General features: G+C 51.4%; 1 protein-coding gene, 1 long non-coding RNA gene and 1 pseudogene across 7 annotated transcripts; 1 reads left to right on the forward strand and 2 right to left on the reverse strand.

Annotated features, from left to right (window-relative positions):
* Positions 1-8508: 8508 nt before the first annotated feature.
* On the reverse strand, positions 8509-78591 carry RASGEF1A (RasGEF domain family member 1A). 6 transcript variants are annotated; one of them, XM_005565042.4, is made up of 13 exons: positions 78390-78591; positions 19800-20003; positions 17164-17286; positions 15742-15879; positions 14601-14822; positions 14115-14189; positions 13630-13722; positions 13049-13151; positions 12891-12970; positions 11958-12149; positions 10920-11043; positions 10420-10492; positions 8509-10213 (listed from the first exon to the last, which is right to left on the reverse strand). In XM_005565042.4, the coding sequence occupies exons 2-13, from the start codon at positions 19995-19997 to the stop codon at positions 10189-10191; spliced, it is 1446 nt and encodes a 481-aa protein (XP_005565099.1). In that variant the 5' UTR covers positions 19998-20003; positions 78390-78591; the 3' UTR covers positions 8509-10188. The 6 variants fall into 6 exon arrangements, with proteins under 6 accessions (XP_005565099.1, XP_065376666.1, XP_065376665.1 ...); XM_065520594.1 differs by lacking the exon at positions 78390-78591 and adding an exon at positions 43981-44142; XM_065520593.1 differs by lacking the exon at positions 78390-78591 and adding an exon at positions 43502-43709.
* Positions 78592-114965: 36374 nt separating this feature from the next.
* Positions 114966-118983, reverse strand: LOC141407668 (uncharacterized). The gene is made up of 2 exons (XR_012417630.1): positions 118709-118983; positions 114966-117084 (listed from the first exon to the last, which is right to left on the reverse strand). It is a non-coding gene; the product is annotated as an uncharacterized lncRNA (long non-coding RNA).
* Positions 118984-139400: 20417 nt separating this feature from the next.
* The window catches only part of LOC102138342 (ubiquitin-like protein NEDD8 pseudogene), a 3467-nt pseudogene continuing 353 nt past the window's right edge, over positions 139401-142514 (forward strand).

A 142514-nucleotide genomic window follows, 5' to 3' on the forward strand; every position in this document is an offset into this window, starting at 1 on the left:
ATTGTACGGTAGGGAGGGGGAAAACTCCTTCCCATCTTCTCAGGGTCCCAGCTGGGCTTGAAGATTAAATTGGCATAGGATAGATTAACAAGAGAAAAGCATATAAATCTATGTAATACAAATTTTATGTGGTGCAGGAGCCTTCATAAAGAAATAAAAAACAAAAGAAGTAGAGTCAGTTACTTAAATACTGAATTGGACAAAGACTAGTAAACTGTGAAAATGTGACTATATTTTGTGGGAGGCTTAAAAAATAGTTATTTTAACAAGGTCTGTACAGTGTTCTCCTGGTCTCAAACTTCTTGTCATTGAAGATAAAGATGTTTGATGCCTTTCCTTCTAGTATAGTGTCTTTCACACTGGAATCCATCTCCTGCTGTTAAGAAACAGCACAAAGGTCAGTCACCTTTTTGTACCTGCTGTTTTTCATGTGTCTTTAATTTAAATAGTATGCCAGAATGGCATATTTTAACCCCTTCAGTATGAATGTCTACTATACTTATTCTACTGGTAGGAGATACTTCGGTTGTTTCCAGTTTGTTTTTATATTCTCTTGCTGGTAACTGTTTGGGTTGTGTGTAGATTTTTGTGGTTTGCTTTTGCTGTTAACATGAGTGTTGTCGTGAACATCTCTTGTAAGTGTGCCAGAATTTCTCCAGGAGTAAAAATGCTGAGCAATCGGTTGTGTGCATGTTTAACTTTCCAAAGTGGACCACCTTCCAGCACTGGGTGAGTTCATTTTGCATCCTTGACAGTACTTAATTTTGTCGGGTTTATTAATTCTTGCCAATTTAGTGGGCTTTAGGCATGAACTGTAGTTATGATTTATCTCTAGTCTTTTTATTAATTTTTACCAGTTCCTAGGGATGCTTCACATATTCTGGATACCAGTTCTTGTTGGTTTAATGTTTGCAGATACCTTCTCCCATCAAGACCAATGTGGTTTATCTTTTCCCATTTTTGGTGGTACTTTTTGATGAATAAAAAACTAACTTTATTGTGACTATCTTTTTTCTTTATGATTTCTGCTTTTTTCAATAGAATTTATTTTTTAGAGCAATTTTAGGTTCACAGAAAAATTGAACAGAAAGTACGTGGAGTTTCCTTACGTCCCCCTGCCCACACACATGCACAGTTTTTTCCATTATCTACATCTGCCACCACAGTGGTACATTTGTTACAACCAGTGAACCCACGTTGACACAAAATAATCACCTAAAGTCCATAGTTTACGTTAGGGTTCATTCTTGTACATTCTATGGGTTTAGACAAATGTATGATGACATCCAGTGTTATAGTATGATACAGAACAGTCTCACTGCCCCAAAAATCCTCTAAGCTGACTATTCATCTCTTCCTACCTACCCTCTAACCCCTAGCAACCACTGATGTTTTCACTGTCTCCATAGTTTTGCTTTTTCCAGAATGTCATATAGTTGGAATCATACAGCATGTAGCCTTTTCAAATTGACTTCTTTGACTTAGTAGTATGCATTTAAGTTTCTTCCATGACTTTTTATGGCTTGACAGCTCATTTCTTTTTAGTAGTGAATAATGTTTCATTGTCTGGATGTAACCACAGTTTATCCATTCACCTATTGAAGGGCATCTGGGTTGCTTCCAAATTTTGGCAATTATTAATAAAACTGCAATAAACATCTATGTGCAGGTTTTTATGGGGACATGTTTTCAACCTTTAAACAAATAACAAGTAACGCAGTTGCTGAATCATATTGTAAGAGTATGTTTAGCTTATTAGCTTTGTAGGAACCTGCCAAACTGTCTTCCAATGTGGCTGTACCATTTTGCATTCCCACCAGCAATGAATGAGAGTTCCTGTTGCTCCACATCCTCGCCACCATATGGTGTTGTCAGTGTTTCAATTCTGGTCTTTCTAATAGGTGCATAGTAGTATCTCGTTGTTTTACTTTACATTTATCTGATGACATATGATGTGGAGCATCTCTTCATGTGCTTATTTTCCATCTGTATATCTTTTTTTTTTTTTTTTTTTTTTTTTTTTTTTTTTTTTTGAGACAAGGTCTCACAGTTGCCCAGGAGGCTAGAGGCTGGAATGCAGTGGCGCTATCATGGCTCACTGCAGCCTCAACCTCCTGGGCTCAGGCAGTCCTCCTGCCTCACCTCCTGAGTAGCTGAGACCACAGGCGTGCACCACCTCCCCTGACTAGTTTTTTGTTTTTTTGTTTTTTTTAATAGAAACAGGGGTCCCCCTATTTACCCAGGCTGATCTCAAACTCCTAGGCTCAAGCGATGTGTATCTTCTCAAGTGATGTGTATTTTCTTTTGTGAGGAATTGGTTTCTACTTTTTATTGATTTATGACCTCATAATAGGGAAGGATTTCTTTAAAAATACCGTTGTATATTCTCAATATCTCCCATGTAATTTCGCTTTTCTCAGTTCTTTAACCTAAGTGGAAGAGATTTTTGTGTATGATGTAAGGTGAGGATTGCATTTCACTTATTTCCAGCACTACGTACATACTTTACCTGCTAATCTGCAAAACCATTCTTATATCCTATCAGATGTCCCTGTGTGCATCAGTCTGATTCTATGCTCTCTTCTGTTCTGTTAGGCTACCACTCTATCACTTATCATTAGCATTGCATGGTATAAGTTATTGTAATTTTATGCTAGTCAATATTTGGGACATGTAGTCCACTCAACTTGTTCTTAAAGATTGTCATGGCTATCACAGGCTTTGTAATTTCATATAAATTTTAGAATACACTTACTAGGTTTCATGAAAATGTATGCATTTGATTAGAATTTCATTGAATCTGTAAGATCACTATGGGGAGTCTTTATGATACGAAGTCTTCCAATCTATTCTATTTGGGTTTATTGTCTTTCAATTACGTTTTATAATTTTTCACACTGTGGACTTACATGTGCTGTTTTTCAGATTCTTCCTAGTTACTCTGCATTTTTGATACCATTGTACCTTATCTTTTGTGTTACTGGTGTTTAGAAATCATTGATTTTGCATGTTAATTTTTGTGTTCAGAAACTTTGCCAAAAACTGTTAATTCTAGTAATTAGAATTCTTTTGCATTTTTCATGTTTTACATAATATCATATATATGAATAGTGAGTTTTGTTTCCTTTCCATTTTTAGGTCTTTAGTTCTTTTTCTTGTCCTCCCATGCTTGGTAGGATTTGTTGTGCAATGCTGATGGAAGTGGTAATAGTGGGCTCCCTGCCCTGTTTCTGATTTCAAGGGCACTGCTTTCAGGGTTTCATCAGTAAGTGTGATGGTTGCTGGAGGTGTTTTCGTAGATAACCCCGTCAACTTGAAAAACTTCCCTTCTGTTACTACTTAGTGAGTTTTTATCCTACCTAAGAGCATTTATCAGATACTTTGACTACATCTGTTGAGATGTTCATATAATTTTTCTGCTCCTTTAAAGTATTAAATTGATGAATTAATAGATTTTCTCAAGTACTTTTGCATTCTTGGGACGAATTTCGGTCAGTCATGATGTGTTATTTTTATTTTACATTGTTTGATTTGGTTTGCTTACATATACACACATGTAAGTATTCACATTTACACATCTCATATGTATTCATGTCGGGGTTGTGGGTATGTATATACTTCAGGTGTTTTTAATCTATGTTCATGAATGAGATTGCCTATGACTTCCCTTTCTCTTCCTTGTTGGGCATTTTTGTTTATTTATTTGTTGTTTTAATTGACAGGATCTTGCTCTGTCTCCAAGGCTGAAGTGCAGTGGGGGCGATCATGGCTCATTGCAGCCTCAACCTCCGGGCTTAAGTGATCCCCCTACCTCAGCCTCTCAAGTAGCTGGGACCACAGGCACACACCCCTGCACCTGACTCATTTTTGTTGTTGTTGTTGTTGTTGTTGTTGTTTGTGTGTAGAGACAGGGTCTTGGTTTGTTGTCCAGGCTGGTCTGGAGCCCCTGATTTCAAGTGATCTTCCCACCTTGACCTCCCAAAGTGCAGAGATTACAGGTGTGAGCCACCATGTCTGGCCCTCATTAGGCTTTTCTGTTGAGGTTATACTAGCTTATAAACTAAGTTACAAGTGTTCCTTCTTACTCTGTTTCTAAAAAAGTTTTGTAAAACTAGAATAAATTTCTTCCTTGAATATTTGGAACTGCCTGGAAGAACTGCCTGAAAGCCACTTGGGCATGAACTTTTCTATCTGGGAAGATTTTTGATCAGTTGTTCAATTTATTTAGTAATTATGTAACTATTCAGACTTTCTATTTTTCGTAGAATAAGCTTTCATTGAGTTATTTTGGGTAAATCGTAATTTTCTAGGAATTTATACTGATAAATTTGAAAATTCAGATGAAATCAATATCCTCCTATTATCTCTGTGATATGTATAAGATCTATAGTGATATCCTTTTTTTCTCATTCCTGATATATTTATGCTTTCTATTTTTTCTTGATCAGCTTTGCCAGGAGTGGGCAGATTTTTTTCAATCCTTTTAAATAACCCTTACCAGCCATGTATGAGAGATCAGTTGCTTTACATCCTCCCCAACACAGTATTTCCAGTGTTTTTAATTTAAACTCTTTAATTATAATTTCTAATGGGTGTGTACAGTTCTTTTCATCTTAGTTTATAATCAGGGAATGATATCAAGTACCTTATCATATACTTATTGGCCATTTAGATATCTTCTTTTGTGAAATGCCTGTTGAAGTTTTTCTGCCTTTTTAACAAAAAAAAAAGTTTGATTTTTTTTTTTTTTTAGTTGATTTGTAGGGGTTAATTCTGAATTCTGAATTTGAGTCCTTTGTCAGATTTGCATATTACACATACCTTCTCCTAGCAACGGCCTCTCTTTCAGTATGTTAATGTTATCTGTCAGTAAACAAAAGTTCTTAATTTCAATAAAAACCAATTTTCTTTTATGGCTAGTGATTTTGGTGTCCAATTTAAGAAATTTTCCTACTCTCAGAATTTTTTAAATTCTTTTTTTGACACTTCATTGCATTGCCTTTCATATTTAGGTCTGTGATCCATCTGGAAATCATTTTGTATATGGGTTGCAGTAAGAGTCAAGATCCATCCTTTAGTTTTTCTTTTAGGGAAGGTCTGTGGATAGCAAACGCCATTGAGTTGTCTGTAAATATCTTTATTATCTCTCATTTAATAAATAGTTTTAAAAAGTAGAGAATTCTAAATTGGCCATTATTTGTCTTTTTAGCACATTGGAGTTACTACTCCACTGTCTCTTGGCTTCAGTTATTTCTGCTGTGAATCATCAGCGTAACAGCCATCATCCATTGAAAGCAATCCACTCTCTTCTTTTCTGTTCTGTGTCACTATGATACATCTGTGTGTGGGTTTGTTTTTTTTCTGGTCCTGCTTAAGATTCTTTGGGTTCCTTGGATTGTTACTCTGAAAAATTCTCAGCTGTTTTCTTTTCAAAAGTGATTTCTGCCTCATTCTCTCTTTGCTTCTCTAACTCTGATAACATGTTAAAACCGCTGTGCCCTCCATGTCTCCACCTGTTTCTTGTTTTCCAATGCTTTATGTGTTAGATTCTGGTAATTTCTTCAGAATTATGATCAGATTTGGAAAAGAACCAAATAGAGCATCTAGAAATGAAAACTACAATAATTGAATTTTTTAAATCCAACAGATGGGTTGAACAAAATTAGACACAGCTAAGGAGATTTTTTTAAAAAACTGGAATATAGGTCAGAATGTTTGTTTCTACTGGATGTTTAGGGGCAGTACCGGTTCAGGGCCAGTTCAAAGAATTCTCAGCTTAAAGTTTGTTGGACCAGTGTTGATTTGTGCTGCAAAATTTTGTGAAGCTCACTGATTCATCGTTATCAATTATCAAGGTAAAATTTCCCTGCCTCCATTCAGTGCTGAGGTTCAAATCAGGGAGCTTTTCCTAGCTCCCTCGGTGGGGTTTGGGTGGAGCGCCTTATTTCAAGCTCACGGCTGCACTGAGGGGTGGCTCTTTGAGATGCCAGCTTTATGGGCTGGGGTCTCCTATTTGATTCTTCATCTTGAGGCAGGCCCTGGACGTTTTTCTCTACCCCTGTGGACTTGAAAACGGAAGTTCATGGTCCTTACCCTCAGGCAAAGCAGGCTCCAGAGCTTCCCTGACTTCTCTGGCTCCCTGCCTTCACTTGGATTTTTAAATTTGGTACAACTTTATCATTTTCAGTGGGCACGCACTTCATCTCTCACACTGCCAGAAATGGACAAGTGGTGCAGTTTACTTTCTTACACTCTTCCCTGCACTGTTGCTGAACCACTCAGCCCTGCTGCTGTACAGCCGTACCTGAGCGTCTGCACCTGAGCATCCTGGTGCTGTGGGGTAGATACTTGTGAGGTGTTCGTCAGCCCCTCACCTTCCTCACAGTATCCTGACCTCCTTGTTGGGAGTAAAGATTGAAATTGTGTTAACATCATCTAAACTGGCCTGCAGGTGGATTGTAAGTTTTGCCTCTTGAAGTTTTGAATGCAAATTTGTGGGAATTCTTTCCCATTTATATTTCTGTGCCGGTTGGATCGAACAGTGACTGTGGTGAATGCTAACATGCTTCGTATTGACCAGGACCCCAGGTGTTCCTTTGAGAAGGGAGCCTTTGCTTCACTTTTCCCAAACGGTGCTGTGGCCTTTTGCAGAAGTGCTGCTTGGCGTCCCCAGCACCAGGGCCAGTCCACAGCAAGCACCGACTGTGCTGACAGTGGACCAGGTGCCTGTTCTGTCTGCCTTTGCTTCTTAGAAGACTTTGCTTCACTTTTCCCAAAAGGTGCTGTGTCCTTTTGCAGAAGTGCTGATTGGCGTCCCCAGCACCAGGGCCAGTCCACAGACAGCACTGACTGTGCTGACAGTGAACCGGGTGCCTGCTCTGTCTGCCACCACAGCCCTGCAAGGGAGATCAAATGAGAACATGGAGGCTATAAGGTGAACAGCTTGTCCAAGCTTCTCCAGCTGGGGGCTGAAGACCAGCGCTCACTCCAGGTTCCCCAGGTCCTTGCTCCCTCCCTGCTGCCTTGTGCCTCCCTGAGTAGCAGGGTCTATGTTCGCATATGGGCATAGTAGGTGTGTGTCACAAGCAACGTGTGTCACAGAAGTCTCCATGGCTTAGTACAGATCTTTAGCTTATTCTGCTACATCTGACACTCGGACATCAATTTGTTCCTGAAACGTGTGAAGGGTGACATTCAGCCATCACACAGGGATGTGCTGGTCACAAGGCATATAGACTGTCACCCACCGAGTGCTTCTCGCACGTACTGTGCGGCCCAAGGCTTGGACTAGGCCCCCACCATGTTGCCAGTTCAGGAGGTGTGTGGAGGGGCCTAAGAATGGACATTCAAACAGGTTCCCAGGGACCCACACTTGAGAGCCACTGCCCATGGCAGAGGATGGCCCGCCCAGCTTGAGGTTGTATCCAAGGCCAGGGCAAATTATGCACTCCCCCTTCTTCAGCTGAGGCAGATGAACACTTCCAAAAATAACTTCACCAGGAAATTAGGGATGCCATTGGATTAAAGACCTAAAAAATATCATTCACTAAAAGCTCAAGCATCATCTCCATGTCCCCATTTCCTCCACAGACACCTGAGCACCTGTCCTTTACTGCCCACTGCATGGGGTGGCAAGGCCCCAAGGCCCAGCTTCCATCCAACACAGGGGCTCCTGGCTGTCCAAATTCACATCCCAAATTCAGCCCCTGGGTCACACTGGCCACATCCCAGTGGACAGGACCCACATGTGGTTGGCAGCTGCTGTACTGGACAGCACAGATACAGGACATTCCCTTACCCCAGAAAGGTTTCTGTTGGATAGCGCTCATCTCGTGGGAATGATGACACTCAGCGCATAGTGAAAGATGAGCTGAGTTATCCCTGGGGTGCAGTCCCCACCTAGTCCGGGCCTGAGAACCGCGGGAATGGGCAGGTTGGAGGAGCAGAGGGGAGTACCATGTCCTGCTTCTGGAGCCTTAGTTCTTTTCCTTCAATTCTGGAGCTCTCATGTGCCCCCCAGTGAACCCCTCTTCTCTGTTACTCTTGAGTATAACTCATGACACCAGAAGCAGCCCCTCCAGACCTGCTTTCTGCAGGCTGCCCTGCAGGATTGTGTCCAGGGGTTCCCCAACCTCCCCTGCCCCAGAGAGGCCATCTGACTCCTCTGCAGTCACACAGCCCATACAGCCTAGCTTAACTAGGTATCCTGAACTTACGTGACCATGCGACCATGCAATACAGTAGCCAGTGATATCTTTTTGGAGCTCACATTGAGGAAAGTAGGACTAAATGTGCCTCCTATAGCTTTTTTCGAGTCTTGCCTTATCCAGTGGAAAACCCTTTGTCAGAAAGTGTTGCCAACTGGAGACAAAAGTCCCTTGCCCAGTCCCTCCTGGGAAGGCCACAGCAGGCCTGGCAGCCTCACCCTCCTCCCTGCCCCAGGGGACCCACGTCTCCAGCCAGCAGCAGGGCTGCCCCCTCACCATATACACATAGCAGGCAAGGGAGGGGAGTGACGTGTTCTTTTATTGAAGCAAGTATGTCCAGTCACACCAAAACTGACATCTTGCATTATGGTACAGCTTCATACTCAGAGTTCATCTTAAATACCAAAACATCAAATCAGGGTATGTATCAAATTGGGAAAATAAAGTAGCAAACATAGACACTGTTTCAAGTAGGTACTAGAACTGATCACCCGTGAAGTGCACGTGGATGTGTACAGAAACCATTCTAAGGCTGTATTCCAAATATATATTCTCAAGTTTTAAGCCTTTCTCATCTCAAAGACATAAACAAAGCAATATGTACTATCAATATACAATCTGTACTAGCTAGAACCTCAGAAAGTGCAAACACACTGTGACAATACAGTGGAACTATTCCTGCTCCACCCAGGACCAGAGAGGCATGGGCAGCGGGCCTAGGGCTGCCTCCTCCCCAGGCCCAGCCTCTCCCAGTGTCTTCAGGCTCTCCCAGGAGCTTTGGGAATTGGGACCTGGCCCATCCTCACCCAGGCTTCCCCATTAATCAAGGCTCCTGCAGAAGGCGGGAATGCAGAGAGGGACGAGGGTGCGGAATTCCTGCGAGGGAGACGGTCTGCGTGGATGGACCTCACGCTTTCTGAAGGACAGCTGTCCTGTGCCATGGTCAGTAGTGCCCAGGGCTCACACCAGGAAGTCAGACATGGGAAAATGGAGTGTGCTCCTCTAGCTGGATGTAGAAAACACCTCTCAGTATTGGGCAGTTTTATCTGAATGAGCTCCAGCAGTATGGCCTGGCGAATTTTGTTTCTAATTCCAGTTAGGGGCGCTGCCCACCCAGGTGGGAGGAGGGCTGTTGGCTCCCTCCCCTCTGTAGGTAGGTTTCAAGACTAGCTCTAAATGTCACCACCCTGGAGTCAGCCGTGTATTTTTCTTCATCACAGCTCAGTGTGTCTTTCCGTCGCAGCCCAAAAACCTGACAACTCCATGCTTCCCTCCCTTATTTTTAGATTTCCTGCTTTCTAAAATGTAGTTGAAGAATGATTTGCTGGACACATTGTCACAGAAAATATGCTGCCAGGTGCCCCCTGCCCCTCCCTGACCCCACAGATCCCTGAAAGGAAAATGAAAATGTAAACTTTGGACAGCCTGTACTCAAAGGCTCACTTCCAGAAGTGTGCGGACGTGACCTCCCAGCCACCAGCCCTCCTGAGGGCAGGCGCCCAGATGGAGTGGGACTCACCGCAGCCCGAACCACAGAGCAGGAAGACCAGACCCCAGTACCCTCTAAGGCACTAACCCCGACGTCAGAGACACTGGCTGGAAAGGCGTCCGAGCAGGCAGGGCTCACGTTGGTTTTGGTTGGGTTTTTTAAAATATTTTTTTCATAAGATGTTAATAATCAAAAGTAGAAAATAAAAATCTACATTTCATTAGAATAAGATGTTATCATGGATGCCATCTCCCATGATACTCTCCCCTCTCCCTCCCCAAAGCAGGGCCCTGCCCTGTTATTTAAAATAAACAAAAAAACTTTGTAAGTGCCAAAGGTTGATGCATGAAATAATTACCATTTTTTTTCTCATAAAAGTTATATACAAAATGGACCCCAACCAGTGAGGCCTCCTCATCTCAACCCACATCAGTCGAAATTTAAACCCAGTTAGTGCGCGTGCTTCCTCTGGCGTCACGGGCTGCATCCGCCTCAGGCTCTGTTCAGGAGGGTGGTCCTAGAGGGGGACAGGGGACAGGCAGCACTCAGGCCCGAGCAGGGCAGCGGGTCTGAGCCATCCTCAGCCTCCCACCAAACATGTCCGGCAGCCCCGCACCAGGGACGCGGCAGTGCCCGGGCCCCCTTTCCAGGAGGGTGACCCTTGTGCCCACCCTGAGTCCTCCCTCTTCCTCACAGACTCCCATGTCGCTGGCACTCTCCTACCTGAGGGTCTTCCAGCTGTCTTTTTCCATGTGGTTCTCAGGACCCTCACTTTCAAAGGAGGCGACGAAGAGAGCTGAGAGACAGCAAAGTCCCTCAGAGCCTGCGTCCCCATGCAGTGTCTGCCTGAACCCAGCTGTCCCTTCAAGGGTGCGGCCCAGGACAAGGGGACAGTGACCTCTGGCTGGGCGGAACACAGTTCTCTGCTGTGTGGGGCTCTCAGGCTGCCTGCTGGGGACTCTAGGAAGGTTCCTCGTGTTGCAGCTCCTGCCCTAACCCCATGTGACCCTCTCCAGTGGCCACTGGAAACTAAGTCTCTTGTCCTTCTCTTCCATCCATCCCACGACCCACCCTCATGCACACTCGCCCATGCGAGCAGAGCCAGGCCTGTGTGGCATGGAGCAGCCAGCAGGCCACCTCCCAGGGCAACCCCAAAGGGCACCGGGCCTGGACAAGGAGTCAGGTGGGGAGGGAGGCATGCTGCGTTGGGAGGCAGCCCTCACCTTCCTCGCTGTAGATGGGCGCCGTGAGCAGGTAACTCTGAATCTTCTTGTCCTTCTCGAAGGGACACTCTACCTGTGTCCATGTCATGAACTCATGGATCTGTCTGGAGATCTCCCAAAATTTCTGAAGGGAGCAAAACCAACTGATGTTCATCTGTCACCTTAAGCACCAAACACTCGGTCAGGGCAGGGGACGCAGGTTTTGGCCTCAGTCTCCTGCCCACTTCACTGGTCCCAGCGAGATGGGACAGTGGCCCTGCATGCTGACCCGGTGGCCATGGTGGCATGCCATGCAGCCTCAGAGCCAGCAGGTGTCCCCCAAGGCCACTCTATCTAGCCCTCCACCTGGGCCATCAGGCCGGCAGCAGGGTCTCTGCCTCTCTGTGCAGGGACCCAAAGGAGGCCCTACTGATGACTCCAGCCTGAGGCAGGCACCCCATCCACACCCAGCCCAGTGGCGCCAACCAGAACATGTCATGATGTCCCTTCTCTGGGACCTTCAGAGGGATCCCTGCTCCTGCCCACCCCTCACCTGTGTGAGGTAGGCATCCGGCAGCCCAGAGCCGCCTACACCTGCCCTGCCACCTATGTCCCACCCTCCCATCCTCAGCAGGTGCCTTCAGGCCCACCGGGCAGGCTCTTCACTTCCATCTGGAATTCTCTGCCGCCTCCTTCCTACTCAAGTCCCTTCCTACCTAAACCCCTCCTGACTTCCAATCCCACAGGGGTGGACAGGGCTGTCTCCCTGTTGGGGCCAGGCTGGAACCACGGTCCTGGATAAATACAATTCCCTGTGACTCCAAGCTCTGCAACTAGGCCACCCACCCGGAAGTACAGACAGGCGCACCTCAAACCTCACAGTCAAACAGCACCCCTGACCCACCATAAGGCTTTTGGTCTTGAAGGCCCTTGTGAACCTCAGGCAGGGCTCAGGAAACCCACAGACCCTGACCCAGGGCTACTGCTGGCAGCTCCAGTAGCTCAAGACAGTTTCCACCTGGCCTGCCCTGTGCTGGGACCCCATGGGGCTGAGCTCACCTTGAAGTTAATGTGCCCGTTGGGTAGGTGGTTGGTGTGGATTTTGTGCAAGAAGTAGATGTCCTTAACGAAGAGGTTGAACACAGGGATGACAATCTTCTCACGGCTGCTGTTGGCCATCTGGGACCTCTGCGTGGCCCCCTGCAGGGCTGTGCGGTAGTTGCAGAAGTTGCTGGACGGGTCCATGTGATGCTGTGGGCACAGGGAGGACCTGGTGAGCATCACAGCCCCATGCCCCTCTGACCTGCTCAAGACACCCCTCTGCAGAGCAGGAGGCAGCAGACAGAGAAGGCACCTGCCCCCTGGGCAGCCTGGGAATTAGCACAGGGGAGGGGACGCCCAAGGTTGCCTGGCTGAGCTCTGGAGCCAGGGCTTCTGAGTTCAGGTCTCGGCATCCTCTGGAAAGCCATAAAGAAGTGTCATTGCCCTGCCTGCCAAGCCTGACCCCCTCGCCCTCCTTCCTTTGAGACTTCCCTTTGCTCCTCTACTTAGATCAGCATCTCCCAGACCTGATCAGCTCTACAAGACACATGCTTTGCAAAAATGGACTCTGTGATCACACACATCTGAGGAAGGCTGCAGATGATCCTGTCTGCCGGCCTCTGGGCCATCTAGACAAGCCAGGACCTGGAGACACTGACCAAGGAAAAGGCAGTGTCTTCCAACACAACCCCACTCTTGTCAAATTCTTGCTTAACCGCCTTCCACTCTGGAACTCGCCTTAGGCGATGCCGGGTCCGCCTGAAGTAACCGAGGACACCTTAAGTCCCCACTGCTGGAGGATGAACACGCCAGGCCAACTCAGCCAGCAGGTAGGTGCTGACCACAGGGAGAGGACAGCAGCTCCCCACCCCCACTGTCAGGGCCCCCTTCGAGCCGTTGCGGGACAAAGTGGGTGCAGCTCGCAGCTGTGACAGGGACTCAGGTGCCTACCTCCAAGACATCAAACTTTGCTGTCTTGACCTTGGACCAAGTTTTCTTCAGCCTCGCCACAGGACTGAGATTCATGCCAGCTGCAGAGGACAGCAGGTAGGGTCAGGGCTGGGGGGCGGGCCACACAGCAGTCCCACCCTGGGTGCCCAGTCACTCACAGATGATGGCCATCATGGAGTTGAAGTTCCCAATGTTGAAGCACTCCCGGGCCACATCAATGAAAAACTCCAACATGCGGGTCCGGTGTTTCTTCTTCACCACCTGAAAGGTGCAGGTGACCTCAGCACAGCGCTGCCAGGGCACAGCAGGAGCTGGGGCCACCGGGCAGAGGAACAGAGGGGCAGGGAGGACCTTGGGACTTAGCTTCTGGCCACAGTGGGCTGGTCCAGGTCTATGGCTGCGTCTGGGAGGCCCAGACATGCGCACAGCCTATGCTCAGGCTCCTCAGTCATCAAAGGGAGGGCACCATCTGCCCCAGAGGGCTGTGAGGGCCTGCAAAGCCTCACACAGGCAAGAAAAATGGTGCTGGGCATGGGGAGCACTCCATGGACAGGGTGTCTGTTGTCACTGAAGGAATCGCTGTATGTTGGGGTTGGGGGACCACCAAGGCCCTGACAATGCAACAGGGACTTCGTGCGTTCACTCTTAAAGTTCCATCATCTAACTTCTGGGGCAGGATCAGGGCCTCGCTGGGTGTGGGCATGGCAGCCACCCCACCATGTCTGCCGTCGGTACTTACCCGGCACACCTCAGTGGCCACGAGCATGCTCAGGCAGTTGAACCAGTTGTCGTAGGCCTCCAGGCTGTAGGTCTTAGTCAGGTCCCCTCGGCACTGGAAAGGACACACCAGGTCATAGGGGGCCTGGAGGACCCTGGCTGGACAACTCAGTCCCCACAGCTGGCCCTGGTCCCCAGCCATGGCTCAGCCTACACTGCAGCAGCCTCGATCATGCCTGCCTGCTCCTTGCTGCCCAGTGCAGGGCTGGTAGGCCAGGCTGGCTCCCCAGCCCAAGTCTGTGACCTTTCCCAGCACTCATCATCCATGACCAGCACAGCCATCTAAGGCCTCTTGGAGCAGGTGCTAGGAGGGCCAGTGCCACATCCATCAGGGCTCATGGCCCAGCACTCCAGAGGCACTAAGTGAGGCCCACACCCACCCTGCATGGAGTGCAAGTGCCAGGCAGACAGGGCTGGCAGGGGTGCCACGGGCCTTGGCCCACTTACCCTGTGGTTGTCCAAGGAGTCCATGTGGCTGACGATCTGCATCAAGTCCTCAGGGTAAATGCTGCTGACCCTGTCCTGGGGTGGAAGACAGCAAAGGGAAGGTGACAAGCCTCCCCTGGAGAAGGGACAGCACTGCATAGGCGTGGGCACAGGGAGAGGAGGAGCTGCCCAGGGCATAGGACCTTCACCTCCTCCCAGGCCAGTCCTCCATCCTAGGGCCACTACAGTCCCCACTGCAGGACGACGCTGCTCCAGCTCCTCCCACTGACACAGCACTGCTGTGCTCCTGAGGATGTGAGTGCCAGGCACAGAGGTGCCCGCCACTCAGATGGACACACACCTGGCATGAAGTGTAGCAGCTGGGACTGGCAAGCGGGCTTCCCTGATGGCTCAGTGTGACTAGCAGGGGCCTGCAGTGCTGTGCTGAAAGAGGCACTGTGGTCCCGCAGCCCCCGCCCCCTAGTCAGGGCATGAAGCAGCACTGACCAGCTCAATGTGAGTCAGCTGCTGGGCCAGCACCAGGGGGTCGCAGCACACGCCCAGGATGTCCTTCTGGGCGGCTGGTGGCTTGGTCTTGAGGATGGGCCCCTTGTCTACAGCCGGTGGTCGGAGCTTCTCGCGCAGTTCCTGGAGCTGGCTCCGGGCAGCCAGGGACAGCAACAGGCTCTGCGTCATCTGGGCAATGGCCTTCTTCACTGTGCCATTCTCCTGTGGGGTTGAGGGCAATAAGGGTGCCAGCATGGGCTGGCAGCAAGCCCACCACCACTGTGGGTAGGATCCATCTCACCTCCAGGGATGTGCCTGACCAATATGAGCCCACAGCTCCTATCTAAACCTCAGCCTTCAGGCCTTCAAGGACAAAGTGGGGCACAGTGTGGGCTCCTCTGAGGACTGCTGGGGAGGGGTCTCAGTGGGCTGTCCTGCTGCAGAACGAGGCTAAGGGCAGAGACAGGCTCAAGGCTGAGCTTTTGGGTCTGAAAAGCATGACTTTTTCAGAGGTGGCCCACTGAGGTGTTTCCTGCAGCAGGAGCGGCCCATAGAACAGTTCAAGGCATGGGAAAGGCTTCTGCCAAAGCCAGGAGTCTCTGCCCCCTAGGTGGGGGCAGCCTGGGATCCCTGGCTCCTTCTGGAGTACTCTAGGTGAACAGGAGCTGCTAAGCACTGGGAATGCTTCTACTGTGGAGGCCCAGTTGGCCCAGGCATCTCTAGTTTTCTCTCCACCAAAGGCAAGGGTGAAGACATTTGAAAAATGGGAGGCCTATTTAAAGCCTTACCCCCACCTCCTCTCACTAATCCAAGGCAGGCAGAACCTTACAAACTCTCAATAGGCTCCCACTCCAGGGACAAGAACAGCAAGGGCCAGGAGAGGGTCGAGGCAATGATCGCCAGGCCTGCAACTGGGCTGCAAGGTCCCTGTGTGCAGTATCATGAGTGATCCTGGCCCACTGCTGGACAGCTGAGCTGTCATCTGGGGGAAGGGAGGTTGAATGGGGCCACCCAGCAACTCTCCTGGGGGAGTAACATGGAAGGGGACCACATACAGAATTATCCCCGAAGCCCCCACCCTCCCAAGGGCAGACCCTGACACACACCCAAGGACCCTGACCAGAGCCCAGAGAGCACTCACCTCGTCGCACTGGGTGACACGGTGTGTGATGGCTTTCAGCTCAGCCATGGCCTTCTCATCCTGGAAGTCATAGGGGAAGGCCTCCGTCCACTCCTTCAGGAGCTGCACGATCTTGGCTGAGAAGGACTTCAGCTTAGCCTGGGGCAGCAGAGGATACGGAGTGAGGCCCCACAGGGCAGAGCAGAGGACAAGATGGCAAATTGTGCAAGCTTCCCACATCCCCGAGCCACACCCCAGGGCCTGTGCTGGGCACAGCCCCCAACTGCGTGCCACCTGCAGTTTGGCCAGACCTGAACCACCACAGGACTCCTGTTTGGTTCCTTCTTCCTTTCCCTTAAGTTGGCTTTCTTTTTCACTTAAATAAACTTATATTCAAAAAACCTACCCCATCTCTAAGGTGACAAAAAACTAATTCCATTTGCTATAATGAGAAGTCACCCATAAAAACAATACAGTAAAATAATCCAAGCCAAGCCATCCAGTAGAGGAGAGCTCCCGTCTGCCCCCCGCGGTTGAAAGCAGGGCGACAGCGCTGAAAGGGGTGTGACCCTGAGGAGAGGTGACGCGCCCCCGCGTCCTAGTCCACAGGCACGCACGACCCCACCCAGCACAGGGCCTAGAGCATGGGGACTGGCCCTCTTGGCTGAAACGACTTCGACCCTCTCGGAAGATGCCCGCGCTGCCTCAACCCCCATGGAGGGGGGACTGTGCCCGAGGCTCAGTCGCCGCGCCCCCATCCTCCAATCCCCTAGAACGCACCACGGGCCAAGCCCCTCCTGCGCCCACAAAGACTTTGCGCCAGCCCACACCAGCCCACTCAGACCGCTGGACCTCGCCCCCGGCTCCTGCACCACCTAGTCCGCCCACGTTGCCGGCTCGGGCCTCTCCCTCCCACCACGCCCCTAACCCAACCCACAGCTCCATCCCAGACCTCACCCCAGCCTGGTGTGGCGCCACGCCCCAACTCAGACCCGCCCACAGCCCCAGCCAGGCCACGCCCCAACCCTAGCCCTGACCCCGCCCCCAGGCCCCGCCAGCCCAGCCAGGCCATGCCTAACCCTAGCCCTGACCCCGCCCCGAGACCCCACCGCCCCAGTCAGGCCACGCCCCAACCCCAGCCATGACCCCACCCCCTGGAACTACCCTGGACCCCACCCTACAACCCCAGCTAGGCCACGCCCAACCCTAGCCCTGACCCCACCCCTGCCCCAACCAGGCCACGCCCCAACCCTAGCCCTGACCCCATCCCCTGGCCCCACCCTGGACCCCGTCCCACAGTCCCAGCCAGGCCAAGCCCCAACTCTAGCCCTGACCCCGACCCCTGGCTCCACACGGAACCCCGCCCCATGCCTCCAGCTCCTAGCCTTGACCTCACCTCCCGCCCCCTGCCCCCGCCCTTGCCCCAGCCAGGCCCCAGATCACCTTTTCAGGCCCAGCCTCCAGCTGCTGCTTCTGCTCCACACAGATCTGCCCCACACGGGCCAGCAGGTCATGAGGGGGCATAAAGACCCGTGAGCTCAGGAGAAAGGTGAAGATGTACGTCCTCTGAAGGCAGGAGACGGCGAGAGGGCGGAGGGAGGGTGAGGCTCGGTGGAAGCAGGCCCCCCGGGGGCTCACCGCGCTGCTTCACCTGGCCCGGCTGCTTCCCAGGCCCAGCACCGCCCGTCCGGCGACCATGCCTTCGCCTGCCCGGTTCCCTTCGCCTTGCAGGCCCTTCCTCCTCTTACTGCTACCTCGGCCCTGCCTACCTAGGAGGCACAGCTCGAGCCCCGCCTCCCAGCAGCTCTCCGAGGGCTCCTAGCGGCCTTCCTCCACTGGGATTCTCCCCCTCTCTGCCCAAGCCACCATAGGGCTAACCCCAGCCTGGGACGTTGGTAGGGCTCCATGGGGCTCGCTGCGCCAGGATGCAAGCCAGTTGCTTCTTCAGATCCTCGTGGGCCGGGCTGGAGGTCAGCGGTGGGGAGGGTGGGGGATGCAGGGAGGTTGGCACAGGAGCGGCGCCTATCGGGAGCAGGGCTGATCCATGGGGCGGGGCCTCATCAGCAGGGTCGAGGCCCCATCAGCAGGGGCGGGGCCTGAGAAGCAATGGTGGTAGGGGTCCCTGCACTCTCTGACCAGCTCTGGGCCTAGACCCTGACTCCCAGAGCAGGGCCCCTCCATACCACATCCACATGCCCTCCATCGAGATCCTCATGGGCTGGGTTCTTGGGCCTTTTGTCTAATGAGGGTCAGTGTCTGTGGGAACTTCACTTTGGCTCCTGCTTGTGGACAGGGTAGACTTGCAGGTCAGGGAGACTGCCTGGGACTCCCTAGAGGGACTCTGCCCCACGTGGCTGCTGCAGGCTGGGCTGCCCAGGAGCCTCTGCCCCTACTCCCAGCCCAAATAACCCAGTTTTTCTTGCCCTAGCCAGAAGCAAGCCAGGTTGTATTTGCTGAGAGTACAGGCCTCCTGGAGCAGGACTCAGGGGCCTGGGCTGGCACTGCCCACCGCAGCCCTCCCTAGAGCACCGGGGACTCCTCTAACATCCTGCAAACTTCCCACGCCCTGCCCCAGGCTGTGCAGCATGGGGACTTGGGGGGTCAGAGCCAGCACATCTCTCAGGGTCCACCTTCTAAGGAGACAACCAAGATGTGGAGGAAAGGCCCGCCATGGAGCTCTTGGCCAAGGGCAGGGCACCCAAGGGGAGAGCCTGTGCATCTCCAAGGAGGAGCACGGAGACCATGTGTGTGTGTTTGTGTGCATATGTGAGTGTGTTCAGCTACCCGTGCACATGGGGAACGGTGGGGTGGCAGGGGAGGGGTAGATGCTTGGCAGAGGAGCCAATGCCCAACTGGGCTCTCCTGCCCCTACCAGCCCTTTGTCCTCTCCTGGGAAGCTGGTCAGATCCCAGGGCACAGGGACCACACTGGGTGACCGCCAAGTTGGCTCCTCTGGGGTAGGCCTCTGAGAGGGGCGGCTTCTCCAGCTGCGGCATGAGGCCCATGTCCCATAGACGGTCCTGCCCTGGACTAGTTCAGGGCCTTGGGCCTCTCCCCTGGCTCTGCCCTGTGAGCACTCACCAGCCTGTCTGCACTGCCATCTCCAGCCCCAGCCAAACCCTGACAGGGCTTATGGGACGGACAGAAGGACAGATGGAGGAGGAGGAGAAGTAGGCAACAGAAAGGCAAGGCCCCCTCACCCAAAGCCCAGAAGGCAGAGGAAGCCTGGCAGGTGGTGAAGCCAGGCTGACTGCAGCCCCGTTCATTGGAAGCTAGAGGGCAGCATCCCTCCCGCCCACCTCCCTGCAAGCTGTCTAACTCCCAGGCTGACTAGCAGGGCAGGGAGGGAGAGGGGGTAGCATGACGTGGGCAGGACTGGCCCTCCCAGAGGGTAAATGCTCAGCTCACAAGAGGGAGCTGGCAGGCCCAGTGCCACCGCTGCTAAGAGACATCACCCTCCAGGGGGAGGGAAGCCACACTTGACAAGGGAACGCTTTCTGTTCCAATACTGTATCATGCCACCTTGAGGTGAAAAGGGAGGATTAGGGTTGTTGCCTAGGAACAGTCCCCGAGTCAGCCTGAACAGTGCTCTGCTGACAGGGCACGGCAAGCCGGGCCATCTCCTCTTCATTCTGGACCACCAGGGTTTATGTACAAACCAGCTTCCCAGCTCAGCCCTAGGCTCCAGGACCTGGGCTGGGCGTGCCCTCGCCAGGACCCCAAGTGCTGGCTTTGCCCTTTAAAACTCCTCTTCCTCCTTGGAGGCCCTGCTCAGAACTCAGGGCCTTGCTCGGCCCTTGTGTGTTTCTGCTTCCCGTGTCCCCAGGATCATCTCCTCCTGCCTGGGGCAGCAGCAGGGAAGTCACAGCAGGTTCCCCCAGGCCCCCTGCTAGCTGGGGGTGTATGCAGAGCAGAAGGCAGAGAAGGCCCTGGAGGTGGGCCTGGGCCCTCCACTGCCCTGCCCCTCCTGCAGCCCCATCCAGCTCTACCACTCTGTGGGGGCCTCCCTCCCACACCTGACATCTGCTGGAGCCCAGGTCACCCCATTAGTCTCACTCCACAAGGCCCCACGCACTCACATCGGGGTAATAATCCACTGTGGGAACAAGGTGCTCCATCAGGGCCTCCAGGGACCCAGAGATGAGGCGTCCATCTTGGAAGATGAGGTCCCCGGAGCCACCACCGGCCCCGCCTCCACGCTCCCCCATGCCAGGCTGCACCTGTCCACTACAGCTGGGCCCAAGGATGCTGGAGAAGACAACGGACGTCTGGGGCATAGTTTCCTGGGAGAAAAGAGCAAGGACATGAGGCATCAAAGGCGCCTCCACAGCTCCACAGACCCTCCTCCCAGGCAGCCCGCAGCCTGCATGCATGTGCACAGGGGTGCGTGGCAGGGGCACAGCAGTACTGGCAGAGGGCACCCCCATCCCAGGGCAGGGGCAGGCGGGCTCCTCAGTGGTCCCCCAGCTGCTGCACATCTGATCACTGTGTCTTCAGCTCCCTGCGGGCCAGGCCTCATTCCAGGGCCCTGGACACTCAGAGCCAGCAGAGAAGAGAAACTCTGGAGAAATCGTCCGAGGAGGGACAGGGAGCCCGTGGTGGGCAGTCAGGGCCGCCTGGGGTGAGAGGGCTGTGAACAACTGATGGGGCTGGCCACGCAGCTCCCAGGATAAGAAAGGAACACCCTAGGCATGAGGGACAGAGGGTGCCGAGGTCCTGACCCAGAGATGTGTGCAGCCGGGAGCTGGGAGGGCAGTCTGAGGACTCAGGGCCGGACACACAGGCTGCATGTGCTGCTTCGTGAGGTGGGAGCCTGGGGCTCTGAGCACAGTGGTCTGACTTGTGGTGGCTGCCGCGTGGACGGTGGGTCTTGCCACAGCCCAGGGAGAGCTTGCTCAGGCAGGTGGTAGCAGGAGTGGTGAGCAGGGCCACTCCACACGGTGAAGGTCTGGGGCCGAGCGGCTGACCAATATGAGGTGGGCGGGGCTGGAGAGAGATCTGGAACTGGCTTTGAGTGAATCTGAATGCTCCTGAGATGCAGATGTCTGAGCAGCTGGGCCTCCTGGCGGGCTCGGTGCCCACACTGGGACTGTCCTCCATGGCATGGCCCGCTGTGACGGGGCTCAGGGTCTCACCACACCCTGCAGCTGGGAGTTCTTGTGAAGCCTAAGGGAGTCTGAAGCCCTCTGGGCCTGTTTCCCCAGTGCCCCAGACAGCCAACCATGCCTGGGAGAAGCCAAGTGGAGACTGGGCAATGCAGCATTTGCCAGCCTGAGAGCCAGGGGTGGCCTGTCTATGGCCTTGTCTGCACACAGAGCCAGCCTCACCCTCCTGGCCCTCAAGGGAAGGCAGCACAGGTGCCAGCAGCTGAGGTCAGGTGGAGGAGCCAGGCCCTCCTGCCATTTTGGCCTTAGTTTCCCCTCTGGGCAGAGCATGTTGCCATGATTACTTCAGTGCCATGACAGGACCGTGGGCCCCTGCCCTGTAGGGGCCTTACAAGCAGAGAGCGGACCACCTGCCCGCCGCCCGCCCCCCATACACACACACACACAGCACGTCCCTGTCCCTGCCACCAGGGAAAAAAGGGCATCCGGCCCAGATGACACTGGTTTTCCCACCAAATGCCTAAAGGTTTCCTTGGAATTCTTAGAAAATCCTTAGCAAGGAGAGCAATAACGCAACCAAAGGCCCCACGATGAGGCTGGGTGGAATCTCCAGGCCCCCAGGCTCAGTGCTGTCCCCACTCCAGGGCAGGGAGGTCATGGCTCAGACTCACACAATGCTCCCCTCAAACTCAGGCCAGCAGTGGTGCCTCACACAAGTTGGAATGCACATTCTCAGGCCTAGCCCCAGACCTGCTGGTCAGAAACTCAGGGTGGCTGCTTCTGTACTCCAACACACCCTCTACTCCAGCCCAAGAACCACTGATGTGAGCCAATCCTTCATTTTTCAGATGGTGAAACTGAGGCACAGTGGGAAGGAACTCAATTAAGGAAACTCCAGGAGTTCCAAGTCCAGCCTAGGTGTCACCACCTCCAGGAAGACTCCCTGGGTTTAACCTAGACTGTTGACCCACAAAGCCAGAAGTGGCTGTATCATTCACTTGTGTGTCCTATTGCTGGCCCAGGGTGGCACTCAGTGACCATTTGTGCAATGAAGTCACGAAGGTGGGCTCACAGACCCCTTGTTGCCCACAGCTGCTCAGCACTGTCTCAGGCATCTTACCTGAGGCCAATGCACTCTGAGACAACTTCCCCAAGATCACAGTTCTGGGTTCAAAAGGTGACCAGCAGGTGGTAACCTTGGTCAGTTGGGCCTCCTCACCCCAAGCTCTTGGAGTCATCAGAGAGGGCATTTGCCATGCCACTGGCCTCTCCCACTGCAGGCTGCTCTGATCAGGAGGTAGTATGTGGGGGATGCACTCTGACACCCCACAAACTCAGCCCCAGCGGATCCCCCACAGGGCAAGGCCACTCCACGTCCAGCCTTCAGAGAGACCTGCCTCAGTGCCGGGAGGCCTGCCTAGCAGCTGAGGAGCCAGCCTGGGGACCCGGCCCACTGGTCAGCAGCCAGAGAGGGGCTGGGAAGGCCACATGGGAGCTGGTCACCTTCAAGGGTGGAGGCCTGGAGGAGGAGCATGCAGGGATGTCCCAGGCAACCAGGGGTTCTGCACATGCTCACAATCCTTTCGGGGAGTCAGCAGAGCCTGAGGGGGCCCGTGTGGAGCCACACTGACCTGAGAGGTGGGGTGCTCTGGGTTCCTTCTGTCTTGCCTACCTGGAGACCTACCTGGGGACATGGCCCAGTGCTAGGTCTCCTGCATTCAACAGTTTTAAACCAAGACCCTGCAGGTCTGGGGGATGCCCCATGAGCCTCTACCCCTGAAAGCTCAAGCCTAGCAGGGCCCACCCTGCCCAGCTATGGAGCACTTCGAGGAGGGTCTCCAGGGCTCAGTGCCAAGTGGAGAGGCAGGTTCACTACATGGCTTTTCCCGGGCAGGAATCCTGGCCCCACAGCAGGCCCACTCCTTGTTCCTGGGTGCTTCTGGCCAGCCCTCGACCTTCCCAGCTGTGAAATGGTGATGATGACAGCACTTCCCCTGCGGGGTCCCCTGCCGGCCACCCCCACCCAGCCCTGAGGTCACTTGTTCTTGCACCTGCTTCCTCCTCGCCCCAACAGCAGGGACAGGCACTTCGATGTGCAACTGCAAACCTGTGTATCTGAACAGCTGTGTCTACCCCCAGGCGGCCCCTTCCCAGGGAAGAACTGCACACTGGGCCCTTGGCTCCAGTCACAGCAATAGCGATCATGATACAGTGATGGCCAGGGTGCTGAACACTGAAAATGGCAATGCTAGAGTTGAAGAATCCCAGTTACTCCTCACAATCACCCCCTATGCTCCCAGAGAACCCTTTATTCCCTTACGCAGGTGAGGGCTCAGTAACTGCCCCAGGTCACAGCCAGAGGGCAGCAGTGCCAGGATTCACACCGAGCAAGCAGCAGGGGCAGGCAGGGGGCCCAAGTCTGAGCCTGGCTCCACCACCTGTCTTGGCTGTATCAAGATCCTCAAACCCTCGGAGCCTTAATTTCTTTGTCTATAAAATGGGCACAGGGAGCACTACTTTAGGGGTTTGCAGGGAGGATCAGAGGAGCCCCTGTGTAAGGTGCTGGGCACCAGGTGGCTCCTCACCCCCAGGAGCTGACTCCCACCAGCATGATTGCTCAGCACCTCTCCAGCCCACACAGGAGGCACTGCTTATTCTAGACACACTGGCCGTTTGTGTCTGGGCACTGTGGAGAGCTCAGGAAGCCCCCCCAGGGCTAGGCAGAGACAGGGCTGTGGCGGGCCAGCTTGCTCAACCAGCATTTGTGGGAACCATCACCTCCACCCCAAGTCCAGCTGGGGCTGGCCTGGACAGAGCAGGCCACCCTGACCCCAGAGAACCAGACCCTGCATGGATGCTCTAAGGCCAGGTGTGGTCCCCGAAGCAGGAGCAGCACCTTCTCCTGAGCCAGAAACTGGTGGGATTGGGCCCAGTGCTCCCCCTTCAGGTAGCTCAGCTGCACACTAGAGTTCTAGACCCTTCCCCTACAGCCTCTCAGTTCCAAGTGTGGCCACTGGACCTGCAGCTACAGCATGACCTGTCGCTTGTCAAAGTGCAGATCGCAAGTTCCAGGCCAGGCCTGCTGGGTCACAACCGCTGCTGAGCAAGACACCAGATGAATCATATGCAGGTGAATGGAAGGCCCGGGAAGCCCACCTGCGTGAGAGCCTCAGCCTCCAGGTAAGCTGCACTGGCTAACCCAGGGCAGGGGCCGGGTACAGAGGCTCATGCCTGTAATCCCAGCACTTTGGGAGGCCGAGGTGGGTGGATCGCTTGAACCCAGGAGTTGGAGACAAGCCTGGGTAACATAGAGACCCCTGTCTCTACTAAAATTCAAAGAAAAGTTAGCTAGGTGTGGTGGCACATGTCTGTGGTTCCAGCTACTTGGGGAGCTGAGTGTGGGGGATCACTTGAGCCCAGGAGGTTGAGGCTACAGTGAGCCATGATCATACCACTGCACTCCAGCCTGGGCAACAGAACCAGAGCCTGCCTCAATCAATCAATCAATAAACAAACCAGGGCAGGCCCTCGGCTGTAGTACGTGCACACCAGCACCACGTGGCGACTTTTCAAAGACACCGTGCCTAACCCCCACCCCAACAACTCTAATTTAACGGGTCTCGGGGGCAGGAGAGGCACTGGCATCTTCCACAGACTTCCACGAAGCACGGGGAGCCTCTCTCCTGCCTCAGCTGCTGCTGGCTGCATCAGACCCATCTCGAGGCAGCAGACCCTGTGAAGGGCTCAGGAAGCACCCTCCCCCTTCCCCCGGGATGTAGGCACAGACGGGGCCGGGGCCAGCCAGTGTGCCAGACCAACGTCTGTGGCAACCCTCACCTGGAAGAGCAGCAGCCCCTTGCAGGGAGTTGGGGACAGGCTTGCACCCTACACTAGCCCCTCTGACTCCTTGGAGAAGCAGCCCCTTGCAGGGAGTGGGGGACAGGCTTTCACCCAGCAGTCCCTCTGGCTCCTTGCAGCCCCTCCTCTGTTCAGGCAGGAAGGAAAGCGCCTCCTAATTATAGAGCTAATCAACACAGAAGAAACGTGCTCACAGTGAGGCGGGGAAGAGTGACTCACTGTCTCCTGGAGCACGCGCCTCACTCCCTTCTCACCTCCCACGCAGGGCCGGTGGGCACAAGGGCAGTCCAGAGGCCCAGCCTGCTGGTGAGAGAGGGGCCCTCTTCCATCTCGGGAGAGAGCCAGTTTCCATACTTGGCTTTACTTGGCTCTCTGGGGGCAACATTTGAGAAGGGGGTCCTCCCTGTATCTGAGCCCAAGTCATCCTGGCTGGGCCTTGAGGGTCACACTCCTGCCCTGCACAGCCTCAGCAGCACTGTGGGAGGCCTGGAGTGGAGGCTGCCTGAGAGAGGCTGAACCTAGAGACCCCTTGCCACCTGCCTGCCGGGATGCGCTGCAGCAGGCCAGAGGGGAGGCGGCAGACAACAAGGCACAGGGCTCTCCCCAGGCCTCCACTACTCCGCCTGAGTGTGGCTGTCCCAGCCTTTTCAGGCTCGACCCAAGGTGCCCCACTTGGCACATGTGCTGCTGTCCCCCAGAGGATGAAGTGACTCATGGGGTCCTGCTGCTGTCCCGCCTTGGTCTGCCACAGGGGATACTATCCTGAGAGGCCCCCACAGCTGCACCCCAGTCTCTCATGCCCTTGTCCGCAGCCCTGCACACCTGAGTCTGTTCCCGCAGTTGCAGATCTTGGGCCTGGGACTGCAGAGCATGCCAGAGAACAGGCTCTGTCCCCACACCTGCAGGAAGCCTCTGGGTGGCCCTGAGCCTGCTTCCTCGGCTGGACACTGGGTGTGGAATGTCTCGTCCCGCCTCCCTGCAGGGTTGCAGTGAGGTTGAAGTGAGAGACGGAAGTTAGTGCGGTTGTGTGCCTGGAGCGGAACCAGATATGTGGTTCTGTGCCGCCCACATCTAGGCCTTCCCTCAATGGTGCCCAGTGGCCCAGCACTGGGTGCCACTGCTTCTGACCTGTGGCCTCTGACCTAGGCCCTTAGGACCATGGACACACACGACACCGCCAGCCCTGGGAGAGGTTGGGGCTGGGGTAGGTTAACACCTTGTAGGAATCCTCACCCCAGAGGCACTGTTTTGAGACACAGAAGTTTCACAGAGCCTCCCCAGAGATGACTGGGACACCAGCTGATGTTGGAACACATCCCGGCATCTCTCCACTCGCTCCCGGCCTCCCGCTGCCCGGGACTGTGCTTCCCAATAAAGCGAGCACAGCCAACATTTCCCTGAGCTCTGATCTCAGGTCTAAGATGGGCTCTGAGACCTTGCACCACCCCGTAGAGTGAGTAGGGTAGAGGAAGGGCTGTCATCTGGTTTCCCAATCCCCTCTGACTCTAGAACAGCCACATGCTGATGGCGCCAAAGTGCCAGGAGGGGAGAGGCCAGGAGCCTGCATCCACAAGTGGGCTAGGCCTCCCATCGGCGGTCGGCCTGGGGCAGTTCCTCCGTCTGTGTGAGCCTTAGTGGCACTGGCACCTGAACCTCATGGTGGCTGTGGGGAGGGCGGGGGTGGCAGGGACACACGTGGAGTGTGGCTTCCAGCCTAGCATGAGTGCTCACACGCGGGGCGTGCTTCGGTGCAAGTGAACGCTGCTCTCGGGGCTCTGCTCAGCCTGGGTGAGGGACTGCGGGAACACAGCCCTGGATCTCTGGGACCTTTTGCAGTGGGTATGTTCTGGAGCTTGGCTTCAGTACAACTCAGGGGAGAGGCACTTTTAGGGGACATAGCCTAAAACTTTAGCTTCTGAATATTCACAGCTCCCCCCACAACACTCACACACACAGGTTCACACAGGTGCACACATGCACACACAGATGCACACGCCCCTTCACACCAAGGAATACACTGTGCCAAGCACGCAGCACTGAGAGTGGAGGGCACTATGTTAAGTGGAGCAAGCCAGGTACGGAAAGACCAACACTGCATGTTCCCACTCAGGTGGGAGCTGAAAACCTTGGTATCATGGAGGTAGACAGTAGAATAATGGCTACCAGAGGGCAGGAGCAGGAAACAAAGATAGCTTAGGCAACCAGTACAGACGCACATTTAGATAGAAGAAATAAGTTCTAATATTCCATAACAGACTCAGGTGGCTATAGTTTGCAGTAATGTATTACATACTTCCAAAGAGAGAGAAGACTTGAAATGTTCCCAACACATAGAAATGATAAATGCTCGAGATTATGGACACCCCAAATACCCTTCCTTGATCATTACACACCCCGTGCATGTAAAAAATACATGTACCCCATAACTATGTAAAATACTACATACGAATAAAAGAAAAGAATAGCTTGGGGAGAGGAAAAAAGCATAGAGAGCAAGAATGGAAGTGGCTAGACTAAGGGTCCAGGGTGAGAAGAGGGGAGGGGGCAGCCAGGATGTGAGAAACTCCAGCCTTTTAAGAAAGTAAGAGGGACCCTATGCAGCCCCAGTGCCATGAGAGATCCTGGGAGAGAGAGGAAAAGAGGGATATTTTTGCCAAAGAGTATGAATGACATTCCTTTTTGCAGCCTCTTCAAGAGACGTTGGAGAGTTTTTTGTTGTTTTTTTGTTTTGAGACAGAGTCTTGCTCTGTGACCCAAGCTTGGAGTGCAGTGGCACGATTTTGGCTCACTGCAACCTCCACCTCGCAGGTTCAAGCGATTCTCCTGCCTCAGCCTCCTGAGTAGCTGGGATTACAGGTGTACACCACCATGCCCAGCTAATGTTTGTATTTTTAGTAGAGACAGAGTTTCACGATGTTGGCCAGGCTGGTCTTGAACTCCTGGCCAGTCTCAAGTGATCTGCATGCCTCAACGTCTCAAAGTGCTGGGATTACAGGGTTTAGCCACCGCACCCAGCCTGCTACCCAGCTTTCTAATGGGCCCATGCCTGCCCCCCAGGCAGCACACAGAGAAAGGCCATCTGCCTCTGGCCTCATGTGTGCAAAAGCTGGATGCAGTCCTCAGGAGGGGCAGCCACACAGCATGTACACCTTTCCCGAGCTGATGCACAGTCCTTCCCTCCACTCAAACTCCAGCCATGGGCTCTGAGACCTTGCACCTTGCCCTGTCACCCAGGAGCCCCTGAGAGCTGCAGCTACGATGGAGGCCTAGTGGCTCCCATCTCACACCTGTGGCCTCACTGCAGCCAGGCCCTGATGTGTGTGTCATCTTCCTGTGCACCCACTCATGTGTCCAGGCCTGGGCAGCAGCTGGGTCCCTTCCCACTCCCGAGTGTTCTTTCTGTGTCCTGCACTGAGGATGCCCAGCAATGAGGAGACCCAACAGAGCCACGGGAGGCCTGACACCACTGTGGCCTCATAAAAGACCCCCGGGGAAGGGGGACGCAGGGGTCAATGAGTATTGACCCACCCTGCCCCCCTTCAGGGGTGTGTGCACAGAGTATGTCTGTCCAGCTCCCCAAAAGGGACTATGGGAGGAACATCAGAAGGTGGCCCCATGGGGTAACTAGCCATCCTCCAACACCGCCAGCCCCACCACAGCAGAGTGGGGACAACAGGGCAGGAGGGGACAAAGTCTCCTGCACAGCCAGACATGAACAGGGTCAGGCCTCCGTTCAATTTCAAAGGGAAGAGCGGTCTAGGGCAGGATTCTAGCAAACTGTCGGAATCTAGCACACTGTCGGAATTCTAGGACCCCTTCTGGATCCTGGAGTCTGCAGTTCTGGAAACTTCCAAAGCAGAGATTCGCCTTCACTTGACTAACTTTGCTTTGCTTTAAGTGTGCATCATTAGGAGTTAGAGTGAGCCGTGTGCTGCCATTCCATGACTCATCTCAATGCAATTCTCCCTCATCCAGGGAGGCAGCCCGGAGAGGCCCGTTTCTCAGATGGGAACACTGAGGCTCAGCTCACAGGACCCACGAGGCCGTAATGTGCAGGTCTGCCCAGGTCTGCCCAGGTCTGCCCTGCTGTTACTCAGACCTCAGCATTACCCCTGAGAGCGCCTGGCGGGGGCATGGCCCCCCGAGCATCAAGTGCAGGCTGAAGCCCTGGCCCAGACGTGTGGACAAGCACACATTCCCATGACCTTCTGCAGATGATTCTGGGGACCGATGAGCTCTCAGAAGCTCATCCGTGGACCTCAAATTAAGAAACTCAGCTTCCTGGAAAACTGGGACAAAAACAGCCCTCAGGGCCCATCATGCATGAGTCCCAGGGATCTGCCAGGAGGTGGAGGAGGGGCTCGAGCCAGCCCCCTGCCTCTGCCAGCCTTGGCAGGGGGGCTTCTTTCTGAGGCAGCACGTGGGCTTCTATTTTTTAACCTACTCAACAAAAACGGAGACTATTTTTAGCTCAGCAAGCTGCAGGGCATCACAATTAGCAACTGAAAATTACACATCTCGCCTGTCTCCCCTCTCTTGGCTGGCGGAGAAAGCGTGCTCCTGGAGGGAGCCGGGGGCAGCCCTGTGCCATGACACTGGTGGGCCTCAGGAGGGGAGGGACCCACGCACCTACCTGGGCTGGGCTGGATGCATGCCATGGACCCAACAGAATGGGCCGTTTGCCCTTCAAGGGATAACCGGCCAGTTCTCCGAAATTATCGGCACTGGGGTGGGGAAGGAGGTGGGTGTTCCCGGAGCCCTATTCTTTGGGCTGGATGCATGCCACGGACCCAACAGAAAGGGCCCTTTGCCCTTCAAGGGATAACTGACCAGTTCTCTGAAATTATCGGCACTGGGCTGGGGAAGGAGGTGGGTGTTCCCGGAGCCCTATTCTTTGCCCATTCATTCATTCATTCATTCACAAGTGGTAATGATCCCTACTGGAGATACACCAGGGAAAAAAAACAGGGCTCTCTGGCCCCAGAGAGCACCCCACAGAGCCTGTGTGGTGCCACACATAATGGCCACAGATGGCAACATGATATTACGGGTTAAGAGAGAATCAGTGCTCCAACAGAGGAGAGAGAAGGTCAGGAATATGAGTGGGAAAGCAGTAACCTCTGTCTGGGCTGTGAGGTTGGCCTCCCTGCGGAGGTGAGGCCTCAGCCGACTGGAAGGAGCTTCTGGGAAAGGACTAGCGGAGTGAGTGAACAGAAGGGCTGGCGCCAAGGCCTGGGAGCTTTGGCCCATTAGTTCTCTGGCAAACGCTCCCTGGGGCACCTCCTGGCTGGCTCACTCGCTCCAAAACATGCACTGACTGATGATGTGTGTGTCGGCTCTGCTAAACCTGGACCTGTGATGTGCCAGGGTCAGGGTCCCCAGCAGTGCCAGGCTGCCCCCCAACCTGGCCTGGTCCCCACCCTGCCAGGAGCAGGGGCGCTGGAGCCACCAGCACCCCGGGCACATCCCACCGCCACCACCATTGTCATCGGTACTCAGGGTCTGTGCCTACAGTGGGTGGGCCGCCTGCCCCACTCTGCGAGGGTCTGGGCTCCTCCCACCAGGACATCGGGAATGAGGCTCCCCTCCCCAGGAGGCTCTCCCAGGATGTAGCAGATGGTTCCTGATTCCCTTGGGGGACCATCTTGTGGGGGTCCTCACCTTACATAGCGGGGAGGGCTCAGCAGGGAGTCAGGTGCAATTTGTAAGTGAAATGCTTGTTTGAGTGTATGGGAGGCAGACACCACAGTTACAAGATTCCTGGTGCAAATGCACATCTTTTGCCAAACCTTCAGTGGGCCCTTTGCCTCAGTGAGGATTTTGACCCCCTCCTGGATAGGAGACAGTGCTAGGTAGCCGGCCCAGGGGCTGCCCCCACCCAGAGAAGGCCGTCGGGATGTGGCAGTAGGCCACATCACAGGGAAGAAGCTGTCCACCTTGGGGAAGGTAGAGGGCTGAGTGTGCCCACTTGGCTTGAAGGCTCAGTCACCCTCAGGGAGGAAAGAAAGCGGGACACTGCTCCTGATGGGATAGGAACCTGCATGGGTGGCAGAGGAGGGGGAAGGAGGTTAGGGGCCTCCTCCACGCAGCATGCAGCAAGGACAGACCTCACCCCATCTCCCTCCCGAGCTCCATCAGCATTGGTCAGATGGCGGAGGCAGCTGCACCTCCTTTGCCACTCACCCTTCCCAACTTACACACCCTTCCCCATCCTCTGACCCTGCCAGTCCAGAGCTGCATTCCCAGACCAGTAAAAAGAGGCCTCTGGGGTCCCACCTGCACTGAGAGGCACGGTGGAGGGAGAGAAATGAGGTAGGGGCCACCCTCACTTCCTGGATGTCACTCACCGGCAGGGGAGCCCAAGTGAGGAGAGCCGATGGCCCACAGACCCAGTGGGGCTGCTGTACCCTCAGCTGGCAGAGCGCGCTGGGACCCGGCCCATCCCAGCATAAGGCTGGGGGACCTGTATGGAGCTGAGAGGAGGGGTGCCTGCCCCAGGCAGCTCCCAGCCCTTCCATCCCCTTTTGGCTCCCACTTCTCTATCACCCCTGTCCTGGTGACCTGTGTCCCTCGCTCATGCTCCCTCTTCCCACACCAGGGCTACGGTGCTCTCTCCAAGCTGGCACTGCAGTCCCAGGCGCTGGACAACCCATCTCAGCGCCTCCATCCCCACTGCACCTAGGCCCTCCCGGCTCTGTGGAAGAAGGCTGGGTGGCCAGCCACAGACCAGCCCCTCCACCACCCCCAGGTCCTCCCAGCTCTGTGGAAGAAGGCCAGGTGACCGGCCATTGCCCAACCCCTCTGGACATCGTCTATCCACAATGTGCAGGTGAGTGACACCTGCCTGGGAGAGTCTGGGGCTTTGTCTCCACCATTTCTGAGATTCTAGTGCCTGCTAGAGGGACTAAAGCCAGGACTCTAGAAGCCACACCCTGACTCTGCCCAGGTTGGCCCCAGGCCTGCCCTCAACAGCAGGTGGGTCACATCAGAGCCCCTTCCCTCAACCGGCATGCATCCACCTCCTACTCCCTGACCCAGGGCAGGAAGGGATCTCCCCCAACCACCCAGCCAACACTCATATGTCCTCCCCACCCCCAAACCCCAGCTCTCAGACCGTCCTGACTGCGCTGAAACGTGTCTCCCTTGACTCCAAGGAGCCCTTGTCCAATCTGCTGAGGCCAGCACAGCAGATGGGCAGGGGCCGGCTGCAGGCCCAGGCTGGATCTAGGCATAGGCTGGGTGTCCAGTGGTAAGGGAGTGGGCCCCACTCCAGCTGGGAGCCGGCACCCTCCTCTGTGAGATGCCACCTCCAGCACCTTCTTCCCAGGTGACCGTGAGCACTAAGTGAAGCCACGAAGCTCAGGACAGGCTCAATGCCTGGTGGGCTCTGATGGCATCGGCACTGCAGAGCACTAGCAGTCCTATAGGTTATCCAGCTGCCTCCCTAGACACACAGCTCTTGGGAGCTGGTGCCGCCCCCTCCCTCATCCCACTTCTGAGTCCTCACCTCCCATGCAAGGGACAGCCAGTGCACCTGCTGCAGACAGCAACAAGCGAGCAGAAGCTGCCTCCTGCTTCTAGGCAGGTGGACCCATTGACCTGGTGGCACTGTCCTGTCCCAGGCATGGGGGACTCAGAGCTGGCTCTGGTCTAGGGGTGGGTGGCGTTGGGGGTGACACTCCCCTGCAAGTCACCTCTCCAGTCCTCACCCTCCTCTCTCTCAACTCCTGTGGCCTCTGCAGCAGCACAGTCCTTGGGAGCACATGCTGGTCCCATTCCTGCAGCAGGGCAGGGAGCTCCCTACAGCCCCTGCCTCTCCATCCTCCAGGCCAGGCAGGCATCAGAAGGCAGGAGCCACACTGTTTCACATAAGCCAAACTTCAAGTGCTGTGAAGAAGGGCTGGATTTACCTTGGTGAACCTTCCAGGCTGGCCAGGGCAGTCCCGGGACCTGGCCAAGGGCCGCAGGCCGGACTCCAACAAGGAGGCGGCTGCCATGGGAACCAGCAGGATAGCACCTCGCAAGGGCGCCCGCTCCAGAGGCCCAGCCACAGGCGCGACGCAGATGATTAAAGCTTTGTTACAGACACATGATTCATTTTTTCCTTCTGAATTCCCTTCTATTACCCAATACAATTTGAATTGACTGAAGGAATCTGGCCATCTCCTCTTCACACTCCTCAGATTCTGCCCAGTCTCCCTTTTCCCTTTCTGTCTAGTCAGCTTCTTCTGGGCCTGCTCAGGGCACAGAATGTCATTGTCCACGAAGAACCATTCCATTCTTGAGACTCAAGAGGCCCACGGATGCAGGAGGCGGGACTTCAGGGAACCCCTGCCCTTTCCCGGCAGGCGCTGGCAGCCTGGCTTCCCACTCCGGCTGCCTGGGGGTCCCTGCACCCCCTCCCGTTGGCCTCGCTCCCTCTTGGGTTGATACCATCAGATTCTGCAGGGGTAACAGGAGCCTCCTGCAGATGGGTGGGTAGCCCTGGGCCTCCCAGGGGCAGAGCTGGGCACAGGCTTGGATGGGGTCATGTGCAAACTCAGGCAACCTTGGTGGTCAGTTCTGTCCTTTCCAGGGAGACCCTCAGGGTGCCATGGAGGAGGGGGCTGGGAAGCAGTGTGCAGATTCCACCCCAAGTGAAATCAGCCCTCTGGGGTCCCTGTCCTAGATGGGTTGTCCACTGACGATGGCAAGACAGAGTAGGGTGTCCTGCTGCTCATCAGTTCTGGGCAGTGGCCAGGGCACCTGCCGGCTCCAGTAGGAAGGCACCAGTAACCTGTCCTGCCCAGGCCCACCCGGGCACACTGCCCACATCCAGCCAGCCCTGGAGTCAGCCCCGAAGCAGCAGCCCATGACCAAGAGAGAGAGACAGTGAGCGGGCGGGGTCAGGGCTGAGGCCTCCAGAGGCGGGAAGGGATGGCCAGCCGCGCAGGACATAAACAGACCTGTTCCAGGTGAGCTGCAGCCTCTGCCCTCCACAGCCAACTAGGGTGCTGGAATATAGAATAAAAACCATATGGTTCTTTTAAATGATAACTAATTAGGCTGAGCAAAGATCTTTCCTTTGTGTTTCAAAACAAATAAAAATCCATTTCCCTCAGCTGAATTGTCATCCTCCTGGCAGATGACTGTGGGAGCAGGGAGCTCTCTCTGGGCCAGTCATGGGGGTAAGGGCAGGGGCACCCAGCTCCCTGCTGGGTCACAGAGCCATGGGCATGCTCAGCCCAGCAGCCTCTGGGAAACAGCACCCAGACACACGTCCTGACTGCCACCCCCATGCTGTGGACACAAGCAGCTCTCCTGTCACATGCTGTGTATCTGTCCCCTGGCCCTGGGGGCTGGTAACCGGTGGTTAGACACTGGGCAGACCAGTACACAGGAATGTGTAATAACGTGTTGTGGTCCTTAGGGTCTCAAAATAAACGGCCAGGCACAGTGGCTCACACTTGTAATCCCGGCACTTTAGGAAGCTGAGGTGGGAGGATTGCTTGAGCCCAGGAATTCAAGACCAGCCTGGGAAACACAGGGAGATCCCTGTCTCTACAAAAAAATTAACCAGGGACAGTGGCATGCACCTGTAGTCCCAGCTACTCAGGAGGCTGAGGTAGGGGGATTGCTTGAGCCCAGGAGGTAAAGGATGCAGTGTGCCAAGATCGTACCACTGCACCCCTGGGTGACAGAGCCTGGGCAACAGAGCAAGACCCTATCTCACCAGGTGTGGTGGCTCACTCCTGTAATCCCAACACGATGGGAGGCCGAGGCAGGTAGATCACTTGAGGTCAGGAGTTCGAGACCAGCCTAACCAACATGGTGAAACCCCATCTCTATTAAAAGTACAAAAAATTAGCCAGGCGTGGTGGTGCATGCCTGTAATCTCAGCTACTTCAGAGGCTGAGGCATGAGAATTGCTTGAACCCAGGAGGTGGAGGTTGCAGTGAGCTGAGATCACACCACTGCACTCCAGCCTAGATGACACAACAAGACTGTCTTAAAAAAAAAAAAAAAAAAAAAGGAGTACTTATGACAAGCAACTCAGCTTAGAGTGAAGTTGCTGAGCCCTCAGCGTGCAGAGTGACAAGCATAGGTGTGGTGGACTGCAATGATCAGGTGATATCTGCTGTGGCCAGGCACCCCTTTGCCAGACCCAACGAGAAAGTGATGCCAAAAGCCAAAAGGCAGCTGAAGATGATGGGCAGGGACACTCCTGCAGAGGGCCATAAATACAAAGAAGCTGCTCATGACCAACTCCTTTCCGGGGAGACCCTCAGGGTGCCATGGAGGAGGGGGCTGGGAAGCAGTGTGCAGTTCTGCGGAAGCACTGCCCTCGAGAACTCCAAGGCCTCTTTTCCTCTGGAGGCCACCAGAAGCCCTGCTGGGAGAAGAGCAGAGATCCCATCCCTCCACCCGGGGGTCTACGCTCCCTCTGCTCTGAGGGAACATGGACCTCGGGCAGTCAGCAGCTGGTCTCCCCCCTACCCCCACACTGTGGTTCGCTCCCGCCTCTCTTATGACTGCCTGGGCGTGTGGAATATATTTGCATGATTGTTGGTGTGTGAAAGCGTCCCAATAAACCATGAATTTGTAAGCATTTAATTGGCTACTGAGTCATCCTGAAACCTCCCTGCATCAATTAGTGCCACTAGGCTGATTCGAACCTAAGGCAGACACAGCCACCTCCACGCCTCCCCAGGGTGGCTCTCCTGCTGCTCCCCCTTCTCCAGATGAAGGAACAGAGGCCCAAAGGGCCTCAGTCACCAGCCAGTCGGGGAAAGTGGGATTGGAGGAGCTGGGATTGGAACCGTGTCTGGCGCGCCACCCAGGGCAACCAGCGCAGGGCTCAAGGGGAGGGAGAATGGTGTGACACGGTGACAGCAGGGGGAGCCAGCCAGGCCTGTGGGATGGACAGGGCCTGATCCAGGAGGAGCTGCCCTTGCTGCATTTGCGAGCTAGGCTGCAAGCGCAGGGCAGCGAGGTGGGATGGGGGAAATCAGGTCGGGGTCCAAGGGGCCTGTGCTGGATTCCAGCCCCCACAAAACTGCCCACAAGCCTCACCACTAATGAGTGCCGTGGGCAGAGGCCTCCCACCTGCTGGGCCCTGTGACACCTTCTGGGGGCTTCTGAGGCCCTGCTCACCACTTCCCAGATGAGATACAGGTGTGGGGCTGAGGACAGGGCAGAGCTGGAAGCAGCCCAGGCCTCCTGCCTGCAAGTTGGCCCTTCCTGTCCGTGTGGCCCAGGCACAGGGAGGGGCCAGGATACTGTGATTTATAAGAAGACATACAGTCATGCGTCCATTCGCGATGGGGATACTTCCTGAGAAATGCATCTTAGGCGATTTTGTCATTGTGCAAACCCCACAGAGTGACTTAACACAGACCAGGATGGGACAGCCCACTACATACCCAGGTTCCGTGGTACAGCCTATTGCTCCCGGGCTCCCAACCTGCATAGTGTGTGACCGCACTGAATACTGGAGGCAAATGTAACACAATGGTAAGGATTTCTACAGCTAAACATAGAAAAGGCCCAGTGACAATATTGTATTATGAATCTCAGGGGACCACTATGTGGTGCATGACGCTGTCTTTTTTCCCAGCACACTCTCCTAACACTAAAGTGGTAAATGTGTGCTGTGTGCTGATGGACTCCTGGACAGCCTGGCTGGGGGCTGGTTGTCAGGGGAACCAACCATGTGATGAGGACTTTCACTCCCACCCCAGCTCTAGGGAGGAGAGAGAGGCTGAAGGTTGGGTCCATCACCAACGGCCAATGATGCAGTCAGTCACGCCCACGTAACCAGGCCTCCACAAAATTCCAAAAGGAGCGGGTTTGGAGCCTCTGGATAGGTGAGCAGGTAGAGGGCCCTGGAGTGCAGTGCCTGGGAGGATGGGGAAGCTCCACGCTCCTTCTCACATTCCTTGCCCTGAGCATCCCTTCCTCTGACTGTTCATCTGTGACCACTGTAAAAACCTGTATAGTAAGTGGGTAAATGGAAGCAAGTGCTTCCCTGAATTATGTGAGCCGCTCTAGCAAATTAATTGAATCTGAGAAGTGAGTCCTGGGAGCGCTGATTTGCTGGGTAAGTCAGAAGCATAGGCCACAACCTGACACTTGCAAATGGTATCTGAAGTCGAGGGAGGGGGGCAGCCTTGTGGGACCAAGTTCTCAACCTGTGGGATCTGACTCTGCCTCCAATATTGTCCAAATTGAATTACAGGGCACCCAGCTGCTGTCTTAATGTTAGAGAATCTGGTGTCAGAATGTTGTGCTGAATGGCTGAGAGTGGAGAGTAAGAAAAACACTTTATTTATTTATTTTTTTTCTCTAACCCTATTAGAGGTAAACTCCCAAGAACACAAAGCTATGCCCAGGAAATACAGTGAGCACCTCTTCATGCTGGATTCACAACCAGAAATTGCCCAGCAAGTGGTAGATGCCCAAGGGATGAAAATACTGCAATGCACGCTCTCTGGATAGGGGACCAACATATGTGAAAAACTGTGTCTAGAAACAGAAAGGCACATTCTACTGTCCAGAGTCTCTACCACATGGTAATATGTTATACCACCAATGAAACCCCATAAAGTCCCCAAACAGAAGTGTGCAGGTGAGAGAATGACATGAGCTACAGTTGGATATTAATGTACAATGTACTACAGTTGGATATTAATACATAACTGATAAGCCAAAAAAAAATACGCACTTCATAAAAAAATTCCCTAAATCATGCCTGTGTTAAAGATTCAAGCTCCAATTAGAGATGTCAGAAAAATAACCTTTATAGGAAACTCTGGTTGGAATTTGATATGGCCAAAGCTGTACTCAGAGAAAAGATCATAGATTTCAATAACATACTGAAGTAAACACTAAGCACTTGATTCAAAAAACTTAAAAAAGAGCTTCTCAACAAAATAGCGAAACAAACTGGAAGAAGAAATTGCTAAAAGGCAAATTAGATGACTTAATCAAAAAATAAAGTAGAACTCCTTATAAACTTCAAGAGCTGATTCTTTGAAAACACAGATTTCAAGGATAACCCTCTTGCAATTCTAATCAACAAAAGGAAAGAAGAAAGGGAGGGAGGGCCAGGCACCCTGGATCATGCCTGTAATCCCAGGACTTTGGGGGGCTCTAGTGACACCCTGTCTCTATTTCTTTAAAAAAAAATTATTAAAATGTATTTAAGAGAAGAAAGGGAGGGAGAGAAGAAGGAAGAAAGGAAGGACATGAAAAATACATTGGGCATGAAAAAAGGAAATCTAACTCCAGATATGTAGAAGAAAGTTTAAAACAAACAACTACCTAAATCTATGGTAAATGATCTGCAAGAACTTTGAATGGTTATATTACCTAGAAAATATAAGTAACCAAAAATAAACTAAAAATGTTTAGAACCCAAAAAGACCAATGACCATAGTACAAATTAAGTTGACAGCCAACTAACCCTCTAGAAAAAATAAAAGCAAGCCCTGGCTGAAATAGTTTCTAAAATGAATTATTTCAAGTCTTTGAGGATAAGATAATTTTATATGATATATAAACTATTTCAGCTACACAATTCATATTGAAAAGGCTTCCTATTCATTTTATAAAGCTAAAATAGCATGATTTATAAATGTGACAAATGTCTTCTAGTATAAAAATATGCATAAATTCTTACTTCTGAAAATAGTGAAAAATACCCTCAGCAACATAGCAACACATCAGTAAAATGAACTCAGCAGCATTTTTAAGCACAATAGAGCCTGACCCAGTGGGCTTTATTCCAGGAACAAGAGGGTGATTTAGCTCATAAGAGTTAATAAGTCAACACATTAATAAGTCCAAGGAGGAAAGGCATTTGATGATTTTGATAGATACAGGAAAGCCTTTGATGAAACTGAATATCCATTCGTGGTGTGCACTCTTGGCAATTAATGTAGGATTCCAGCATACTGTCCATGATGACAAATACCTATTGGAAACATAGGGCTGATTTCAGACTTAGTAAAACATGAACGACCTCCTCATTAAATGAAGATCAAGCCAAGGACAACTGCTATTATTTAATGTTGCACCTTTTAGAAAACACAGTAAGATAGGAAAACTAAAGATACATTAGAAATAAAGAAGTTGGCTGTTCCTTATGTGCAAGTAATATAATTAATTTCTTGGGTTTTCCGGGAAGCCAAACTAAAAATCTGTTCAAACTAGTAAGATATCAATAATCAATTACCTAACATAAACTTAAAAAATCAATAGCTTACCTACCTACCTCCCCTGAGCACAGGTTTCTGCACATAAGTCTGTGTGGAGCTGGTATGGAGATGCCCGCACCAGTGGCAGTAGGGGGAGGTGTGCCTGTGTGTCTCTGTATGTGTCTGCGTGTCTCTGTGTTAGTGTGTCTCTGTTTGTGTGTGTGTGTGCCTGCATGTGTCTATGTGTCTGTGTCTCTGTATGTGTGTGTGTGTGTGCGTGTCTGTGTGTCTCTGTGTCTGTATCTCTGTGTCTGTGTGTGTGTGTGTGCCTGCGTGTGTCTCTGTGTGTGTGCGTGTCTGTGTGTGGGGGTCTGTTGCGGGGGGGTCTCTGTGTCCGTTTCTCTCTGTGTGTCTGTGTCTTTGTGTGTGTGTGTCTTTGTGTGTGTGTGTCTTTGTCTCTCTCTGTGTCTGTGTCTGTGTGTGTGCCTGCATGTGTCTGTGTGTTTGTGTGTCTCTGTGTCTGTGTGTCTCTGTGTGTGGGTGTCTGTGTGTGTGGGTGTGTGTGTGTCCAGGAATCTCTCAGCTCTCTAAGCTCCATCGTCATCACCCAGGAACACGATGTCCACAGTGGGCCTGCTCTGCCAACCAGCTCAGCTACCCTGAAGCCACTTTTCCTGGTCACCCACCCAAAACACTCCACACCACTGCCCCCTCAGGCTGGGCACTCTAGGAACATGCCAGTCCCTGTTTTAAGGACATCTGTTGTATGTGGCCCCCGGGATGCCCCCAGGGAAGTCATACTCAGGTTGGGGCCAGAGTTGAAGGCTGAGCCTCCTCACCCACAGGGAGGGGGAGGGAGAGGAGGGCGGCACTCTGACGCACACTTACCGGCCCAAGGCCGGGCAGGGGTGGCTGGCGGCAGTCACAGTGACATTTGGGAAATGCCAGGGGCTGGGTTCTGGCCCAGAAGGCGGGTGTGGGCAGTGACAGGGTGGGGGTGGGGTTATTCCCCAAGCCTGAGACCACAAGATACCAGCTTTGCCAACAAAACTCCACTGGGCCAGTGGTGCCAGGGGCCACAGGGCCAGGGCCCAGCCAGCAGCAGGGGCCAGAAGAAGAAACAGGAGGCCGGGTTCGGTGGCTCATGGCTGTAATCCCAGCACTTTGGGAGGCCAAGGCGGGCAGCTCATCTGAGGTCAGGAGTTCGAGACCAGCCTGACCAACATGGAGAAACCCCATCTCTACTAAAAATACAAAATTAGCCGGGCGTGGTGGCACATGCCTGTAATCCCAGCTATTCGGGGGACTGAGGCAAGAGAATCACTTGAACCTGGGAAGTGGAGGTTGCGGTAAGATCATGTCATTGCACTCTAGCCTGGGCAACAGGAGTGAAACTCCGTCTCAAAAAAAGAAAAGAAAAGAAAAAAAGAAACAGAGAAGCTGCAAGGGGTCTTGGCTGCCATCCTCCTCCAAGACCCACACCATCCATAGGCGCCCACCTGACTGTCCCCAGGTTCCCTCAGGAGCCCCCAGGCCTCGTGTTCCATCAGCCTCTGAACTCCCCTTGTCCTGGAACCCACAGGGACCCAGGCAGCCCAGAACCCACACGGTGGAGCCCTCATGACCCAGGAGCCAGCTCTGACTCCTGACCTCCTGGCTGACCTCAGGCAAGACACAGCCCCTCTGGACCTCAGTTTCCCCAGATGTAAAGCAAGAAGTAGAGAGCCTATACGGGCCACTTCCTGCCCTCATCTTTGTTCCTTCCTTTCTTCCTTCCTCCTTCCTTCCAGAACTTGTTCAGTCAAGTCAGCATCCCTTGAGGCCCTTGTGGCCTATGCCACACATTCAGAACGGAACAGCCCATGGACCTTAGTGTCTGTGGGGAAACAGACACAACTCCATGGCATGGCATGATCTCTTCAGGATTGGGGGTCCATGCTGGGTGTCAGGGAGGCACAGCGGTGGGGAACTAACTCTGTAGGGAGTAGTCACGAGGGCTTCATGGAGGAGGTGATTCTGAGATCGGCTTCCAAGGATAACCAGGGGTTTTCCAGTGGATTAAGGGGGAAAAGGGAGGTTGACATGACAGTTTGGTCTCCTTCCTCTAGTCATTCACCAGCAGTTCCCTGGAGGACGAGGCCCAAAAGCCCAAAGGTGTGGGGGATGCAGGCAGCTTCCCCTGCACTAAGTCAATTCTCATGCATCCCACCAAAGCCAGTGTGATACTCTCTCCCCCAGGCAGCCCTTCCTGACTGCCCGCCCCTCCCCCTCCAATGGATGGCACTGCTGCGGCCCATGCATCTGTGAGTGTGTGACCCTGGGTTGTGCTGTCCCCAGTGCCTCCTGCATCCTGGCCAGGCCTGGACCCCCAACACACAGAGGGGGTGGGCTAACATAAGAGGCCATGGGGCTCTGCTCTCCTTCCCCTGGCCTATGCCCCGCTGAGGGCTAAAGTCCTTATCCCACCTCTCCTGAGGGAGCTGAAAGAAGGTGGCTCAAGTTAGCAGGCCCAGCAAGATGGGCTTTGGGCCTGGGCAGGCTGGGGCCCAGGGCTGTACTGTCCTGAGCCAGCAGATGCAGGTGTGGGCAGTGTGGCCAGGAGGCAGGGCAGCAAGGAGCCTGCAGGGTGGAGCAGGCCAGGCTCTGCACGAGCACATGCAGCCTAGACCTCTCCCTGGACTCTAGACTGCCCACACCCCTGCCAGGCAACACCTCCGGGGTTGGAGGTGTTGAACTGTCCCCGCTCCCACCTGCTGCACCTGCCATCTTGCCCACCTCTAAGGGCAACACCCTCCTTCCTGTGCCAGCCTGACTCTTTCCCATCTCAATGAAAACAGCCTACCCAGCACGACCTCCAGGTTCTGCCTTCAGAATACCCCGAGGATCAGTCCTTCCCTTCTCCTCCTCTGCCATCTCCCAAGGCTGGGACTCTCATCTGTCCCTGGACCACTGGGGTGGGACCCTGCTAGCTTCACCCCTCCCAGCAGCAGTCAGCAGTGCCATGGTAGCCCCATGGGGAGCACACCCTGCTCTGCTACCTCCCACTGCAGCCCAGTCACTCCCCCAGCCATGCCACCTCGCTGACCTCACTGTCCCACCTCCTCATGGGCTCTGCTCCTGATGCCCCAGTCTCCAATCTGGCCCCAACATGAAGGCAGCTTCCACTTCAAAGTTCTGCCCTGGCCTTTTCCTAGTATGCACCCCACATAGCTCCCTCCCTCCCCTCCTTCAGCAGGTCCTGTGCACATGTCTCCTCTAGCCACTGTACCTAAGGCACAGACAGCCCCCTCTTCACTGGTGGTCAGCACGCTGGGCACCAAGTATGTCAGACCCCTGGTTGCTGGGGGAGCAGGACTGTCATTGCAGGTCCGAATGAAACTGGGTGGGGCCGTGGGGTCCACCTGTCTCACAGCAGTGACTGGAGTACTGGGCTGGGGTATTTAAATGCCAGTGCAGGGCCCTCCCCCCTCCCCTACCACGTGACCCCGTTGGCCTGGGTCCCTGAATGAGGGCGGCCTGGACCAGGGCTGACACCAGTGAGTGGAAACTGCACCGTGTTGTTGTGAGCCGAGGGACTTGGGGCTGCTCTGTTGCTGCAGAATGACCTGAACTACCTTCACCGCTGAACTCCTCACAGGCCCTGCTGGCTCTCCTACATTGCTTTTTCTCTAACCCTCAGCACCAGGTGGCACTCCACCCATTTTACCTACCCATTGTGCTTGTTTCTTTCCTGTGTGGGCACCGTGAGGACAACACCCTCCTTCCTGTGGTGTTTGGTTCCCTGCTGAACCGCAGTGCCTACACACAGGAGAGGCCCAATAAATGCGTGCTAAGTGAAGGAAGGAAGGGACAGATGAGTCCTGCATCTTTCACGTGGCCAGGGCTGGCCGGGGCTCAGCTCCATGCTGTGGGCGCTCAGAATCCAGGGGGCTGCCGCACCCGAATCACACCGCCTTGCGCCTCTGGGAGTGGGTCTCCATAAACAGCATGAGAAATGCCTATGCTCCACGCTCAGGTCCTCTACAGGGCCAGCTCTCCACCTGCGCCCCACAGCGCCCTCGCCCTGGAGCGTACACTCCTCAAAGCCCCACGCTGGGCTCCACTCTCCCTAAACGCACAGGCGCGCCTGGGGCTCACAAGGCACAGGCACGGCCGCCTCCCTCCCACGTGCCATGAATAAGCGCGCCCGCGCTTCCGCAGCCCTCCGCTGCCACCACCTCACACAGACCACACACCGTGGACCACCCCTCGCCCGGCACATCCTTCTCGGAGCAACAGGTGGTTCTGCGCCCCTCAAGTAGTCCGGGCTCTTATACACCCGAAAGTGCCCGTCCCGGACAGACCCCTCCGGTGCCTGCTGCTGGGGCGCCTGTCCCCATCCCTTCCAGGCTCACAGGCTGTGCTCTCAGCGTCTGCGGGCCGCGCCGCGAAGGGCACGGCAGGAGAAGGGGCAGGCTGGGCGCCGCCCACAGGGCAGCAGGTGCTCCAGCGGGGACGCACAGAGCGAGGCGCGTGGGTCCTCCGGACGGGCTCCCTCCCGCGCGAGTCGGGATGCAGGGGACCGTCGCACCCCTCCCGAGCCCGATAACGCAAAAACCCTGCCCCGCGGCGGTCCCGCACCTGGGCCCGCCACAGCCCTACCTGGGGCTCCAGTAACATTCTGGCCGCCGCGTCCAGCGAGCGGCAGTTCCTCTGCCCGCGACTTGAGCAAGCGCCCACTCCTGCGCCAGCCCCTGCCGCTGGGCGCCTCCGCTGGAGGGGTGGGACCCGGGACGCGGGAAACCGAGAGGCTGGGCTGGGGACCGCGGGGTCCGGGCGGCGCAGAGGGGCCGCAAGGCCAGCCAGGAACGCTGGGCGGGGCCGAGGCTAGGAGCATGGCGCGGAGGTGGGGCAGGGACCTGGGGCGGCCTGGAGTGCTGTCAGGGGGCGCCGCCTGGGCTGGGCGCGCGCCTGGCACTAAGTGTGGGGGCGTCGTAGGTGCCGGGGTGTGGGGCTGGGCGGGGCGTCCGGGGTCGGCCGTGCCGGGGGTCGGTGCTAGCGCGCGGAGCCGGCGAAGAGGCGCAGCGTGGGTCGGGGCTCGGCTCGAGGAGGGGACGCCTCTCACCCTGCCCCGGCCTCACCTGATCGTAGACATCCACTACGGAACTACAGCAAGTGTTCCGCCAGCGTTCGGCTTGAATGCCTCCCCTGACGGGGCGCTCACTCCACACATCTCTGGCCTGAGATGGGGGTCGCACAGAACTCCCTGTCCTTCCATTTCCTTGGAACGCGGGGGACACGGCAGCTGCTTTTGTGGGAGGACTGATCTGAGCCGCGGCGAGGGGTGGGCCGGGCACATGGCACAGTGAGGCGCCTCCCGCCCCCAGAGCCCCAGCCTCAGAAGGAATCTGTCAGGTGACGGGGCTCCCCCTCCGCGAGTCCCTGCAGTGGACCCCACTCCCTCAGAGGATGTGGACGGGAAAGATTCGCGGAACCGAAGAGCGCCCTCTCCTGGGGTCTGGATTGGAGCATCCAGCACCTGAGCTGGGTGAGAGACCCATTGGTTCCGGGGGAGTCCAAGCTGGCCGGCGGGGCGGCCGCTAGGGAGGAGCGGGGTATGCTCAGGTTGAACCTCACAGAGAGGCTCTGACAACCCCGGAGAGCTCGCAAGCCATGGGCTGATGGACAATCGTGACCCTGAAGACATCCGGCTGCCCCAGGACGCCCATACCCTCACCCCACCTCCACCCCACGGCTCTTGCCCAGGCCTTGCCAGAGGCCCTCTGCCTCCCAGCTTATTTGCCTGCTCACTTACTAGCAGCAAGAGTACCTACTAGGCTGGTTCGATGGGCAGTTGTCTCTGTCTTGGGAAAGTAGGGGCTGTGCTGGGTCCATTCACTGGCCTCCCTCAAGCCAGCTCAAGGGCCTGGAGACAGGAGTCCTTCTCCTGGAGCACTGCCCTCTCACCCGCTCTTCTCTACCAGTGAGTGTTGGCCTGGCCTGGAACCGCTTCCCACTGCTCAGAGCATGCACTATACATTACTGCGTGGTATGCAGTGCCTCTGGGTGAGCAGTGCGGGCAACCAGGCAGAAATGGCATAGTGGCCCTCCAGCTTTCACAATGTCCTCCCCCACTTTTGCTTCTGCATCTTGTTTCAGTCCAGCCAGAAGATGCAAAGCTCATGGTGACCTTGGCAGGTGGACAGGTGGCATCAGGATGGTCTGGGCCTGCAGGGCCACCCTGTCCCTTCAGGTGGCTTCATGGAGAGCACGAAGAAGGTGAAGCCTGGTGTCTTGCTCCTGGGGAAGACTTCCAGGCACCTGCCCCTGCCTTCCTCAGCCCTGTACCATGGCCCTGCAGAACATCTCGGCCCTGGGGTGAACCCAGTGTTGTCTCAGGAAGTCCGTGTGAGCAGTTGGCCCTGCTGCCTCCTGACCCCAGAGCGAGCATCCCCTCTGCCTCCCTGAATGTGACACTCTAGAGGAGGTGGCGGATGGGTGGGCAGTCCCACAAGCCTTCTTATACAGTCACAGGGTCACTTCCCATCGTGCTCATCCCAGATTGCACCAGTGTCATCCAAGGACCTCGATAAGGCAGACATTTCCCCAGGAGGAATGGGGCCCTTGCCCCCGTCTCTGGCTGACACAGATGGTGCTATCTCCTTTACCCACCAGTGTGACCTCAGCATTCATGTGTGACCTGACCCACATCCTTCCTGGTGCCTGAGGATGTGAGGAGGCTGCTGTGCTGGGGCTGAGCCCTGCCAGGCGTCCTGCTTTATATCCCTGCAGCTGGGACTGAGGCCATCCTGCAGGGAGGGCCGCTGGGGCCTGAGGCAGAATCCCACTGCCACTTCAGAAAGCAGAGAAAAAGCCAGGTGTGGTGGGGCCAGTGGCCATCTGCTGGGGCTTCAGGGAGACCAGATACACAGGAAGACGCACTTTCTCCAGATGCCTCCTCTAGGGGCAGGGCACAAGGCCTGGAACGGGGCTGCCTCTGACCAGAGCAACAGATGCTGCTCTGAGGATGGCGAAGCCTAGAGCAGGCAAGCTGTCAAGATTCTGAGTTGAGGGTCGCAGGACAGGAGGCTGGACTCCCCTTGATATGATTTGGGTGTGTGTCCCCACCCAAATCTCATGTTCAATTGTAATCCCCAGTGTTGGAGGTGGGGCCTGGCGGGAGGCGATTGGATCATGGGGGCAGAGTTCTCACGAATGGGTTAGCACCATCCCCTCAGCGCTGTTCTCCTGTTAGTGAGTGAGTGAGTTCTGGAGGGATCCAACTGTTTGAAATTGTGGGGCACCTCCCCCTTCTCTCACTTGCTCCTGCCGTGTCAGACCTGCCTGCTCCCACTCTGTCTTCCACCATGAGTGAAAGCTCCCTGAGGCCTTCCCAGAAGCAAATGCTGCCACGATTCCTCTACAGTTTGCAGAGCCGTGATCCAATTAAACCTCTTTTCTTTATAAATTACCCAGTCTCCGGTTTTTTTTTTGGGTTTTTTTTTTTTTTTTTTTTTTGAGATGGAGTCTCCATCTATCGCCCAGGTTGGAGCGCAGTGACATGATCTCAGCTCACTGCAACTTCCACCTTCTGGGTTTAAGCGATTCTCTTGCCTCAGCCTCCTAAGTAGCTGGGATTACATTACAGGTGCACACCACCATGCCCGGCTAATTTTTGTATTTTTAGTAGAGACGGGGTTTCACCATGTTGGCCAGGCTGGTCTCAAACTCCTGACCCAAGTGATATGCCCACCTTAGCTTCCCAAAGTGCTGAGATTACAGGCATGAGCCACCGTGCCTGACCAAGGCCCTTCTTTATAGCAGTGTGAGAACAGACTACTACACTCGCAAAGGCTCCCTCTCAGAGTCCACCCTTGCTGTCTCCACACAGCAGCCAGAGGGGATCTCTTAGAACCTGAGTCAGAAGCTCTCTGACTCCCACCTCAATCTCAATGAAGGCAGAGTCCTAACGAATAGCCCCATCAGGGACCTCAGTGCTCCCTGCTCAGCCTTGACATGCCCTGCCCACCCTCGCCTGAGTGGAATGTGCTCTGCAGTGTCTGTGCCCCCCACCCCGACAGGCCACCTTCCCACTAACACAGCTGCAATGCCACCCTCTGCCCCAGCACTTTCCCGCCATGGAACGGTTTTCCTCAAGGTTACTGGGTCCAGCAGAGCCTTTCCACCTCCTGGTCCGTTCGTCTGCTCTCCTGAGAATGCGACCTCCATGAGGGCAGGATCTTTGTTTTGTTCACTGCTACATCCCAGTGACTGTAACATGTCTGTGCACAGAGGCACTCAGAACCTATGTGTGTGCACGTGTGTGTGTGTGTGTGTAGACAGATATAGAGACACAGGTGTGGATACGGATTTGGTTGTATATATCCAGCACAGGACTCATATCGAAAATATATAAAGAACTCATGTAAATCAAAAAAGTCAGAAGACTCAATATTTTACAAATGGGCAAAAGACTTGAAGACATATTTCACTGAAAGAAGGCTATCCAAGGGGTGATAGGCCTAAGAGAGCACCCAGCTCCACGACTCATCTGGGGAGGGCACTAAACTGCAGTGTGGCACCCTGCACACCCGGCAGCATGGCTACTATCAAAAGCCAGAAAATGCCACGTGCTGACGAGATGGCACAACCCAAACTCCCAGCTGCTGGCGGCACGGCAGAGTCAGCTGGAGCAGCCAGGCAGGAAAACAGCCCGGTCATGCCTATGAACACCGACCACACCAGGACCAGAAATTCCATCCTGAATGGAGGCCGGGCAGAAACACTAGAGACTCACACCGAAGGACACACACAGGAGTGTCTGCAGCAGCCCTACACACAAGGGCTTCCAACTGAAAATGACCCAAGCATCCCCCACAGGGGACTGGGTTTCCACCAAGCTGCGGCATGTGTCACTCAATGGAATGCTCCAGGCCGAGGATAACCCGCCCAGACAACCACAGGCAAGGGCAGGGAGTCAAGGACACTATGCACAAAGAGCATCTAAGGCTGGCCCCACGCGGAGCCAGCTCAGGGCCGGTGAGGGCACCCTTACCCCCAGAGGTCTGGGGTGCTGCCCTGGGGCAGGGGCTGAAAGGGGCTGGATCTGAGTGTCCCCGCGGAGTCACCCCATGAAAAATCACTAAGTGTACACTGTGGCTCTGGCTCAGGCATGTTTCTGTGTGTGTTACACTTCAATCGCATGAAGAAAATTGAAGGAGAGAAAAATAAGAGAAAATATCCGGGCCGGGACAGGCAGAAGCTGTCGGCACCTCAGGGCCTATCTAGGTCAGCTGTGGCCACACCTAAGGGAAGAAGGGATGTGGAGGAAGGGGCCTAAGCCTCCCTCTGCTCATCCCCCCAAGAACAAAGGCAGAGTTGGGGCAAACCCTGCTCCCTCTTCTAAAAGGCACAGCCTACAGGGTCAAGCAATGGCAAGTGAGAGGCATCCACTGGTTTTGGAGGATGGAAGGTGGCCTGAGGCAGGTGATAGACCTTGCAGAACAGAGAAGCAGGAGCGCAGTGCTCCACGCGGGCTGATGAGGACCACGCCGGTGCTGCAGAGGCCCTGATGAGGCTCAGCCCACAGGGCCTTGGGTTCCAGGAGGAGGGTCAAGGGACAGAAAGGCTCTAGCCCCCGACCCTGCCCTGCTGGTGCCACCTCATTACCGGACCACACCACGTTGTCCAAGAGCTTCGGGTCCAAACCCTGAGGGTGATGGTGCATACCTCTCTATCCTCTCCAGGGCATGAAGTGGGACCCATGATGCCAATTCACAAGGGTGTTGGCAAAACATGAAGCAAAATGAAGCAAGCCCTCAGTGAGCTCCAGAGGCTCCTCAGACAGCCCCTGCCTCCAATGGGGTTTGAGGGCTCGCGCTGTCCCCAGGCTCAGGCCTGATGTCTGCCAGACTCAAGCCTCCTGCACACACAGCTACAGTCTGCAGAAAGGCCTCTCCAGGCTCCTCCAAGGCTGGTCAGCACCCCTGGGCAGAGGCCACTGATAGCCCCAGTCGAACCCACACCCAAGCAGACCCACAGGCTCCAGGGAAGGTTGTCTGGCAGTCAGCCCCGTCCCTTGGGTCAGTGGAGAACCCCTAAGTCTTCTGGAATTTCCCTCAGGCTATACCATTAGTGCTCCCTTTTGGAGAATAATGTTCCATGCACTGAAACACTCATGGCTTTAGGCAGAAGGCGTGAAGGAGGGGCTGAATGGGAGTCAGCTGAGCTTTCTGATGTGCAAGGCAGCATCCTTCCAGGCACCAGCATACCTGGGAAGGAGCCCACTGGCCACAGTGTCAGGCACACCTCTCCCCAGTCGTCTGAGTCAGAGCCTCCACCCTCACACATGGGCACCTTTGAGAAGCACATCAAGGTACCATAGTGGATTTAGCCCTTCCACATCCTCTTCTGCCTCCTGGGGTCCACGAGTCTTTCCTGAGGCTCTTCCTGGGGTCCTGTATCCATGTGCCTTGGCCACCCCTCCTCAGCCACACTCAGAGCATCCAGGGTTTCAGCAACGCAGGAGTGCAGGAAAGGCAGGAATGCCAGGCTGGGAGGCTTCCTCCAGATGGGGCTCTCAAGCCTGACCACACTGCCCAGGAGCTTGCTAAAAAGGCAGTGCACAGGCGACGTCCTCAGAGATCCTTCCTGCCCCCATTGGTGTGTGGGACTCAGTGCTCAGGGAGGTGGCAGCAGTCAGAACTCGGCTTGGGACGCAGGGCCTCTGGTCCAGGGGAAGGGAGCCCACCACACTGAGCGCCAGCCTGCCACATGCACAGGGGACAGTGGAGAACGCATCCAGGGATCGGGGGGGCATAATGCATGGGGTGAGAACACAGCATCATGCCCAGCATAGTGGGACCCAACAAGGGAGGAGGCTGCAGCCACGCAGGCAGGACGGGTGAGGGCCCGGGAAGTCACTTCCCCAAGATGAAGCAGGTCATGACCAACAGGGACCCCTCCCGTCACAAGGCTCTGGATACCCACCCCATCATATGAGCAGAGACCTGCACAAAGTGAGACATAGAAAATACCAATGAGAAAGACAGAAGAGGGACAGCACATGGAAATAGGGCAGGCCCAGCCAGGAGCAAACTCCTTCATGGTGACAAAAAGCTTGCAAGTCAAAGCCTTGAGTCATCACTTGGCACCTGTGAAATCTGCAAAACTAATGTTAAAGGTAATACAGAGTGTGAGCTTAAGTGTCAGGGAAAAGCCAGGGTCACTGGCAGCAAAAGGAGAGAAATGGACAGCAGGTATCCCCAAGCACCTCCCCGGAGCAAAGACATGGCAGCAGGCATCATCTAGGGCACCGTGCATCCATGTGTGTTTGTGTGACCTTGTGTGCGCACGTGTTCATGTGCTTGAGTGTACCTGTGTATCTTAGGAGGTGTGCGTATGCACATGTGTGCTTTGTGCATGTGTGCAACAGGCATGGGTGTGTACATAGTTGCACGTGTGCATTACGTGTGTACATGCCTGTGCACGTGTGCGTGTCTGCACCTGCGCCTATAAAACAGACAAGCATCCACATACCAAAAGTCTAATCAGGGTGCCTCCCTCCACTGGCCGGCATACACCCTCTCTCCATCTCTCCTGCCCTCCCTCCTCCTCTTCTCTCCATTTAGCCTTGTCAAGTGCTTCCCAAGTTCTCTCCAATTACTATGAATGGCTTCATGACAGCATAACACAGTGCATGCTCATCTTCTAAAACCAGGACATGAGGCATCCCTGCTCCCACTAAGACTGCACAAAGTTAAGGCTGGAGCAGCAGTGGCCCACTCAGGGCTTGCCCCTCCCTCGGAGCCCTTCACAGGCTCCTGGAGAAGGGAGACTCAGAGGAGACCCTGCCTGAGAGCTCATACCTGAGATCCCCTGGTGTGTGGGGAACAAAGCAGGGATGCTTAGGACCACAGGGGGGTCTCAAGGCCAGCCTGGCCTTGTGGGAGGGTCTCGGGGCCAGCCTAACCTTATGAGGGTCTTAAGACCAGGCTGCCCTTGTAGGAGGTCTTAGGACCAGCCTGGCCTTGTGGGGAGTCTCAGGACCAGTCTAACACTGTAGGGTGTCTCAGGACCAGTCTGGCCTTATAGAGGGTCTTGGAACCAGGCTAACCTTGCAGGGGATCTTGTGACCAGCCTGGCCTTATTGGGGGTCTCATGACCAGCCTAGTCTTATAGAGGATCTCAGGGTCAGTGTGGCCTTCTGAGGGGGTCTAGGGGGCCAGCCTGGCCTATGGGAACTGGAGGCACCAGGCAAGGAGAGAGGCTTCTGTCTCCCTGGGCCCTTGGTTTCCACCTATCCTTGGCCAGCACCCTTACTCCTCCCCGACCCCGGAGGTTCCTAGTCTGTTCTTCTGCTTCACCTGCCCTCCAAAGGAGCCTCCGGCCATCATGGGCCCAGGCCCCAGAGCTGATCCCTGGCCCCACTGTTGTGCCCCTAACTCCCACTCTCCCCCTTCTCCCCTCCCTTCTACTCTCTGCCTCCATTTCCCCTCAGCCTCTGCCCTCTCCAGACCACAAACACAGTCTTCCTGACCCCGACTCCTCCTGAGCTGCCTCCCAACCTCTCTTTTCTTCTCACCTACATTTCTAGAAAGAGTTGCTGCATCTGCTACTTCCCAGCCAATTCCGCCTCCTCCCTCCAGTCCCTGCTGTGTTCATCGGAGGCACCAGGCTAACGCAGGGCATGGGTTCCAACCAAGCCCAGGCCTGAACGCACTCATGCCAGGATGCCTAGCTGGCTCCGCTCTCCCCAAACTCGGCTGCTACTCCTCAGGGACCCCATGACACCCAGCCCCATAGAAGTCCCAGGGACCCTCCCAGCATGGCCCCAGCACCTAGACCACAGAGCTTCTCTGCCTGAATGTCCCAGGACCGCCATGGGATGCCTCCTCTCCCACAGGGAATAGAGCCCTGTCCTGTAAACACTCAGGCACAGGCACACGGAGACCCAGCCACTGTATCTGTGGGCGGGCATCTGGGCTCAGCACAGCCCCTGACCTGCCTATCAGGGGAGTGTGCCGCACAGGCCAAGGTGGCCAGGCCTGACACAGGTGTGCCTGAGACCCGCCTTTCAGGGGGATTAGCCATCACAGATTGAGACCCGCCTTCAGGAGGGCTGATGCTATAGATTGAGACCGGCCTTCGGGAGGTTTAGCCATCGCAGATTGCGACTCGCCCTCAGGAGGGTTAGCCACTGCAGACTGCGATCTGCCTTCAGGAGTGTTATAGTGCAGATTGAGACCTGTCTTCAGGGGGGTTAGCCATGCAAAGGCAGAACTGCCTTCAGCAGGGTTAGCCATTGCAGATTGTGTGGCTTCCTACCGTTGAGCTGCTCAGTGTACTTCACCGAACTGCAGTACTTTGGATAGCTCTATTACTACCGTTTTTGACCGTTTACTTATATTTTATTTAAGTTTAGTGGAGAAAGCCTGGGTTCCTCTTCCAGCCTCCTCGTTCACTGCCCCAGCCCCATGTCCACATATACTCCTGCAACTCTGCAAAGACACCAGGGTGCTGTGAGGGTCCCGTGGGTTTCCCCAGCTCCTCTTTTGGCAGGTCCCTATAACATGTTGTAGGGCAGGGGAGAGGCTGTCTGTGATGGGCAGGGCCCCGACTGCCATTCAGGCAAGTGGGGATACTGGGGGACCCTGAAAGATATCAGAGTGAGGCTGGCCAGGCTGGTAGGGCATGTGGGCAGCAATGCATCTCAGGGAGTCCTGCCCCCTCCTCCATGGGAAGGGCCCACAGCTGCCATCCCCATGAGCCAGAGAGGATGACACTCTAGGCTGGTGGAAAGGGACCTGATATGAAATGGAAATGAGGCAACCCACGAATGCACAAGTCTGCACGTGCTTCTGTGCATGTGTCTATTCCTAGAGCAGACACAAATGTTCCAGAAGTTTCTTTCTTAGTCATTCCCAGAATCACAGGCTCTCGAAGAAGGAGTATTATTCATTCTAATCGGTGGTGCCTGGAATGATGCCCCTGTAGTTTCTTCCCTTGCCCCAGACACCTGCAGCTACCTGGACAGAGCCCCTCAGTTCCTGGAAACTCCACATGTTCTGTAGCAGCTGCAGGATATTCCGTTGGGTAGGTGGGCTGCCACACATGTAAGAGTTCCTGTAGCAAAAGACACCGAGGTGTTTTACAGTCTTTGGCAACTAAAAACACTCCTACAATGGGCATTCTTGACTTGATGAAGTTTTTATTCAAACGTGTGACCATATATAAAAGATGAACTCCTAACATTTGATGTGCTGGGTCAAAGGTTATGAGCATGGTAAGTTTAAAGAGACATCACAGAAGTGCTTTCAGTAGAGTATGGCCAGGTCGTGAAAATGGTGGAGTAAGGACCTCTAAAAACCCTCTCTTCCATAAAAGCGACAAGAAAACCAGCAAAAAAACAAAAAGGTCAGAATCTACTTTTTTAGAACTTCCAAAATTAAGCAAAAACTTGCAGAAATCTTATGAGGATTTATTCAAAAAACAACCGAATCTCAGTAAGAACTGCAAACTTTGTAGCACTTGAACTTGCCCTAGTCCCATCCCTGACTCTGTATCCCAAGTGCCTTGAAAAGTAAGACCCCACATTCATCATGAAAACCACTAGCACAGCAGCCCCTGGTGGGAGAACAGCAATGGAACTCTTTCAAAGCTTCATTCTCAGAAACTGTCGTTATTTGACCTGTCCAGTAGTTCCCATGGAGACCCCACTTACAAGGATGTCTGTATTTGACCTGACTCAGAGGTCTCAAGCACAAAAACCATATTCCCCAAGGTTCATTGTCAAAAACAATTACTGATATTTAATTTCACAGATGCCTGAAGCAGTAGATAACAGTGAAGTAAGCAATAGACTAACCAGAAAGCTTAAAAGAAAAGTTCAGTAATGACATGATCATAGGGGTTTTGAAAAACTGCAGTGCATTCCTGAGAATCTAGAAGGCCAAGTGCACGCTCAGGGCTGTGCACATGCTCAGAAAAGTACTTGGGAAACCCTAAGCACTCATTTCTGGCTGACTTCAAGGCTCTGTGCAAGCAGGAAGAGAAGACTAAAGCAGAGTTATCAACTGCTTAGCTGAGAGCTGAAAGCATACCCAAGCACACAGAGCCCCTTAGCAAAGACTGAGAACTTACTGGCTCCAGGCACTTAAGAAAATTTCTTTCCAATCGTTATTTGACCACTAAGATAACTGAGCAGAGATTTCAGTGCCACACACAAAAGAATACAGGCATTGCAGAAGTAATCCAGAAATGTCACAAAACAAATAACCATTACTACAATAAACAGCAGCAGCAACAAACCCCAAAGAGTGGGGAGAATCTGATTTCCAGACTTGACTTACTAAACAAAAACTTCCAATCAGCTACTTTAAGTATATTTTTTAAAGACTGAAGGAAATGATGTTTAAAGAACTAAAGGAATGTATGGAAGCAATATATCAAACAGAAAATAACAATAAAGGAATACAAATTTATAAAAAAGAACAAAGCAGAAATTCTGGTGTTGAAAACTAAGTAAACGAAATGAAACATGAGCAAGAGGGCTCAACAACAGGTTTGAACAGACAGAAGAAAGAATCAGTGACTTGAAAAAACATCCATTGAGATTATCCAGTCTGAGGCACAGAAAGAAAAAAGAAAGGAACAAATAAATAGAGCCACCGTAATGGACACTGTCATATGTATAAGAAGAGTCTCAGAAAAAGAGGAGAGTGCGAAACAAGGCAGAAAAAAAAATCAGAAGCAATAATGGCTAAAACTTTCTAAATTAGATGAAAATATCATCTCCATATCCTAAAAGTTCAACAAACTCCAGGTAGATTTCTTAACAGAAACCATGAAGGGCAGAAAGCAGTTAGGATGACATGTTCAAAATACTGAAAGAAAAGAGGTGTCAACCATGAATTCTTTATGCAGCAAAACTGTCATTCAAATATGAAAGGGAAATTACCTGACAAATAAAATAGAGAACTCATCAGTAGAAGACCTGCCTTATAAGAACTACTAAAGAGAGTCCTTCAGGCTGAAACAATAGGACAATAAACAGCAACTTGAAATCATGTGAAAAAATAAAGAGGACCAGTAAAGGTAACTTTACTAGTTTAATATTTATTGTTATATATTAGTAAATATAAAAGATAGTATAAACACATTTTTATGCACTTAACTCTATTTTTCTACTATTTGAATTAAAAGACAACTGGTCTATGACCATACTACCCTGAATGAGCCTGAATTAAAAGACAACTGCATGAAACAATAATTTTAAATATAGACTGATAAGCACACAAGGTATTTGTAAATTTTATGACAATAACAGCACAAAGGAGAGGAGAGGAGCAAAGTTTTTGCATACTGTTGCAATTAAGTTTGTATTAATCTGAACATTGACATGTACATATAACATATACATAGCTATATGTTAAGATGTTAATTATAACCCCACAGGCAACAGGTAAGAATATGACTCAAAAATATACAATAAAGGAAAAGAAATTAAAATAGTATACTAGATAATATCTAAATATCTAACACAAAGGAAGAAAATAATGAAGGAATAGAGGAACAAAAATGGCATAAGACATAAAAAACAAATAGCAAATCCTACCTTATTAGTATTTACATTAAAGTAAACGAATTAAACACTCCAGTTAAGAGTCAGAGATTATCAGCATTAAAAAAACATGATCTAACTATATGACTTTCTAAAACAGACCCACTTTAGAAAGAACACAAATAAGTTGAAAGTGAAAATATGGCCGGGCGTGGTGGCTCATGCCTATAATCCCAGCACTTCGGGAGGCCGAGATGGGCGGATCATGAGGTCAGCAGATTGAGACCATCCTGGCTAACACAGTGAAACTCCGTCTCTATTAAAAATACAAAAATTTAGCCAGGCGTGGTGGCGGGCTCCTGTAGTCCCAGCTACTCGAGAGGCTGAGGCAGGAGAATGGCGTGAACCCAGGAGGTAGAGCTTGCAGTGAGCCGAGATTGTGCAACTGCACTCCAGCACTCCAGCCTGGGTGACAGAGCAAGACTCCATCTCAAAAAAAAAAAAAAAAAAAAGAAAGTGAAAATATGAAAAAAGACATTCCATGCAAAAAGTAATCAAAAGAGAACCAGAATGGCTATATTAACATTAGAGAAAATAGACTTTAGGACAAAAATTTTTACTAGAGACAAAGAAGGACATTTATAATGATTAAAGGGCTAATCAACAAGATGTAACAATCACAAACAAATATGTACCTAACAACAGAGCCCCAAGATTCAAGAAGCAAAAACTGATAGAATTGAAGGAAGAAATAAGACAATTCAACAAAAATAGTTGGAGAATTCAATAGCTCCACTTTCAATAATGAACAAAAACACTAGACCATAGATCAGCTAAAAAAAATTTCAAAAGACTTGAACAACACCATAAGCCAACTAGACCTAACAGACATCAACAGAACACTCCACTTAACAACAGCAGAACACATACTCTTCTCAAGTGCACAGGAAATATTCTCCAGAATAGACCTTATGTTAGGCCATAAAGCAAATCTCAATAAATTTAAAAGAACTGACATTATACAAAGTATGTTCTGTGACCACAATAAAATAACAGAAGTCAATAGCAAAAAGAATCTGGGAAATTTACAAATACGTGGAAATTACACAACATATTCTTAAACAACCAATGGAAAAAGATGAAACCACAAGGGAATTCTCAAATTTACTTAAGTAAAAATACTATGAAATAAATGGACATGAAAACATAACATGCCAAAACTTATGGAATGCAGCAAAAGCAGTGCTGAGATAAAAAATATATAAAACTATAAATGTCCATATTAAAAAACAGAAAGTTCTCAAATCAATAACCCAACATTCCACCTTGAGAAACTAGGAAAAGAGAAGCAAATTAAATTCAAAAATAACAGAAGAAAATACTATAGAGTGGAAGTAAATGAAATAAAGAGTAAAAAAATTTTGAGAAAATTAATTAAAAATCAAAAACTGGTTCTTTGAAAAATAAAATTGACAAACCTCTAACTACACTGAACAAGAAAAAAATAGAGAGAAGACTCAAATTAGTAAAATCAGAGAGGATATTACCACCAGCTTTACAGACATAAAAAGCACTATAAGGGAATACTATGAACAGCTGTTTGCCAAGAAATTCGATAAACTAGATGAAAGGGGAAAACTCCTAGAGACACACAAACTCTCAGACTAAAACTTAGGTCAGAATAAACCTATAACTAGATATTGAATTAGTAATCAAAAAACTTCTCACCCACAAAGAAAAGCCCAGGGCCAAAGTCACTGGTGAATTCTGCCAAACATTTAAAGAAGAATTAACACCAATCCCTTACAATTTCCTTCAAAAAATAGAATACAGAGCACTAACCAACTCATTTTATGAGGTCGCTATTTGCCTTAATACTCAAACCAGGAAACAAAATCACAAGGAAAAAAACTATAAATCAATAAAAACCATCTATAAATATAGATGTAAAATTCCTCAACAAAATATTAGCAAATCAGATCCAACAGCATATTTTGTAAGTATTCATCATGACTAAGCTGTAAGTATTCAAGGAATGTAAGGTTATATCAACATACAAAAATCAATGTAATATACCATATCAATAGACCACATAATCACAATAGATGCAGAAAAATCATTTAATAAAATCCAACATCCTTTGAAGATTTAAAAAAATGCTCAACAAACTAGCAATTGAGGGGAACTTCATCAATCCAATAAAGGGTATCTGTGAAAAATCCAGATCATCATACTTTTTTTTTTTTTTTTTTTTTTTGAGACGGAGTCTCGCTCTGTCGCCGGGGCTGGAGTGCAGTGGCCGGATCTCAGCTCACTGCAAGCTCCGCCTCCCGGGTTTACGCCATTCTCCTGCCTCAGCCTCCCGAGTAGCTGGGACTACGGGCGCCCGCCACCTTGCCCGGCTAGTTTTTTTGTATTTTTTAGTAGAGACGGGGTTTCACCGCGTTAGCCAGGATGGTCTCGATCTCCTGACCTCGTGATCCGCCCGTCTCGGCCTCCCAAAGCAGAACATCATACTTAATTGTAGAAGATCAAAAGCTTTCCTTCTAAGATCAAAAACAAAGCAAATATATCTGCTCTTGCCACTTCTATTTAACATTGCTCTGGAGGTTCTGGCCTAGGCAATTGGATAATAAAAAGATATAAAAAGACACCCATATTGAAAAGAAGAAGTAAGACTATCTCTATTTGCAGATGATCTCATATATAGGAAGTCCTAAGGAATACACATACACACACAGATGCACTATTAGACCTAATAAATAAATTTAGCAAGGCTACAGGATACAAGATCAGTATATGAAAATCAATTGTAATTCTATATGGTAGTAATGAACAATCTGAAAATAAAATTAAGAAAACTATTTAATTCGTAACAGCATCAAAGAGAATAAAATAATTATAAATTTAACAAAAGTATAAGACTTGTACACTAAAAACTACAAAACATTGTTGGGAGAAATTAATGTAGACTTAAATAAGTGGAAGGACGTCCCATGTTCATGGATTCTAAGACAATATTCTTCAGATGGCAATACTCCCCAAATTGACCTACAGATTCAATGCAATCCCTATCAAAATCCTAGCTGGCTATTTTTGTTGTTGTTTCACAAATTGACAAGCTGTTCCTAAAATTCGTGTGAAAATGAAAGGGACCTGGAACAACCAAAGCAGTCTTAAAAAGAAGTACAAAGTTGGAGGACTCAAATTTTCTGACTTCAAAACTTACTACAAAGCTACGGTAACTAACTGTGTGGTAATGGTATAACAACAGACCTATAAATCAACAGAATAAAGGTAAGAGTCCAGAAATAAACCCACACCTCCATGATCACTCAATTTTTGTCCAGAGTGTCGTAACAATCTAATGGGGAAAGAATACTCTCTTCAACACATAGTGCTGGGACAACCAGAGAGCCTCACACAAAGGAACACATTTGGACTTGCACCTCATACCATATACAAAAATTAATTCCAATGGATCACAGAAATAAATGCAAGACCTAAAACTATAAAACTCTTAGAAGAAAACAGGTGTAAATCTTTGTGACCGTGGATTAGGCAACAGTTTCTTAAATATGACACCAAGAGCACGTGCAGTAAAATTTAAAAAGAGATAAATTGGACTCGATCCATTGAAAACCATGTGCTTCAAAGGACACTATCAAGAAGAAATGGAAAACACTACCCTCGAAATGGGAGAAAATATTTGCATACCATATATGTTATAGCGTCTAGTATCCAGAATATATGAAGAACTCTTACAATTCAATGATAAAAAAGATAACCCAATTAAAAATGGGCAAAGGCCCTCATAGTTCTCTAAAGAAGATGTACAAATGGCCAATAGGCACATTAAAATTGCTCAAAATTATTAGTTATTAGGGAAATGCAAATCAAAACCACACTGAGACACTACCTAACACCTACTGGGGTGGATATAATAGAAAAGACAGTAATAACAAGTGGTACTGAGGATGCTGAGAAACTGAAACTCTCATACTTTGCTGGTAAGGATGTAAAATTGTGCAATCCATTCAGAAAATGATTTGGTATAGTTGCTTAAATTGTTAAACAGAGTTACCATAGGACCCAGCAATTCCACTCTTTGTATTCCACAAAATATTTAAAAACCTCTTTCCACTCAAAAACGTGTACACAAATGTTCGCAGCAGCATTCTTCATATTAGCCACAAAGTGGAAACAACCCAAATATCCATTAACTAATGAGTGCGGTTTATCCATAGGATGGAATATTACACAGCAATAGAAGTAATGAAATACCAACATGCTACAACATTGAAGAATTTGAGAACAGTATGCTAAGAGAAGGAAATTAGACAAAAAAGGCCATGTTGCATGATTCCACTTATTCAAATATCCAGAATAGGCAAATTTATAGAGTCATAAAATAGATTAGTGCTTACCAGAGGCTGGTGGGTTGGGGAAGGGGCAGTTTGGGGGATAATTAAAAAGTTCTGGGCTGGGCGTGGTGGCTCACGCCTGTAATCCCAGCACTTTGGGAGGTCTAGGCAGGCAGATCACCTGAGGTCAGGAGTTCAAGGCCAGTCTGGCCAAAATGGTGAAACCCCGTCTCTACTAAAACTACAAAAAAATTAGCCAGCTGCAGTGGCGCATGCCTGTAATCCCAGCACTTTGGTAGGCTGAGGTAGGAGGATCACTTGAGCGCAGGAGTTTGAGACCAGCCTGAGCAATATAGTAAGACCCCCAGTTCTATTTATAAAAAATAAGATAATTAAATTAAATTAAATTAAATTAAAAAAGTGACCGAGTGCGGTAGCTCATGCCTGTAATCCCAGCACTTTGGGAGGCTGAAGTGGGTGGATCACTTGAGGTCAGGAGTTCGAGACCAGCCTGACCAACATGGTGAAACCCTATCTCTACTAAAGATACAAAAATTAGCTGGGCATGGTGGCGCATGCCTGTAATCCCAGCTACTTGGGAGGCTGAGCCCAGAGACTCGCTTGAACCTGGGTGACAGAGGTTGCACTGAGCCGAGATGGCACTACTACTGCACTCCAGCCTGGGCAACAGAGTGAGACTCGGTCTGAAAAAAAAAAAAAAAAAAGAGTTCTGGAATTAGAGATGATGGTTCCATTTGTGGATACACTAAAACCCACTAAATTGTGCACTTTAAAAGGGTAAAATGTATGTTATGTGAATTATATATTTTAATTTCTTAGAAGAAAAGATGACGATGGCCAGCATTCCACTACCAGGACAGCACTCAATGCTCCTCACAGGCACCACAATCTAACAGGTGAGAATGGTCTCACTGCAGGCTTAATTTGTATTTTGATAATTATGAGTAAGAGTGAGCTAATAAGGCATTTTTTTCTTGAATGGTGTGTTTGGGGTTTCCCCTTTATTCAACTAATCTGTAGATTTTTTTCTTATTCATTTCTCTTTGGCATAAATATAAGGCTAGGTAATGGTATTCATTCATCCAATAACTATATCTTGAGGGCTTAGGGTTGCCTCACTCTGTTCTAGGCAGTGGGATATGGTCATAAACACGACCCACAGAGTCCTGGGCCTCATGAGGCATAAATGGTCAAGGGGAGACACAAATACTAAACAGGGAAACACATACCAGCTGGCAACAAGTGCTGTGGAAAAAACTAGAGCAAGTGGGGAGAGCCAGGAGTGGATGGGAGCGGGGCTCTGTTGGTGATAATATGGGCCAGCTGGAGAAGGCTCCTCAGATGCGGTGACTTCTCACCCGCATGACGCAATCCACGTAGGGAAGAACGGACCCCAGAGGAAACAGACACTCCAGGCAACAGAAGAAAGCATAAAAAGCAGTTGTGAGGGAGAGAAACCTGGGCAGCTGTGTCCATCTGAGGAGCAGGACACCACGGCTAAGAATCAACCAGACTCTAAGAACAGTAGCCAAGACCCGCAGCCATCCCCTCACTGCCCCACACCTACGCCATCGCCAGCTCCCACCTGCTGGTATGCTACCCACTTCCCACGTCTGACCATCTGTCTGTCCATCCTCCCTGGTAAGCCCTCATCCAAGCGGCCATCCGCTCTCCAATGCGGGGTTGTAGGGCCCCTACTCTACCCCAGCTAACCATGCTCTCCTGAGTCAGGGTCCTGGGGGAAAGGGGGTTCTGTTGGCCTCAGCTTCTGAAAGCACTTCCGCGGCTCCAAGAAGGAAGACAGTGCTTGTGATTTGGCCAGCCTCACTCTCCCTCCCCATTGCTGTCGGCTGACTCTGCTCCCCTAGGCACACAGCGGCACAGGGTCCTGCCCAGGTCAGCTGACATCACTGCCAAGATGGGACTGAAATGTCGGTGTCTGCACACAGCTCAGACCAGCAGGGCGTCCTGGCCCCTGGCTGGCCCTGGGGCTTCCTGTTCCCCTTACCTGCCAACCAGGGCCAGCTCTGTGTCCCTCAGAAGGAGCCAGCTGGGAAGCCCGTGGGCAGGAGGGGCTGGGCCCCAGAGTGTCCCCCGATCCTCAGAGTCCAAAACAGAGAATGCTCCTGCCCCACCACCGGCGCCCACACCAGGAAGCTGCTGCAGCCACCAGGGTCTGACGCTGCCTAATCAGGGAAGGTGCTCCTGCAGGGACTTTCACGTGTGTCTAATGTATATTTAAAAGCAAGATTATTCAGGGCCCTCCTTCGGGGAAGGTCCCCTAGGGAGAGGGCACAGTGCTCACAGCAGGGTCCAGCGGCCAAGGCAAGCACGCCACCTCTGTGTCTCCCAACGAGGGAGCTGGCAAAAGTCCTTTACCTTTCTGAACTTCAGTTTCCTCTTCTAGAAAATGTGGTGAATGACATGCACCTGAGGGACCAGTGCAGCTCCCTGCGGGGCACCTCCTCCGGCACTGTGTACCCTTGGCCAAGGCACAGTCTCTCGGCTACGGAGGAGCACTGCCTGGGAGCCAGCTGCCCGGACACTGGTTTCACTACAGCTGGGAAGAGGAGGGCTGCCTGGAATGGGGGAATGAGGAGAGCCCCTGTCATGGACACACCTGAGCAGCTATGATGGTTTCCCTGTTGGGGGATGCGGAGACCACCTCCCAGGTCCACGTGCCATTACCAGCCATAGGACACAGTCGTTCTAGCAGACCCAGGACAGTGCCAATTTCACCTGTTGCTTGACATAAGTCACTCTCAGAAAGTGCCCCACCCCACCCAAGACTGCTAGAAACACATTCCTGGGCTCCGCCCCCAGGCTGACAGAATCAGAGTCTGGGGCTGTGGTTCTGAGGTTGGAATCATCTGCCAGCTCAGTGGGAGACCCCAGCACACAGCCAGACTTGAGAACCCCCAAGTGTGGGGTGTGCCGAAGGGGTAGGGGTGGGGGTGGTCAGGCACCCTAGGGGGTCCCTTCCACACTCCATTCCACAGAGTCTCCTTGCTTACATCTGCCCCTCACCTAGCCCCAAGGTCAGGTCAAATGTCAAAAGTACATGAGGGGCATCGTGGCTCCGCTGTTTTCCCACCTATCACCTGGTCAATGGCGGCTTCCCAGCTGAAAGGGGCAGAGAGGGCTGGAGGCTTGGGGTGGTGGTCCTGGGGATCAAGGCTTAATGGACCCAGGCACCGACCGGCAGCCCTGCTGAAGCCAGAGACGCCTGGGTGGAGGTGGGGACGTGCAGGCAGGAGCTGCCCAGGGCCAGGCAGAGGCTCCAGCAGTGAGCCTCACAGCTGAAGGGAATGTGTGAGGAGGGGCCTGGGCCTCGATCTAGGGAGTGCCTCTGAGGCTGCAGGGCATGGAAGGCAGTGCCTATCCCCTGATGGAGGCAGGGAAGGTGCCAGAAACCCAGAAATCCAACAGGAAGGGCTGCAGGAAGAGGCCTGCTCTACTTGCTGGGCTCTGATGGCACTCTTCTGCAACCCAACTTCTGAGACTCAGTTTACCTTCCTGCCGCAGTCCCAGCATGCAGCACTGATCAGCCAGCAGCAGCCGCCTGGGGCCCTCATGAGAAGCACACCGTGGGTTCGGCACCAGGTCCCTAATATCCCCCCAACATGAGGACTGCATGCTTCTCATCTGCACCCCGCTGCTGCCTGAAGCATCTTGTGGGGCCCCTCACCATCCTGGGATTTGCCCTTCAGCTGGAGCCCCCTAGGAGGCACAAAAGCTGGAGCAGGAACAGCGTGGCTTCCAGAACACACCCAAGCATGCCCAGGAAAGAAAAAGACACACAGATTGATTTACTGCTTCTGCTTTGCCACTGAGCACAAAGTGTCAGTGTGTGTGACAGATGCGGGCCACTGTGAAAATTGAGATGTCAGCCCAGAGCCCACAGCCACACCACCTCACCTCCAGACGCAGTCAAGGGTGGCACAGTCCTGTTAATTGTGAGCCCTGAGCAGACTGCGAAACATGCTTGTTGAGCGCTAGCTGGGGAGCTCGCACTGCCCGGACTGTCAGGAATCCGCACTCTCTGGCTCACGGGACACCTCTGCTTCTGCCTCCCTGTGCACAGCCACTCCTCCAGGACTGTGAGGGGGACCAGGTACTGCTGGACAAGGACCGGGCCTTCATCTGGCCCTCACAAGTACCAGTTCTCTCCTTGCTGTTGTCAGGTTCACAGGAGACACTTGAAGGTGCTGTGCCACAGGGAGTCTCCCCAACAAGACGGAACCCTGGTGATGCAGAAGCAGGCAGACGGAGAGGCCCTGTTGGATGGTAGCAGCACCCTGAGGATACACAGGGTGGTGTCGAGCTCCCACCTGGCCCTGGCCACGGGGAGTGTTGTCAGAAGGTGAGGACACAGACGGCACCTGTCGCCACTGATGCTGGGATGACCAAGGGCAGTGCCTGGGGCAGGCCCCCAGAAGCAGAGGGGGCTTGGGGGCATAGAGGGCTGACCCAGGCACTCCTGTGTGTACACAGCACTGCCACCCACCCACATGGGTGTGTACACACAGGCACACTCCACACCATGGACACATCTTTAGTTTCAAGGGTGTCAGCAGGCAGGGCACAGAGTGGGCACCCCAAAAGGAGCAGACAGACCAGCAGACCCACCTCTCCACAGCCAGGCCTAGGTGGGCAGGGGAACCAGGTCAGGAGTCAAGGGCCTGGCCAGGCACTTGGAGTTGGGAGGTAGGGAGGAAGGGGTGGGCTACGGGGCTGCGGGACAGGCCGGGGCTCAGCGTCCAGCAGCCCTTTCTAATAGGCAGGCCTGCCTGGGAAGGGATGGCAGGGCATTAAACCACAGTCAGAAGACCACCAGGCAGGCTGCTGGGCAGGGGGACCCTCCAGTGGGGCACGGCAGCCCAGGCACACAGCCAGAGGCAGGGAGGGTGGATGGGAGGCCTCGGTCTGCCACCAGGCAGGGCTCAGATCCCACATCTGCCATCTGCTACCTGCTGTGAGTCCTGAGTCCTGCTGTGTAGTCAGTGACTCTGCCTTCCAACCCCAAGTGCCTGGCCAGGTCCTTGACTCCTGCTCAGCCATGGACTCCCAGGAAGGGAGGGGACCTGACTGTGAGGCAGGCACAGTACACTTTCTTTTTAGAAGGTCTGATTTCTCCTCACCTGTCCCAAGTTCAGGGGCCTTTAGCAGAGGCAGAGGACCCTGTTTCGGGGCTCAGTTGCCAAACTCACCTGACTCCCACTGGCAACAGAGCCCCTCTGCAGAGGCTTGCAGGCTCCCTCTGCTGCACGCCCAGTGATTGGCTGGCAGGGGGAGGCAGGACCCGAGAGAGGCACCTGTGCCTCCTGCTCAGCCTCAACACACACCCACTGGGACCAACCGCTCCCCTGCACCCTGGCACTCATCATCCGTACCCCACTGGAACCCACAACCTGCTGCCAACAACCCCAGCTCTCCTCACAGAGCACCACACCCCATGCCTTCAGGACTATCAAGTTCAAAGCAGCCCATCATGGGCAGACCCCCATGGTCTCCTCTGTCCATGCCCCAGAGGGAGGGCCCACAGGCAGGGGTGCCCCCACACACTCCCATGCCCGCCATAGCAAGGCCACCTGCAGGAGGGGCCCAGCCAGGTCCAGCCTCCCTGACACCCACCCCCACACTCCCCACCACCCCATCCTGATGTGTTCAGCGGGTGCCGCAACCTCCAAACTGCCCCGTGTGTGGATTTGGGGTCCTTGTAGCTCCCCAGACTGTAAACCCCTGGGGAGGGCTGTCTTGCTCACCTCATGTGTGGGATTAGGCTCTCAAGAGTGGGTATGACCCCCAAAGATGCCCACACCCTGATCTCCAGAACCCGGGAATGTTCCCTTATTCGGCAAAAGGGACTCTGTAGGTGTAATTAGGCAGAGGCTCTTGAGGCTGCTGGGAGATTCTCCTGGGTGGGTCCAATGTATTCACAAGTCCTTAAAGTTGAAGAATCTTTCCCAGCTACGGTCAGAGAAAGTGTGACGACGAGGCCGGGTCAGGGAGAGGGTGGCGTGAGGGGACCCAACACCTGTGGCTGGCTCGGAGATGTGGGGAGCCTCACATAAGGCCCAGAGGGAGGCTCTGGGGGCCCTCAGGGGCCAACAGCCCACAGGGGACAGAGACCTCATGGAATGAGATTCTGCCTGGAGCCTCCGAAGAGGCAGGCCAGCCAGCGCCTTGACCTCGGCCCCTGAGACCCGACCCAGCCTCTGACCTACTGGCCAAGATAAGCAGCATGTGGTGTTGAAGCAGCACGGCTAACCCCCACCCCCAGGCCCAGTCTACTCTTGCAGGCCCCGGAACTGACACCTTCACACCCAGGTCACAGCACACTGACATCCAGCCTCTGGGCCTCCGCTGAAGGCAGAAGGCTGGGTGGGGGCTGGGTGGGGGCTGGGAGTTCATAAGGCTGCGTTCCCTGAGCCAGTGTCTGTGGTCACAGGCAAGGATGGAAAGTGCTGCTGTAGCTCAGAGGTAAAACAGGTCTCTGTGGGGTGAGCTCCAAGCAGAGTTCCAAGCAGGGGCTCCTCCTAGGGTCCCCAGAATCCGTGACTAAAGGGAGGGAACAAAGGAGACAGTCCCTTTATGGCACACAAGCAATGACACCAGTGACTCCATTGGGTCTGACACTGGGACCTCCTTGTGTAGCTGGTGGCCCCAGGGCCCACTGGAGAGCCCTCTATCCCTGCGCTCCTGACATACTCAGCTGGGAAACTGGGGACTTTCCTCCCAGGCAGAGGCTCCCCATTCCCAGGCATCTGGAGAGGAGACCGGGAAGTGTGAGGTTTCCAGCACCTCCAGGAAGCCCCAGCCACGGCCTGGTCACTACCTGGCAGAGTTCAGCCCCACCCAGCCCCACCCCTCCGGCTGGTGTCGGGCTTGGCTGCAGTGGGAATGCTCAGCAAGGAGAGAAGGATCCAGGAAATCTCCCCAAGTCACTACGCTGCATGGCCCCACCCAGGCCCCGGCGCCCTCCAGGCCCCTCACACCACCTGGGCCAAGCTGCCCACCTAGGCTGCCCACTCAGCATCGCTCCTTCCTGCCCGGCCCACTGCCATCTAGGCCTGGACAGTGGAGCAGGCTGAGGTGAGAGAGCTGACCACCATCCTGACCCAGCCCCAGGGCTGCACCCTCGTCCAAAGGCTGCGGACAGTTGCCCCCACCTCCTCTTAGGCTGCAAGCTCTGGGGGCAGGCACACTCCTCACTCCTTGTCTCACAGCCCTGCCCAGAGCCTGCACCTGGAGTAGGACAGGAACATCACAGCTCTGCCGTGTACCCTCTGCAGCCACCACTCTGAGGAGGTGAGGAGTGCCACTGGCATTTCATAGCAGCACAGACTGAGGCCAGAGACCGTAACTGTCTGTCCAAGGACACAGGACACTGGTCAGGGCCAGAGTTAAAACCAAAACCCAGACTCCCATGTCAGGGGAACCGTGGAGCCAGGGATGGGGGTGCTGGGGTGGGAGTAGGCACGAGTGTTGGCTCAGGACCACCAGGTGGTGGGTGTGTGGCCCTTCCTGGGCATCCGTCACCCTTGGCTTCTCTGGGCTGGCTCCTGGCCCTGTCTGCCCACTGGTACCCCACTCCCCCAGAGGAGGACCAATCTAGAGTGGGGGCACAGTGTGGTCTGGGCTTCTCCGATGCCTTCCTTCCTTTCTGGTTGCCAAACAACGTTAAAGCTGCGCACCTGTGATCAGGGAGACCGTCTCGGCTTGACTGCTCTCTCCTGCCCCCTAGAGCTGCCACAGTGTTTAGATGGAGGCTGTCCCCAGCCTAGGGGGAGCACTCTGCAGGAGGAGGCCCCCAGGGGACCCAGAGTGAACTGACTTCAAGGAGCCCACGCTAATGACTGTCCTGGTCACACTGTGCCCCACATGCCACAGGTGGAGTGAGGATGCTGAGGGGCCCTGGAGCCAAGACAAGGCAGGCCAGGCAGCGGCAGGTGCGGCAGGTGCTGCTGGAGGCCCCCCGGAACACACAGCAGCCTGCATCCAGGCAGCCAGTGGAGAGCTTGGTTCTTGATCTGGCTGCAACTGGCTGTGTCCTCCCTGGTCCATGTGCTCAGGGATGGGACGAGGGCTGAGGGGCTTGTCACAGGCAAAAGAACGGGAACAGGAACCTCAAGGAAAGAAAGGGCTGGTGGGCTGGGGGGTGGGGTCGGGGGGGCATGGGGAATCAACAGCCAAGGGAGGTGGGTGAAGAAAGTGAGGTGCAGCAGGTCAAAGATGCAGACCAGAGTGGCCTCTCAGGGGTCCCTGCCCACGTCATAATGCATGGGCTACCCCTCTCAGCTTCCAGGGCACTGCACACTCAGTGCGACTCTGGACCTCAGCCCCTTCCCCCACCCAGTCTCCCATCCTTGGTTCTCTCCACGTTGGGGCTGAGGATGTGTTTGGTGTGGACCAGCGCACACCACGGCCACGCAGCAGTGCCCCCACTGGCGCCATCTGCACACTGACACAGATGAGTTGTGAAGGTGGCATGAAACCCCAGGCCTGTGTCCCCCGGCTTTCTTGCCATTCCCTGGTTAACGGCATGAGTCCATCTTGGGGCCCAGCTGGACCAAGATGGGGTTTCTCTATGACCAGAAACCCCCTTCCTCCTCTCAGAGTTTTGCTTGAACCTGGCCTTCCCAGGGTGGCTGCCTTCACTGCTCCCTCCTGGCACCTCTCCCTCCTTCCTATGAGCCGAGTCATTAGGCTCGTTTCTGCCTATTTTCAGGTTGTGTCTGCACTCCCAGAGTCTGGGCCATGCCTGGTGTGCATGGCCTGCAGCGGGTGGGATTGTGATCTGACATATCTCCCCAGGTCAACTTTCCGCTCTCCAGTGGTTCTGCCTGAGTCCATCTCTCAGGTGGAGGTGAGGATGACTGGCACCTTGCAGAGTCCCTCACATGGCTCCAGAGGTCACAGCAAGGGGGAGGAGCCATGAGGCCTGGGTCCACACCCTGGACTGGCCACTTCTTGGTTATCAGCACCGGCAGGACTCTTGACCCCTCCAAGCCTCGCTGACACGCTGGTGACAATTTGCATGCCTGCCCTGGGCCCACTTGTGTCTAGACACCGCTCACCAGGTGGGCAGTTCATCAGTCACATAGGGCCTTGCCCAGCGAGTCCCACCAATGCGGTGTTTGGTGGGGAAGGAGGAGCACAGGTCTCACCCAGGAGGCAGGATTCTGGGACTGGGCATGCCTCTGCCCCCCGGGGGTGCCTCCATGGGCCTCTCCACACCTCAGTCCCATCTGACCTGCAGGCAGGTTCCACCAAGTGACATTCTCCTTCCTAGGAGGGTGAGGATGTTCTCGGATCCCGTAGTCCCCTGCACTTCCCCGGGGCCTCCCCAGGGGGTAGTGACTGCACACAGCGATGGGCAACAACAGGGTCCAGGGTCCCATGAGCAGTGCCCTCCCCGTTCGAAAGCAGGCCTGGGACTCACATTCTGCAGAGCCAGCCCTGGCACTGCATTACTCTGCACTGGCCATTTTTACGTGTGCTGTATAATGTCTGGTTGAGGCCAGGGGTTCTCCCCTGGGCTCCCACAGGGGTGCATGGCTGTCCCCACTAGCTGGGGAAAAGTGTGCCCCCTAGGACTGACAGACACTCCTCCCACCATCCAGGCAGCCAGTGCTCTGGCTGAGGCACACAGCTGCAGCCTGGAGAGGGCAGACAGGGCGAGGCAGGGGAGGGCAGCTGGCTGGGCCATGATATGAGGGCCTCCAGTGTTACAGTTATGGAGGCTCAGAGACCAACCAGGCTGGGCATGTTTCCAGTGGGCATCTGGGGTGAACTCCTTCCCCACTCAGGATCCCAGGTGAAAGCTGCCTCTATACTACATGGCTCACTGCTACAGGGAGGGGTACCCTCATGGAGGCCTGCCTGCCGGAGCCCCCAGAAGCCTGCACCAGTCAGCTCTTCATTGAAAGATAGGGAGGCACAGTTTCGTTTAAGCCTGCATCATCTGAGTGGGTGGGTATGGAGTGTCTCATCTTGAGGTGAGGGATTCTGTGAGCGGGAGGACCCCATGGCTGGCCTGGCCTGTCAGGAGGTTGAGGTGAGGGGGCTGTGGAGGGTGACATCATCCCTCCTAGCAGGGCAGCAGGAGGGTGAAGTCCAGCCTCGGTCACCACTTCCCCTGCCCCATGCCACCTGCCCTCCTCTTTCATGGCCAACCCGGTGCCCCACCTCCCTCAGGGCCACCTGCCACTCTGCACTTAATGCCAGAGGGCAAGTGCATTTCCTTGGGGCAAAGCTGCAGGCTACACCAGGTGGCTGGCCCTTTGGGAGGAGGAGAGCAGCTCTGTTTCGGTAGGCCAAGGGGCACCACCCGCAGGGAGCCTCAGAGAGCCTGGCAGGCTTGGGTGAGCTGCTGAGCTGCAGGCTTGCTGGATGGATGCCCCACAGGCCAGCCCCTAGGAACGGGACCGCCTCTGTCTCCTCTTTGTGCCACCCACACCCACCATCCATCCACTCAGCAGAGCCTCTCCATGCCTGGTGGACTCTCTGGGCAGCTCATATGCTGCCACCTGGGCTGGCCCTCCTGGCAAGCTGAAAGAGCTCACTGGGCACATGGGCCTCCTGCCCACCAGGCCTGGGCAGGACAGCTAGGAGCCAGAGTGGAGAAAGGGCTGTAGCAGGGGCTGATGTGCAGGCCCCAGACTCCCCGGCCAGTGCTCCCCACCCTGCACTGCCTTCACTGGCCTGGGGCTGGCCCTGGTCTCTGGTTCCCCCATCTCTGGCCCATCCAGCCTGAGCCCCGGGTTGACAACAGGACCATCAGTCAGTCCTTCCCTGGACAAACAAACAAAGCTCCTCTGTGCCAGCACAGCACTTGGTCCCAGGGCTGGCAGTCAGGAGCACAGAGAAGAACCCGCAGACACTCACAGTGACCCCAGGAAGACAGACATCCATGCAGGGTGGTGATGCTGTGGGATGCAGGAGCAGGCTGGACCTGAGGTTGCATTCCAAGCCCCCCAGGGACCGGCTGAGGGCCTGTAGGCACAGCAGGTAGCCTCTTGCCTGGGGGTAGTAGCAGCGCCCCCTGGGACTTGCAGCTGGGCCCTACCCAGACTTCCCTAGGGCTGTGCAGCAGCCATCCACACTTGCAGCCTTCTGCAGAAGACTGGAGTGCCAGCATCCAAGGGCTGAGTAGTGCACAGGCCTGACTCCAACTCCCCTGCCTCAGAGGGAGGCTGGCTGTGGGGTCAGTTGACACTCCGGAGTCCCCATGGAATCAGGCTAGACTTCCACTGCAACTGCACCTCCATCCAGCCTCCTCCCCTCCCTGCATGGTGCTTGTCATTCCCACACAGATGTCTCCTGAGAGCATACCCTCTCTAAGCCCCTTCTATCAGAATCTCCAGCCCAGGCACTAAGTCATAGCCCTCACAGGCAGGAACGAGATGAGAGGACACAGAACAAGCACTCAGAAGCCAGGTGCCGCCGCTGCACGTTCAGGGGCTCAATAGCCCAGAGGAGCGGGGGTGTCCTCAACTCCAGGAGTGGAGGTGCTCTCCACTGGGGCCGTCCAGCTGAGCCCCAAGGTGGCAGTGTGCATTCAGGAGGCACACAGGCAGGGGAAACCACTCACAAAGGCAGGAAGGGGGACGGCCAGCTCAGGAGCTGGACGGAGGGGTAGGGCAGGGACGGCAGGAAGGCTCGGGGAGATGAAGGGAAGCACCAGAGAAACACACCACCTGCTCTCTAACATGCTCCCTCGAGCACGGGAGCGACCTGGCCTCAACCTCTGCCTCCGCCCCTCTCTGCAGACCCCAGAGGCTCATTGGCAAAATCGGTGTAATCATGCTGGCATCAAAAAGAGGTGCATTAAGTCACATGTCAGTGAAACGCCCAGCAGAGCCCTTGGACAGTAGGCTGGTCAGGGGCCCTCCCAGCACCTGGGTGTGAATGCACACACCCGGAATGAATGTGTACACCCAGAGCCCCCAGGCATGTGACTGTACACCACACCCAGGCCTGGACACCAGTAGGGTGGGCCAAGGGCACCGGCCTCCCCACACCTGCTGCTCCTTCCTCTCCACTCTGTAGCCTGAGCCCTGCCTGGCACTGGTGCTGTCCTGGAGATCCCCTCCTGTGTCTTCCCCTGACAGCATCCCCAGTCGCCTCACATAAGACAGCTCTGCACTCGGTGCACCTCCGGATGCATCTGGTGTCCTGCCCTGCAGGGCTGAGAACACCGTGCTGCCCTGGAGTCCATCGCTGGGCGCCATGGCAGGCCAGAGAGACACTGTGGAACTCCGGTCCCCACAGGCAGGGCCAGGCGGCTCCCCAGACCCAGACCCCACAGAGAAGCCAGGATCCGCCCCCCTCTCAGGACCCCAGCAGGGAGACTCCCGTGCCCACAGGAGGCCTGGCCACTGTCCTGCCCCCTCCCACCTTTCCCACTGTGGGAGCCAAGGAGGGCACCTGGGTGTGGACTTCTCCTGTACAACTGGGCTCTCCAGAAGTCAGCAGGCAGCAGGGCATGTAGCCCTCGACAGCCATGACCCAGAGCGCGCAGCATTCTATTTTTTATCATTTAACCCCAAACTTTCGATTCCACTGTTTCTTTGACCCATCATTCAAATATGCGCTTCAAATTTTCTAAATATACGATTCTTTTAGAGTTATCCATTTTGTTATCACTTTCTCTCTTAATTGCACTGTAGTTGGAACACTTGGCCCGAATAGCAGCTTCTTTGACATTTGTGTGGGCATCTCCGAGCCAGCACTGACTGTGCAGCCTGTGCGCACCTGCCAGGCTTGGTGGGTGCCTGGTGACCACAGCTGTGGGCCTCCCCTCCAGGCCCCACCAATGTGAGAGTGCCCTCCCCCTCGGCCCCACCCCCTCTTGGAAGTGGTTCTGGCTGCCATGGCCTTTCCATGAAGAACAGCTGAGACCCCTGGCCACACCTGCCAGGGCAGTTTACTATCAGCCCTCTCCACCACCACCACTCCCCATAGGGCAGTCGATCTGGCCCAGGTACCCGCAGGTCACCTCACAGCAGGTCCAACTCACTCCAGCTTGGTCAAGGTGATCTCGGCTCCCAGAGACAACCAGGCCAGAGGAGGGAGGGGCACAGGGCATAGAAGGCCCTGTCCCCCTAGTGGGACCGAGCAGGAAGGGCCATGCCTGCAATGGACCGTGTGGGCAGGACCTGGGCTCTCCCAGGTGCCACCAATGCTCACCTGGCCTGGCCTGGCCTGGCCTGTGGGGGACTCCACTCCTCATCCAGCCACCCACTGCTAACAGCAATAATAAAATGAATAATTGATGCAGCCCCCTACCCGCTCTGAGTAATTAACTCATGAAAGCATCAGGGCACCGCCAGAACTCCCCAAGCTCCAACCTCATCCAAGCCCCATCCTCCCAGCTGGTCCACTCGCACTGCCTCTGGCCCATCCTTCCTCCCCCAGCTCTGAGGGCAGAGGCTTGGGTCCCAGCAACTGGGGCCAACCCTCCTCTCCTCAGCCAGCAAAGCCGGGGCTGCCCAGCTCTCACCCAGAGCCTGACTCAGGGCTGCACATTACCTCCATCCAGACCACAGCCCTGGGAGAAGCGGGGCCCAGAGGGCATGCTCAGAGCACTGGCCAGAAAAAGCTGGGCACAGAACTAGCCTGCAGAGAAGTCCAGGCAGGAGAAATCTGGACCTTGGAGTCTGTGTCTGTACAGGGACAAAATGCAGATCCTCACCCTGGGAAGTACCTGGTGCTGTGGCTGGGCATGTCTCCCCAGGCCCCAAGGAGGAGGCCTGCCCCAGTGCCCCAGTGCCCCAGCTGTGGCTGGGGTCCAGGACACACCCGGATGCACTCAAGGCTGCCTGACATTCACATTCGGTGGGTCAGGGTACCAGAGACCTGGAGAGCCCCATGGGCAGAGAGGGTGGGGGAGGGTCCACCAGATTTGGGCAGCCTTGGTGGGGGTGGGGAAACAAGCCCTGCTGGTAAACCATCAGAACGCGCCCCCTCTCCTCTCCCAGCTCCCGCCAGCCTCCTCCACGGAAGCTACTCTTTGTTAACAGTGTTGCCATGGTAACCAGATCCAGGGAGAACTCTCTCTTCAAGGTAGAGTCTAAGGGTGACACTTGGAGAAACAGAAGTGGTGGTGACAACAAACAGGGTGCTGGCCTCCCAGCCCCGCCTCCCAGAATTCCTTCCTGGTCCAGGACCCCAGACACCATCCCCCCAGACTGTCCCAGGGCTCTCAGGTCGGCTTCCCTCTCCTCTCCTCTCCTCTCCCTGGTGTGGGCGCAGCAACATGGCCCAGGCCAGGCAGCTCTGCCCCACCACACACAGTGGCTCAGGCACTTCCATGCACCTCCCATGGATGTTCGCTGAATCTGCCAGCATAGCCACTGTCTCGTGGCTGGGCTCCAACAGGCCTCGTGCAGACTGGACCCCAGGGGATCACAGACAAGTACACCCAGGGCAGCTGCTGCAGAACAGCCCCAAAACCCCTGCACAGCAGGAAAGTTCAGGAAGGCACCTGAGGAAGACTGGGAGCCTCCTGGGAGGAGGGAGTCCCAGCAGAGGCCATGTCCTGAGTAGGGGAAGAGACTGCAGGGTAAGGAGGCCACTGCAAATGTCCTGGCCAGGGAATGGTGGCCCGGCCCATAGAGGTGGCAGTGAGCAGGGAGAGGCAGAAGGGGCAGAAGAGAGGTCTGGAGTGGGGTGTGCCAGACTGGCTGACAACTCCAGGCAAAGGGAAGCTGGCAGAGGGGGCAAGGGAGAGCCGGCTGCCCATGTGCTCAGATGGGGAACCTGGGGCAGGCAAGGTTAAGGGGCATGATGATGTGCATCATCACCTGGGAGGCGTCCAGCAGGCTCACACCTGACAGAGCCCAGAGGACAGGTGGGGGCTGATGGGAGCTGGAACCGGATGAGCATGGAGGAGGGAACAGATGCTGTGGCTGGGTAAAGGGTTTAAGCCCAGGTCCTGAGGAACAGGGACTTTGAGCGTACCGGGACAGGAGGAGGAGAACCAGGGGCCAGCCAAGCCCAGGAAATGGGTGTCTGGGAGGAAGGCAGTGGACGTCCACGGCCTCTCAACAAGACATCCCTGGACTGAAGGAGGTGTGTGCAGATTGGCGTGGGTGGGAGTGAGTGGGAAGTGAGGATTCAGAGTGAGCAGAGAACATGTCTTCAAAGTCAACCCGCACAGGCAACCAGGGTGGGGACGGCTGAGCAAGTTTCTCGTTGTTTTTAAAAAAGGAAAAGCACCTGTCGACCGAGCAGCCACATCTTTGCATCCCACGTATGAAGTGCCCGCCCTGGGCTGTTCTGTCTAGAGTCCCAGCCCAGGCCTCTCCTCTTTGAGCCGGTGCTGGCCTCTGCTCCCTGAATTCACAAAGAACCCCACAGCCAGCTCACAAGAGACAGGCAGGCCTTGGAGCCCCTGCTGGCTGCCCTGGGCAGCACAGGCCCACAGCCCAGCCCCTACCCCAGCCCAAGCAGCGCCCAGGGCAAGGCAGGCAACCACAGGTGCAGAGGAGCTTCCCAGAACAGGCTCACTGGGTGTCATCCTGAGTCATGCCCAAAAGCACCCATGTGCTTCCTGGGAAGCGCTGCAGCAGAGCCAGGGCCACCTGACTACTCTCCCTGCCTGGCTTCCCTCTCCACAGTCCACCAGGCAGGGATGGCCACAGCAGCAGTCACATCCCCACCCCGTCCATCACAGCACAGGCCCTACTTGGGTCCTCAGACCTGTCCACTCCTGGTCGGACACTCCTCACAGCCTTCTGTCACGGTGCCTGGAGCAGCCTCTACCAGCCTGTCCCAGGTGGTGAGCCCTGGGCCAGAGCCCCTCTCCCACTCTGAGCAGGCCAGGACCCCAAGGGACTTTCAGGCTTCCCTTCACACAGTGCCCACCAAGCCACTGCTGGCCATACCAGTTGACCTTCCCACCCCTGCTCCCAGGCTGCTAGCTGGGGAATTCCTGGTGTCCCAGCGTGCAGGGACATTCTGCATGGGCTCCTGGCAGCTTGCCACTCTGGGCCGGCCCAGAGCCCACTCTCACACACCCACAGCCCCAGGTTCTGTGCCCAGAAAGGGGCAACAGGGATACACCCAAAAAGTGGGCAGTGAGCCCTCTCTGGACCCCCGCAGGTCAGGCTGACAGCCATAGGGAAGGGCCTCTGACACCCCCAGCAGTTCACCAGTGGGTATCAGAGGCCCTCCTCTATGACTGTCAGCCCACCAGTGCCACTTCAGTCCCCTCCCTCCGCACATCACACCCTTGCTAGGTAAACACTCATCCTCCCCAGCAGGGAGTGGGCAGGGGAGGGCAGAGGAGCCGGGAGGCAGGCTGGAGTGGGTGGGAGTTACAGGAGGCAGATTGGAAGCTCCAAGAGAAAAACAGCCAGAGCGCTGGGCCCAAGCAGATGGCCTCAGGAGAAAAAGGGGGAAGGGGAGGGAGGGGCCGTCAAGGGGCAGCAGGGAGGGGTCGGGGAGATGCCTTGAGTCTCCTCCCCATCTGCTATCTGCTTGCCCCTGGGACTACCCCCAGCAGCCCAGCGCTCCTTCCCTGGGGTGGGCCATGCAGAGAAGAGCATCCCTCCACCAGCCCCTCTCCTGAGGACAGTGGGGGGGCCAAACCCCCTGGCCCCATCCCTGCCTTGGCATAGCACTTCACTTGACCTATTTGACAAATATGGCTTCTGTGAAACCCACGGTTCTGTTGCCAAAAACCAAAGGCCAACCAAAGCTGTCCCATCCTGCCCCTGGCATCATTCTACAGGTGGGGACCGGCGTGCTCAGGGGCTCCTGGCCACACTGTGTCCCAGTGTACACTCGCTCTCCTCCCTGGCTGGCCCCTCCCACTGCCGGGGGCCACTGTGTGTGTGGCTCTCCCCGCACCAGCCACTGTCCAGCACAAATGCCATTTATCCCTCCTCCTCCTCCTCCCCTGCCTGCAGTTGCTAAGTTACACCAAAAAACCCCTCTGCTCTGTGTGAACTGTTCCATTTCCACGTTTTGCCAGGTGGAAGGGAGCCATCCGGCTGGCAGCTCGAAGATGTCTCCCAGAGAAAAACAAACTCGCTGGCTGGCCTTCAGGCCAAGGCACACCTGGGATACCTGCTTGGTTCGCAAACCCAGGGGCATGTGCAGGAGGACACAGCTTCTCCACTTCACCAGAGAGCCTGGGGGATCCACACAGCTCACACCCTTCTCAGAAGTAGGGCCTGTGGGCCTGCTGCACCCACCTCGCTGGGTCACTACCAACCACAGCCCTAAGGACACGCACTGGCTGGAGGGGCAGAGAAACCACCCATGTGTCCCTGGCCACCCAGCCAAGGTCCTCCATGTCCCCCCGCTCCGGATCTCCCCTTCCTGGGCTGGGGTCCTGAGGTTCCAAAGCAAAGTGTCACTGGACACCAGGGTGGAAATGTCCTCAGAGGTCATCAAAACTGTGTCAGTCTACAGATGGGGAAACTGAGTCTCAGAGGCCTGCAGCCTGCCCGTGGTTCACGAATCAAGACCTGTGGCCTCTCGGGTGGAGGCCCCCTAGAGTCCCTTAGAGTCCAGGGCACCGAGCTGGACAGGCTGGGCTGGCAAGACTGCATCCGGAGGGGGCAGAAGAACCCTGGGAGGGGGCAGAGGGAAGCAAGGCCTCGGGGAGGCTCCCCTGCACCCAGCCTGACTCCTGTGTTTTGGAATCCTGCGGCCGAAGGCCATCGGGGCCCTTCCCGCGCAGGACAGTGGGAGAAGAGTGGCAGTGGTGGGGAGGGTGAACCAGGGAGGAGCTCGCTGCTCTGGGCAGGGAGGGAGAGAGCGCTGACCACCACCAGGTCTCTGCCCCCAGGTGGCTCCCAAGAGGCAGACTGCGGCCTCCCTGTAAACATCCACCAGGTCCAGTACCCAGAGGCAGCCAGAAATGCAGGGCACATGAACCTGCCAGCGCGTCCCTCCACACACAGCAGGGGACTTCCGCCCCCACCTCTCACTCACCGACCCTCAGACCAGAACCAGCTGCACCTGCCCCATCCCTGGGGCCGACAAGGCCCGGGGCAAAGAGAGCGTGGTCCTTCAAATGACCCTTGCCCAGCAGGGAGAGGGAGACACCTGGCATGGCCCTGGCCCTCTCCCCCAGATGCAGAGCTCAAGCCCCAATTCCTCGCCAAACAGCAAGGGCGTGAGATACCACGGCGGGGCCCAGAATGCAGAAGAGCAAATGGAAACTTCCAACTGCGCAGCCCTGAGCTCCTCCGATTCCCCAGCCCCCACCCCCATGCCAGGCTCCGGGCAGCGGACCTGCCCGCAGTGCCCACGCCCGCCCGCCGCGTGCGCTCCTGCCACGCCCGGCCCGGCACGGCACGGCACGCCGGGTGCACTGCAGGGGCGGAGGGCGCAGGGGGTCCTGGCGCCGTCCAGCCCCGGGCAGAGTTCTCAGCAACTCCGCGCGCCGGGCTCCCGGCCGCCCTCCCCCGCGCGCGTCCCCCGCCCCGCGCCCAGAGCCCGCGCCCCGGCCCCACGACGGCCGCGTCGAGCCGGGACCCTGGGCCCGCGCACGCCCCGCCCTGCCCGCGCCGGCAACCAGAGGGCACGGCCCCGGGCGCGGGCGAGGGCCCCGAGGGACTGAAGGTCCGCGGCCGCTGCCTACCTCGGTCCGGGCCAGCGTCGCTCCCGCGCCGCCCTCGCGCCGCAATCGGGCCCCGAGCAGCGCGCGGCCGGCGCCGGCGGCGGCTCATGCTCGGCGCCCGGGCCCGCGGCACCCGCCCACCCGCGGCCGCCCCCGCGCTGCGCCAGCTGCGGGCAGAGCAGCTCCCTCCGCAGCCGGCGCCGGGGAGCGCGAGCGAGCGAGCGCGGAGCGAGCGCCGAGCGGGCACGGAGCGGGCGCGAGAGCGCGGGGAGCGGGCGAGCGCGGGACGCGGGGCGCAGAGGGAGGAGGGTGCGGGGCAAAGGTGCAGGGGGAGGTAGGGCACGAGACGGGGCTCGGGCAGAGGGCACTGGGACAGGGCAGGCGCCAGGAGAGGGCGGCCAGGCTTTCATTTAAAAAGGATAAGGCATCACGCCTGTAATCCCAGCACTTTGGGAGGCCGAGGCGGACGGATCACGAGGTCAGGAGATCGAGACCATCTAGGCTAACACGGTGAAATCCCGTCTCTACTAAAAATACAAAAAAAAATTAGCCGGGCGTGGTGGCGGGCGCCTGTAGTCCCAGCTACTCGGGAGGCTGAGGCAGGAGAATGGCGAAAACCCGGGAGGCGGAGCTTGCAGTGAGCTGAGATCGCACCACTGCACTCCAGCCTGGGCAACAGAGTGAGATTCTGTCTCAAAAAAAAAAAAAGAATAAGGCGACAGACAAGCTAGGAGGCGATGCGGCCACCGCATTTAAAAGGCCCTCTGGGGACTCCCGCAGAGCTGGCAAAATTTTTGTCAATGGCATCAGACCGTGAAAGTCCTTCTGTGGGCAAGTTCTGGCCCCTTGGGTTACTCGCCTTAACCATCACAATCGCCCTGTAAGATCGGTGGCGGGTTTGTTCCCATTGGACTGGTTAGTAAACTGATGTACAGGGAGTGCGGTGACCCTGCAGGGTCTCAGTGCCAGTAAGTCACAGAGCAAGGCTCCAAAGCCACCTTGAGAGATTTCAGAACCACTAAAGCAGGACACAGGTCTTCTGGCATCCAGTGGAACTTCCTGTCGCTCTAAAGGGTCACCTTCTCCCCGTGGCCTGACCTGAGGGTAGCCCGGAGTGACTCTTGCAGGCAGTCAGACGAGAGCCAGTGTGAAACAGGTCTGCGGCCACGAAGCCCCCAGGTGGAGGGGTCTGTGTGAAAAAATTGGGAGGGGCCCTACAGCACCCCTTGAAGAGGCTGAGGACCTTGCTTACTCAGTCCTGTGTCTTGAACACCTGTATGCCAAGTGTAAGATGGGGCACTGGGATTCGGCTGTGAATGTCTGGTTGGAGTTTGCATTCTTGTGGGAAGTAGGCAGTGAATAAAAACACACATAAATAGTCCATGTGTCAGATACTGCAGATCCCAGAGAGAGGCCCAGCGGGGAGAGGGAGCAAGCGAAGAGACGGGGAGGGGAGCTTGTAGGGTGGGGGATTCTTTTTTTTTTTTTTTTAAGGGGAAGTCTCACTGTGTGGCCCAGGCTGGAGTGCAGTGGCTATTCACAGGTGCAATCACTATGCTCTACAGCCTGGGACTTCCTGACTCTAGTGAGCCTCCTGCCTCAGCCTCCTGAGTAGCTAGAACTGTAGTCTCTCACCACCGGCCTTCTCTGCTGGGTTGGGGATTTTATTTTGGGTGATCAGGGAAATCTTGGCAGAAAGCATCATATTTGAGCTAAGACCTAACTGGGGCAAGCTATACTAAATCTGAAGAATGAACATTTTCAGCAAAGAGAACAGCAAATGCAAAGGCCCTGAGGTGAAGGATGCCTTAGAAGGACGCCAGGTGGCGATGAGTGAGTGTGGTAGAGAGGAGCCTGCAGGAGCTGCCAGGTGGACCACATTGCGAAGAGCCTGGCCAACCATCAGCCCTCTGTGGTTTTGACTCAGAGGGAGGTGGAGGGTTTGCACAAAGTAATATGATCTTACTATTTTTTACAAAAAATATTTTATTCGGGAAGATTTCGCTTATAATAGTAATGGCTAAAAAGGTATATACAATAAACTCAATGGCCCAACTTCAACAATGATCAATACATGGCCAATTCTGTTTCATCTGTATGCCCATCTACCACTCCCCATATTATTTATTTGCTTACTCATTTTAAGTAAACTTTTATAGCTTTTTTATTTTTTTGAGACAGGCTCTCACTCTGTCCCCCAGGCTAGAGTGCAGTGGCACAATCATAGCTCATTGTAGCCTCGAACTCCTGGACTCAAGCAATTCTTCTGCCTCAGCCTCCTAAGGATAATTTTTTGTAAGTATAAAATACATAGACAAAAATCATAAAGTTGTGCTCCACGGATTTTCAATAAGAATACACCCATTCAGTGAGAATATTAATAGCTCTCTGCACCTGAATTTTCACTGTAGAAAGGTTTTTAATGACAGATTCATTTTCTTTAATATATATAGGACCATGTAGATGCCCAAAATGTGTATACATATTTTAATACAACACATTGTACACTATAAATACATACAATGCTTATTTGACCATTTAAGCAACTAATTAACTTTTAAAGGCACACTGTAATAGATTTATCCAATCTACTGCTAATAGACATTTGGGGCATTGACACGTTTTTGCTATTATGAACAATGCTGTTATGAATATTCATCCATCCACTGAACAAATGTTTCTTGAGTACCTACTGTGAACTGGCCACTATTTTAGGCATGGGGATACAGCAGTGATCAAGACAGATGAAAATCCCTTCCCACAGGGGTATTCTAGAGGTGGCTGACTACAATGAGCAGGAAAAAATAGGGAAATTGTGTTTTATGTTAGAGGGTGGTAAGCGCTCACTGGGAATGAAAAGCAGAGAAGGTGAAAAGTACCAGGGTAGAGGCTACACAGCCCTGAGTTGATATATAGGCGGAGACTTGGGGTGAGGACAGTGTTGTGCAGCTGTCCAGTGATAGCTCCAGCAGAGGGAGGGGCCTGTGCAAGGAGGCAGTGGGTGGGGCCACACTGAGACCAATGGAGAAGGGCCTGGTCAACCCAGGGCAGCCTGACTCCCCAGGCCGAGGCCAGACCTCACAGGTTAAGAGTGCCCTCACTGAGATACACACCGCAAACTTGGAGGCCCCAGGCCACCTGCGCTTCTGACCAACTGGCTCCAAATTTAGCAGTTCCCCTACGAGTGGAATTCACTGGAACATGCTCGGAACTCAGTCAGCACTCTGCTCACGACAACAGCTTCACCATAGCAGAAAGGCCAAGTCAGGACCAGCCACAAGAAGAGTCTCAAAAAAAACGAAGAAGTCTCAAAGGTTGAGGTCTGGGAGGGTCCCAGACGCAAAGCTTCCATGGCCTCTGCCAGGGAGTCAAGTACATCACCGTCCTGACACATCTATGGGTAACAACATGCAAAAGGCATTGCCGATGAGAGAGGTTCATCTGAGCTTGTGTGTCTAGAGTTGGGTTTCTGCATCCAGGGCTTCGTTGCACAGGCATGACTGAGCAACCAGCACCACGTGCTTTGTGCTGCAGCTCCTCTCCCCAGAAGTTGGGATGATAGCGTGTGGCTCCAAGGCCCACCCTCTAATCACAGGGTTGGTCTTTCGGGCCTGACCAGCCCCACTCTGAGCCATCTTGGCATAAATTCAGATGTGGTCCGAGGCGCCCACCAGGAATAACAAAGACATTCCTGTCACCGGGGAAATTCCAAGGATTTAGAGGCTCCCATCCAGAAACCAGGACAAAAGCTGGCCCAATTCCTCATTCCACAGCAGCCTGTATGGCTGGAAAACAGTAAGTGTGGCCAAGAATAAAAGGAGGCGAGATCAGAGGGTTATGAGGACTAGACCCAGGAAGTGCTGGGTACCTGTCTCCTGGTGCCCAGGTGCAAGAGTTCCCCAAACGTAGGCTGGAATTTGCAACTCCTGGGTCATAGGCAATACACATGTTCAACTCTTGGGAAATGTCCCATTGTTTTCTATAGAATAAAGACCCCCCAAATGTCTGTGTCCGAATCCCTGGAATCTGTGAGTATGTTTCCTTATATGATAGCAGGGACATTACAGATGTGATTAGTGGAGGATCTTGAGATTATTCAGATGGGTCGTCTCACCTCAAGGGTCCTTACAAGAGGGATACAAAGGGGTCTGAGTCATGGAAGGAGATGTGATGACAGAAGCAGAGGCCCAGAAAGAGTGAGACTGGGTGCAGTGGCTCACACCTGTAATCCCAGCACTTTGGGCGGCCAAGGTGGGCATATCGCTTGTGGCCTGGAGTTCAAGACCAGCCTGGGCAACGTAGTGAGACCCTGTCTCTACAAAAAAATACAAAACTTAGCTGAGCATGGTGGTGTGCACCTGTGGTCCCAGCTACTCCAGAGGCTGAGGTGGGAGGATCACTAGAGCTGGGGAAGTTGAGGCTTTAGTGAGCCATGATTGCATCACTGTACTCCAGCCTGGGTAACAGAGCAAGACCCTGTCTCAAAAAAAAAAAAAAAGACGACGAAAGAGAGAAAAAGTTTGAAGTTGCTCCACTGCTGGCTTTGAGGATGGAGGAAGGGACTAAAGCCAAGGAATGCCTACAGCCTCTGGAAGGCGGAAGAAGCACGGAGACAGCTTCCCCTCCAGCCTCCAGAAACAACCAGCCCTGCTGACACCTTGGTTTTGTGCGACTGATTTTGGACTTCTGACCTCTAGAACCATAAGATTGTGGATTTTTGTTGTTTAAGCCACAAGATCGTGGTAATTTGTTATAGCGGTAGGAAACTAACACACAATCTTTGCCCACCCCTCTAAGTGATGACTTCCCTACTTTGGCCAGTCTGTTGGTTGAATTGTGTTGTCTCATTGTGGATTTCATTTTCACTTTCCTGGTGATGAAAGATGTTAAGCATTTTCACAGATATCTATTAGTCATTTGGGTTTACCCTTTAGCAAAGTGCCTGCTCAAGATTTTTGCTCAGTTTTTTCCCCCATGGTTTTCAGCATGTATACAGAGTTGTGTAGCCATCACAATTTTAGAACAATTCTATCACCCCAAGAGGAAACCTCAAACCATCTAGCTGTTCTTCCCACTCTTCCACCCCCTCCCAGTCTTTGCAACCATTGATCTACTTTGTCTTTATAGATTTACCTATTCTAGACAGCTCATGTAAATAAGAAGCATACGACATGTGGCCTTTTGTGTCTGGTTTCTTTCGCCTTGCATAATGATTATTTTCACTTTTTGTAAACTGACAAATTTAAATTGTATACATGTATTGTGTACAACGTATTGTTTTGCAGCATATATGTATTGTAGAACGGCTAAATCAAGCTAATTGACATAGGCACTACCTCACATACATGTCATTTATGTGTAATGAGAACACTTAAAATCTACTGTCTTAGCAATTTTCTTTGTTTGTTTAATATTTATTTTTTAATTTATTTATGTATTTATTTATTTATTTATTTTTGAGACGGAGTCTCGCTCTGTCACCCAGGCTGCAGTGCAGAGGCGTGATCTCGGCTCACTGCAACCTCCGCCTCTTGGGTTCACGCCATTCTCCTGCCTCAGCCTCCCGAGTAGCTGGGATTACAGGTGCCCGCCACCAAGCCCGGCTAATTTTTTGTGTTTTTTTAAATTATTATTTACTTTAAGTTCTAGGGTACATGTGCATAACGTGCAGGTTGGTTACATATGTATACTTGTGCCATGTTGGTGTGCTGCACCCATCAACTCGTCAGCACCCATCAACTCGTCATTTACATCAGGTATAACTCCCAATGCAATCCCTCCCCTCTCCCTCCTCCCCGTGATAGGCCCCGGTGTGTGATGTTCCCCTTCCCGAGTCCAGGTGATCTCATTGTTCAGTTCCCACCTATGAGTGAGAACATGCGGTGTTTGGTTTTCTGTTCTTGCGATAGTTTGCTGAGAATGATGGTTTCCAGCTGCATCCATGTCCCTACAAAGGACACAAACTCATCCTTTTGTATGGCTGCATAGTATTCCATGGTGTATATGTGCCACATTTTCTTAATCCAGTCTGTCACTGATGGACATTTGGGTTGATTCCAAGTCTTTGCTATTGTGAATAGTGCCGCAATAAACATACGTGTGCATGTGTCTTTATCGCAGCATGATTTATAATCCTTTGGGTATATACCCAGTAATGGGATGGCTGGGTCATATGGTACTTCTAGTTCTAGATCCTTGAGGAATCGCCATACTGTTTTCCATAATGGTTGAACTAGTTTACAATCCCACCAACAGTGTAAAAGTGTTCCTATTTCTCCACATCCTCTTCAGCACCTGTTGTTTCCTGACTTTTTAATGATTGCCATTCTAACTGGTGTAAGATGGTATCTCATTGTGGTTTTGATTTGCATTTCTCTGATGGCCAGTGATGATGAGCATTTTTTCATGTGTCTGTTGGCTGTATGAATGTCCTCTTTTGAGAAATGTCTATTCATATCCTTTGCCCACTTTTTGATGGGGTTGTTTGTTTTTTTCTTGTAAATTTGTTTGAGTTCTTTGTAGGTTCTGGATATTAGCCCTTTGTCTGATGAGTAGATTGCAAAAATTTTCTCCCATTCTGCAAAATTTTCTCCCATTCTGCAAAAATTTTCTCCCATTCTGCAAAAATTTTCTCCCATTCTGAAAATTGCAAAAATTTTCTCCCTGTTCACTCTGATGGTAGTTTCTTTTGCTGTGCAGAAGCTCTTTAGTTTAATTAGATCCCATTTGTCAATTTTGGCTTTTGTTGCCGTTGCTTTTGGTGTTTTAGACATGAAGTCCTTGCCCATGCCTATGTCCTGAATGGTATTACCTAGGTTTTCTTCTAGGGTTTTTATGGCATTAGGTCTAACATTTAAGTCTCTAATCCATCTTGAATTAATTTTCGTATCAGGAGTAAGGAAAGGATCCAGTTTCAGCTTTCTACTTATGGCTAGCCAATTTTCCCAGCACCATTTATTAAATGTGGAATCCTTTCCCCATTTCTTGTTTTTCTGAGGTTTGTCAAAGATCAGATGGCTGTAGATGTGTGGTATTATTTCTGAGGACTCTGTTCTGTTCCATTGGTCTATATCTCTGTTTTGGTACCAGTACCATGCTGTTTTGGTTACCACAGCCTTGTAGTATAGTTTGAAGTCAGGTAGCATGATGCCTCCAGCTTTGTTCTTTTGACTTAGGATTGTCTTGGAGATGCGGGCTCCTTTTTGGTTCCATATGAACTTTAAAGCAGTTTTTTCCAATTCTGTGAAGAAACTCATTGGTAGCTTGATGGGGATGGCATTGAATCTATAAATTACCTTGGGCAGTATGGCCATTTTCATGATATTGATTCTTCCTATCCATGAGCGTGGTATGTTCTTCCATTTGTTTATATCCTCTTTTATTTCACTGAGCAGTGGTTTGTAGTTCTCCTTGAAGAGGTCCTTTACATCCCTTGTAAGTTGGATTCCTAAGTATTTTATTCTCTTTGAAACAATTGTGAATGGAAGTTCATTCATGATTTGGCTCTCTGTTTGTCTGTTACTGGTGTATAAGAATGCTTGTGATTTTTGCACATTAATTTTGTATCCTGAGACTTTGCTGAAGTTTCTTATCAGCTTAAGGAGATTCTGGGCTGAGACAATGGGGTTTTCTGAATATACAATCATGTCATCTGCAAACAGGGACAATTTGACTTCTTTTCCTAACTGAATACCCTTGATTTCTTTCTCTTGCCTGATTGCCCTAGCCAGAACTTCCAACACTATGTTGAACAGGAGTGGTGAGAGAGGGCATCCCTGTCTTGTGCCAGTTTTCAAAGGGAATTTTTCCAGTTTTTGCCCATTTAGTATAATATTGGCTGTGGGTTTGTCATAAATAGCTCTTATGATTTTGAGATATGTTCCATCAATACCGAATTTATTGAGAGTTTTTATCATGAAGGGCTGTTGAATTTTGTCAAAGGCCTTTTCTGCATCTCTTGAGATAATCATGTGGTTTTTGTCTTTGGTTCTGTTTATATGCTGGATTACGTTTATTGATTTGCATATGTTGAACCAGCCTTGCATCCCAGGGATGAAGCCCACTTGATCATGGTGGATAAGCTTTTTGATGTGCTGCTGGATCCGGTTTGCCAGTATTTTATTGAGGATTTTTGCATCGATGTTCATCAGGGATATTGGTCTAAAATTCTCTTTTTTTGTTGTGTCTCTGCCAGGTTTTGGTATCAGGATGATGTTGGCCTCATAAAATGAGTTAGGGAGGATTCCCTCTTTTTCTATTGATTGGAATAGTTTCAGAAGGAATGGTACCAGCTCCTCCTTGTACCTCTGGTAGAATTCAGCTGTGAATCCATCTGGTCCTGGACTTTTTTTGGTTAGTAGGCTATTAATTATTGCCTCAATTTCAGAGCCTGCTATTGGTCTATTCAGGGATTCAGCTTCTTCCTGGTTTAGTCTTGGAAGAGTGTACATGTCCAGGAAATTATCCATTTCTTCTAGATTTTCTAGTTTATTTGTGTAGAGGTGTTTATAGTATTCTCTGATGGTAGTTTGTATTTCTGTGGGATCGGTGGTGATATCCCCTTTATCATTTTTTATTGTGTCTATTTGATTCTTCTCTCTTTTCTTCTTTATTAGTCTTGCTAGCGGTCTATCAATTTTGTTGATCTTTTCAAAAAACCAACTCCTGGATTCATTGATTTTTTGGAGGGTTTTTTGTGTCTCTATCTCCTTCAGTTCTGCTCTGATCTTAGTTATTTCTTGCCTTCTGCTAGCTTTTGAATGTGTTTGCTCTTGCTTCTCTAGTTCTTTTAATTGTGATGTTAGAGTGTCAATTTTAGATCTTTCCAGCTTTCTCTTGTGGGCATTTAGTGCTATAAATTTCCCTCTACACACTGCTTTAAATGTGTCCCAGAGATTCTGGTATGTTGTATCTTTGTTCTTGTTGGTCTCAAAGAACATCTTTATTTCTGCCTTCATTTCATTATGTACCCAGTATTCATTCAGGAGCAGGTTATTCAGTTTCCATGTAGTTGAGCAGTTTTGATTGAGTTTCTTAGTCCTGAGTTCTAGTTTGATTGCACTGTGGTCTGAGAGACAGTTTGTTATAATTTCTGTTCTTGTCCATTTGCTGAGGAGTGCTTTACTTCCAACTATGTGGTCAATTTTGGAATAAGTGTGATGTGGTGCTGAGAAGAATGTATATTCTGTTGATTTGGGGTGGAGAGTTCTGTAGATGTCTATTAGGTCTGCTTGCTGCAGAGATGAGTTCAATTCCTGGATATCCTTGTTAACTTTCTGTCTCGTTGATCTGTCTAATGTTGACAGTGGGGTGTTGAAGTCTCCCATTATTATTGTATGGGAGTCTAAGTCTCTTTGTAAGTCTCTAAGAACTTGCTTTATGAATCTGGGTGCTCCTGTATTGGGTGCATATATATTTAGGATAGTTAGCTCTTCCTGTTGAATTGATCCCTTTACCACTATGTAATGGCCTTCTTTGTCTCTTTTGATCTTTGATGGTTTAAAGTCTGTTTTATCAGAGACTAGTATTGCAACCCCTGCTTTTTTTTTTGTTCTCCATTTGCTTGGTAGATCCTCCTCCATCCCTTTATTTTGAGCCTATGTATGTCTCTGCATGTGAGATGGGTCTCCTGAATACAGCAGACTGATGGGTCTTGACTCTTTATCCAGTTTGCCAGTCTGTGTCTTTTAATTGGAGCATTTAGTCCATTTACATTTAAGGTTAAGATTGTTATGTGTGAACTTGATCCTGCCATTATGATATTAACTGGTTATTTTGCTCATTGGTTGATGCAGTTTATTCCTAGCCTCGATGGTCTTTACATTTTGGCATGTTTTTGCAATGGCTGGTACCGGTTGGTCCTTTCCATGTTTAGTGCTTCCTTCAGGGTCTCTTGTAAGGCAGGCCTGGTGGTGACAAAATCTCTAAGCATTTGCTTATCTGTAAAGGATTTTATTTCTCCTTCACTTATGAAACTTAGTTTGGCTGGATATGAAATTCTCGGTTTAAAATTCTTTTCTTTAAGAATGTTATATATTGGCCCCCACTCTCTTCTGGCTTGTAGAGTTTCTGCCGAGAGATCTGCTGTTAGTCTGATGGGCTTCCCTTTGTAGGTAACCCGACCTTTCTCTCTGGCTGCCCTTAACATTTTTTCCTTCATTTCAACTTTGGTGAATATGGCAATTATGTGTCTTGGAGTTGCTCTTCTCGAGGAGTATCTTTGTGGCATTCTCTGTATTTCCTGAATTTGAATGTTGGCCTGCGCTAATAAGTTGGGGAAGTTCTCCTGGATGATATCCTGAAGAGTGTTTTCCAACTTGGTTCCATTTTCCCCCTCACTTTCAGGTACCCCAATCAGACGTAGATTTGGTCTTTTTACATAATCCCATACTTCTTGCAGGCTTTGTTCATTTCTTTTTCTTCTTTTTTCTTTAGATTTCTCTTCTCGCTTCATTTCATTCATTTGATCCTCAATCACTGATACTCTTTCGTCCAGTTGATTGAGTCGGTTACTGAAGCTTGTGCATTTGTCACTTATTTCTCGTGTCATGGTTTTCATCTCTGTCCGTTCGTTTATGGCCTTCTCTGCATTAATTATTCTGGTCATCAATTCTTCCACTCTTTTTTCAAGATTTTTAGTTTCTTTGCGCTGGGTATGTAATTCCTCCTTTAGCTCTGAGAAGTTTGATGGACTGAAGCCTTCTTCTCTCATCTCGTCAAAGTCATTCTCCATCCAGCTTTGATCCGTTGCTGGCGATGGCTGCGTTCCTTTGGAGGGGGAGATGCGCTCTTATTTTTTGAATTTCCAGCTTTTCTGCCCTGCTTTTTCCCCATCTTTGTGGTTTTATCTGCCTCTGGTCTTTGATGATGGTGACGTACTGATGGGGTTTTGGTGTGGGTGTCCTTCCTGTTTGTTAGTTTTCCTTCTAACAGTCAGGACCCTCAGCTGTAGGTCTGTTGGAGATTGCTTGAGGTCCACTCCAGACGCTATTTGCCTGGGTGTCAGCAGCAGAGGCTACAGAAGATAGAATACTGTTGAACAGCGAGTGTACCTGTCTGATTCTTGCTTTGGAAGCTTCCTCTCAGGGGTGTACTCCACCGTGTGAGGTGTGGGGTGTCGGTCTGCCCCTAGTGGAGGATGTCTCCCAGTTAGGCTACTCAGGGGTCAGGGACCCACTTCAGCAGGCAGTCTGTCCATTCTCAGATCTCAACCTCCGTGTTGGGAGATCCACCGCTCTCTTCAAAGCTGTCAGACAGAGTTGCTTGCGTCTGCAGAGGTTTCTGCTGCTTTGTTGTTGTTGTTGTTGTTGTTGTTGTTGTTTAGCTGTGCCCTATCCCCAGAGGTGGAGTCTACAGAGACTGGCAGGCCTCCTTGAGCTGCTGTGAGCTCCACCCAGTTCGAGCTTCCCAGGGCCATTGCCTCAGCAATGGTGGGTGCCCCTCCCCCAGCCTCGCTGCCGCCTTGCGGTTAGATCGCAGACTGCTGTGCTAGCAATGAGGAAGGCTCCGTGGGCGTGGGACCCTCCCGGCCAGGTGTGGGATATAATCTCCTGATGTGCCCGTTTGCTTAAAGCACAGTATTGGGGTGGGAGTTACCCGATTTTCCAGGTGTTGTGTGTCTCAGTTCCCCTGGCTAGGAAAAGGGATTCCCTTCCCCCTTGCGCTTCCCAGGTGAGGCAATGCCTCGCCCTGCTTCAGCTCTCGCTGGTCAGGCTGCAACAGCTGACCAGCACCGATTGTCAGGCACTCCCCAGTGAGATGAACCCAGTACCTCAGTTGATAATGCAGAAATCACCTGTCTTCTGTGTCGCTCGCGCTAGGAGCTGGAGACTGGAGCTGTTCCTATTCGGCCATCTTGCTCTGCCCCCTCCGATATCTAATTTTTTGTATTTTTAGTAGAGTCAGAGTTTCACCTTGTTAGCCAGGATGGTCTTGATCTCCTGACCTTGTGATCCACCCACCTCGGCCTCCCAAAGTGCTGGTATTACAGGCATGAGCCACCGCACCCAGCCTATTTATTTATTTTTAGAGACGCCTTATTATGTTTCCCCAGGCTGGTCTCTAACGACTGAGTTCAAGTGATCCTCCTCCCTCAGCCTCCCCAGTAGTCTCTTCGCAACTTTCAAGAATTAATACATGGTTATCAACTATAGTCATCATGTTATACAATAGATCTCCTGAACTTGTTCCTCCTGTTGAACTGAAATTTCCCATCCTTTGACCAACATCTCCCCAGCCCCACCCACCTCCAGCCCCTGGCGACCACTGTTCTACTCCCTGCTTCTGTGAGATCAACGTTTTTAGATTCCACATATGAGTGAGATCATGCAGCTTCATCTGCCTGTCACTGGCTTAGTTCACTTACTGTAAGTCTTCCAGTTTCATCCATGCTGTCCAAATGAAGGATTTCCTTCTTTTCTAAGGCTGAATAGTATTCTGTTGTGTATAGGTGCCACATTTTCTTTACCCATTCATCTGTTGATGGACACTTAGTTTGCTTCCACATCTTGGCTTTGTGAATAGTGCTGAAAATAACATGGGTGCAGACACCTCCTCAGCACAATGATTTCATTCCCTTTGGATATATACAAGGTAGTGGGATTGCTGGATCTTTGCTCAGTTTTCTATTGTTTATTCTTCTCATTGATTTGAAAGATTTCTGTATATTCTAGATGCTAGTATGATGAGAGTTAAATGTGTTAAAATATCTTCTCCCCCTTTGTGGCTTATATTTTACTCTCTTTGTGCTGTCTTTCTCTGCAAGAATGTCTTAACTTGTATAATAAAGTCCCCCGTGCGACTCTCTTCCTTTACGGCATAAGCTTTTCAGCCTCCTCTTCTCTAAATTCTCCAAACATTCCCAACAATTTCAAATCCTCCAGCCTTCCCCCAGCCTTCTCTCTATTCCCCTCCCTGTCAAAGAATGACTCTCCCTCTTTTACATCCTAGAGAAATTTGAAACCCCTGTTAGGAACCGTCTCAACTCTTACCCCCAAGTTCATACACTTACCTGCATGCTTCCCTTCTTCCTTCCCTGTTGCGGGAAGTCAGGGACCCTGAATGGAGGGACCGGCTGAAGCCACGGCAGAAGAACATAAGTTGTGAAGATCTCATGGACATTTATTAGTTCCTCAAATTAATACTTTTATAATTTCTTCTGCCTGTATTTACTGCAATCTCTGAACATAAATTGTGAAGATTTCATGGACACTTATCACTTCCCCAATCAATACTCTTGTGATTTCCTATGCTATCATCTTCTTCGTAAACTGAGGAGGATGAATGTTGCCTCAAGACCCTGTGATTGTGTCAACTGCACAAATTGTTTGTAGAGCATGTGTGTTTGAACAATATGAAATCTGGGCATCTTAAAAAAAGAACCAGATAACAGCGATATTCAGGGAACAAGAGAGGTAACTTTGAACTGGCCACCGGTGCGCCGGACAGAACAGAGCTATATTTCTCCTCTTTCAAAAGTAAATAGGAGCCGGGCGTGGTGGCTCAAGCCTGTAATCCCAGCACTTTGGGAGGCCGAGACGGGCGGATCACAAGGTCAGGAGATCGAGACCATCCTGGCTAACCCGGTGAAACCCTGTCTCTACTAAAAAAATACAAAAAACTAGCCGGGCGAGGTGGCGGGCGCCTGTAGTCCCAGCTACTCTGGAGGCTGAGGCAGGAGAATGGCGTGAACCCGGGAGGCGGAGCTTGCAGTGAGCTGAGATCCGGCCACTGCACTCTAGCCTGGGCGACAGAGCGAGACTCCGTCTCAAAAAAAAAAAGTAAATAGGAGAAATATCGCTGAATTCTTTTTCTCAGCAAGGAACATCTCTGAGAAAGAGAATGCGCCCTGAGGGTAGGCCTATGAACGGCCCCCTCAAGGCGTGCCATCTTTTATGGTCAAAGCCTAAGGGATGAAATAAGCCCAGTCTCCTGTAGTGCTCCCAGGCTTATTAGGAGGAGGAAAATTCCCACCTAATAAATTTTGGTCAGACAGGTTGTCTGCTCTCAAACCCTGTTTACTGATAAGATGTTATCAACGACAATGCGTGCCTGCCCGAAACTTCATTAGTAATTTTAATTCCACCCCATCCTGTGGTCCTGTGATCTTGGTCCTGTGATCTCGCCCTTCCTCCATTTGCCTTGTGATATTTTATTACCTTGTGAAGTATGTGATCTCTGTGACCCACACCCTATTCCTGCACTCCCTCCCCTTTTGAAAATCGCTAATAAAAACTTGCTGGTTTTACGGCTCAGGGAACATCACGGATCCTGCCGACATGTGATGTCTCCCCCAGACACCCAGCTTTAAATTTCTCTCTCTTGTGCTCCTTCCCTTTATTTCTCAAACCAGCCGAGACACTTAGGAAATAGAAAAGAACCCACGTTAAACATCGGGAGCGGGTTCTCCCGATACTTCCCATCATAAAGGAGCACATGATCTCTTTTTTCTCATAGGTCACCCTCTCTCCCTCTGCCCTGGATACCATCCCCACCACCCCATCCTCTTTAATATTGTGCCATTAAGTATACCTTTCTAGGAGAGGGAAAAATAGTTTTCCTCTACCCTTTTATGTTCTCAGCTGGGGCCCCTATTACAAAAGGCAGATTGACAAAAGAAAGACAGAGGCTGATTAACATGTACATCTCATATATACATCGGAGATATATATATACACATATATGCATTGTATAGATATATACACTTATTGTGTGTGTATATGTGTGTATATATACACACACACACTTACATACAATGGAGAAACTCAGGGATGAGTAAACTCACAGAGGTGGTTAGAACTTGGGCTTACACACCATCTTCAGCTAAAACGAAGAAGAGTGTCAAGGAGGCTAGTTATAGGGATGTGACCAGGAAAAGCACAGTAACAAGCATAAGGTTTGGTATGCAGATTTAATTCAGTGCCTCCTCCATTGATAAGAGTCTCATGATTTAGAGCCATCCTTTTCTTCCTGGTATAGACAGAGACACCCTTACAAATTGACATTTTTTAAAAATAAATTTCCCTTATAAAGAGATAATTATTTTATTATTTATTTATTTATTTATTGAGATATGGTCTTGCTCTGTTGCCCAGGCTGGAGTTCAGTGGCGTGATCTCAGCTCACTGCAAACTCTGCCTCCCCTGTTCAAGCAATTCTCCCATCTCAGCCTCCCGAGTAGCTGGGATTACAGGAGTAATCCACCACACCTGGCCAGGATTGTGATGTTTTCCATAAAGGCCGATACACACATACAGCAATTTGACTGGTTACAGCTTGCTGCATGCCAAGGAAGATTGCTTGACTATTCTGTGAGGAGGGGTGATGATCTGCAGGGGTCTCATCTCTGGCGCAGCAAAGCCTTTCCTAATCACTTACAAGAAGAAGCAGAGGCCAGGTACGCAGTCCTAATTTTCCTCCCCATCCCTTTTATCATTGCTGTCATTCATTTCACTTTTTATTTTATCTTCATTTACCTTCAATTTTTATTTCACCTTCATTTATTCATTCTCCGATGCTCTTCTTTTCTTTCTTTCTTTTTTTTTTTTTTTTTTTTTTTGAGACAGGGTCTCACTCTGTCACCCAGGCTGGAGTGCAGTGGTATGATCTCAGCTCACTTCAGCATCCGCCTCCTGGGTTCAAGCTAGTCTCATGCCTCAGCCTCCCAAGTAGCTGGGATTACAGGCACACGTCACCACAGCTGGCTAATTTTTGTATTTTTAGTAGAGATGGGGTTTCACCATGTTGGCCAGGCTGGTCTCGAACTCCTGACCTCAGGTGATCCACCTGCCTCGGCCTCCCAAAGTGCTGGGATTACAGGCATGAGCCCCCACGCCTGGCTCTAAAGGGGTAATTTATATTCTGCTTTTAGAGCTCCTCTTGAGCCTGCAGTTTCTCAAGGTAATGAGCTCAAAGAAATCCTCATGTCAAAGAAGCATATTTTGGGGTGTGTGAAATAAAGTAATTCAAACTTAAAGCTGTTGGAACTTTAAATTATTCTGGGCCTTGAGAGGAATGTGGCTATGCAGCCTGAGTCACATAGCCTGCAGCTGCAACTTCTGCTGCTTCTTTTTTATTTTTTTGAGATGGAGTCTCCCTCTGTCGCCCAGGTTGGAGTGCAGTGGCGTGATCTGGGCTCACTGCAAGCTCCGCCTCCCGGGTTGACGCCATTCTCCTGCCTCAGCCTCCCCAGTAGCTGGGACTACAGGCGCCCACCACCACTCCTGGCTAATTTTTTTGTATTTTTAGTAGAGATGGGGTTTCACCGTGTTAGCCAGGATGGTCTTGATCTCCTGATCTCATGATCTGCCCGTCTTGGCCTCCCGAAGTGCTGGGATTACAAGTGTTAGCCACCGCACCCAGCCAGGACTATTTTATTTTTATAAGGTACTTGAACTTCCCATGAAATGATGCAGTGTTTTTATTTTGTTTTGTTTGTTTGAGATAGGGTCTCACTCTGCAGCCCAGGCTGGAGGGCAGTGGCACAGTCATGGCTCACTTCAGCCACCATGACCAGTTGGCTAATTTTTTATTTTTTGTAGAGATGGGATCTCACTATGTTGCCCAGACTGGTCTCAAACTTCTGGGCTCAAAAATCCTCCTGGCTCAGCCTCCCAAAGTGCTGGGATTACAGGCATGGGCCACTGCACCTGGCTAGTACAGTATTATTTGAAAGTGGTCTTGGACTAGCTGAGAATATATAGTACAAACTCTAGGGCAACCACTAAAAAAAAAGTTTAAAAAAAGAAGTATAACTAATATACTAAGTATAACTCTCAGCATGACTGATATACTAAGAAAAGAGAGAAAATAAATTGCTCAGTTAAAACCACAAAAGGCAGAAAAAGTTTAGTAGGCAAAAGTAGGAAAAAATAGAAAACAGTAGCAAGTATGGCAGATATTAATCCAACTATATCAATAGCTACTTGAAATGTCAATGGTCTAAATACTAACTAAAAGACAGAGATTGTCGGAGTAAATCAAAAAACAATTCCCAACTACATGTTGTCTATAAGAAATTCACTTCAAATATAAAAACACATATAGAATAAAAGAGATGGAGAAAGATATATTATGCTGGCACTCATCAAAAGAAAGAAGGAGTCGTTAAATTAATTATTTAATTTTTTTTTTTTTTTTTTTTTTTTTTTTTTGAGACGGAGTCTCACTCTGTTGCCAGGCTGGAGTGCAGTGGCGTGATCTTGGCTCACTACAACCTCTGCCTCCCTGGTTCAAGCAATTCTCCTGTATCAGCCTCCCCAGTAGCTGGGACTACAGGCACGTGCCACCATACCCCGCTAATTTTTGTATTTTTAGTAGAGATGGGGTTTCACTACGTTGGCCAGGATCGTCTCGATCTCTTGACCTCGTGATCCATCCGCCTCAGCCTCCCAAAGTGCTGGGATTACAGGCGTGAGCCACCTTGCCCGGCTGAAATGGACCAATTTCTTGACAGATGCAATCTACCAAAAATCACACAAGAAGAAATAAACAATCTGAATAGGCCTATATTTACTATATAAATTGAATCTGTAATTAACAACCCTCAAATCAGAAAGTACCAGGTTTAGACGGGTTTCCTGGTGAATTCTACCAAACATTTAAGCAAGGAATTATATAGTCTCTTTCACAAGATAGAAGCAGAAGGAACATTTCCCAGCTCATTCTATAAGGCCAGAGTTACCCTAATATCAAAATCAGACAAAGATATTACAAAAAAAAAAATTCAGCTAGTTAAGAAAATATAATCTATACATATTCTTAGCTGGGTTCATGGAAACTACAGTAAGTGCAAAATTCTGAAAGCAAGAAACATGTGGGTGACCACTGCCCTCTCTCTGCAGTGGGGTCTCCTGCTCTGACCCAGTGGGTGGCCTTTATCAGAAAAAAACAGAATCTACCTGACATTGGATTGAGGCAGGTGCCAGGGTCAGTCTGCAAATTAGTTATTAGTAAAGCTGAATTTCTGTATTTTGAATAAATAGATGCAAATGGATCATCCTGCTTACCCAACATTGGAAACTGCTGCTATATTTGGGAACAAATAGTCACCAAATACCAGCCCAGTGCTGAGTCTGTAACTTGAATTACTTTGTTTAATAATCACAACTCTATGAAGTGGATTCTAAGATACCACTCATTTATGAATGAAACTGGTGGCTGGGCGTGGTGGCTCACGCCTGTAATTCCAGCACTTTGGGAGGCCGAGGCAAACGGATCACTTGAGGTCAGGAGTTCAAGACCAACCTGGCCAACATGGTGAAACCCTGTCTCTACTAAAAATACAAGACAGGCATGGTAGCGGGCACCTGTAATCCCAGCTATTCGGGAGGCTGAGGCAGGAAATCACTTGAACCGAGGAGGTGGAGGTTACAGTGAGCAGAGATTGCACCACTGCACTCCAGCCTAGGTAACAAAGCAAGACTCCATCTCAAAAAAAAAAAATATATATATATATATACACACACACATATACACACACACACACACATATATATATACACACACATATATATACACACACACACATATATATATATGTATATACACACCATGGCAGCCATAGCTGGGGCAGCATCCCCGTTCTTTAGTTAGTGCAGTCACTCTTCTTATTGGACACAAATCGAGTGCGACCTTATGCCCCACCTTTGCAGTGACCCAAGGCTCCAGTCCCTTCTCAGAGGGAGGGTAGAATCCAGAGATGCCCCAGCCGTCTTGCCTCTAGTTCTTGGATCTGAGCAATAAGCGATGATCTTGGGCCTCTGCCAGTGGTTGGTCAGGATTTCTTTCTATTTGGTGTTGTCCCATCCTTTTCTGGAAGAATATCTTGAATATCCAAGTTTCCGATTTGTCAATGTCACACCTCTCCAATTTCTGGCATCGATGCATGCTTTTTCTATTTCTGTGTTCTGTTCTTGGCCATTTCAGTGGAAATTTGGAAAGAACTTAGAGGTGCATGCAAATGTAGCCATTTTATCTGGAAGTCTCTTGCATCAAGTACAAAAGCTAAATGTTCTTCTTGCCTCTAGAATGTGATCATGGGCAAATTTTCTGAACTGAGGCATTATTTGTCTCATCTGGGCTAATGGCTTTTACCTGAAACTATTGTCTAGAGTGTGATTCTGTCAAATTAGTGGAGGCAGGAGGAGCTGGAAGGTAGAGGAAGGTAGGATCTTCAAAATGCTCCCAGGATGCACTTCTCAGTTCACCCCAGAAGTGACCTATTCCAAGGCTGCTGTTTACAAGGCCTCTTTCTTTCTAGGGTTAAGGTTTTCAGTGTGAGTTCCGTGAGCCCTTGAGGAGTGGGAAGAGACTGAGTATGAGACTCCAGCGTCCCCCATTTTTTCCACTTCACCCAAGCAGCTTCGTGAGAAGATCTTTGCTGGGAACATGGTCCAAATCCTGGTTGGACATTTACAAATGATGTAAGCAGGACTGAGCCAGGGGCACCATTCCAGAGTGGGAAGGGTGCAGGGGCTCCTGGGTTTCAGTCCTTGCCCTAAGTCAGGAATTCCTGAGCCAGGAGCCAGGAAGTCCTGTCAGACCTGGAAGGACCCTGTCACAAGAGGTTGTGGGGAGTCCTGTCCCCTCTGTACCTGAGGGTAAGGTACACTTTTTCTCCTTAAGGAGATCCAGTGTCTCTCATTTCACAGAAGAACTGGGGATGTTTCTATTACATGGAAAGTGAAAGACAGCAACATCAAAGCAACACTTATTTAGGGCGATGGACAAGACTGATGTCCCTCCACCCTGGAGAGCTTCCACCTCTGAAGTGTGGAATGTGCCCCAGCAGCAGCTCTGCAAGGAACGAGTCCACATAGGGCTCTCAGCACCTGCTTCTGAGGCTGAGGACAGCCAGGCAGTGTCAGACATCTGCTGTCGTGAAGGCTCAGGATCCTGCAACTCTGTAGCCTAATCCAGCTTTCTAAGAAGGTTGGAACCCCACTCTGTCTGAGGGTCCTTGGCTGCCGGCCACAAAGAGGTGCGCTGTTGGTCAGCACCGAGGACAGCACTTGGGGGGCGGCGCTCCGGGGAATTCCTGGATAACGAATACCAGGACAGAAGGACCTCCTTCCCGACAGCAGGAAGGATCAGGCTGAGGGTAGGAGTGTGCCCAGGTGCCCTGCAAATGCCACAGGCAACTGATGAGCCCTTTCTTGTCATCAGCCAGTGTTAGGATTATCTAACTGCACCCTGGGGGCTAGGAGGCCAAAGGCTGAGTGGAAGCCAAGGGAGGGTTGGAGGGCAAGATGACCTCCCTGGACAGAGAGATGCGATGTGTTCCCCAGAATGGCAAGCCCTGCCCAACAAGCACAGACCAGCTCTGTGGCTCTACCTCCTGGCCCAGGACACACCTTCTCTCTCTGGCCTGCCTGCTCACACTCTTGACCTTGGGGTGCTGTGCTTTGCAAGGGTCCTTGGTGTGGAATGGAAATACCTTTACTCATCCACCTTTATGTGGAGAAATCATGAGAGCAGCAGGGGCCAATGCAAGAGAGACAAGGCCCCGCTGGGGTGAGGCTGCCCAGTCCTGCCTCAGGTGCCAGCATGGCTGCTGTGCTGGGGCAGATCTCCATTCAAAGGGAAGCTCTCTGTTCCCAACGTCATCACGTCATCAAGTGGTGGGAAACTGGTCCCTCTTTGCCCCTTGAGGGGCTGCCCTCTACTGACCACTTCCTGTCCCCCACCCACTAATCTTTCCCTGCATCCTCTCTGATCCTCACAGCACCCCATGGGCTGGGCGCTGCTGTTGTTCCCATTTTGCAGGCAGGAAAGACAGAGAGGCCAAGTGGCAGTCGGTGAGTGGTGGAGCCAGGACTCTAACCCAGCTCTGTTTGCTGCCAGCATCCCTGTGTTGTGCTGCATGGCCCCAAGGGTTCTGCGGTAAAGTTCACACCACAGCTGAGCTCCAGGGCCTTCCTTTCTAGGTAGCCAGAGGTCATTTAGATTTAGGGCTGGGCGCAGTGGCGCCTTTAATCCCAGCACTTTGGGAGGCCGAGGCAGGTGGATCACCTGAGGTCAGAAGTTTGAGACCAGCCTGGCCAACATGGTGAAACCCTGTCTCTACAGAAAATACAAAAATTAGCCAGGTGTGGTGGTGCGCAACTGTAGTTCCAGCTACTTGGGAGCCTCAGGCAGGACAATTGCTTGAACCCAGGAAATGGAGGTTGCAGTGAGCCAAGATCACACCACTGCACTCCAGCCTGGGTGACAGAGTGAGATGCATCTCAAAAACAAGACAAAACAAAAAATAGATTTGAAGGTCAGACCCAAATGGCATTGCTCAGTGCTAGGCTTACAAGGTTCCTGTGCCCTGAAACTGAGAGTCCCTGGAGGAAGGCCCATATTAATGCACACATACTCATGCAAGGCCAGCCAAAGGGTATGACAGTCGTGTCTCTCCCACAACCCTGTCCAGGGTACTGAGTGAGGATCCCACTGAGAAGTGTCTGGTCCAAGGTACATACTTCAGAAACATGGCCTCCTTTCTGGCTACATGTTGGAGATCCAGGAACTCAGCCTGGTTCTTTTGGACACTGAGTCACCAGGAGGTCTCCAGTCAGGGGCTGTGAAGTTTGAGCATGGGGGCCTCCCTGGCCGCATGGGGCTGGCATCCCAAACTAAAAGGTGAGGGGATCCAGGGGCACATGAACCAGAGGCAGAGAGAGATGCGGGTGCTGTGAGCTAACTCCAGTCCTAACACTGCCACTTACTGTCTGTGTGAACTGGGCCAAGTCCCTTGTACACCTGAAAAGCAGTTTCCACATCAGTAACAGGGAGTAAACTGAGGGCACCTCTTTGAGATAAAGGAGGAGGGAACACCAGGAAAGTGCCTGGCAATGCCAACAGAGCACACGAACACATGCACACACAAGCATGCACACCCCCCCCCCAAAAAAAAATACCCTTAATTAGCCCAGCAGAGCAAGCCCTCATAGACTGGGTTTTGAATGGTAAAAATAGTGGTCTGAGAGTGGTGAGCCCCCGGAGGCTAACAGCATTCCTCAGGAGGTACAGTCCGTGTCCCTCTCGTAGGGGGCACACTGGGCCTCCTTAAGACAGTGGGGATGGTGGGTCCTTGAAGAAGAACATGGGGCCCCGTGGACCCCGCCATCTGCTTCCCTCATCTCCTTGGCCCAAGCTGGCATTGGTCAGGAGAGTCTGTGGCGACCCCCTTCCCATCTCCCCTTTTTCCCTTCTCCTCTCTCTTCTAGAAAGAAGACAGAGGGAAGAGGACGCACTGCCTTCCTACTAATGGAGGGGGAGGCTTGAGCACTCTCTTCTTTCTAGAGGTTGATGCGTTTGTCAGAATTCAACTTCTGCCCCTGCTCACAGATTAAATCACTCATTTCTAATCGGGATGGAAAGCTCCTGCGTGGGTGCCACTGTGCATGGCATTGTGTTTCAACTAAACGGATCATAACTGATCAGGAAGTGTTCCCCACACTTCCGATGCTTCCCGGAAGCAGCCAGCAGATACTGGGTTGCAGGGGAGGCTTAAAGCAAAGGCCACTAAAGAAGCCACAAGGGGTTTCCAGGACCGGGTCAGACGGTGCTACCATACTCCATGCACAGGCGGTGCGCAGCACAGGGCAGCCTGTCAGCGCACACTTGCTGAACAAATGAATGAATGAATGGAGGGAGGAAGCAGGAGCAGACATGGGAAGTGCAGAGAAGACTCACATTAGTTTAGCTAAGCAAGATGGCCCTCAGGTCCCGGAACGCCCTCCTCGCTGGGGAGGACAGGCAGCCATTTCACGGAGGAGACAGCCTGAGGGATAGGGAGGCTGGCTGCAGCACATGGCAGGGACAGGCCAGAGCCCAGCCTTCTGCCTGGGCTTGGATGGGTCATTGTCAGGCCTCCAGCCATTCTGCCAAGAGGATTGGGGTTGCGGGGGGCTTCCTATGGTGACCCCAGGAAAGGAACAACAGCTGGCCTTGGGGGTGGCCCCTAAACTCTTGCCTGGGCTAAGGGATGGGAGAGTAAGCTTCTGCCCCATCTGAGGGCAGAGGGTGGCTTTGCTCAGTGAGCTCCCTGCAGCTGGGCCACTGCTCCTGATTTTCGTGCCTTGTGTGACCCCACCCTCGCCGGCCCTCCTTGATGGCAGTGGGGCAGCTGAGCCTCTCCCCCATGCTCTGGGGCTGACTTGGTGGAGGGGATGGCACCAAGGGGCCGTGGATGCTGAAGCGACCTCCCAAATCTACTTGCAGCACAGCTGATGCCACGTGATGAAGCCAAGAGCGCAAACTGAGGCCCGGTCAAGCTGGGGAGAGGGGACAGGAGATAGAAAAGGATTCTTTGAGAGGGAGTGGGAGCGGGACAGGGAAAGAGGAAACAGAAGCGGATGTGGGGAAAGAATAGTCCCGCACCACCGAGGACTGTGGGGTGCTGTGGGCTGCTCCACAGGGTGCATGTCTGTGCACGTGTCTGCGAGGGCACCTGTCAGTGTCTGGCGTATGTACCGAGTGCAAGGGTGACACACTCAGGCGCACTCGGGCACCCCCGCGAGACAGCAGAGCTTGTTGGAGTCTCTGGAACCCAGAGTGGGGAGGCGCTTGGCCTTCTCTGTTCCGGTGAGTCCCCACAGACCGTACAGGCCTGTGGCGCAGGCACTGCCCAACCAGCCCACAGGAAGGTGATGAGACCCGGTGATACCTGAATGAACCGCAGTGCACAGGTGCCTCCCAAGCATGCCCTGTGTTCATTCCCATGTTGGCCTTTCAGAAAGGAATGCTCTACCCATTTTACAGAGGACAGGGGGAAACCAGTGAGGTCAGTTTTCTAGTCCCGTATTACCACAAATGGGAGGCTGAGCCAGGAGGATCCCTTGAGCCCAGAGGTTCGAAACCAGACTGGGCAACATAGGGAGACTCCGTCTCTACAAAAAATTAAAAAGTAGCCTGGCGTGGTGGTGCATACCTGTAGTCCCAGCTACTCAGGAAACTGAGGCAAGAAGATCACTTGATTTTGGGGAGTCTAGGCTGTAGTGAGTTGTGTTCACACCACCGCACTTCAGCCTGGGTGACAGAGAAAGACCCTGTCTTCAAACAACAACGACGAGAGACTCCTGGGCTGTGCTGCAGGCTCTGGGAGGAAGCAGCAGAGGGGCCTGGGTTCTGAGGGCTTTGAGACCCTGGGCAGGAGTTGGGAGTCAACCCCTGTACTCCTCCTTCATTTGCTCCCTGACAGGGCGGAAGTGTAGGCATTTGGGTTTCAGAGGCCAGGCAGGGTCTGGAGCAACCCCAGGCAGCAGAGCCGCCCCACTCTAGGCAACCCCTCCAGGTGAGCCCACAACTGACCACAAGGCTTGCCCTTCCCCCATGTGCCTTGGGGAGAAGAAACAGAACAATCACACTGGTAAACAGGAAGTGAAAGGGCAAGGGAGATCTCAGTTGTGAGTCACTGTGATTTAAACACCGAGGCAGACAAGTAGCACAAAAGAGGAAACCAACACATCTCATGGAAAACACATTCTGGGACCCAGAGCTAATGCGACAAAGAGAGTAAGGCTTCAGAATAAGTGTAATTAATATCCACAGAGAGATGTGCGTAAATAGGAAGCCAGAACATATTCCACTGCGAATCTTGACAGCATCCAGATTGGAAAGGAAGAGGTAAAACTCTCTCTGTTTGCAGATGACGAAATCTTGAATATAAAAAGTACTAAGGAACACACACACGCGCGCACACACACACACACACACAGAGCTAACAGCAAGTTCAGCAAAGCTGTAAGGTGCAAGGTGAATATGCAAAAATCAGTCATATTCCTATACACTAGCAATGAACAACCTGAAAATTAAATTAAAAAAACAATGTTAATTTGGAGGGACACCATAACAAAATGCCACCAACTGGGTAGCTTATGGGTAGCTTACAAATGTATTGTCTCATAGCTCTGGAGGCCAGAGGTCCAAAATCAAGGTGATGCAGGGTTGGTTCCCTCACAGAAGGCCGTGGGGGAAAGCTCTGTCCCAGGCCCCTATCCTTATTTCTGACAGCTTCTTGGCTTGCGGCAGCAAAACCCCAGTCTCCACATGCAGTTCTCCCTGTGTGCCTGCACCTGTGTCTGTATCCAAATTTCCCTTTTTATAAGGACAGCAGTTACATTGGATTAGGGCCCACCCTGTTCCAGTGTGACCTCATTCTAAGTCAATTATTTGCATCTATAGTTACCCTATTTCCAAATAGGGTCACATTCTAAAGTACTAGGAGTTAAGACTTCAACATATGAATTTTGGGGAGATATAGTTCAACCCATAGCAAATTCTGTTTACAAGGGCATCAAAAACAATAAAATATTGACCGGGCACTGGGACTCCCAGCACTTTGGGAGGCCAAGGCAGGAAGATGGCTTGAGGCCAGGAGTTTGAGACCAGCCTGGGCAATATAGCAAGACTCCATCTCTACAAAAAACATATACATAATTTGCTTCTCAGGAGGCTGAAGCAGGAGGATCACTTAAGCCCAGGAGGTCAAGGTTGCAGTGATCCGTGTTAGCACCACTGCACTCCAGCCTGGGCAACACAGCAAGACCTTGTCTCAAAAAAATTAAAAGAATGAAACATTTATGAATAAATTTAACAAAAGAAATGCAAAACTTGTAAACTGAAAACTATAAACACAGTTGGAAGAAATTAAAGAATACTTAAATAAATGGAAAGACATCCACATTCATGGATTGGGAGACTTAATATTGTTAAGATGGCAATACTTCTTAAAGATCTCTGGGCTCACAGAATCCATATCAGAATCCCAGGTGAATTCTCTGCAGAAAGTGAGGAGCTGCTCTGAAAATTCATCTGAAAATTCAAGGAACCCAGGATAGTTAAAACAATCTTCAAAAAGAAGAACAAAGTTGGATGACTCACAATTCCTGATTTGAAAACTTACTACAAAGCTACAATAATCACCAGGTATAGTGGCTCACAGCTATAATCCCAGCACTTTGGGAGGCTGAGGCGGGAGGATCACTTGAGTCCAGGAGTTCAAGACCAGCCTGCTCGACATAGGGAGACCCTGTCACTACAAATAATTTAAAAAGTAGCCAAGTGTGGTGGTGTGCACCTGTGGTCCCAGCTACTTGGTAGGCTGAGGAAGGAGGATTGCCCGAGCCAGGGAGGTTGAAGCTGCAGTGAGCTATAATCCAGTGCCACTGCACTCCAGCCTGAGTGACAGAGCAAGACCCTGTCTCAAAAAAATAAAATAAAATAAAATAAAATAACTTTTAAAAGAACACCAAACCAAGCTGGGCTTGGTAGTACATGACCATAGTCCTAGCTACGCAGCAGGCTAAGGCAGGAAGATCACTTGAGCCCAGGAGTTGGAGGAGTTGTATGCAATGATCATACGTGTGACAATAGCCACTGCACTCCAGCCTAGGAAACACAGAGAGACCTTGTCTAAAGCAAATAAACAAACAAACAAACAAACAAAACCCAAACAGAAATTACCAACCACTTAGAAATGGGTGACAGAACAGAATGTTCCACTTTTTAAACTTGTGAAATGTTTCAAAGCAATATCCCGAGAAAAGTAGAAGCCTTAATATGTTTATTAGAGAAACGGAAGATTAAAAATAAATGAACTACTACCTTAGTTCAAAAACAGGAACACCAACATTAAAATAAGCCCAATAAAGTTGAATAAAGTGATTGATAGAGAAAAAAGCAAGGCTGGGTGCGGTGGCTTATGCCTGGAATCCCCCTACCCCTCACCTGTGAGAGGCGGAGGTGGGTGGATCACTTGAGACCAGGAGTTTGAGACCAACCTGGACAACATGGTGAAGGCCCGTTTCTACTAAAAGGCAAAAATTAGCCAGGCATGGTGGTGGGCGCCTCTAATTCCCGCTACTTGGGAGGCTGAGGTGGGAGAATGGCTTGAACCTAGGAAGCAGAACCTGCAGTAAGCCAAGATCGTGCCAGTGCACTCCAGCTTGGGCAACAGACCAAGATCCTACCTCAGAAAACAAACAAACAAAAAACAAAACAAAACATACAAACAACAACAACAACAACAACAAAAAAAAAAACAGAGAAAAAAGTAGAAAGTGATAAAATAGAAATAAATGGGAAAATAGAAATTCAACAGGAAAAAAACTCACTCTCAGAATGTGGTGAGGCTGTGAGTTTGGACAGAAGCAGGTGAGGCTCAGGGCTTTGCATGAGCGTTCCCAACCTGGGTGGTGCAACCTGGGCAGACGGTCAGGAGAAGAGAGAAAACACAGACAGATGATGTGGGGAAAGATGAAGTCGGTGAAGGAAATTAGCCATCGTGGCCCAATATGTATGAGGAAAGCTTTGAAATCATAGGCATCATGGAGAAATGTACAGGAAAATACAAATTATCAAAATGAGTGGGGAAACCCCAGTAGACTTAAGAACTACAGGGAAGGAAAAGGACAAGAGAATACAAGGTTTATCTAAAATACAGTGTCATTTGTTCAGACAATGTGACTTTCTACATTGTCTAGAACATTGAACTAACAAATTATAAGAATAATTAGGACAAATTCAACTATGTGGCAAGATCTATCTACACAGAGTCCTCCTAACTATCAGCAATGATCAATTACAGCATAGAAAAGAAAAATGTCATTCATGATAGCAACACTGTTACAGCACATAGAGGGGGAACCCAACAAAAAATGAGCAGTACTGATGTGGAGAAGACTATAAAGTGTAGCATGTATTGCACGAATAGAGATATACTGTGTTCCTCAGTGGAAGACTGAATATGGTACAAATGTCAGTTTTCCCCTAAATTGGCATTGAATTTAAATTTGGCATCAATTACAATCAAATAGGATTTCCCCGATGAAACTGAAATGAGGCCGGGCGTGGTGGCTCACGCCTGTAATCCCAGCACTTTGGGAGGCCGAGGCGGGCGGATCACAAGGTCAGGAGATCGAGACCACGGTGAAACCCCGTCTCTACTAAAAATACAAAAAATTAGCCGGGCGCGGTGGCGGGCGCCTGTAGTCCCAGCTACTCAGGAGGCTGAGGCAGGAGAATGGCGTAAACCCAGGAGGCGGAGCTTGCAGTGAGCCGAGATCGCGCCACTGCACTCCAGCCTGGGCGACAGAGCGAGACTCCGTCTCAAAAAACAAAACAAAAAACAAAGAAATAGAAAATGTACAAAAAAAGACAAGTGTGAAAAAGAGAAGAATGCAGTCGAGATTCTCTGTGATACACAAAATATGCAATAAATGATTTTAATTGAAACAATATATAAAAATAAACATATAGCCAGCCTAGACAACATTGGAAGACCCCGTCTCGGCCTAAAATAATAATAATAAAAGAAATCATCTAGGTGTGGTGGTGTGCACACCTGTAGTCCCAGTTACTCAGGAGGCTGAGACAGGTGGATCGTTTGAGCCCAGGAGTTTGAGGCTACAGTAAGCTATGATCGCGCCACCACACTCCAGCCTGGGCAACAGAGTGAGACTGCCTCTAAAAAAATAAAAAATAATAATAAATAAAATTTTAAAAAAGAATAGATATATAAAATACTCACTTTAAAAAAGAATAGTGTCCTGAAATAGGCCCATGCATTTAGTAACTTCCTATAAACTAAAATAACGTAAAAATATAGGCTATTCAAAAAATGGTTCTGGGTTGACTCACTACATTTGTAACATAAGATAGAGAGCTATCTCACACTAAAACAATCCAGATGATGTATTAATCTAAACTATTGTAAGAAAATTATAAAACCTTCAACTCATTTGATAATGAATGAAAGTTAAAAAAAGAAAATTACAAAACTGAAAGAAAATATGCAAAAATATAAGTGAAGAAAATATAAAAGGATATATATTGAGGTAGAAAAGTCATTCCTTTTTTGAGATGGAGTCTTGCTCTGTCGCCCAAGCTGGACTCCAGCGGTGTAATCTCAGCTCACTAAAACCTCCCCTTCCTGGGTGCAAGCGATTCTCCTGCCTCAGCCTCACGAGTAGCTGGGACTACAGGTGTCCGCCACCGCACCCAGCTAATTTTTACATTTTTAGTAAAGACAAGGTTTCACTACGTTGGCCAGGCTGGTCTCGAACTCCTGACCTCAAATGATCCACCCACCTTGGCCTCCCAAACTGCTGGAATTACAGACGTGGACCACCACACCCAGCCGATAGAAAAGTCATTCTTAAGACATGAATTACAAAAGCTAAAAGTGAAAGATTAATACATTTGACCACATCAAATTTAAAACAAAAATATTCTATAGAATAAAAGACACTAGGCAAAGCAGGGTAGCTCACACCTGTAATCCCAGCATTTAGGGAGATTGAGGCAGGCAGATTGTTTGAGTTCAGGAGTTCAAGATCAGCCTGGGCAATATACCATCTCTACAAAAACTAGCAAAAAATAGCTGGGCATAGTGGCACATGACTATAGTCCCAGCTACTCAGGAGGCTAAGGTGAGAAGATAGATTGAGCCCAGGAGGTTGAGGCAGCAGTGAACTATGATGGCACCACTGCACTCCAGCCTGGATGACAGAGAGAGTCCCTATCTCAAAAACAAACATACAATCAAAGACACTAATTGCAAATCTAAAAGGCAAGTTACAGTATAGAGGAAACATTGGCGACAGATATACCAGGAAAAACAATCCCTGATACATGATTAAGGAAAATTCAACAACTAAGTAGGGAGACGACATAAACAAGTAAATCAAAGAAGAGGAGGCACAGGCAACTAGGAGCCATGAAAACATGCGTAATCTCAAGACACAGGACATATTTTTCACTCATCAGTTTGGCAAAAACTGTGAATTATGAAAATGTTTAGGATTGATGGGGTGTAAATAGGTACAGCATTTCTGGAGGGCAATTCGTCCATAGCTACTAATGTTCCCCAGAGTCTAGCAACATGCAAAAGTGTAAATAAATGATCCCTATTCAGCAGTTTAGAAATGAGGTCGTCCTATATGCATTAATATGAATTACATTGCTAAGTGGAAAAAGCATGTCACAGAAGCATAAATCCACGGGACACTTTTCATGTTATCCATTTGTGTTAACTCACAGATGAAGCTCAAATTACACAAAAGTGAATTAAGCAGAAGCCCTCAGGAGGGACCTACACTGGAGGGTTGCCCTGTCATCTCCAGGGAGGACCCCAGGCTTGGTAGCAGAGAGCAGGTGGCCTCACAAGGACTGCTACTGCATTTGAATGATCTCCCTGCTTTAATTGCCAGAACAGGTTTGTGTATTGTGCATACAATGGATTCCTGGGCTGTCTTCTCAGGTCACAGAATCCCTGGGAGACATAAAGAAGAGGCGAGGACTCAAATGCTCTGCCAATCATTGGGGGTAACTTGTCCCTAGGGCAGAAGAAAGAGCTGCCTCTTCGTCCCTAAAAACATGTTTCTCTTCCTTACTAATATCACGGGGTTTGTGGGGAGCAAGGAGAGAGAGACTGAGTGAGAAGGAGGCGCTGGAGTCCCTTTCTGATTCTGAGACAGTAACGCCCAGGTTTTGCACACTATGCCATCCTCTTTGCCAGTAGGACTGGTTGGCGTGGCACTTCTGACAGAACGTTTGCTGTCTTTCTCCAGATTCCCTTCTGTGCCCTTCTGCGAGGCTGAGGCTGGTGCTTCCTTGATCATACCAGCAAGTGTCAGCAGAATGTTCTGGACACCATCCCAGACACTGGCTTCTTCCTCGTGGTCCTTCAATGATCTGTTGGAAACACTGAGGGCTGGGGTCGTCCAGTCAGCTCCCAGGTCAAAGTGCAGAATCACCTGCCGCCCGCCCAGCTCCGGACTCTGAAATACTGAGAGTGAACACCACTTCGGAACAGATGAAAGGCACTGCTTCTCTCCCATCAACTCCACACACCCAGTGATGACAGAAAAGGGCAGTGCAGTCTTCTAGTGACCCTTCCATGTGATGGGGCAGCTGCAACCCAATTTTAGATGCTCTGAGAGGTTAAATCAATTCCCCAGGGCACACAGCCATAAACGGCAAAGACAGGACTTGAACTCGAGACTGTGGTTCTGAATAGTGCCCTGTCTACGCTACATGACCAACAGGGCATTTCTGGAGGGCTTGAGGCTGCATGTGTTAACCCCTGTGAATCGCAGGGTGACCAGGAGCAAAAGGCCTGCCACAGCTCAGAGCCCCCAGGGTCTTCCTCTGGGCCTTCTCCTCACTGGACCAGAGCAGCCCCATCAATGAAAAGATCATGCCGTACTCTAGGGTCTCTGACAGTCCTTGAGCACCACGGCTCCATGATTAAGAAACTCCAGAAAGAAAACTGTGAAGTGCGGCTTCACTTCTCTGCATCTGGACTCAAGATGGGCCTCGTCCAACCTGACAATCCTGGACTTCATGCCTGGCAAAAGGCTGTGCCGCTGAAGTTTCCTGAAGTAACCCTGTCCGATCCGGGGACATGCCCTGCAGTCCTCTGGGTCCAGGGAACACCTGTGAGCAACAGCCTCTGGGCTTGGACAGCCGATCCTGACCCTCATGTGGACGGCTGGCCCACTCCCCCCAGAGTCCCCAGTCCTAGAGGGAGAGATGGAAATAGGGAGGTCTGGGTCTGTCCGGCAACCAGGACAGGTACCTCCTTCTCGATCCTGGAGACAAGCTCAGGGGGTGAGCACAGAGGGGGGCTTCCCAGGGTTGAGAAGCTGCTGCCGGTGGGGCAAGAATGGACAGATCACCTGAGGTCCTGTGGTTACCCCACCCACCCCACCTGTGGTCCCCCCATCTCCTGTGGTGACTCCACCCCTTCCTGCATCCACCCAGCTCCTCCTGTGGACACCCCACATCCTCCTGGGGACATCTCACCCCCTCCTGGGATCCTCTTACCCCCTCCTAGGTTCATCTCACCCCCTCCTGGAAACATCTCACCTTCTGTGGTCACTCACCCCCTCCTGGGGACATCTCACCCCCTCGGAACACCTCACCCGCCTCCTGGGGTCACCCACCCCCTCCTTTGGCCCTTCTTGCCAGTCTCACTGACCTCTCAAGCCCCCAGCCTCTCTGTGGTCCCCTGAGCACCCCGAGTCCCTGTATCTATAGCTAGAGCTGGACTCCAGGGCACTCTGGCTTCATCCCCTGCTGGGCTCAGCCCTGAGTTCCCCCCGGAGGACTGCGGCACCCCTGAGTCATTGCTCACCTGGCCCCAGAGCTCTGTGGAGCCGCTCCTCTCCTCCTCACAGGGCTCTGAGGAGGGGCCTAAAAGGTGAGTGGACAGCCAGCCATGGAGGGTGCCACTTGCTGGGAGTTCCTGCCATCCCTCCGGCTGTTGGGGGCCTGCCTCCCCTGTTGACAGCAGGCTGGGGATGGGATGGGCTTCGGCAAGGAGGTCTGAGTGGCTGTGGTCTGGGCACCCCCAGGCAAAGCTGAGGGGCCGGGTGCTGGGCAGCCTTGGCTCATCGCCTCCCACAAGCCTGCAGGTCCCAGTTGTGGCCTCTGCATCCTAAGGCCCCGGCTGAGGGGACTCGCAGTAGACAGTCTACGTGGGTAAGAAATAGTCCTCTGGGTCACCAGTCACAGCAACACGTCTTAGCCTGAGTGGGCTGGTGTCAGACACAGCTAGTGGAGGTAACTGTGGGCCCCTCACCATCTCTCCTTTAGGGATGAAGAGGGCCTTGCACCAGCAAAGTGAGTAAGAAAGAGCAGTCCCTCAAGAGGAGAGCAGGGAAGGGCAAGGGATGGCCGGGCCAAGGGCAGTGGCTGGGAGCCACTGGGGGGAAGGGGGCGGGCAGTGGAGGAGGTGGTCATGAGGCTGGGAGCTGTGCCAGTGTCCAGGAGGCCGTACCCCTCCGCCTCCTCTCACCCCTCACGGGAGGGTGTTAATCCAGAGACACCAAGTGATGTTGCATTCCTGGCTGTGTTTATTTTTTATTTTCTGTTTTTGGGGTTTTGTTTTCTGGGTTTTTTTTGAGACAGGATCTTGCTCTGTTACCCAGGCCGGAGTGCAGTGACATGAACATGGCTCACTGCAGCCTTGAACCCTCGCCTCAAGCAATCCTCCTGCCCTCAGCCTCTCAAATAGCTAGGACTACAGGAGCACATCAATACACCCAGCTAACTTGTATTTTTTGTAGAGCCGAGTCTCACTGTGTTGCCCAGGCTGGTCTAGAACTCCTGGCGTCAAACAATCCTCCCACCTCAGCCTCCCAAAGTGCTAAGATTATAGGTGTGAACCACCACGCCAGGTCTGTGTTTCAGTGCAAAATAATATCATTACATATCTTTCAAATCTCTCAGGAATGATGAAATTTTGCAGGTGCCTCATTTGATGAGGTTAAGGATTCAAAGGATCCTTAACCTCAAGGATTCAAAGGATTCACACTTAGATGTGCAGGCAGAGGCCATGTCAGCTAGCACAGGCCTAAGGCACGTAGAGGTGGATGGCATGGCTGAGGGATCATAGACTGGGTGCACTGGTCAGGAGTAGGTGAAGTAGGTGGAGCCTACTGGGGTGAGGGCGCAGCCACATAGAGAAGTCCTGTGTCAGGCCGGGCGCGGTGGCTCACGCCTGTAATCCCAGCACTTTGGGAGGCCGAGGCGGGCGGATCACAAGGTCAGGAGATCGAGACCACGGTGAAACTCCGTCTCTACTAAAAATAGAAAAAATTAGCCGGGCGCAGGGGCGGGCGCCTGTAGTCCCAGCTACTCGGGAGGCTGAGGCAGGAGAATGGCGTGAACCCGGGAGGCGGAGCTTGCAGTGAGCCGAGATTGTGCCACTGCACTCCAGCCTGGGCGACAAAGCGAGACTCCGTCTCAAAAAAAAAAAAAAAAAAAAAAAAAGAGAAGTCCTGTGTCCCCACCCCTGCCCCAAGCTCCTCCACAGGTGTCCCAGCAATGGACAGGTCGGTAAGAGGCAGGCTGGGCTTTGTTTCAGGAGAGGTAGAGACATGTTCGTGGCCTTACCCTGGAGGAGGGAGATCACCACCTGGTGAGAGACTGTCGGGCGGACTGCTGGGGAAGCCTTCACTCCATCTAGCGTCAATGAGAATAGTGTCTCCTTGGAGGCACAGGGTAATCATACAGGGCACATTTATCTCAGCAAACATGAAGCCCAGTCACAGAGATTTGAGTGGAAGAAACACAGATTTCTACTCCCGTTAATTTCATGCTTGACTTAACCATCCTTACGTGATTGTGGCACTGGTGACAGTGCACTGGAAACACTTCTTACTTTTCTTCCTCAGGCAATCCTTCTCTTTCTTTGTCCCAAAGATTCAAACTCTTGCTTTTAACTCAAGTTCCGTGTCTTAGGGATTCACGGGCATCATTGTGGGGACATGTTTATTTTGCCTCTCCTGCTGGGTGCGGCGGCTCACACCTGTAACTCCAGTACTTTGGGAGGCTGAGGTGGGTAGATGGCTTGAGCCCAGGAGAAGACCAGCCTGGGCAATATGGTGAAACCCTATTTCTACAAAAAATACAAAAAAATTAGTCGAGTGGGGTGGCACACACCTGTAATCCCAGCCGCTCGGGAGGCTGAGGCAAGAGGATTACTTGAGCCAAGGAGGTTGAGGCTACAATGAGCTATGATCACACCTCTGCACTCCAGCCTGGGTGACAGAATCCTGTCTCAAAACAAAACAAAACAAAACAAAACCTATAATAGTAGGTGCTCAATAAATGTTTATGTTTTAAAAAGGAATATCATGATCATCCACACTTTTAGAATGATGAAATTGCGGCTTGGAAGAGTAGGATATTTGCCCAAGGCTATTCAGCATGTAGGTGGCAGAACAGGAGTGGGAATTCAGATCCCTCAGACCCCAAAGGTTGAAATCTGCCTTTGCAGGTGGGAATAATTCCACCCCTCCTCAGCAGCCACTTTGGACTGAAGGTGGGTGTCAGGGAAAGAGGCATTTGGGGAGGACATAAGTAAGAACTTGTCAGCAGGATGGGCTACATGGTTTTGAATAGACTGTGATTTAGGCTGCACATTGATCTAGGAGCTCTTGACTGCATTTCCAAAGGTGGCCACACATGCTCTTTCCACAGTATGACCTGGACACGCCTCCATCGAGGAGTCCAAGTCCCCACCCCTTGACCTGGGTGGCCCTCAATAATTGCCTTGACTCATAGCGTGTGACTTCTGAGACACAAGGCCACACAGCTTCATCCTGGGCCTCTCTTGGGGCAGGTGCCTTGGGATCAACTGCAGTTGTGAAGCCTGGCTGCCCTGAGGCCACCATGCTGGGGAGGCCACACAGGGACTCTGCCAGAGATAGTGATGCAAACACCCTTTGAGGCAGGAGGATCACTTGAACCCAGAAGTTCAAGACCAGCCTGGGTAACATACAGAAACCTCATCTCTGCTAATAATAAATTAGTTGGGCATGGTGGTGTGTGCCTGTAGTCCCAGCTACTGGGGATGCTGAGGTGGGAGGATCGCTTGAGCCCGAGAGACGGAGGCTGCAGTGTGCCGTGATCAAGACCCTGTCTCTAAAAACAAACAAAAAAAGAAATACCCTTTAAAATACTCTCTCGGCTCTATTTTTCTTGTGCCTCTTTTTGCTCCCATTTCCAGCAAAACATGCTTACAAATTCATCTACTTTCATGATCTGTACTCACTCTCATCCCATCACTCTTGAATGTATTCCAAATCATTTCTTCAACCAGAACTGGTCTTGTAAGGCTTCAGTGGCACGCACAACAGCCAAATCTTTTTTTTTTTTTTTTTTTTTTTTTTTTTTTTGAGATGGAGTTTCGCTCTTTTCACCCAGGCTGGAGTAGTGGTGCAATCTTGGCTCACTGCAACCTCCACCTCTCAGATTCAAGTCATTCTCTTGCCTCAGCCTCCTGAGTAGCTGGGGCTACAGACATGCGCCACTACACCCGGCTAATTTTTGTATTTTTAGTAGAGATGGGGTTTCACCATGTTGGCCAGGCTGAGTCTCGAACTTTTGACCTCAGGTGATCCACCCACCTCGGCCTCCCGAAGTGCTGGGATTACAAGGCATAAGCTACCACACCTGGCCCGCAGCAGCCAATTCTAGAAACTAATCCTTAGTTCCCTATGACGACGTAGCCTATCAAGACCCATCTGTATGGGCTCACCTCTGCCTTCCTAAGCCCCTCCTTCCCCTATGTCCTCCTCCTCCACAGCCCCTCCTCCTCGGCCTCCTCACCTGTCCCAGGACACCCCTGCCCTGCTCCCTCCCCTCAACCCCCTTTTCTGGTCTCCCCACCTCCCACCCCACATTGGCATGCCCGAGGCTCAGTCCCCAGCTCCGTGCCTCCCTCTGCATCCACCGACTCTGTGATCTGTCCCTCTCTGGCACTGCAGACACAGTGAGGGTGCTATCAGGTCCAGACTCACACGTCCAACCTGGGCCTTGCTGGCTGGAATCAGAATCCCAGCCACTTTGGGGTGATGATCTGTGGCCGACTGCCACTGCTACTACTTGAGACCATCACTACAACAGTTACTACTGTTACTGCCTGAGGCTGTCATTACAGCAGTTACTACTGTTACTGTTTGAGACCGACATTACAAGACCAATGTAGAAATGATAACAAAAGACAAAAGTAACTATATTAAGGAAAGGCTAGCATGGGGAAGAAGAAGAGAGAAGAAGAGAAGGGCTCTCTGCTTATACTAAGCAAAGGCAGCGGCCTGAGCTTTTACAGCACTTCGTATTTATTGGGTAACAAGAGCAAGAAGGAGGAGGTAATGATTGGTCAGGTGCTTAATTGATCACAGGTTCATATTGTTACTAACAGGCTTCAATTATGCCTAATCATAAGAAACATTTGTGCGGCCTCCAACATCTCCTTCTTTTTGTTTTTAAATTAATTGAGCAAGGCAATTGCAGAGTGTGCAGCCCTTAATTGCCAGTTGGTGATCCAGCTTCATTTTTCTTAGCCCTTATTCAAAATGGAGTCACTCTGGTTTGAATGCTTCTTACATATTTCCCTCTTCCCTTACAAGAGGACCCTTAATCCTAAGGGTTGCAGAAAGATGAATGTCCATATTCTGCAACTTCTTCATGCTGAACAGGGGCGAAGATACTCCTGCCTATTAGGTTCTCTTGTATTCAGGGTAGAGAGGAGCTCAGTCAGAAAGCACGGGTCCATTAAGCATCGATTGTACCTCTGAGTTCCAGCACAAGGTAAAAAACCCTGATGCTCCAGCAGTTTCTCGGCTTCCTGTGTGGTTTTCTTGATCTGTCCCCCATGTCATGGGGGTTGGTGTCAGCATGACTCCAGTCAGACCTCGTTCTGTTTTCGCATTCAGATTCAACTGGCTCATGGCTCGTACTGGGAGAACCAGGCCTGTAGTTGGAATCCATGGGTCCCTCCAGTCTCCCTTTCCATGATCGCACACATCTTGAGGGCACCCACACGGTTTGTTCATCTCCTGCAAAAACACAAGCATACTCTCTACCCCACATTAGTAAATCTACAAAAGCAAAGGTTTTTGTGGCTGTAGCCAGGAGGCATGCCATTGCTGAAGCATCTGTAACTCCGCTTCTGCCTCTTTAGCCAATTGCCACGGGGTAAAACTTTCCACTGATAACGAAAGACAGGCTCTTTCTGATTAACAGAAGACACAGAAAAAGCAAATGGAGGCTTATCCTTCTCATAAACAATCCTCAAGATCTATTACCACAAGAGACCAGTCTCTTGCTCCTGTATCCATAAGCCCACAAAACTTCCTTTCTTAAATCTACACTGCACAATTGGGTCTATGAGATGCTATGGGTTGTGATAAATTTCTCTCCTAAATGTACCTCCCCAATCCCTGACCTCCTCACTTCTTCTTACTTAGAGAAGAGTACAATTTACAGGAAATAAGCAACAACTGAGCAATACACTTTCCTGGTTCAAAAACCCAAAGATCTTGTGACATTACCACTACCTGAATTTCTCCTTCACAATCAAAATCAATAACTCCTGGACCTGTAAGTTAAGACAGCCTTTACCAAAATCAGTCCCATGTATATTGTTAGCAAAGGCCCCCAAATACCAACGGGAATCTTAGCGAGTTTGTTTCTTTCAATTAACATAATTTTTTCTCTAGGAGATCTAATCCTGCGTTTCCAGGTGTTCCTGAGGAGAGGGAATCAATGTGCCTCTGGAAACCCACCCCTGAAACACAGTTGTGGCCTGGACAGGGAATGCCCTCATAGTTTGAAGTGCCTGGGTCCAGGTCCCCTTTTCGCTTCCCGTGCTATTTTGATGAAATTTTGAGTGGCATTGATTAGCCCAATGATTTCCTTTATTGCAATGAGGGCAAAGTCCTGGTGTTTTTTCTTTTGAGAGGGGAATTGTGCTATAAGCTCCCTTCTGCCCAGAGGTCTGGCGGTGTTCTTTTTTGAAACATCCAATTTTTCTACACTTGACATTGTGTAATTGACATTGTGGACCTCCCAAGTAGAAAGCAATTAAGCACCCTCAGTAGAACAAAGGTTAGTCTTAAGACCACGTGATTAAACAAATTAGTTAGATAAACTCCCTACACTCCTTTGTTTCTACTCTAATTTATTTAACTAAAGGTAAGGGGATTAGGCTGCCTTCAGTCAGATTTATTACCAAAGTTATGCAAACTCTCAGGCCTTCCAAGAAGGTTTGTGGCTATTATAACTAAAATTTTTCCCACCAGCCTGACTGAACCCCCATATCCCCCCACTTTTTTATTTTCTGCATCAGGTCTTTTGCATTGGAGAGCGCAGATGTGTGCAGCAACAGGTTTGTCAGGCATGGCAGTCATTGCTCTTATTCCAGCTTTGCATCCTAGAATTAGCAAATAACATAAAACAATCATGAGTACAATTAGCAACATTCAGTTCCAGTCAAAGAGTGACCCCCAGGAGCAGGGATCTAACCAGGAGAGATGATTTTACATACCCTTCCATATGGCTGTTTGTTGGGTGTGTAGACCTATGGTGTGAAGGGATTCTAAAATTTTTGTTTTAAGTTGCTTTACGTCTGCTGTTAAATTGTCACGAAAGGTTCCCCAGAGGTGTTGTTTCATCTCATCCCAACTAGGTATAGATTGATTCCATGGTAGAGAAGTGACACAGATATGTTTATGCTCCCAGTCAGAGTTTAATTGCTGTCGGAATGCCAGTGCATCTTGTCGCACCTCCCCCCCCATATTCTAAAGCAGCCTCGTGGGCTTGCACACGTGCAAGAATTTTTTGATCTATACCTTGCTGTAAGAGAAGTTCATTAGACACATTTTTGGCCAGATTATCTACAAAGGCAGCTGTTTATAGTGACTCAGTAATAGATGCAACAGCAACGCGAGCAGTTGCCAGGATGACTATGACTGAAACTATAAAAGCCATACGTGTAACTATGAATCTTTTGTGTCTGACATGGGACAAGGTACGTTCTAAGGTGGCAAAGACAGAGGAACCTTGCTAACTGTGTGTCAGATTGACTAGTAGGAATGCCTCAGATTGTCTCCTTAATATCATGACACTAGTAATTTTTAAATTAGATATATTGTGGTGAAACATGAGGCAAACCAAGACTGTCCCTGCACCCGGGTCACAAACGTGGAGTTTTGAGGTGTAATGGAAATGTTAGTTCTCATAAGGAAAACATATGGATGGGTAGAGCAAATCAGGCACTGATCAGTGTGATTATGAATAAAGGTTATAGTATAGTTGTGACTGGAATTATGACATGTCCCATGCCAGGTGTTAAGGGAGGTGCTAAGATGTCCCAGGCGCCGTAAGATTCCTTGGGGTGGCATGGACTTCACTTAAGGTCTGGGATATCCCATCCCCCCATCGGCCCAAATTATAGGGGAACGAGACGTGGCTATGAAACTGTGATTGATGCTATGATGGATGAAGACATTAGTAAGGCTGCCCTACAATCGGCCATGGGGGCTCCAGTCTAAGATGTTATAATTGCCTAACTGCGGGCTATGGGCTTGTCTCCCGTGACAGACCTCCCAGCTAAAGTGGAATCCATTACTTTCCTGGCTTTGTTCTTTAGCACAGGACGGAATGTTTGGGAAAGTGGTATTGATTGCATTGCCCAGCTTGAGGCTTCCTGCAGCTAAGAATGCTAAGGCATTTCCTTTACCATGATGTAGCCATACTTGTTTTTGGGCAGGTACACAGTAAGGGTTAGATCCTTTATAACTTACATACAGTGGGAGGATAGTGAAGTGATATGTAGTGTTATCTGGCACCTTAGTCCAATGTGTGCCACTATTGCGGGACCTCACTGGGGGTAAATCTATTCCTCCTAACCAAGCAGTCACGTTATTATAGGCTGGGAAGGGAGTGTCTGCCCAGGTGACAGGGCAAAAGAAAGTTGGGTCTAAGATATGAGCCCAGTACAGTGTAGTAGCAGGAACAGGTTACAGACAAAGCGAGAGCATAAAAAGGATTAATACCTTATATGAGTTGCAGTGTACAACAGAAAACATAGCAAGAAACAAATTATCTGGAGTAAATGGTGTTTGCGTCCAGAGCAGGATTCGTTCAGCCTCCTGAGTTGTCCTCTTCAGCATCCCCGAGGTAACATGTGGGCCTCATGTCATCTGCGGAAGCCACATTGTCCGGGGCTGTGGGTCTTGCAGGGTTAACTCCTTTATTTCTGGTACCGGATTCGGTCCTAGCTACACCATGGTATGGTTTGATGCATCATGCTGGAATCCAAAGAGGACCTGAGGGGGTGTGGACACAAACATACCCTCTTCCCCATGATAATAATTCATTTGGACCACACCATTTATTACTGTTCACATCTTTCCATAAAACTGCAGGTTTTATGCCTTGAGAGGTTTTAGCAAAGTGCTTTTCTACAGCTGATTGAAATTTGTCATCTAAATTTTAAAAATTAGGGGTAAATAAGGCTTGTGCCAATAGTGTTGCAGGGTCTTTACCCATACTCCCCTTTTGTTTTTTGAGCGTATTTTTTTTTTTTTTTTTTTTGCGACGGAGTCTCGCTGTGTCACCCAGGCTGGAGTGCAGTGGCCGGATCTCAGCTCACTGCAAGCTCTGCCTCCCGGGTTTTTACGCCATTCTCCTGCCTCAGCCTCCCGAGTAGCCGGGACTACAGGCGCCCGCCACCTCGCCCGGCTAGTTTTTTGTATTTTTTAGTAGAGACGGGGTTTCACCGTGTTAGCCAGGATGGTCTCGAACTCCTGACCTCGTGATCCGCCCGTCTCGGCCTCCCAAAGTGCTGGGATTACAGGCTTGAGCCACCGCGCCCGGCCTTTGAGCGTATTTTTAACAGTAGAGTGTGCCCATTCTACTATTGCTTGTCTTTGGGGGTTATATGGGATGCCTGTGGAATGTTGGATATTCCACGTGTGACAAAATTGTTGAAATCGTGAGCTGGCATAAGCCGGACCATTATCAGTCTTAATTTTTGCAGGTTGTCTTATAAATGTAAAAGTTAAAAGATGTTTAATGACATATCGAGTGTACTCTCTAAGCAGAGCATGTGCACTAATTAAATGAGAGTTAGTATCAATTAAATGAGAGTTAGTATCAATGGACACATGCACATATCTTAGTTTTTTTAATTTAGGGATGTATGTAACATCTGTTTGCTATAACTGATTAGGTTCTAGTCCTCTAGGGTTAACAACTGTTGAAGGAGGGGATGTGCCTGTGAGCTGGCAATCTGGGCATTGTAGGATAATTTGTTTAGCTAGTCTCTGTGTAAGCTGAAATTGTTTAGATAAGTTTGTCCAATTTTGGTTGAAAAATTGATGTGATTAGGGGCTTGATCAAGCAGTGATGTCATAACCTGAAGGTCTGCTTGTTCATTGCCATAAACCAATGGGCCAGGCAGTGAGCTGTGGGCTTGAATGTGTGTAATAAAAATAGGATGTATACCTTGATTTAGCAATTGCTGAAGTCAAAGATAAAGAGCACACAGGGCTGGCTCCAGAGTAGACTTAATTAGTGCAGTCTCAAGGTTCTGTAGAAAACACACAAAGTAAGCAGAATTACTAACTATATTGATGGGCTGAGTTGAAAAAGTTTCTAAGGCCAGTATCAGAGCCCTAATCTCAGCTCTCTGCTAGTAAACAGACTTAGTGAGTGAATTGTGTGGTCTCTACTAGACTGCCACTTTTCTGTGTTTACTAGACCCATCAGTAAACAGTGTTAAAGCATCAGGTATGGGGGAATGAACTATTTTTGTAGGTAAAATATTTACTAGACTTTTTGGGAATGATGAAAATGGATGAATTTTAAGGGCTGTTAGAATATTATCCATAAAATGAATAATCTTGCAATCAGGAAATTTTTTTTCACTAGGGAGCAGAGCTTGATTTTAATTGCTCCTTAACTAACTCATGGGACTTTTGTAATTTCTCTCCCTTTAGAGGTTACTGTTTTGCTTAAATTGGCTTTGGAGAGTCACGCTAGGGGTACGAGAAAGAGAACAGTGGCCATTATCAGAAACAGGTTTTTCAAATTCTTAAATTATACTTAAATCTTAGCATAGAATTATACTTTGTGATGTCGCTCCTCTACAAGGAGCACTCAAAAATTTTGCCCTGCGCCGCCTGCGGAGCTGGAGAGCTGAGCAGGCGGGTCCTGGGGCAGCCACAGCGTTGCGCTTGCAAAGGCGCCCCTTTTTTCTGTGCCGCTTTTCGCCTGTGCGACGTCCTCCCCCCGGCCGCTGCCGGCTGGGCGGACTCTCTCGCGTGCCTCCTGCCCCGCCCTAACAGGCTAACTTCTGCGCCTTGGGTCTGGTTCTTTGTTGCAGGTGCAGCCCTCCATGCAGAGTTCCTGGGAGCACTTGCGGGCTTAGGTTTTCCGAACTTCCTCCCCGCGGTGCTTTCCCTTCTACTTACTGCTTGCTTGCTCCGCCACCCCGCGGTTCGGGCCTCTGATGCCTTTTCTTAACCCTTTATGTACCTGATTGCCTTGCGGGTCTTGCATTGGGGTAAGCTAAGGGCCCCCCTTCTAATGCCGCTTGCCTACGACAGGGTCCCATAGCTGGAGCATGTTTCTTTTCTTTTTTCCTACTATTGGAGGAACCTCTTTGTTATTTTGCCCCGGTGATATTGGGGCTGAGGAAACAGAAGGCGATAAGGCGGGTGACGGTTCCTCCTCCTTCCCCTTTTAGTCTCTTGCATGTATAATGGCCCCAGGGTTGCTCTAATTAAAGCCCATAGCGTTAAAGCTGTTACTGGGACCTGTTGCCCTTGTGCATAATGTTGTTTAAGATTTCTCCCCACAGGCCGGGCGGGGTGGCCCATGCCTATAATCCCAGCACTGTGGGAGGCTGAGGTGGGCGGATCACCTGAGGTCGGGAGTTGGAGACCAGCCTGACCAATATGGAGAAACCCCCTCTCTATTAAAAGTACAAAATTAGCTGGGTATGGTAGCGCATGCCTGTAATCCCAGCTACTTGGGAGGGTGAGGCAGGAGAATTGCTTGAACCCGGGAGGTGGAGGTTGTGGTGAGCCGAGGTCGTGCCATTGCACTCCAGCCTGGGCAACAAGAGTGAAACTCCATCTCAGATAAATAAGTAAATATTTCTCCCCACTTGTTCCCAGAGCTTCATGTTTAGTGTGCCTTTTTCAGGGAACCATGGGCTTTGGGATTCAACAGTTTGCATTAAGTCCCTTAATTGAGCCTGTGAAACTGATGGTCTGCTAGCCTTAAGCAACTGTTTCAACACTTTTATATACTGTTTCTGTTGAGCTAACGGTTGTCCCATGATGAAATCTCAGCATGAACAATCTCCCCGAAACTTGGAAATCCCCAGTGGGCACCAATGACTTACTGATTACTCACTGACCACGTGGTTCCTTTTTCACCTTCCTTCACCCGCTGTGGGGGTCTGTCCTGCAGACCCTGACCCAACTATGGATGAATAAAGTACACTGATACACAGATATTCTGCTTTGCCAGTCCAGCTGAGCCTCTGGGCCGCTTACAGAGTGCTGTAAACAGTTGCCATTGCTACCAGAACAGCTAGCGAGACTCGCATTTATTCAGTAAAGATTAATTGACAAAGGTTTGAGTCAACACCACTAGAGGGTAATTGACACTGCAGACCTCCCAAGTAGAAAACAATTAAGCACCCTTGGTAGAACAAAGGTTAGTCTTAAGACCACATGATTAAACAAGTTTGTTAGATAAACTCCCTACACTCCTTTGTTTCTACTCTTAATTTATTTAACTAAAGGTAAGGGGCCTAGGCTGCCTTCAGTCAGATTTATTACTGAAGTTATGCAAACTCTCAGGTCTTTCAAGAGGGTTTGTGGCTATTATAACTAAAATTTTTCCCACCAGCCTGACTGAACCCCCACAACTGCCCACTACCGTGACCAGGAGCCACAGGCAACTGATGGACATTTGAAACACGGCTGGCCCAAATGGAAATGTGCTGTGAGGGTAAAATACACACTGGATTTTGAATACTTTGTAAGAAAAAAAAAAGGATGTGAAATGTCTGGTTAATAACTGTTTTATGGCTGGGTGTAGTGGCTCACACCTGTAATCCCAGCACTTTGGGAGGCTGAGGTGGAGGATCACTTGAGACCAGGGATTTGAGACCAGTCTGGGCAACAAAGGGAGAGTCAATTCCTACAACAGCAACATTTCTACAACAGCAGCAAAAATATTAGCCAGGTGTGGCACATGCCTGTGGCCCCAGCTACTCTGGAGGCTGAGGCGGAAGGGGGAAGGGGGGAGGCCGGTGGCCCGCTTTTATTCCCTTATTTGTCCCGGTCCACATCCTGCTGATTGGTCCATTTTACAGAGTGCTGATTGGTCCATTTTACAGAGTGCTGATTGGTGCATTTACAATCCTTTAGCTAGACACAGAGTGCTGATTGGCACATTTGCAATCCTCTAGCTAGATATAAAAGTTCTCCAAGTACCCACTCACCCAGAAAGTCCAGCTGGCTTCACCTGTCACTAGGGAAGCTGAGTGTGCATATGGGTTCCACATGCTGCTGGATTATATGGCCCCTGGGCACTCTGGGGCCACACTAGGAGCCCCCAGACAGGGCCCTCTGCTCCTGGTTGAGGGTGGGGTATCATTCCATTCCCCACCTGGAGGACTGCATCTCCCGTGTAGCCTGCCAGCCTGCAGTGCCATCACCCTAGCTTATGGCGATGACAAGGCTGAGGCTTCTGAAAGGTCTGTCAAGGGGCAGCAGAACCCCACGCAGACCTAGCTGCTAGGCCACGGAGCCTCCCCACTGGCCCTGCCAGCCACGCTGGGGCCTCTCACCTGCGCCTGACCTGCTCCTGGGAGGGGGTTTCTGCACCTCTCTCCCGCATAAAATTCCTCCATTTTTGGCCAGGCATGGTGGCTCACGCCTGTAATCCCAGTACTTTGGGAGGCCGAGGCGGGTGGATTACCTGAGGTTAGGAGTTCAAGACCAGCCTGGCCAACATGGTGAAACCCCATCTCTACTAAAAATGCAAAATTAACTGGGTGTGGTGGCACATGCCTGTAATCCCAGCTACTCGGGAGGCTGAGGCAGGAGAATCACTTGAACCCAGGAGGTGGAGGTTTCAGTGAGCTGAGATAGCGCCATTGCACTCCAGCCTGGGCAACAAGAGTGAAACTCTGTCTCAAAAAAGAATTCATCCATTTTAGGTGTAAATCAGTAATTTTTAGCTAGTATATGCAATTGAGCAACGCTTACCACAATCCAGTTTTCAGGCACTTCCATCAGCCCCCGACCCCATCCCCACACCACTTTCTGTCTCTGTGGATGTCCTTCTCTCAGCACTTGATGTAAATGGGATCAGATCATATGTGGCCTTTTGCGTTTGGCTTCTGTCACTTAGCATGACCTTTTAAAGGGGTGTCCATGCTGTGGCATATTTTTTTTAATTGCAAATGATTTCTTCCTCTCAGAGAAGGCAGCTGCACCCATTCCTGAGCTTGCAAGAGAAGTGTTTTAATTTGGGGGGCAGGATGCCCCTCTTCCTGCAGCCCATTCTGAACCTGCCCTCCCCTGCCCTACTCAGCACACCTCCCCTTGTGCACGTGGAGATTGTCACACTCTTCAGATCTGATTCTGGAGAGGAAAGGAAATGTCAGCTTTGTGTCACTATTTTCAATGGAAAGACCATGAGACATCTACTCCCCAGCCCAGTTCCTTGTCGTGCACTGACGTCTCCAGGTGTGACCCTGGGCATCTATGTGTTTAAAATGCACATGGTGGACAGAGTTGACAATGGAAACTCTGCTTTCTGTTTAACTCTTACATTCCCTCTTATTTTTTCAATTGAGAACTAATCTTTGAGTTAGAAATTATGACATTCCCAAGTTCTACTCCAATCTTTTTTTCACGTTTATGTGTCACATGTGGCTTAATAATTCTTTAGCAATTGTACATCTCAGTCTCACAATTGGCCTGATGGATTAACATTTTGTTTACTCAAATAATTATGCTTGGATGATAAATTCGCCTGTTAACACTTCTTTCTTAGCAATATGCTCACTGACAATAGGGCTCTTTCACATGGCTGTGTGCTCACTGCGTGGATGGGATGGAATCCAAAGGTCCCGTCCTCCCGACCCAAGCAGTGCATGTGGTTTCCCAGTAATCTCTGTGACGCAAAACCTGAGAGAGGGAAAGGCCCACAACATGCAGTGTCATGAGTGGACACTTTTCCAATTCCGTTTCGCACTTTTTTGGTCAAGGAGTGTGTTTGCACATGCATGGAGAGAGGAAGAATGTGTGATACACACACGCATGCTATTTATGTACTGACACCAAGGGTATTAAACACATATTAAAAATAGAAAAGCTGACGTTTGGAGCTTGTCTTTCTGCCTCTCGTGCTGCCTCTAGGATTCCCCTAGGATGCAGAGGTGGAAACAAACACTTTCCTGCTGTGGGAACAACCACAGCATTGAGTGTGTCCCACCTCCTTTCCTAAAGCCAGCCTGGGCATGCCCACAGGGGCAGGGGGCCCCGAGGAAGGGGCAGTCTCGTGGTATGCCAGAGAAAAACGCAGGAGACAGCTGTTTCATTTGGTAGTTGTTCTCCATACATGATTACAACACCTGCAAACCTCAGCTAACTATGGCACAGTGATGTACACATCTGATCTCCTGCTTGATTTTGAAGGGGATGCTCCTAAAGTCTTAAATGTGGCAGTTGCAGATCTTGGTAGATAACCCTTAACAAGAAAAGGAAGTTCCCTTATAAATGTAGTTTGCAAAGAGGTTTTGTCTCTTTGTTTTTCTTTCATGCGTCCACCAGATAGATCATGCTTTGAGGGCTTTTTGTGGTGCTTTAAAAGCACTGTAATCTGGTTTTTTGTTTTTTGGAGTTTTTTTGAGACAGCGCCTTGCTCTGTCACCCAAGCTGGAGTACAATGGCATCATCTTGGCTCACTGCCACCTCCATCTCCTGGGTTCAAGCGATTCCTGTGCCTCAGCTTCCCGAGTAGCTGGGATTACAGGTATGTGCCATCATACCCCACTAGTTTTTGTATTTTCAGTAGAGACAGGGTTTTGCCATGTTGGCCAGCTGGTCTCGAACTCCTGACCTCAAGCGATCCGCTGCCTCAGCCTCCCGAAGTGCTGGGATTACAGGCGTGAGCTACTGCGCCCAGCAGCAATGCACTCTGTTTATTTTTATGGTGGTTGTCCTTAAGATCCACACTTACATTTATTTACTTGTATTTGTTTCATAAATTTAACAGTTGTCTATTTCTTTTCTGCCACAAAAAGAATTTTACAAAATCTCAAGCCCCTCCCTTTGTCTCTCACCCCTGTATGTGCTCTGCCTCACTGGGAAGGTTTCATGTATACTTATGATGAGCAGGCTCACAGCGCTGTATCTTAGCCTGGGTATTATGTAAAGAGACACCCATTCCTCTGAGAACTGAAAAAAGAGAACTTCGGTATTTTCTTTTTCTTTTTTTTTCCTTTTTTTTTGAGACAGAGTCTCACTCTCTCACCCACGCTGGAGTGCAGTGGCATGATCTTGGCTCACTGCAACCTCCATCTCCCAAGTTCAAGCAATTCCCCTGCCTCAGCCTCCTGAGTAGCTGGAATTATAGGCACCTGTCACCGTGCCTGGCCTTTTTTTTTTTTTTTTTTTTTTTTTTTGCTCTGATGCCCAGGCTAGAGTCCAGTGGTGCGATCTCAGCTCACTGTAACCTCTGCCTCCTGGGCTCAAGTGATCCTCCTGCCTCAGCCTCCCAAGTAGCCGGGACCAGAGGCATGCACCACCATGCTTGGCTAATTTTTCAATATTTTTGTAGAGATGGGGTCTCACTATATTGCCCAGGCTGATCTTGAACTCCTGGGCTCAAGCGATCCTCTCGCCTCAGCCTCCCCAGGTGCTGGGATCACAGGCTAAGCCCTCGCCAGGCCTAAATGCACATTTCTAGCTCTGAGCTGTCTGTTGATGGCCTTTGCCGTTTCCTTCTCATTTTCCTTTTTAGCCTCTGTTACGTAATACTTGTTGATTATAGAAATTAGAAAAAACAAACAAACTAGAAGGTGGAAAACAGTGGCAGTCGCCTAAATTCCCAACATAGAGCCACATTAGATGTTTCACTCTGTGGCCTTTCAGGTTTCTCTCAGATGTTCACCACATAGACCTGATGTGGAAATTGCCACACTGAAAATGGTGATGCTACATGTTTAGATATTGAGATGATCTCATTAATTTCCTTCAGATATTAACTTTAGGAAATGCTCCTTACATAAACCCCAATGCTCCAATGTCAACATGGAAAGGAGACATTCAGAGTAGAGGAACAGCTTTCATTGAAATCTTGATTTTGTTCTCAAATTAACCTTAGGGATGACATGATCCCTTCCAAACCAGCACAGACACGAGTACAGTCCATTCTCCTCTGCTGGATGTGGCTTCAGGATTTTCCCATCTTTATTTCTTTTTAAAGTTTGAGAAACATAAAGATTTGCTTATGAGCTCTTCGATTATTTAAAATTATTTGTTGTGTTAACAGACACTGGAAAGGACAAGAAAAAATAAATTTTAATTCCTCCAAACGGTTTTATATTAGGTGATTATTTTTTACTTCTTTACTTTGCTTACATCATACATAGAAAAACAATCATAGAACTCATCTGAAATACCTACTGTCAACGGGGCGCAGTGGCTCACACCTGTAATCCCAGCACTTTGGGAGGTAGAGGTGGGAGGATCACTTGAGGCCAGGAGTTTGAGACCAGCCTGGGCAACACAGTGAGACCTGGTCTCTACAAAAAATACAAAAATTTGCCAGGTGTGGTGACTTGTACCTGTGGTCCCAGCTACTCCTGCTTGGGGGCTGAGGTGGGAGAATCACTTGAGTTCGAGGCTGCAGTGAGCTATGATCCCGCCATTGCACTTCTGCCTGAGTGACAGAGCAAGACTCTGTATCTAAAAAGGAAAAAGAAATATTGCTATTGGCTGGGCATGGTGGCTCAAGCCTGTAATCCCAGCACTTTGGGAGGCCGAGGTGGGTGGATCACTGAGTTCAGAAGTTCAAGACCAGCCTGGTCAACATGGTGAAACCAAGTTTCTAAAAAAAATACAAAAATTAACTGGGCATGGTGGTGGGCACCTGCAATCCCAGCTACTGGGGAGGCTGAGGCAGAAGAATTGCTGGAACCAGGGAGGCAGACGTTGTAGGGAGCCGAAACTGCACCACTGGACTCCAGCCTGGACCACAGAGTGAGACTCCATCAAGAAAGAAAGAAAGAGACAGAGAGAGAGAGAGAGAGAGAGAGAAAGACCTACTGTTGTTTATTTTTGTTTCCTTCTTTCCTTTCCTTTTATTCCCTTTTTCTTCTTTCTTTCTCCTTACTCCTCCCTCTCTCCCCTGCTCTCCTTTCTCTGTAGGATGGACCTGAAAAGGCAGACGCTTCTCTGCCGCATGGTGGCAGAAGGGTAGGGCTGAGCTGTCTGGCAGACTATGAAGTCTGGTTTAGGGTCTTTCAATGTGGGGCTGGTTAGGATTAGAGTAAGGGTCACAATACAGCAATTTAGAAGTGGCAAACACAGCAAGGTGAGGGTTCAGAGAGCCCTAGGGTTAAACTTATTTCTGTTTTCTACTGAAGAGTTGATGGGCCTTTCTGGCAGTTGCTGGAATGAACGATGAAGTTGTCTCCTAGAAAGCAGGGCTGTGCTGGGAAGGTGGCCCCAAAGCTATGGCCACTGGTGCGGATGCTGAGCCATGGGCTCGACCTTGGTGCCCCCCGTGGTCAGAGGACAGTGCCGGTGAGGGGACGATCCGTGCAGTTCCCCACAGCTGAGTGCCGTACAGGGCGGGCGTTTCAGCCCCCATGCAGTTCCTCTGCTCCCCTTGCTGGATGATCATTTTGGGATCATTTGCAGGGCAGCACCTGCACAACAGCATTTTAAATCAAACACTGGGCCAGGCGCGGTGGCTCACGCCTATAATCCCAGAACTTTGGGTGACCGAGGCAGACAGATCACTTGAGGTCAGGAGTTCGAGACCACCCTGGCCAACATGGTGAAACTCTGCCTCTACTAAAATATAAACATTAGCCAGGTGTGGTGATGCGCACCTATAATCCCAGCTATTCGGGAGGCTGAGGCACGAGACGAAAATCACTTGAACCTGGGAGGCGGAGGTTGCAGTGAGCCGAGATTGAGTCACAGCACTCCAGCCTGGATGGCAGAGTGAGACTCTCAAAAAAAATAATAAATCAAACACTGGGCTGGGCATGGTGGCTCACGCCCATAATCCCAGTGCTTTGGGAGGCTGAGCTTGAGGTCAGAAGTTCCAGACCAGCCTGGGAAACACAACAAGAACCTGTCTCTACAAAAAACTCATGTACAACTCTAGCTCACTGCAACCTCAAACTCCTGGACTCAAGTGACCTTCTCACCTCAGCCTCCTGAGTAGCTCAGACCACAGGGTTGCCACCACCCCAGCTCATCTGCAGCATCCCAGTCATCAGGTAGGTCTAAAGCAAAAGAAAGTGGTAGGGTTGGCCGGGCGCGGTGGCTCAAGCCTGTAATCCCAGCACTTTGGGAGGCCGAGACGGGTGGATCACGAGGTCAGGAGATCGAGACCATCCTGGTGAACACAGTGAAACCCCGTCTCTACTAAAACTACAAAAAAAAAAAACTAGCCAGGCGAGGTGGCGGGCGCCTGTAGTCCCAGCTACTCGGGAGGCTGAGGCAGGAGAATGGCGTGAACCCGGGAGGCGGAGCTTGCAGTGAGCTGAGATCAGGCCACTGGGCGACAGAGCGAGACTCCGTCTCAAAAAAAAAAAAAAAAAAAGAAAGCGGTAGGGTCCTGTAAGGCCTGTGAGAGTGAGGCCGCCTCCACCTGGGCTCCACCGGTTCCCTGCCACCTTCCAGGCTCAGTGACAGCCCAGTGCAAAGAGCAGTTCCTGCCAGAGCCCCGGCACTGCTTAGGAACATCAAGACAGAGAGACTTCCATTTCAGATGCTTGGCCTGTTGTTGTTTCTGCTCTAAAAAAATCACCTAATGGTTGAGTCCAGTTGCCCGGGAACAAGAGATTGCAACCAAGCAAACCTGGGTGAGTTCCATAGAAAACTGAACAAGGGACAGGTGCTCTGTTCAGCATGCTTCCCTGCTTCAGCCACTTTGAGGGTAAATCACACGCGGGACCAGCCCCAGTCCACGCCGTCTTGGCTATCCCAGGAACACAGCAGGCACAGACCTGGCCCCTCACTGACAGCGCCCCCACCCCGACCCACAGCAGTGCCCCTCACGGAGCCTTGAAGCTACAGTAGGGGGCATTCGGTGATTCATGCAGGTCCCTAAGTGAGCCCCAGAAGACCATGGGGCCCTGGCCTGCCTCCCACACCCCTCATCCCCAGCCCAGGCCTGAGGCTCCCCACAGACGCTGCCCTTTGAGAATGGGAGCAAAATGGGACCCAGAAAGAGTCTGTCTTAGGCCTTCCAGAGCAGGATGAGTCTCTTCCGATAGATGCCTCTTAACGCCCCCGGGGTCACGGACCCTTGGAGAGCTGAACAAATTGGCTATCTCAGAAAATGCACTTTGTCACCTGCACACACAATTCTGAATACACCTACCTTGCACACCAGCATCAACGCGATTTCACAAACCAGGCTCCATAGGCCTCAAGTAGAGACTGGTCCTCGAGGTAGACTTGTTTCTGAGGACTGCTAATGGGCCCCTCAGACTCTAGAGGAGGCAGCACAGATCAGACCTGGTGCCTCCCAGGATCAGACCGGCGGCTGGCAGCCTGGCAACTGGTGGGGAGGAAGTTTTTACTGAGCCACGAGCTGCTGGCCAGGTCCAATGGGGAGACAGTCAGAGGCTTGGACACGGAATCAGTTCACTGCCAGACTGCCCAGTTCCTGGCGATGAGGATGTCTACCCATCACGATGACAACACTCAGGGCAGCTGGGCCACGTGCTTGGACAGGCCAGCGTTCAGTAGGAGTTAGGCAGATGGTGCACAGGACAGGCTCATCCTGGGGAAAGGATGTCCATGCCATTTTGCTAGCCTGGAAGTGCTCTGGAAGGAGGACAGAAAACCTGCCTTAGCTAGGGCATCCCAGGGCATTGAGACAACACAAGGACAGGCGTGCGCACCTCCGGGAGCAGGCAGGAGGGGGCTGAGGAGGGGCTGGGGGCTGTGGGCCACAGAGGCAGGGGATGGCTTGGGGCTGAAGGTGACTCAGGACAGAAGAAGCTGGGCTTCACTGGCAGCCCCACTGGCCCTGAGCACTCCCACCTCCTGCCCTGCTGATCGTCAGCCAAGCGTTCTGGAAAGAACAGCGTGAAAGCAGAGCCAGCCAGAGAAAGCCGAGTGAGAGTTCACAGAAACAGCAAGAAGGGCACAGTGTCAGAAGGCAGGACCACCTCTGTGACCTCGGGGGCAGGGCTGCCCTCTGCGAGGCAGACAGGGATGAGCCTGCGTCTGCTGCCCACCCAGCAGCGCCTGAGCTGAACCCCCTGCACCACCATGAACACACATCTGGCATCAACTCGCTCGCCACCCCTACCCCCCTCAATCTGCTTTGGTAGAGAAGAGCCTGGGTTCAGGCTGAGCACAGGCTACACTGACCCTGCCCGTCACCTAGGGAGACTGGCGGAGGTGGCAGCATGAGGAAGTGGACCCCAGAGAGCACAAGTGACAGAAGTCCCGGGAGCCAGAGGATGGGGCTGGACGTTGACTCACAGTGCCTGATTTCAGACGCTGGGTTGGCCACATTCTAACTGTGCAATCTTGGACAAGCGACTCCACGTCCCTGCTCCTCTCACTTTTTCAAAACTAGTGGTTGTAGGCATTGAATGAGTTAAAGCACCAAGTGCTCAGAACTAGGACAGCACAGGGAGTTATCCAGGGCTGGTTCTCCTGATAGAGAATGTCCTCGCTGTGGAGGTCGTGAGAGAACTTCATTAACCTTTGGGGATCCCGCGTCCTCACAGCTCCATCCTGAGGCTGCCTGGGATGCCGGTGCTGTGCCTTTGTCAGGCCCCAGCAGGAGCGCCAGAATGAACTACGAGTCCTCAGACCCGGATCCCTTTGGTAGAACTGCTAGGATGAATGCTGCCCGCACTGGAGTGTGCAAGCAGATTGCCTTGGGGAGCGTTAAAATAACACAAAACAAAACTATTCTTGAAAAAATTACATTTACACTAAAGTGCTCCATCCCCTGGAGGCCAGGGGAGGCCCCTCTTCAAGCCCAGATTTTATTCTAGGACCGTGATATTTCCATGAAAAGGTGACAAAGTACTGCCTCAGAGACCCCCACCCCCCCACCAGGGGAAGCCTGGGCCTGGGACCCCTTCAGTAGGGGTCTGAAGCCCAAGTCTTCCTGGAGATGCTTTTACACTGCTTGGTCTTTGAAATATTTCCATTTTGAGATGTTCTTCTCTGAAAACTCCTCCTCATTCAGAGCCTGCCGGTAGCTGGCCCTGGAGCATGGAGGTCACAGTCTGTCTTGGTACAGGGACACCACCTGTATTTCGGATGAGTGGACAGTTTTCTGTCATTTTCCCTGCACTTCTTGTCTCCTTTGTCTAGATGATTTTTTGCTTATTCCTTTCTATTTCTGCACATTCTTGTTTTCTCTTTTCTTTCTTTTTTCTTTTTTTGAAATAGGGTTTCGCTCTGTCACCCAGGCTGGAGTGCAGTGAAGCAATCAGCTCACTGCAGCCTCCACCTCCCTGGCTCAAGAAATCCTCCCACCTCAGCCTCCCGCATAGCTGCGACCACAGGTGCACACCACCACACTTGTCTAATTTTTGTTTGAGTTTTTTTGGTAGAGATGGGGTCTCACCGTCTTGCCCAGGTTGGTCTGGAACTCCTGGGCTCAAGCGATCCACCAGCCTCAGCCTCCCAAAGTACTGGGATTACAGGCATGAGCCACCATGCCTGGCCCAGCTAATCCTTTTCTTTTCTTTCTTCCTTTCTGCGAATCGAAGGCCTTCTCTGCCATTCACCACAGCACTGTGCTTCCTGCCTTCCCTGCCCTGGGAGCCTCTGCAGGCCAGAGCCCCAGCGAGTGCAGCCTTGTGACTGTACACCTGAACTGCCTTCCTTCCCTGTGGCTAGAACTTCCTTCCAGATTATCGCTGTGCACCTGGACTGGCTTCCAGAGGCCTTGGGTGATTCCCTGAGTGAGGCCCATTCCTAGCCTTGCAGGTTTTCGGAAGGTGACTTTGCTGCTTTGGCCAGAATGCCTCAACCTGGCAGTATTCAGCAATGTGGCATTTCTGTGCAGATAGTTTTAAACTTTGGTTCAGTTCATTGCTTATTCATTTGATGTTTTAAGGAGCGTGGAGCCCCAAGAATAAAATGGTAATAAGTGAGGACTTCCTGTTCTGGTTCTGCATGTAAGGAGCTTGGAAGATATCTTTCAGTAGATATCTGGCACTGGGTTCCCTGCAGCCTACTCCCAAGGAAATCATTTCTGAACTGGGCTTTTCCAACCTGGAGCTTGGCCAGGCCGCATCCCCTCTCCCCAGAGGCCCTGCCGCCTCCCCGCACTCTCAGGCATGCCTCTGGTTTGCAGCGATGGCTGCTCCCTCCGCCAGTGTCACCTGCTGTTCATGCAGCATGTGGCCGCAACTTCTGGTCAGTGCTCTGACTCACCTGCCTGTGTTCCCATCATTCTGCTGTGGTCCGGGTCTTCAGGATGATCCTTTGCTGGTTCCTTGTCCCTACGTTATCTCCAAAGGTAAGTTTTTCCCAAACCAGGTTTTTGCAGGACGTTTGTGCTGGGGCGGTCAAGGGCTGTGTTCTAGGCTTGTGCAGGCTTTGTTACAATTCCAGTTTGGTATGTGGTCATTTTCCTCACTTTAAAGGAATAAATGAGGGTGGGTGTAGTGGCTCAAGCCTGTAATCCCAGCACTTTTGGAGACTGAGGTGGGAGGATCACTTGGGCTCAAGAAGTCAAGGCTGCAGAGAGTTGGGATGGTGCCACTGCACTCCAGCCTGGATGATAGAGTGAGACCCTGTCTCAAAAAGGGAAAAAAAAAAAGAATAAACAAGATATCGTGTGTGAGAGAGGTTATAAAGGTAAGGTATAAATAATTAATAGAAAGACTCCGCATAGAAAGCAGGACATGTCATGTCCTCAGGTGACCTCTGTGTGCCTGAGCTTGAGTGGCCTCTCAAGGGTGCAACCCACAAGCCTTGGAGGTGAGTGCATCCCCTGACCCATCCCTAGACTCCACTCTCGTCCTTGGTGTGAACTGTTTCCTTGCTGCTTGTTGCGGTTTTATTTTGTGTTATGCCCTGAAAAAACACACCAGAGGGTTTCATGTGCCCTCCCCTTCCTCTGTGCCTGGTCTTGTCCCTGCCTCACTCGGCCAAGGGGCCAGCCTCTGCAGACATGCCTTTGTGATGTCATCTTCCCTGTGATCAGACACTAAACTCAGGAAGTCACCAAGACTGGCGGCATGACTTTACACCCAAACCATCTTGGTGCTTCACGGACAGCCAGATCCCTCACCTCACTGCCCGAGATGGCAGCCACATGAGACAGGCCCTGAAAATAACAGGTACCGTGGTGTCCTTGACCTTTAATTAGCTCCACATTTTCTACTTGCTACTCACCGAAGAGCTGACCTGCTGACCTGTTTATGCAGCCCACAGGGTGGAAAAAGTTCTAAAATCTAAAAGTGAAGCTGAGAGGCTAATTTTGTATATGCAAAATGTACAAGATATGAATAAAGTGTTATGTTAATAAAATGCCCTAGAAATCGTACTCTTTCCAGAGGGAATGGGAAGGCCTGGGGCCATGTCCATGTCCTGGCTGTGCTGTGTGCCCCTGGGGAAATCCCTACCAAATCACTCTGGGTCGAACCTCATGAGGGGTTACTTCTCCCCTCGACTCTTCTGTTGCCAGCTACTGTCATCATTTAACCAGGTCGTCAGGTCACCTCGGGGTAGATGGTTTTGCTTTTCTGCCATGCTTGCCTGGAGACTCAGTTTAAGCTAAAAGCTAGACACTGTATCTCCAACAGAGGATTGTGTCAAAGCCAGGGAGGAAAGAGCCGGATTGGACACTCAGCAAACGACACCAGGAGGACATGGCTGGTGGTGCAGGCATCTTCGCACCAGATGTTACCTGTGAGATTGTGCCCAGGAGCCAAGTGAGGGTTTCTAGGACTCTCAGGAGGGAACAGAAGGAAGCAACTCCCCATGACTTCATGGCTGGCTGGGGTACAAGCTCACATTCGGGAAGCCACAGAGGCGAGCATCTTGTCACTTCATGCCTTAGCACTGCGGTGCCCTCAGTGTGGGGTGAGCAAAATCACACCTTTTCTAGCAATAGGCCCTCACACTGACTGACAAACAATAGTGGTGTGGCTTCCCCTACTCGTGGGAAGTGCGTGGGTGGAGAAGAGAGTGCACTGAGTGGGTAATGTCCGAGCATGCCTGCTGCCCCAGCCTCCTATCCCGCAGGGGAGATGCCTGGGGTCCAGCTCCGGACACACGGCAGTCCAGCTTCCCCAGGGACACCCCTGTGGGATCACCCTCTGCTTCAGGCCTGAACATCATCGCCAAGGAGAAATCTCATGTTTTCAAGAAGTCCCTGCGGTGGTCAGCCAAGACAAGGCTCCTGCTTTGCCCACAGCAAGGAAGGATGCCGAGGAGGAGTTTGAGAGCCAGGCCGAAAACAGTGAGGTGGATGCAGGAGCCAGCTGGGATCCTGGCGAAGGGGATGGAGACAGAGTCGCAAGCTGGCCGTGGCTTCTCTGCATTTCCAGTTTGCTTTTCTATAGAGTAATGATAAGAGAGCCTCCCCACTGATGGGTCGGTTGTGTATTTTCAATGAGTTAATATGTGCAAAGGGACGGGTGCGGAGGTCAGGACTTCAAGACCAGCCTGACCAACATGGTGAGAACCCATCTCTACTAAAAATACAAAAATTAGCCAGGTGTGGTGGCATGTGCCTGTAATCCCAACTACTTAGGAGGCTGAGGCAAGAGAATCACTTGAACTCAGGAGGTGGAGGTTGCAGTAAGCCAAGATCACACCACTGCACTCCAGCCTGGGCGACAGAGCGAGATTCTGTCTCAAAAAAAAAAAATCGCAAAGAGTATCAAAGTGCAGCGTCATGAGTGAGCTCATGCTGTGGCCCCTCATTTTCATTTAGTGCCGCTTGAGACCTCGAGGAAGAGGGTCCCTTTGAACTTTGGTGACCAACATCCATCCATCTCAGCTCTGTCCTGGAGGTCAGCTGAGATCAGGGGTAAGTGCTTTGCCAAGGCCACTCGCTACAATGTGTCTCTGGAACAACATCCCCTTACTGCCGCAGCTCCCAGCTCCTGCTGGAGCCTGTGCCTGTCTGGACACCTCCCCACCACCCCCCACTGGAGAATCTAACATTCCTGCCTCTGTTTTTGCCTCCAGTTCTTCAACATAGAATCTCCGCTCCCAGGAGCAGTGTGGGGGAGTAAATGGCCGTGGCTGAGTTTCATTCTATGTGGTTAGACCTGAGGGTGAATTCCAGGCAATCAATGGACCTGGAGTGAGCCCTGGAGATCTGGATCCCAGTGCCCCTCTGAGAGCCATTGCCAGGCACATTACTAAGTGGTCCACAAAGCTGAGGTGTCTGTCAGAGTGCTTGAGTGGATTTTAAATGTAGAAGAACAGCAGCAAGAGGATCCCTTCTTTAGACTTTTGCAGTAGTTCAGGTGAGACAGACCAGAGCAGGAGCAGTGGAGGTGGTAGGGGCAATGAATTTAGATGTGAACCAGAGAGGACATGGGAAACAGGGTCAAGGTCTGGGCCTCCGGGTAAGCCTGGCACCTTTGCTGAAATAGGGAACACGGCTGGAGGGTCATGTTTTTTTTGTTGTTGGTTTGTTGTTGTTTTTTTGTGGGGGCGGTGGTGGGAGGTGCGTATCAGTTGTCAGGCCTCTGAGCCCAAGCTAAGCCATCATATCCCCTGTGACCTGCATGTATACATCCAGATGGCATGAAGCAACTGAAGATCCAGGAAAGAAGTGAAAATAGCCTTAACTGATGACATTCCACCATTGTGATTTGTTTCTGCCCCACCCTAACTGATCAATGTACTTTGTAATCTCCCCCACCCTTAAGAAGGTTCTTTATAATCTCCCCCACCCTTAAGAAGGTTCTTTGTAATTCTCCCCACCCTTGAGAATGTACTTTGTGAGATCCACCCTCTGCCCACAAAACATTGCTCCTAACTCCACTGCCTATCCCCAAACGTATAAGAACTAATGATAATCCCACCACCCTTTGCTGGCTCTCTTTTAGGACTCAGTCCGCCTGCACCCAGGTGAAATAAACAGCCATGTTGCTCACACAAAGCCTGTTTGGTGGTCTCTTCACACGGACGCATGAGACATCAGTAATTCTACTTCGAACATGCTCAATTTGAAATGGGCATTAGACATCTGATATGGTTTGGATCTGTGTTCCCACCCAAATCTCCTGTTCAATTGTAATCCCCAGTGTTGGAGGTGGGGCCTGGCGGGAGGTGATTGGGTCATGGGGGTGGAGTTCTCATGAATGGGTTAGCACCATCCCCTCGGAGCTGTTCTCCTATTAGTGAGTGAGTTCTGGAGGGATCCGACTGTTTGAAAGTGTGGGGCACCTCCCCATTCCCTCTCTTGCTCCTGGTCCTGCCATGTGAGATGCCTGCTCCGGCTCTGCCTTCTGCCATGAGTGAAAGCTCCCTGAGGCCTCCCCAGAAGCAGATGCTGCCATGCTTCCTGTACAGCCTGCAGAACTGTGAGCCAATTAAACCTCTTTTCTTTATAAATTACCCAGTCTCAGGCCTTTCTTCAGCAGTGTGAGAACAGACTAATACAGCATGCAAGCATGATGTGTGTGAGGCAGTTGGCTGGTTGAGCCTGTGTTCACAAAAACAGGCTGGAGACAGCAGCTTGGGGAGTCAGCATGCAGATGGAATTTAAAAATCATGGCTCGATACCTTCATTTAAGGAGGGCGAAGAGATCAAAAGAAGGTTCCAAAGCTGGATGGAGCCTGCACCACTGCCACCACAAAGGTGAGAGAGTGAGACCCAGGGAGGCCCCCTGAGAAAGGCTGAAGACCAGGGAATGCTGTCTCAAGTCAAGTGAGGAAAGGGTTTCAAAGAGATGGTGAGGTCCACCAGAAAGCAGGGCAGGGTATGGGAGGGAGATGGCTGACCTGGAGATTCGGAGACGGTACAGTGACTGGTAATACTGAGGTCCAGAGTCTCGTGGGTGTTCTCAGTGGGACAGAGGTGTTATCATAAGGATGGCATATTATAAAGGATGCTTCCAGGTTCAAGTACAGGAAATCCTGGCCAAAGTGGCTTAAACAACAGGGTGTTGGCCAGGCATGCTGGCTCATGCCTGTAATCTCAGTACTTTGGGAGGCCGAGGCAAGTGGATCACATGAAGTCAGGAGTTCAAGACCAGTCTGGCCAACATGGCAAAACCCCTTCTTTACTAAAAAATACAAAAATTAGCTGGGCGTGGTGGCATGCACCTATAATCCCAGCTACTTGGGAGGCTCAGGCAGGAGAATCGTTTGAACCCAGGAGGTGAAGGTTGCAGTGAGCCGAGATCGCACCATTGCACTCCAGCCTGGGTGACAAAGCAAGCCTCCATATCAAAAAAAAAAAAAAGAAAGAAAGAAAGAAAAGGCCAGGCACAGTGGCTCATGCCTGTAATCCTAGCACTTTGGGAGGCAGAGTCAGGTGGATCACGAAGTCAAGAAATCCAGACCATCCTGACCAACATGGTGAAACCCTGTCTCTACTAAAAATACAAAAATCTGCTGGAAATGGTATGTGCACCCGTATTCCTAGCTACTCGGGAGGCTGAGGCAGGAGAATCGCTTGAACCTGGGAGGCACAGGTTGCAGTGAGCCGAGATCAAGCCACTGCACTCCAGCCTGGCGGAAGAGCGATACTTCATCAAAAAATAAATTAATTAAATAAAAATACAAAAATTAGCCGGCGTGGTGGCCTGCTCCTGTAGTTCCAGCTACTCAGGAGGCTGAGGCAGGAAAATTGCTTGAACTCAGGAAGGGAGGTTGCAGTGAGCTAAGATCCCACTACTGCACTCCAGGCTGCGTGATGGAGTGAGACTCTGTCTAAAACAAAACAAAACAAACAAACAAAAAAAAACAGGGTGTGATCTCTGGAGTCTAGAGGCCCAAGGCGCCTGGGTTGGATATCTCTAAACCACACAAACTGGGTGATGGGGTTGGCTTCTTTTTTTTTTTTTTTTTGAGACTCTGTCACCCAGGCTGGAGTGCAGTGGCCAGATCTCAGCTCACTGCAAGCTCCGCCTCCCGGGTTCACGCCATTCTCCTGCCTCAGCGTCCCGAGTAGCTGGGACTACAGGCGCCCGCCACCTCACTCGGCTAGTTTTTTTTTGTATTTTTTAGTAGAGACGGGGTTTCACCGTGTTAGCCAGGATGGTTTCGATCTCCTGACCTCGTGATCCGCCCGTCTCGGCCTCCCAAAGTGCTGAGATTACAGGCTTGAGCCACCGCGCCTGGCCGGGGTTGGCTTCTTAAAGATGCTCTTCTCCTCAAGTCATGGATGGCACCGAAGCTCCGCACGTCATTTACCAAGGCCACTTTCCCATACCACACACAGAAAGTCCGTGGTTTCTGGTCCTGCCAGTCAGAATTGGGCGGAACTGCCAAGTTGGCCCAACTCTACTCCAATCCCTGACAAAGGGAACGGCCTTCGGGAGGCTCCGCTCTTTGTGCACTTTGCTCAAGATGCCTGAAGAATGATTACTTTGAGGAAGAAAGGAAGACTTGTAGGGAAGAAGCGACTTTGTTTTCGCGGTCAAGGAGTGAAAGCCCCAAGAGACCAAGGTAGACGCTGAAGGAATCCGGGAAGATGATAGAAGCGGTGAAGAGACCCGAGGTGGGGCCAAAATCTCACTAACCAACAAGGAGAGCTGCAGGGGCTTTGGAGGACCTTTTTTCTCGCAATCGTGGCCCCTCCGCGCCTCACCTGCCCCTTGAGAGCCTGTGCAGGAGTCTCACGCGCGAGCTAGGCTACTCAGACCCAGCCAGTTTACCGTCACCATGGCAACAGTGCGTCCTGGGCTGGGGAGGGGCCCGGACTGCCAGCGCCCTGGTGGAGCATTCGGAGCTAAGCCAGTGATTGGCCGTCTGGGCGCGGGGCAGGGTGAGTCAGTCGGAGGGGGCGGGGCTGAGGCTCTGGTGAAGGCCCCTCGGCCTGGGCTGGGCAGAGGGAGAGGACGGATGCCCCTTCTCGCCACTCCCCTGGGGCACCACAGAGAGCGGGGAGCCTGCAGAGAGCAGAGACGTCTCAGCGGCTTCAAACGCACTGTTTCCGGGCAATGTCACTAAGGCCAAAGTCATGCCTCACACTGGACACTCCTGGGCTCCCATCCCCCCTACCAAGAAACTTTCTCTGTGAAACCCACGAAACAGCTAGAGATGGAGCCCAAAAGACAGCCAGGATAACAGACGACAGAGAGGATGAAGGCCCAAGAGGACCTGGCGATTATAACGCTCTGGCACTAGGGTGTCTAGAATGGGAAGCCCCGACGGACTAGAGTGGGATGAGGGGGTGGTGCAGGCCGCCCACCAGGTTCCCTCTGGGCAGAGCGGCAGGGCCCCGCGCTTCCTGAGCGTTCACGGAGGTCTAGTGGCCCCTCTGCCTGAAAACCTCAGTCTGTTTGTCAGGAGGAGTTAGGAGCATATAATTTTGGGGAGCCATTTTCTTCTAGGGAGTTCACTTTCCTGTGTGGGGTGGGGGAGGAAGACAGCACATAACTGAACGACAGATGAAGAGAGAGAGAGAGAGAGAGATTTTTTTTTTTTTTTTTTTTTTTGAGATGGAGTCTCGCTCTGTCGCCCAGGCTAGAGTGCAGAGGCCAGATCTCAACTCACTGCAAGCTCCGCCTCCCGGGTTCACGCCATTCTCCTGCCTCAGCCTCCCGAGTAGCTGGGACTACAGGCGCCCGCCACCTCGCCCGGCTAGTTTTTTGTATTTTTTAGTAGAGACGGGGTTTCACCGAGTTAGCCAGGATGATTTCGATCTCCTGACCTTGTGATCCGCCCGTCTCGGCCTCCCAAAGTGCTGGAATTACAGGCTTGAGCCACCGCGCCCAGCCCGAAGATATATTGCAAAAGAAAATTGTTTAAGTGTTTAATCAGACAATGAAGAGAAACCCAAAACAAAACCTTTCAAGGAAGTAAGGTACACAACAAAAATGTCTTGGAGGAACCATCAGGGCTTAAAGATGAGTGGAAAATCGGCTTGCTTTTTGGAGACCAAAAGAGAACAGAATTTTTTTTTTTTTTTTTTTTTTTTTTTTTTTTTTTTTTGAGATGGAGTCTCACTCTGTCACCCAGGCTGGAGTGCAGTGGGGCAATCTCGGCTCACTGCAAGCTCCGCCTCCTGTGTTCAAGCCATTCTGCTGCCTCAGTCTCCCTAGTAGCTGGGACTACACGCACTCGCCACCAAGCCCAGCTAATTTTTTGTATTTTTCATAGAGATGGGGTTTCACCATGTTAGCCAGGATAGTCTCTATCTCCTGACCTCGTGATCCACCCGCCTTGGCCACCCAAAGTGCTGGGATTATAGGTGTGAGCTACCATGCCCAGCCTGGTTTTTTTTTTTTTTTTTTTTTTTTTTAACACAGAGTCTTGCTCTATCACCCAGGCTGGAGTGTAGTGGCTCGATTCTGGCTCACTGCAACCTCCAGCTCCCAGATTCAAGTGATTCTCATGCCTCAGCCTCCCAAGTAGATGGGATTACAGGCACGTGCCATCACACCCAGCTAATTTTTGTGTTTTTAGTAGAGACAAGGTTTCTCCATGTTTGACCAAGTTGGTCTTGAACTCCTGGCCTCAAGTGATCCATCTGCCTCAGCCTCCCAAAGCGCTAGGATTACACGTGTGAGCCACTGCACCTGGCTGATTTTTTAAATATACTTGAAAGCTGATTATCTATGAGCTGATGGCAAGATTTTTTTTTTTTTTTTTCTAAAGACAGAGTGTCATTCTGTCACCCAGGATGGAGTGCAGTGGTGCAGTCATAGCTCACTGCAGTCTCGACCTCCCAGGCTCAAACAATCCTTCCACCTCAGCCACCTGAGTAGCTGGGACCACAGGCGCACACCACCACAGCTGGCTAATTTTATTTTTTATTTTTATTTTTTTAGAGATGGGAGTCTCACTATGTTGCCCAGGCTGGTCTGGAGCTCCTGGGTTCAAGCGATCCTCCCACCTTGGCCTCCAGAAGTGCTGGGATTACAGGTACGAGCCACCATGCCTGGCCCCAGTTGCAAGATTTTATTAAAATTTGTATAGGCCAAAAATTTAGAGGTTAAAAGACCCTCCTGAGGAAGCTAAACAAAGTGCAGACAGGTACAAAGTTGAACTCCATCGGCTCAAAGAAAACAGTGCCTGGCAGAAGATGCCGGAGCAGTTGCAACAGGAAGCTCCGTGCCAGTGGGAGCAGACCCCTGAGTGAGAACTTCTGGGGCGTCTGTTCTAGAAGCCCTGCCTTACAGAAGGGATGATATGAAATTGTGAGCAGTAGCGGCGGCGGCAACCGGAGCGGTAGGAGCAGCAATGTATCCGTGTGCAGCCCCAAACTGGAAAGAAGATGCTAATTAAAGTGAAGACGCTGACCGGAGAGGAGATTGAGATTGACATTGAACCTACAGACAAGGTGGAGCGGATCAAGGAGCGTGTGGAAGAGAAAGAGGGAATCCCCCCACAACAGCAGAGGCTCATCTACAGTGGCAAACAGATGAATGATGAGAAGACAGCAGCTGATTACAAGATT

Source organism: Macaca fascicularis, chromosome 9, assembly GCF_037993035.2.
Source record: "Macaca fascicularis isolate 582-1 chromosome 9, T2T-MFA8v1.1".
Lineage (NCBI taxonomy): Eukaryota > Metazoa > Chordata > Mammalia > Primates > Cercopithecidae > Macaca > Macaca fascicularis.

What these genes read in the sequence shown, in the direction of transcription:
- RASGEF1A (XM_065520593.1), bottom strand. An exon ending in CAGTGGATTATTACCCCGAT is followed by an intron (nt 17,287 to 19,799) that starts GTGAGTGCGTGG and finishes TCCTGCCTTCAG; the next exon opens with AGGACGTACATCTTCACCTT. An exon ending in AGCTGACTCACATTGAGCTG is followed by an intron (nt 14,190 to 14,600) that starts GTCAGTGCTGCT and finishes CTTCCACCCCAG; the next exon opens with GACAGGGTCAGCAGCATTTA.